The 116,958-nt window shown below is 44.0% G+C and overlaps 2 protein-coding genes across 3 annotated transcripts; one reads left to right on the forward strand and one right to left on the reverse strand.

The window, feature by feature from the left end:
- Positions 1-26,829: 26,829 nt before the first annotated feature.
- On the forward strand, positions 26,830-80,423 carry stx1b (syntaxin 1B). Its single transcript, XM_030734984.1, has 10 exons — positions 26,830-27,280; positions 54,745-54,819; positions 55,872-55,971; positions 63,139-63,213; positions 71,757-71,830; positions 74,999-75,107; positions 77,232-77,305; positions 78,783-78,920; positions 79,012-79,122; positions 80,243-80,423. The coding sequence occupies exons 1-10, from the start codon at positions 27,251-27,253 to the stop codon at positions 80,321-80,323; spliced, it is 867 nt and encodes a 288-aa protein (XP_030590844.1). The 5' UTR covers positions 26,830-27,250; the 3' UTR covers positions 80,324-80,423.
- Positions 80,424-96,544: 16,121 nt separating this feature from the next.
- Positions 96,545-113,191, reverse strand: LOC115783946 (zinc finger protein 646). Of its 2 annotated transcripts, XM_030734958.1 has the most exons (5): positions 110,542-113,191; positions 109,034-109,970; positions 108,861-108,946; positions 106,968-107,830; positions 96,545-99,647 (listed from the first exon to the last, which is right to left on the reverse strand). In XM_030734958.1, exons 1-5 carry the CDS (start codon positions 113,082-113,084, stop codon positions 99,223-99,225), a joined length of 4,854 nt encoding a protein of 1,617 aa, XP_030590818.1. In that variant the 5' UTR covers positions 113,085-113,191; the 3' UTR covers positions 96,545-99,222. The 2 variants fall into 2 exon arrangements, with proteins under 2 accessions (XP_030590818.1, XP_030590817.1); XM_030734957.1 differs by having other exon boundaries at positions 108,861-109,970.
- Between the last annotated feature and the right edge of the window lie 3,767 nt (positions 113,192-116,958).

The following is a 116,958-nucleotide window of genomic DNA, read 5'->3' on the forward strand; positions in this document are numbered from 1 at the left end:
ACGCTGCCACGATTTCAACCTGTGAATGGCTGAAAATTCATTCAGCATAAAAACAGAATGAGGATGTGACAAGTGAGATTTAAGTTTCCAGTTCAGAACATTTCACCTGCTTTGAAAATAATCTCGTTAACACGAGAACGTTTCCAGGTGAAAACGATGATCAGGTTTCAGAGAGGAGCCTTTTAAAAACTCTCCAGTTTAAAAACTGTTTCCACTGTAGACCGTGAAAACCGGGGGGGGGGGGGGGGGGGTGTACACACATCACCAACATGGAAACTGGGAAAACTGATGATGAGCCACTCGGTAAAAATGATTAGGATGGTTTAACTTAAAAACTGAACTTCAGCTGCTGCCTTAGAAACTTCAGTGAAAACTACAGAAGAAGTTTTCCTTCAACTTTTAAAGGTAAGTTGTAAAAGCTGCTCGACTGATGAGAATTTATTGGGTCAACTTGAAACTATGAGTTAATATAACTCACTGTAGAACATTATCCATTCCAAAATATTGATTACCTTTGTTAAGGTAACTTATAATTATATCCCGTTTAAACTCACATAATTAAGTGATATCATTTGTATTATTAATGACTACCTGTTGTTTGAACTTGATACTCTGAGTAAGAACAGCTCATAAAGAAAACTGTCTTTTTCTTGTCAAAGTAAAATACATTTATATATCCTTTCAACTTATATTTTACAATTAACTATATTTATATCACTTGCCTTTTTGAGTTAACTCATGTTTTTAAGGCTGCAGTTGAACTTAAAATTGCAATTTAAGCTAACATACATTTTAGATTGAATCCCCTTTCTCCACTAATAACAGCAAGTTCACCAGTTTCCTAAAAAAAATACACTGAATATACTTATAACTCATGTGTTCAAAAACATTTATTTTCCAGACTTTTTCTCCTTCAAATACAGTTTCCACAGATTTGATAAGCCTTAAAGCGAGTGGAAATCACAACATTTATCTCCAAGACATGTGTGGAAGTTAGACTGTATTAAAACCACACTTTATAAATCCAATATATTCATAAAACACATTTAACAGAAGTTTGCTGTAGTGCTGTAAACATTAATAAACAGTTGCAGTGCAAACTCAGTAAAATCAGCCTTCATCTCTCAGAAACAGTCCAATATAATAAAGTGCTACAAGATCAGTGTGTTAGCAAGCTGACAATGACAGTGATGAGAGGGATGTTTGCTGTAAAGCAGTGTTTTTCAACCTTTTTTGAGCCGAGGTACATTTTTGTCATTGAAAAAACCCCGAGGCACACCACCAGCCAAAAACGTTAAAAAATGATACTCTGTAGCCTATATTAACAATATAGCCATTCTCATCAAAGTGTCTTGAATAGGAATCAAATAAAGACAAAAAAGAACTATCATATAATATATATCTTCTTTCAAATAAAAAGTGCACTTAACATGTCCACTTCAAAAACACAGCTTGAACATAACAAATGCCACAACAATGTGGTCTGATAGTAGAAAACTTCAGTGTTTTGCAAACTCTAATTTTCTCCAAAAGCATTCTATTATCAGGAATACAGAAATATAGCGCTTATTCTGATAGAAGCAATAATATTTGGGAAAGACTTCACTGTTCCACATATATGAAGAGTTGCATGTACAAAATGTCAATCTCAGTGTATTTTACTTTCTCAGTGTGAAACCTGTGCCTGTTTGGATGAACACAGAGCTGATATCCTGGCAGGACGTGAAGACAGACACACACAAAGCTCTTCCTCAGCAGCTCTCAGTCTCTCTCTGTTTTTAGTTATTACAGTAATTCAAAGTTCCTCTGATCAGCCGGCTCTGTGCTAACCAGCTGTTCGGCTAGTAGGGGCAGGTAAGGGGTGCTTCAGTGGCGATCGCCCGGCATTATACGGTTACAAATATGTATGCTGTGTGTCAAATCGCAGCGAGTCGAGTCGACCCGCTAGGAGTTGTTCCGTATGGAAAAGTGGCTTAATTCTCTTGTCTCTATGTACAGTGCAATTCACTACCTGCTGTTATTTAGTCTAGTGATGTAATAGTGATACTACTACAGCACAGACACTCAGGGCATATTAGGTGAAATTGGATAATTTCCCACGGCACACCTGACGATCTCCCACGGCACACTAGTGTGCCGCGGCACAGTGGTTGAAAAACACTGCTGTAAAGAACATCATTTCAACACAACACTGAAAGTTTTTGTTTATAGAAGAAGACCTGAACAAAGAGCACCTTCTAGAAGTGACAGTGAGACTTAAACATAGATGTTCCAGTTTGTTCCTCAGGACTCTGTTTCTGCACTCGAGCCGAAGCCTGCTCCGGTCTCATCTTCATCGCCGCTCTCTGAAGAAACCCAAAGGAGCTCTTCACGTCATCACGAGCTCAGTTTCATGATCGTTCATATGCAAACATGACCGCTGGTCAAAGCCCATGTGTGCTCTTCATACACACACCTGCTTTTATCTCACACACACTCACACACACACACTGTTCACAGCAGTTTGTCAGATAATCAGGACTCTGATTCATGTCTGTGTTCATAAAGTTCATTATTTTTTACTTTTAAAGGCAGGAAACATTTGTGGGCTGGAGGGGGCGGAGTCACATCAGAGCATTGGTTTGAGTCATTTTTATACTTTCAAATACAGCATTATAAAAACAGACTGGGCTGAGCCCCCCCCCCCCCCACCCCACCCCACCCTGAAAACGCTTCAGCTGCACATTTATAATCACTGTAAATCATTTTCATTGGCTGCGGCTGATTTAAAGGTCAGAGAGGGGCGCGGCTCTGATCTCTGGGACCTGCAGAGGTGCTGCTTTTGTCGTCATTGCTCCTTTAACTCGGCATTACGTCACTGACAAGCCGAGGCAGCCCCCCCCCCCTCCCCCCCCTCTGCGCGCCCTCCGGTTCTGATTGAGCGCATGCCGCAGAGGAGTGACACGCCCCCTCAAAGCTTGTGCGCCTCTCCTCGAGCTATTACGGTAATCACGTAAAATCGGCGCTTGAGAGGAGGGCGGGGCCTTCCTGCCAGCGTCTGCGGCTTTGTTGTCGTGAGAAGCGGACCTGCACCTGTCCCCCCCCCCCCCGCGGCTCCCCCGGTACCCCCGCGGCCGACGGAGGGGAAGGCCATTCGGCGGCCAGCAGCTCCCGCAGCGGCCCGCTGAACCGATGGAGGCCGACTGTTCTCCCGGGAGAGTCGCAGAGTCACGAGCCCGTCTCAGAGACAGAGAGCAGGGGGAAGTGGTTTCATCATTTCCTTCTCGTTTCCGTTGTTACCGCATCGGCTACATGAAGCAGAGACACGGCCTCTGCAGGTTTATGATCTCGGTTTAATCACAGCAGCAGGAACACGTTACAGAGCTCTAACGCGTCTCTGTCCGGTCAGCGGAGCCACGTGTATGGAAGCTCATTCAGGACGAGATTTTCAGAGCGCAGGAAAACGTTTGACTTCAGAAAATATGTTAAGTTGACTGAAGTCTTTTTTAAAGCTGAATTTTTAATAACTGCTTCTTGAGTCACAATGAAAAGAGAAGTCAAAATTAAAAATGTCTAATAAAATTCAAACTTTTAAAGGAAGATTTTAGAGATAAACAAAGCAAATTTTTAAACTTTAGTTTGAAATGGGACATAATTCTAAATTTTAAAGTGAAACTTTAACCAAAAAAATTCTAACGTTTATAATTTTACAGTCAAATGTAAAACAGATACTCATGGTGAATATTCTTCTTTATGTTAAACTTGTTCAAACAGATTTTGGCCGTCATCGACACATCAAACAGACGCACATCTAATACTACACTGCTCAAAAAATTAAAGGAACACTTGGAAAACATCAGATCTCAATGGAAAAAAATCCTGCAGGATATCTGCACTGATATGGACCCAGTAATGTGTTAGTAATGAAAGGATGCCATGTTCATGTGGAAATGAAAATCATCAACCTACAGAGGCTGAAGTCAAACACCCTGAAAATGAAAGTGAAAATGATGCAGCAGGCAGGAACATTTAGCTCAAGTTTCACTGCAGCAGCTCAGGATGGTCCTCAGTAGTTTGTGTGGCCCCCACCTGCTTGTATGTCTGACAGCAGGTCCAGTGATACCTGATGGCAGTCAGGGTGCTGTAGCCTAGTCTGTAGAGGTCTGTCTGTCCCTCCCAGCTGTCTTAGCTAATTATAGGCCAATCTCCAACCTTCCTTTTCTCTCAAAGATTCTTGAAAGAGTAGTTGTAAAACAGCTAACTGATCATCTGCAGAGGAACGGTTTATTTGAAGAGTTTCAGTCAGGTTTCAGAATTCATCACAGTACACAAACAGCATTAGTGAAGGTTACAAATGATCTTCTTACAGCCTCTGACAGTGGACTCATCTCTGTTCTTGTCCTGTTGGACCTCAGTGCAGCTTTGATACTGTTGACCATAACATTTTATTACAGAGATTAGAGCATACTATAGGTATTAAAGGTACTGCACTGCAGTGGTTTGAGTCATATTTATCTCATAGACTCCAATTTGTTCATGTAAATGGGGAGTCTTCTTCACACACTAAGGTTAATTATGGAGTTCCACAGGGTTCTGTGCTAGGACCAATTTTATTTACATTATACATGCTTCCCTTAGGCAGTATTATTAGAAAGCACTGCATCAATTTTCATTGTTATGCAGATGATACTCAGCTTTACCTATCAATGAACCCAGATGACACACATCAATTAGTTAAACTGCAGGAATGTCTTAAAGACATTAAGGCCTGGATGACCTCTAATTTCCTGCTTCTAAATTCAGATCAAACTGAAGTTCTTGTTCTCGGCCCCACAAATCTTAGAAACATGGTGTCTAACCAGATACTTACTCTGGATGGCATTACTTTGGCCTCCAGTAACACTGTGAGAAATCTTGGAGTCATTTTTGACCAGGATATGTCCTTCAATGCACATATTAAACAAATATGTAGGACCGCTTTTTTTGCATTTGCGCAATATTTCTAAAATTAGAAACATCCTTTCTCAGAGTGATGCTGAAAAGCTAATTCATGCATTTATTACTTCTAGGCTGCACTATTGTAATTCATTATTATCAGGCTGTCCTAAAAGCTCCCTGAAAAGCCTTCAGCTGATCCAAAATGCTGCAGCTAGAGTACTGACAGGGACTAGAAAGAGAGAGCAGATTTCTCCCATATTGGCTTCTCTTCATTGGCTCCCTGTTAAATCTAGAATAGATTTTAAAATTCTTCTCCTCACATACAAGGTCTGAATAATCAGGCCCCATCTTATCTCAAAGACCTCATAGTACCATATCACCCCAACAGAGCACTTCTCTCTCAGACTGCTGGCTTACTTGTGGTTCCTCGGATACTTAAGAGTAGAATGGGAGGCAGAGCCTTCAGCTTTCAGGCGCCTCTTCTGTGGAACCAGCTCCCAGCTTGGCATCGGGAGACAGACACCCTCTCTATTTTTAAGATTAGGCTTAAAACTTTCCTTTATGATAAAGCTTATAGTTAGGGCTGGATCAGGTGACCCTGAACCCTCCCTTAGTTATGCTGCTATAGGCCTAGGCTGCTGGGGGGTTCACATAATGCACTGTTTCTTTTCATTCACCTTATTTACTTTGTTTATACTCCACTCTGCATTTAATCATTAATTGATATTAATCTCTGGCTCTCTTCCACAGCATGTCTTTCTCTCCCCTCAGCCCAACCGGTCGCGGCAGATGACTGCCCCTCCCTGAGCTTGGTTCTGCTGGAGGTTTCTTCCTGTTAAAAGGGAGTTTTTCCTTTCCACTGTCGCCAAGTGCTGCTCATAGGGGGTCATTTTGTCTGTTGGGTTTTCTCTGTATCATTGTAGGGTCTTTACCCACAATACAAAGCGCCTTGAGGCGACAGTTTGTTGTGATTTGGCGCTATATAAATAAAATTGAATTGAAATTGAATTGAATTGAATTGAATTGAATTGAATTGAATATGCCTCCCAGACTATCACGGACCCACCACCAAACCGCTCATGCTGAACGATGTTACAGGCAGCATAACGTTCTCCACGGCTTCTCCAGATCCTTTCAGGTCTGTGCTCAGGGTGAACCTGCTCTCACCTCTGACAACCACAGGGCTCCAGCGTTGGACCTGCCAGTTCTGGTATTCTATGGCAAATGCCAGTCAAGCAGAGGGCCCACTAGAGCAGAGGTCCCCAACCCCTGGGCCCCGGGCCCCAAACCGGTACCTGTTCGTGGGTCATTTGATACTGGGCCGCACTTAAAGAATTTAAAGACTCTTAAAGAATCTTTTTACTTATTATCTGTGTCTGAACGATGTTTTATTTTGAAAAATGGGCAGATTCTCTCCGTTACATCTGTTTTGACTCTTGATGCACGTCAAGGTGCTTGTCTCGGTCACATGATAAGTCACCGATAAAATCAAACCCACAAGCTAGCGAAACGAGTTTCAGGGAAACAAGCTCAGGGCTCACACTGATTCAACGATATGATGAGTTGTATTTTTCATGAGCTTTATTCAGTAAAAATCACCTAAGTCGAAGTCGCACAAATCGGATTTTCACTCCAGTCAGATTGCAGGTCCCAATTTTCCCTGACTTTAATTCCAATAAAATCATCTCCTAAATCAGTTGGATATTCACCTACCTCGGATGGAAAATGTGGTCCCATTGTAATACATTTACAATTAAACGTGATCCAATTAAACGTGATCAGCTCCCATCCGCCCACCTCCATGCATCGGCTCGTTCATGCACAACTACACACACTAACAAGGCCTGGAGATTGTTTTAGTGTCTGTATCAGTTCATTTCACCAGAGACGATCATGGCAGCAGGAGGCAAGCGTAAGATACAAACTCACACTTACAAGGAAAAATATGAGATTATAAAATTTGCGGAAGCAAATCGAGAGATGAAGCAGAAGAACCTGCAGCAAAATTTGATTTTATAGCCCAAACTGGATATTTGGAAGAATGGGATTTTATTCGACTTACACTTAAGATGGACTTTTTTACAAGTTGGATGAAACTCCATGGGCCATTTGAATCTGACTGAGGAGATTTCTACTGTATTTGTGTCTCTTATTTTGAAGGCGTGTTTAGACATTACCATGGTAACCAGGGAACGGTGAGGGCAGAGAGGATGTTCATGCTGTGGCACGATGTTAGGAGGACGCTGCTGATAGAGTTGCACACCAACACACAGTGGATTCTTGTTCATTATTATACTTAGAAAATATCACACTTTTGATTACGGTCGTATCGTTTATTTTGACGTATTTATCCGCTACACCTTAAAGGCCGGTCCGTGGAAATATTGTCTATCACTGAACCGATCTGTGGCTCAAAAAAGGTTGGAGACCACTGCACTAGAGGATGTCGGCCCTCAGCCCCCCCTCATGAAGTCTGTTTCTGATTGTTTGGTCAGAGACATTCACACCAGTGGCTGCTGGAGGTCATTTTGTAGCTCTGCAGATTCTCTCCGCTCATCCTCCTGCACAAAGGAGCAGATCCTGGTCCTGCTGATGGGTTAAGGATCTTCTCCTGTCCAGCTCTCCTAGAGTTCCTGCCTGTCTCCTGGAGTCTCCTCCATGCTCTGAGACTGTGCTGGGAGACACAGCAAACCTTCTGCCAGTGGCACGTATTGATGTGCCATCCTGGAGGAGTTGGACTACCTGTGCAGCCTCTGTAGGGTCCAGGTATGACCTCATGCTACCAGCAGTGACTCTGACCCTAGTTAAATGCAGAACTAGTGAAAACCAGTCAGAAAAGATGAGGAGGGAAAACTGTGAGTGTCCTCCACCTGTAAACCATTCCTGTTTGGGGGTTTGTCTCATTGTTGCCCCTCTAGTGCACCTGTTGGTAATTTGATGAACACCAAAGCAGCTGAAACTGATTACCACCCCCCCGATACTTACTGACCACATCAATATCACAGAGGTTTACTGACTTGATGTTAATCTCCGATTAAAAATGTTTGAGTGTATAATCAATTATAAATTAAATTCAAACAGTGCTTAAAATCAGAGTTAAAGGGCTGAAATTCAGTTTTTTAATTCAAATTGTTTTTAAGACACTGTTTAAAAGATACTAAGGCTTAAAGTTTGCATTTTTAGGGGCGTGGCCTCTCTGACTGACAGGTGGATAGTGACACAGGCGGCTGTAGCTGCTAGCTGTCTGCTAGGCTTCCCCTCAGCTAACTGGAGTCCCTGAACAGGACCTCTGGAGGTGTTTTCTGCTGTTAGAGCATTTTTTAATGCAATTATCTGACAAATATTTTTATTATTATTATTTTATTTAACCTTTATTTATACAGGTAGTCCCATTGGGCCTCAGTGTCTCATTTGCAAGACAGACCTGTTTCCAAAACATAATAATTTTACAATAAAATAATACAATAATTAGTAAGTAAAATGCCAAATATTTACACAATCATATTAAAACAGGATCAAGGTCCCAGTGATGATGTAACAAAATCGTTTATACGTATTTTAAAGTCAGTGAGTGAAATCATTTCTGAGAGCTTCAGGTCCTTCTGCACTGTGTTCATGAAGATGGAGCAGAAAAGGAGAAAGCCTTTTTTCCGAGCTCTGTGCGAACTGATGGAACAAAGAAGGTAAAAAGTTTCTGAGAATACAGATTGTGACCACTTTGTTGACATAGCATGTAGTTTGATAAATAGGAAGGGACTAAACTAGAAACAAATTTATAGATAAAATGAAAACAATGAACCATCCAGCATGCAGTGTTAATTTTGTTGATGAACTATTTTTGTCATAGTTTTCATCAGCGACCCTTTTTTTCATGAAGAAATCGAGACGATAACTAAATTAAAATGACCTAAAAGGATAAAAACGATGACAAAATTAATTGACACTTTGGTCAACGAATGAAAACGAGATGAAAATGCTTGGCAGGGACGACATCCAATCAGAACTTATTTAATTTTGTGACAGGGCAGAACAAGTTAGGAAAACATCCAATCAAACGCACAGTTGCACAAATTTGATCTAAACCCAGGAAGACCAAACTAGCCTGTGATTGTTTCAGACAGAGCAATTAGTCGACTAAAACTAGACTAAAACTAAAACCAGTCAGATGACTAAATTATGACTAAAACTAAATCAAAATTTGCTGTCAAAATTAACACTGCCTGCGTGAGGTTAATGAGGACCAGTTGACCAGTGAATATAAGGTACAGTGGCGTGTTAGGGGTTTACAAGCAGTTATAAATCTTAATACGCCATGATAAACTGAGTCCAGCTGACAGAGAGAGTGAGCAGGGGCATTCACATAAATGATGTCATCATAGTTCAGGTGGGGTAAAAAAAGTGGCAGCAATGAGTCTTTTCTTGCAGCAAAAGGGAAAGATGATCTGTTTCTGAACAAGAGCCCCAGTTTCAGCTTAACAGGTGGTCAATATGTGACTTGAAGCAAAGACTGTTATCAATCACAATACCTAAGTATTTATATGAGGTCTTGGTTTCAATAATAGTACCCTGAAATGATACGAGAGAGGGAAGTACTGCTGGCACCCTCTTTCTGTTTGAGAACAACGTGACTTTGGTTTTCTCTGTTTAAAACCACAGAGAACTCCATTAGAGACATTTAAAAAACCAGAAGAGGAACCATTAAACTGCACACACTGCTTACAATCAGAATGGTAATTAGAAAACACACCAACTGCTTGGTCTGAAAGACTTATTTCCAACAACCTCTGACATAGGATGCCACGGTCAACAGTGTCGAAGGCCTTTGATAGATCAATAAAAAGCAGCACACTAATTTTTTGATCCAGTGCTTCATAAATGTTGTTGAGAAGTTTTAATGACGTAGTTACAATACTGTGCAATTTCCTAAAACCTGATTGAAAGGGTGACAAAATATTATTTTGATCCAAATAGCTCTTAAGTTGGTTGTTCACCAACTTTTCCAGAACCTTGACTAAAATCGAGAGTTTGGAGATGGCTGCTGTGGCTTCACTGGATTAACAGACTAACAGAGCTCCAGTTTTATTTGGATGTTTCTGATTAGCAGGTATCTGGCTTTAAGAAGAGCGTCCTGGCAGAAGGTTTATAGTAACAGTCTGATCTTTCTTTGTTAAGCTCTTCCACAGGTCCCGGTGCTGAGGTCCGCCTGGACGACAGGAGCAGAAACGTTGCGTTCTTGTCACAAAGTCTGAGCTGCTGCTGTCGTTTCCTCTCTGAGGCCACAGAGACGCCTGAGCATTAATAATTCATAAATCCTGCCATCTGCCACTTCTTCTCATCACGGGGAAAAAAAAAAAAAATCAATTTCCTCTGTGTCAGCGCATCCAGCTGTGACAGATGTGTTTCATCTGTTACGCTCAAGTTTGTGCAAGCGACAGATTCACGCACATGCCTGCTCAGCCTGCAGGCACAGATGAGGGAGAAATTAACCCTCAGTGGGCGGAGCTTTGTTTAATTTTTACCAACAAACTGAGACTTAAAGTTAAACCAGATTAGCACACAGACCCCGCCCACTGACGTGTCATGGTCAACACAATATTCCTGTTTCCTCCTGCCTTTGTGTTTAGTGTTTAGTTACTATTTTATTTTGAAGGTTCCTTCTCACATGTCTGATTATTTTTACTTCCTGCCTTTGTTGTTCTTGCTCCATTTTTGATTGGCTGTGGCTGAACAGTCTTTTATTCTATCAGTAAGGTTTTTATCTTCCTGATATACCTGCAGCCACAATCAGAGCGGGTTTAATTCCCCATTAAGGAAGGAAGGAAGGAAGGAAGAGAAGAACAACAGAAGGAAGGAAAGAACGAAGGAAAAAGAAAGGATGAGGATGTAGTAAAAAGGAAAGGAAGATAGGAAAGAAGAAAAAAGGAAGGAAAGGAAGGAAGATATGAAGGGAAGAAGAAAAGAAGAGAACAAGGAAGATGGAAGGAAGGAAAGAAAGAAGGAAGGAAGGTGAATGTATGAGGCAAAAGGAAAAAAATTAGGATTATGATACTAAACAAGGAAACTAAATAAGGAAATGAGCTTCAGTGCTTCCTTTATTGGAGAGGAGAAGACACTGGAGCATCCTTTGTGAAAGGAAAGGTGATAATGGCGTCCCATAATTCATAGCGTAGCTTTGGACTGACTTTGGAGACAGTGAACGAGTGGATTTCACGAAGCGATGGGACGGGTCGGCTCGTGGAGACTCCTCTGTGCAGGGTTCGGTTGGTGCTCCTGCCTTTGTTTCTCCGCAGCCTGTTTCATGCTTTTGGCTCACAGCATCAGGCTGAACCCCAGAGGGACCCGGGCTTTTTGGGGCCTCTGTACAAAAACACTTCAGCTCTCCACAGTTTTAGTTTCCCATCAGGAGCACGAGCTTCCTCTCTGGATCATTGCTGAGCTCAGAAACAAGCGTCCCGGGAACAGGCTGGTATCCAAGGCAGACACAATAAAATCTCTGTGGCAGCAGCCTATAGGAGCCGAGCAGATACAGGCCTCGTAAAACCAAGCAGGGCCCCTCGGCTGCTCCGTCCACGTCAGCCAAAACCTCCACCAGCGCTCCAGATCAGCCATTAACTCAGAGAGGAAGACGAAATAACTGCTGAGAGGAAACGTGGAGAAAACAGGCCTGCAGGGCAAATGCTCAGAAACAGGAAATAACTCACACAGAAATGATTCAGACTGTTTTCAAAGGTACGAGAAATCACACTAAAGACAAACCGTGCTGACAGTTCAGTTTACAAGAGCTGCAACAAAAATATACCAACAGGTATGGGAAACCAGTGGTGCCAAGAAAACAGCCTGTTAGTGATCATTTAATAAAATAATAATGCAAAGATCTGAGAGTGGGACAAAGTAATTTTGGGGGTTAAAATTCTGATGAAAGACATTTCCGCCTGAAGGGTGGACAGCTGGTTTCTGCACATTGCGAGGTCACAGTGGGCCTCATTTAATAATATTTGCAAACATTGCCCTGCACAAAAAATGAGTTTGCACACAAAATCACTGTGAGATTTCTGATGCGCACACCAGTGTTAATTTTGACAACAAATTTTGATTTAGTTTTAGTCATAATTTAGTCATCTGAATAGTTTTAGTTTTAGTCGATGAAATTATAAAGGGTGTAAAATGTAAATGCTTTTTCTTCAGTTCCCTTGAATTAGTCATTATACACACTTAGACAAAATTAAACATTTATTAAAAGTTATGGAATATTATTAATAATATTAACATTAGCGTTTCACCTGCTTCCCACACACCTGATCATTAACACCACCTTACTGAGATAATCCGAGCGTTTTACAGCAGGACGCTCTGAAAGGTACAGGGCAGTGTTCAGGACTAAGATTATAAAGGCTAATCCACCGCGGTGTGGAGATTTTCTCTAAACACAAACTGGGAAAAACACTTTACCCTGCATGACATTAAAATGCTGACCTTTGCATGGAGATCTGGGTGACTGGTTTGCAGATGCTGTTTAAGATTTGTCGTGTTTTTACCCGAGATAGTCGCCCCACATGGTTTACACATCGTTTAGTTTGTCACAGTCAAAGGACAAATGTGTCCATACATCGGCTCTTCTCTTTCTCCCTGCTGACATTGGTTACATCACTTAGTTCTATCGGAAGGAACGACCAATCACAGGCTAGTTTGTCCTTCCTGGGTTTAGAGCAAATTTGTGCAACTGTGCGTTTGATTGGATGTTTTCCTAACGTGTCCCGCCCTGTCACAAAATTAAATCAGTTCTGATTGGATTTCGTCCCAGCCAAGCATTTTTGTCTCTTTTCATTCGTTGACGAAAGTGTCAATTAATTTCGTCATTGCTTTTATCCTTTTAGGTAGTTTTTATTTAGTTATCGTCTCGTTGTCCTCATGAAAAAAAGGGTCGTCAACGAAAATTATGATGAAAACATTTCGTCAACGAAATTAACCCCTTAACTGGCAGCAAAAAAATCACCTGACAAAAACTACATAACACCCTCTGGTTATTATTGGCTCTGAACAACCCATTTCATAGCCTATTAACTGGCTGCGTCTGGTCCGCCGGCCGAATGAAGTGCATTTATATGGCAGGCTAGACCCGCCCATTTTGACTGACACCTCATTCGGCCAATCATGTTAAGAAATGGGTTTCCCAGAGCCAATAATACTCAGAGGGCGTCACGTAGCTTTGTCAGGTGATTTGGTGCAGCCAGTTACATGATTGGCCGAATGACGTGTCAATAAAAATGGGAGGGTCTAGCCTGCCATATAAAAGGGACTACAAACGGCCCGTCACCGGGCCCTTGCCAGTTAAGGGGCTACCACTGGTGCACACAGGCTAACGTTCTTCCTGCCGTGCATGTGTTAGTAAATCAGATTCCCCCACCCCAAATTTTTGGGTTGCCGATACTACGCCAATGTTGTCTACTCCATCATAAATTACTAGATCACAAAGAATACAAATGTATTTTATTGCCATTTAAAAGCTGTAAAATATGATTTTTAAGAAATATTTCCACAAAGTTTAATCAACTTTGGTTCAAACCTTTTTGAGTTATATTGACAGATAAACAGGTGAAAATATAACTTCCCTCCACCCATCGGTGGGCGAGGTCATCATCAGGCTCATGCTTGCTGCCTGCAATCTCTATACTGCCTGCATGTAGCCACATCCCCATTTCTCCATATAAGGAAACACATTTACTTAGAGGTGAAGTGGAAAGAGTGGTGATGATGATGTAAGAGAGAAACCTGCACCTCTAAGCCAAGATGAGAGGCGAAAATCCAGACATAGAAACTTAAATAATAGAGTCTGACATCTGAGGAGGAAGTCAGAAAAGGGGCAGTTTTAATAAAAATAAAAATAAAAAGCAACACTTGATTGAAAAAACAATGGTGCTGATTATCGTTTCTTCTTAAACTGCTTTATAGTTTCCACTGAGTTATTGATTCTGTTACTAGTTAGCTAACATAAGCTAATGTAAGTCTGTTAGCACAAATCAACCCAGTGACATCACATCTGCACTGGCACAAAATGGTGCCACATGTGCTCTAAAAACCATAAACACTTATTTCTTAAGTCCAGCTTCACAGTCAGTTAATCTGCAACAGTTATCAGAGGCTCCAAGTTGTAAATCAGCCTTCATACATGAAGGGTTTCATTTCCACCTTAAATTTCAGTGTTAGCTTCAGTTAAAGCTCCAAAACTGCAGCCTGAGTGTGGATGTAGCTTCAGGTTTGTGTGCGACAGGTTCAAACATCAGTCTGAAGCTTCAGTGAAGATCAATAAACTCCTCTGACGGGAACCACCACCCCATGAATCAGGTGATAAAGGAACCCAAACAGTGATGGGGAAAGGAAGTGAGGCAGAGGAAGTGAAACTAGGAATGATCAGTGCAGTGAAGGCTGCAGGAAACAAACAAACACAAGCCAGTGTGATGTCCTCTGAAACCATGGAAACCCCACAGTGAGTGTGTGTGTGTCTTTGTGAGGACTGGGTTCAGTCCTTACAGGTGCAATAAATCCAGGACTCACAGCTCACAGCTGGTTTCAGGGAACAGGTTAAAGTTCAGGTTTAAAGGTCAGAGGATGCACAGAGTCAAAGAGCATGCAGACAGAGAAAACAACACACACACACACACACACACACACACACACACACACACACACACACACACACACACACACACACTGCCCTTCAGTCTCCTCCAAGGTGAAACTCTGCTGCAGTGTGCCAGTGGACCAGCAGGGGGCAGAAGAGACAGCAAATGGTGAATAGGAGCAGGGAGTCTGTATTAATGTGTACTGGTGTGTATTAATGTGTATTTTGTGTCATATTTCAAATATTTTACATGGACCTGCACGTTTCCTCTTTCGTTGGTGCTGCTGCTGCTGATGAGTCTCACCTTAACCTGAAGCTGTTTAAACTTTTACATTAACGGTGAACGTTTATCAGCTGTGACTGAACTCCAGCATGTGGTGGTTTTTCTTCTGTTTCTTATACTTTCCATCTGCTCGTGTGTAATAGTTTAGATGCAGTGACCATGTTTGTGTTCTGTTGTTTTCTTTGCAGCAGTTTAACATTTTAGCATTTATGTTTGCTTCTGTGCAGTTTGTTTTATGTTCTGCATGTTTTTGGTTTGTTTTGAAGGTCTTTATATGTTCTTAGGATATTTTTTAAATTAAAAAGTTTGAACCTGCCATCGCCCTGAGCAGGTGAGCCGCTGCACGTCTTCATGATTTATCCATAAATCCAATAAAAAAACAGTTACTGGTTAAAACTCTAACAAGTGGAGAAATATTTAATCATATTTTTGACTTTATATCTTAAATGTCTGAGTGATAAACGTTCAAGTTTTCCACCTGATGTGTCACAAGACAAAAATGTAGAATATATATATTTTTGTAAAAATAAATAAATGAATACAAATTAAATAAAGTGTTTAAAATGAGAAATGATTAAAAACAATTCTCATTTTCAGAAAATAAAATGAAAACGAAAAATAAAATTTAAGTGTAAAATACAAAGACTGTAGTTCAGTCTGTTTTTTCCTTCCTGATTTCTTAGGAGAAAGTAACTGCCCGTTAACCGCACATACAATAGAGCTACACTTAGATATGATGCATTCAGCGTGTCCCAGAGCGCCGTATCCTCCCCGTAACGGGTTCACAGACATCAAGTAGAAAGCTTTAACAACAACACATACTCACCGTCTGCATTAGCATGTACAGCTATGGCGTTTCTGTATCTACCATCATATGTAGTTCCTATGGATTACCTACATACACATTATTATAATTAGGGTTCTGAAGGTTCTATAGTGAGTACATGATGGTACTGCAGCATGTATAACTGGTGCCAGGAGAACCACCTCCTGCTCAACGTCAGCAAAACAAAGGAACTGATCGTGGACTTCAGCAGGAAGCAGCAGAGGGACTACCATCCACTTGTCATCAGTGGTGCTGAGGTGGAAAGAGTGGACACCTTCAAATACCTGGGAGTGACCATCTCACAGGACCTGTCCTGGACTCATCACATAAACATCACTGTGAAGAAGGCCAGACAGCGTCTCTACCTCCTCAGGCGGCTGAGAGACTTCAAGCTCCCACTCAAGGTGCTCAGGAACTTTTACACCTGCACCATCGAGAGCATCATGCGTGGGAGCATCACCACCTGGATGGGAAACTGCACCAAGCAGGACTTCATGGCCCTAAAAAGGGTGGTTCGTTCAGCTGAACGGACCATCAGAACCACCCTCCCCAACCTGCAGGACATTTACACCAAGCAGTGCAGGCTGAGGGCCATGAAGATCCTAAAACAGCCCAGCCACCCCGGACACTCTCTCTTCTCCCTGCTCCCATCAGGCCGGCGTTACCGCTGCCTGAGGGCTAAGACTGAAAGGTTGAAGAAGAGTTTTTACCCACAAGCCATCCGTCTGCTCAACTCTGAGCCCTAACTGGACCATTATTGCACAGTGTAAATATTATAATTTAAAAAGTGTGTATAGTGTATAGTATATAGAGTATAGTGTGAATTACTTTTTTTTATTTTTATTCTTCTTATTTATATGTGTGTATATAAGGTTGCAGGTACAAAATACATTTCACTGTGCATTGTACTGTGTATAACTGTGCATGTGACAAATAAACACTATCTTATCTTATCTTATATAACTGTAACGATGTGGTCGGTGGACTTGTTCTATTACAGGTCTTAAAGGGTCACCCCTGATACCTGGTTGTTCCTCCCTCTGCAGCAGTCAGGTGTTTGTGATAACTGGCAGATTTCTAAACTTCTTTGGCGTTCGTTTGTCCGACTCATGCACGAACAGGCCGTAATGCCTCGGCACCCTCAGCACTGACCGCAGGCCGAGCCAAAGCTTTTTCTGTCCAATCAGCAGCAAATCATCACCAAAACACTCATGCAATAATTTCTTTGCCGCATCATAACCATGTTCAGGGGAACACTTGGCTGCCCTCTACCGAACAATCCAGAAAATACAGACAGCTTAGCTGGCTTTAAAGCTCGTGTGAAGGCTCCACGCTGCAAATATCTCTCACAGACAACGACAGGACGCTGCTGTTGAACAAGAGCTCCCTCTGTTTTATTTTGAAAATGCCTTCAGGTGCTTCCTCCTTGGCTTGTGGCTGCATAGCTTGTGAGGGAACAGCGGGTTTTGTTGACTATATTTCTTTAGGACGTGCTCACAGTGAAATTATAACTTGCTTCTGATTCTTCTCTGTGCTTTAACAAGCTCCTTGGAAGTGGTTCATATTCCTTTGCAAAGGGTTGAGCCTTTTAGAAACTGCAGGCTGCTGAGTCTTTCTTCTCAGGTATGAATTCATACCATCTTCTGGAGCTTTACTCATCTTCTGCATCTACCAGTCATCTGCTGTGACCGGCTGGGCTGAGGAGAGAGAGACAGGGCAAAAGACACACCGTGGAAAAGACAGAGATTAATAATAACTAATGATTAAATGCAAAGTGAAGTATAAACAAAGTAAATAAGGTGAACGAAAAGAAACAGTGCATCATGGGAACCCCCCCAGCAGCCTAGGCCTCTAGCAGCATAACTAAGGGAGGGTTCAGGGTCACCTGATCCAGCCCTAACTATAAGCTTGATCATAAAGGAAAGTTTTAAGCCTAATCTTAAAAAAAAAAATAGAGAGGGTGTCTGTCTCCTGAATCCAAGCTGGGAGCTGGTTCCACAGAAGAGGGGCCTGAAAGCTGAAGGCTCTGCCTCCCATTCTACTCTTAAGTATCCTAGGAACCACAAGTAAGCCAGCAGTCTGAGAGCGAAGTGCTCTGTTGGGGTGATTGGTACTATGAGGTCTTTGAGATAAGATGGGGCCTGATTATTCAAGACCTTGTGTCATGGTCCGGGGTCCTTTGGACCCAGTGTGTTTCTTGTTTTGCTTCATTTTGTCTGTTCTGTTTTGGGATTTCTTTTGGTTGTGAGGTTTAATTGTTATTTCTAGTCCCTGGTGTTCTCTCTGTATTCTGTGTCAGGTCTGCGTCTCTCTTCCATCGTCTTACTTCCTGTTTTATTTCGATAGTCGTCCAGTTCTGGTCTCTTGTGTTTAGTTTTGCTTCCCCTGGTCTCGTCAGTGTTATCAGCGTCACCTGTGTTCCCACCTGTTTCCTCTTTCCTCATCAGGCCTCTTGTGTATTTAAGTCCAGTGTTTTCAGTGCCTGTTGTCGCGTCGACTACGTCTCCTGCTGTGTGTCCTGTTGTGCTTAAGTCTGGTATTTTTTTTTGTATTGAGTTTTGCTACTAGCTCTTCCTAGTCCGGCCTTTTGTTCAAGCACCAGTAATAAAGTGGAATTACGTTTTGCCTGGCGTGTCCTGCTTTGGGGTCCTCCTTCCTGCCTGCCACACAGACGTTTCATGACACCTTGTAGGTGAGGAGAAGGATTTTAAATTCTATTCTAGATTTAACAGGGAGCCAATGAAGAGAAGCCAATATGGGAGAAATCTGCTCTCTCTTTCTAGTCCCTGAAATTGATACGTTAAAGTCTTCTACAAGAACCAAGGAGCCACAACGCCGGCGATCTGGAACAACAACGTTCCCTACTGGAACTACCTTTGGAACCATCAACCCCAAAGGACAAAAGTGATCAACACTGATTTTTACCAAGTACGCAATTTCAGTTTCAGCAACACCTGAGACTTACAGCAACCTCCAGGGCTGCAGTTCCTCCAATGTCCACCTGAGGCTCCAGCACCAAATCAGTCCCCACAGACTTCCATGTTAAAATGTCCAAATCAAAAAGGTCCAAAAAGAGTGCGAGGCGTTCAGGAACCAAAATAAAAGCTTTCATAAACAGTAGCTTACACACCCACACATGATTAGAATCAGGTAACTGCAGATAAAGTTAACTTTGAATTTTATTACTCTTCTCTGAACTCACACAGACTGTTTTTGATCGGAGCAGGACAGCATCAGAGATGATGACCTGCTGGGGAGAGTGTCCATCATCTCCACGGTGGGTCAAAACATCAACCTTGAAGTTCAGGCAGAAGCACAGCTGTGTGCCGGTCCGGCTGCCTGTGGTGTGTGGTTCCAGCCTGCAGGGGTCGCTGTGCAGTAGTAGATCCCCTTGACAAACTACGAGGACGTAATGGGATAGATGAAGGACCACTGGGATAAATCAAACTGGAGCAAGAGCAGCACAGAGATTACTGAGCTCCCGGGCCAGTAACTCAACCACACCAAACCACAGATGGGAGGATGCTGAAGAACAGAGATCCTTTCAGGCAAAGCAACAACTTTTGATCAGATTTTTTTTTTTTAAATCAAATGTAATTTGATATAATTTGGTCATTAATGTTTGTGAACAGCCACACAGACCAGCATCACCACAGACACAGAAACAGCGCCACCATCTGTCGGGTCGGTTCTTCTGTTGCTGTTTGTACCATGTTTGCTGGGAGGCTTCAGACAGCTGATGTTTGTAGGACTTAACGTTGGCTTTTCTATGATTTTGTTTTTTTGTTATCGGCTGGGTCAGTGAAGGTCGGAGGGTTTCAGCCTCTGAATGAGGAGCACAGGATGAAGAACGTTTCCTCCCCTCTAAACCTCACACAGAGCTGAACCAGTGATGACAGACTGTTAAACAGTCCAAACACACACTGCTGACGCTGTGACACACACAGGCTGCGGTGAACTGCAGAGGCAGAAACACTGCTCAGGAAATCAGGAACGAATGAAAGGTCAGAACATGAGAGTCCAACATGTGCGTGCATGTGAGGGATAATTGTTAGAAATAAATGAATGATTGATCACGTGCTGATCAGCCTCTCATTGTGTTTGTTTTTTATTGTTCTGAGGTTTTGTACTCTGTGACTGTTAGTGATAGTTTGTGTGTGTGAGCCATAAAACAGGGATTTATATGTGTTTGTGTTTTATGCTGATGTATGACTGAAGCCTGATGCCCTTTGTGTGTCCCTGGTTGTCTCACCTGTGCCTATTCACCCACAGGTGTGCACCGAAACAGGATTTGTTGCTTCAGGTTTAGTTTTCAGGCTCATGAAGGTGGATCAGAGATCAGCTGGTACAAAACCACCACCGACTGACCAATCAGATCTCTGGAAAAGTGTCAGGATTCCTGGAGGAGGGTCTGAAGTTTTCCTTCATTTGTTCTCGTTGGCCTTGATTAAATTTGTAGGCAGATCATTTGGTTTCTGTCTACAAATTTCCAGCGTTGTTGAAGGAAATTTCTGCATTTTATCATGAAATTGTATCATTTATTTATTTAAAGTCATGATAGGAAACTTTGCGATGTCAGGTAGTTTGACTCAGATATCAAGGAGGGCAGAAACACAGAGTCAGCAGACACGAGCTTCCACAGGTGAGCAGCTTATTTGCAGAGATCTCCATGACACGTGAAACTCACCAAATAAAACCCCAAAATGAACTCAGAGTAACTGAAAATGCACAACACAAAACCCAGCCTCAGCTCTCCTGCCCTGAAGCTATCGCTGACTGACTCCTGTGAAAAACACCATCACCATCCAGATCACTGAGTTCAGGTGTTCAGTCACTTCCACAGGTGTATAAACCAGCACTTAGGCATGCAGACTGCTTCTACCAACATCAATGAAAGAATGGGTCGCTCTCAGGAGCTCAGTGAACTCCAGCGTGGTACCGTGATAGGAGAGCTGTGCAGGCATGAATGCTGCAAACCTCACTGAGCTGAAGGACAGAGGACCAAACTCCCCCACAGTGATGTGACAGACTGATGACATCACACAGGAAACCAGGCCCCTTCTTAAACACCAGACCTGCTCAGAGGCTCAGAACAAAGCAACAAACAATGTTTAAAGCAGAACAATAATAAAAACAATCTGAGTATAACTCATAACTGACATGCTCAAAGGCACACAGGCAAACCTGAGACTCAGACAGTAAGCAGTCAGCCGCCTCCTCTCAACCAACTTTAACCGAATCAACCCTCAGCTGATATTCAGCACAGAAAATTACTAATAATACTTCCAAATATTGTCTGTTAACCATAAATCAATCACTTTTAAGAATCATCCCCTGGTCACCTCTAGCCTTTCAATACTGGGCAGATGGGATGTACCACTGTCAGAGAGGTGCAGCAGAATAGTCCACGTGATAACAGCTTTAATTTCTGGCTAACTATAAATCAGTGAGTTTAACTATAAAGAGATGATCTACCAATTATAATCAGGACAGCTATGAATCAATGTTATTCCAATGTCACTCTCATCACGCTGTCAGCTTTCATCAGCATCAGCATTTATTTGGTGCTGAGGTTTGAATCACATGTTTCACACATGTAGAAAACTATATGCTGTAATACATGAAATGAATATGTATGAGACAGGTGGTTCAGGCCCTGTGCTGTGCTCTGATTGGTCAGAGCAGCTCTGGCTTGTGACTCAGCGCTGACTCAGAGTGTTGACCTCTGACCGGCCACCTGAGTCAGGAGGTACGGAGAGCCTCGTCCACATGTAACGGGGCCGTGAGTGAACGTGTGGCAGATACCTGGGATTCAGGTCTTCCTCATTAAGGTCCGCGTGGCCTCCTCTGCCTCTGTTTGATGCTGGATTTTCACAGGTGCATCCAGAGAAATAATCCTGTTTCAGATCTCTGTAATTACTCTGCTGGTTTTCATTCACACTATGGATATGGATTATGGATATCTGAAGGCTCGCTATTCAAGAGGCCGCTGGGAGGATGAGAAAGGCCTGCTTCAGAGGGATGGAGGCCTGAGAGGGACATCCTTAGGTTGTTATAAGAAGTTGTAGAGTATTGATGCATTGTATTGATGCAATGCATTCTGACTGGGCTGCAGGGTTTGCATCCGTGATGCTTTGGTACTGATGTTTCCCTGAAAACCATGTTTAAAAGCCATTAACGCAGCTTCAGAATCTTTTTTTCTTTAGTTTATGCTGTTAAAATATACAAACTCCACTTTGCAGTGATGGTTATTGAAAGTTCCTGAGTTCAGACATGGTTAAAACCAGAACAGCTTTAAATCCTAATTAAAGAAGGACATCCAGCAATGTTCAAAGAGAAGTCGAGTCAGGTCAGATTAAACACAGCACACTCTGTCAGCAGACAATGAAAACAGAACAGGCCTATGGAGACGAGGGAGAAGAACATCCAGGCCACATCCAAGAAGGATGTTCAGCAGAACGAAAGGTAACATCTCCAACGTCTGTCCAGCAAAGGTAGAGAAAAGATGGTCGACAAACTGTTTCCTGTTTGGAGACACAGATGTCGGCAGCGACAGCGACGGATTCACCGATGAGTCTGTCTGCTATGATTGGAGCGGTCACAGCTTCTGCTGTGGAACATCTGGACGTGAGGCAGAACGGGCTCACGCCTACTTCCTGTGGTGGAACCTTACCAGCAGGCTGATTGAAACGGACCAATAAGAAAGACCAGACCTCAGACAGCATTAAAGATGGCGTAGCCACCATGATGTCACCTGTTGGTTTGTGAAGTCCAGACCTGAAGCTTTGAGATGAACATCTTCACTGTTGCTGTATTTTGAAACCAGATATGATGAGCGAGGGCTCAACATGAAACCGCATGCTCATTGGCTGATGGCTTATCAATCACAACATCAGTGAGCATATTCTGCAGAATCCTCCTTTCTGACTCTTAGAACAATCAAAATTTCTAAAGATTACTTAATTTTTTATCCAGTCAGGTTTCAGAATTCATCACAGTACAGAAACAGCATTAGTGAAGGTTACCAATGATCTTCTTAGAGCCTCTGACAGTGGACTCATCTCTGTTCTTGTCCTGTTGGACCTCAGTGCAGCTTTGATACTGTTGACCATAACAGTTTATTACAGAGATTAGAGCATACTATAGGTATTAAAGGTACTGCACTGCAGTGGTTTGAATCATATTTATCTAATAGACTCCAATTTGTTCATGTAAATGGGGAGTCTTCTTCACACACTAAGGTTAATTATGGAGTTCCACAGGGTTCTGTGCTAGGACCAATTCTATTTACAATAACTGAAGTTATTGTGCAAATCTTAGAAACATGGTGTCCAACCAGATACTTACTCTGGATGGCATTACTTTGGCCTCCAGTAACACTGTGAGAAATCTTGGAGTCACTGCTGACCATCATGGTCTCCCTGTGCAGATCTTCATGTTCTCTCTTTCTCTTCTCTGCTCTCGCTGTCTCATCTGTCTGCATGAGTGTGTGTGTGGTGTGGAGCACACTAACCCTAACCCTTTGTTTCAGGGGTGGGCCTGACAGTTTCTCCGCCTCCCAGTCTGTGTTCATGGAGGTAATGAGCTCAACTGTTGGCAATCTGGTGATTTTCCTGAAGACTGCTAAAGGTGTTGGTGAATCTTCAGTCTTCGCTGTTCACTGTCAGTGACATTTCCTCTGTGGGATTTCAGCTTTGAACCCTGTTGTGAATACTTACCTGTTTTTCCCTCTGTGCAGGAAATCTGAGAGACTCTGCTTGGAGAAAGAAGCCTGCTGGAGAGGTGGATCTGTTTTAGCCTGCCCTGTGAACTGGATTAACCTGAGATTCTCTGCACCATTGAACTGTTTCTAATATTTTGGACTCTGTAAATAAAACTGTTTATAGAAACTAAATAGAACTTTTACTTGGAGTCCTGCATTTGAGTCCATCAGCTGTGTGGCCATGACAATGTCCTTCAATGCACATATTAAACAAATATGTAGGACCGCGTTTTTGCATTTATGCAATATTTCTAAAATTAGAAACATCCTTTCTCAGAGTGATGCTGAAAAGCTCATTCATGCATTTATTACTTCTAGGCTGGATTATTGTAATTCATTATTATCAGGCTGTCCTAAAAGCTCCCTGAAAAGCCTTCAGCTGATCCAAAATGCTGCAGCTAGAGTACTGACAGGGACTAGAAAGAGAGAGCAGATTTCTCCCATATTGGCTTCTCTTCATTGGCTCCCTGTTAAATCTAGAATAGAATTTAAAATCCTTCTCCTCACCTACAAGGTCTTGAATAATCAGGCACCATCTTACCTCAAAGACCTCATAGTACCATATCACCCCAACAGAGCACTTCTCTCTCAGACTGCTGGCTTACTTGTGGTTCCTCGGATACTTAAGAGTAGAATGGGAGGCAGAGCCTTCAGCTTTCAGGCCCCTCTTCTGTGGAACCAGCTTCCAGCTTGGATTCAGGAGAAAGACACCCTCTCTATTTTTAAGATTAGGCTTAAAACTTTCTTTTATGATCAAGCTTATAGTTAGGGCTGGATCAGGTGACCCTGAACCCTCCCTTGGTTATGCTGCTATAGGCCTAGTCTGCTGGGGGGTTCCCATGATGCACTGTTTCTTCTCATTCACCTCTTTTCACTCTGATTTCCTTTAAGATTGCTTCAAACAAATCTCCCTCCTCCTCTTCTTCTTCTTCTTCTTCCTCACTGATCACATAAATTCAAAGTCCTCCTGGTTCGTGTAGAGCAACAAACATTTAAATAAAGACTTCACAACCGATGATGAGTAGGGGGGTGAAAGGAGGGTGGTAATGGGGGTGTGTGGGGGTTGGTAGTGTTTCTTCTGGGCACTGAGCCAGAAGACTCCAGAGTTCATCTCCACCATTAAAACTCCATTTGGGAAACTCAGGGCTCGTTTATCGTGCCGCCATCAAAGCTCATATGTCCAAACAAAACCTCATGTTCTGCACACACCCATATACACACCCAGTGGACAGTTTATTAGGTACACCTTGCCAGTATCCTCTTCACCTTCAGAGCTGCATTAATTCTTCATGTCTCAGATTCAACAAGCTGCTGGAAATGTTCCTCAGAGATTTTGGTCCAAAGGTGCTCTGTTGGACTGAGACCTGTGCCTGTGGAGGCTGTCTGAGTGCAGTGGGCTCACTGTGATGGTCAAGAAACCAGTTTTGGGTGATCTGAGCTTTGTGACATGGTGTGTTATCCTGCTGGAAGCAGCCATCAGAAGATGGTACACTGAGGCTATAAAGGGATGGACGTGGTCAGCAACAACACTCAGGTAGGCTGTGGTGTTTAATCGATGCTCAGCTGGTACTGAGGGGCCCAAAGAGAAAGAGAAAATCTCCCCCTCACCATCACAGCAGCAGTCGCCTGAACGCTGATGTGAGGCAGGATGGATCCGTGCTTCATGGTGTTTACACCAAACTCTGACCGACCATCTGAATGCTGCAGCAGAAATCGAGACTCATCAGACCAGGAAGTGTTTCCCAGTCTCCTGTTGTCCAGCTTTGGTGAGTCTGTGTGAACTGTAGCCTGTTTCCTGTTCCTGGGGTGGTCTTCTGCAGCTGTAGCCCCGCTGCTTCAGGGTCTGATGTGCTCAGAGATGCTCTTCTGCACATCTGGGTTGCAACCAGTTCTTATTTGAGTTTTTCTTTCCAATCAGCTCGCAGCACTGTGTCCATTCTCCTCTGACCTCTGACCTCTGACACCAACGAGGTGTTTTCTCCCACAGAGCTGCAGCTCACTGGATATTTCCTCTGTTTCAGACCTGCTGTGTGAACCACAGAGATGGTTATGTGGGAAAATCCCAGCAGATCAGCAGTTTGTGAAACACTCAGACCAACAGCCATTCAGTCACTTCAATCAGCTGTCTTCATCATTCTGATGCTCAGTTTGAACTTCAGCAGGTCATCTTCATCACATCTGCATGCCCAGATACACTGAGCTGCTGCCATGTGATTGGCTGATGAGATATTTGTGTTATCAAGCATGTGTGCGTGTCTCATTAGTAACACTTCACAGAATATACTAATTATCTCACTGTATGGTAACAGAAAATTAAATACTTACCAAATTTTAATGACCCATTTGTACGTTAAAATAATCATTACCTCTGTGGGAGCTGGGACGGGCTCCGGCCCCCCCACCCTGAATTGGAAAAGTGGTTACGAAAATGGATGGAAGTTATTATAAAGACTTACTATAGCAACTTCTGAAAGCTTCATATCTGTCTAAGATGTTTATAATAACAATGACTTCATGAGTTTTTTCACAATAAAAGTTTAACCATCAGAGAAAAAATTATTCATAACTGTCTCACAGACGTATCTTTGTGTCCTCGGCCCTAAAACCCTTAGAAAACATGCTGATGGAGGTTTCTTCCTGTTAAAGGGAGTTTTTCCTTCCCACTGTCACCAAGTGCTGCTCACAGGGGGTCGTTTGGACTGTTGGGTTTTCCCTATAATTATTGTAGGGTCTGTACAATATAAAGCACCTTAAGGTGACTGTTGGGATTTGGAGCTATAAATAAAACTGAATTGAATTGAATGAATTCCACATTATTTGATGGTAATGATTTTTATGTGTGTGTGAACAAACCTGAATTTAACCTGATGATTTCTGACAGTTATTGATCTGAACTGAGTGTAAACAGGAAGTTTGTTCACTGCTTCATTCACAGTTTAAACCAGATATTAAGGATTAAATGTTTCTGAGTACACATGCAGCCTCCTGCAAGTTACACGTATGACCACAAATCAGCTTTTCCACTCACTGCCCCCCCCCCCCCCCCCCCCAACTATATAAGGGCATATAGAGTGAACAGATTGTCCATCCTCACCCTCCCTCCCCTGATCCTGATCCCCTGCCTGATCCTCATTCACCTGAAACCAAACACACCTCCTCCTCCTCCTCCTCCTCTTCCCTGCTGCTGAGGAGGGGGGAGGAGGGGACAGCAGGTAGGGATGGAGGATGGAGGGCGGGGAGGGAGCTGCGCCTGCGCCCTGCCTCTCCGTCCCCTCCGCATCGCCCCCCCTCTTCGCCCTCCCTCCCTCCTCTCTCTTTTCTGCAGCATCAGTACCACCTCCCCCCTCCCTCCTCCCTCCCTGCCCTCCTCCCCCTCTCTCTCGCTCGGTTTTCCTGCCGGGCTGCTGCTGCTTTGCGCGCTGCGGGGCCACACTGCGACCGCACCGAAGAGGAAGAGGAGAAAGCCGCGGACCGAAAGGGGGCCAGCGTGAGCCAGAGCGGCGGACATAAAAATATAAATAATAATAAAACAAATAAACGAGGAAGAAGAAAAAAGGCGAGGAGGCACGGATAAAAAAAAAAAAAAAAAAAAAAAAAACCTGAGGAGAAGAAGAAGCAGCAAAAGGCGGAGACGCGTCACAGCGCGCTGTTCCTCCCTCCATCTCTCTGTCTCCCGTGAAGAAGAGCTGAGAACCGAAGAGGAGGACGGACAGGAAAAAATTGTTGGGAATCTCGGAGCGGAAAAAACGACGAACGACGTGGTGCTGGAAACCTCCCCCCCCTCCCCTCCTGGACCAGGGCCGATTCTCCGTTTTCTAGCAGCCAGCTCGGCTCGGCGACACCATGAAGGACCGTACGGCGGAACTGCGAAGTGTAAGCTCCAATTTTCCTCTTTATCTCCATCCCTGTCGGCCTCCATGTTCCCACATCCTACTCCTCTTCCTCCTTCTGTAGCCGCAGCAGCAGCTTCACGGCCTCCGGAGGAGCGGTGCGGAGCAGAGAGCGGAGGAGAGGGGGAGAAAAGGTGCTAAAAGGCGGATTTGTGCGGGTTTCGGTGGCTCTGCGGAGGTTTGGAGGCGGGCTGCGCTTCATGCTGTGAATACAGAGTGTGTGGAAGTAGCGCAGAGTTGTGCGGATGGAGGCTCTGGATTGATTTGGCTCTCGGTGTGAGCGCGCGCGCGCGCGCGCGCGTGTATGTGTGTGTGTGTGTGTGTGTGTGTGTGTGTGTGTGTGTGTGTGTGTGTGTGTGTGTGTGTGAGCTGGAGGTCACGGCTGCAGCTCGGACACCTTTTATCTTTTTAATTTTGGCCGTTTTTTGCCGCTAACAGCGGATATCGGAGCGCGTCTCGTCGCAGAGGCCCTGCTCAGGTTTTTCTCCTCCTCCTCCTCCTCCTCATGCAGGGCTGCATGCATGATGGGAAAACGGGTTAAAAACGCACCCATCCGTGCTAATTCCAATTCGACCGTGCATGTCCATGCATGCGTGCCTGGATGACCTGATGGAGAAGAGGATGAAGGAGGAGGAGGAGGAGGAGGAGTAGAGATGACTCTAAACTGACCAAAATGCAGTGATTTTTTTTTTCTCGAGGCCGCATCCTGGAGCCTGCGCGCGCCTCCTCCCTGATAGAGAGCCGCGTGAATGTGGGGGCACCATCAGTCCCGATCAGGTGGATCGATGCGCGGCGGGATGGATGAATCAGGCGGAGCGGAGGATGCAGCGTTATCTGCCGCTTCTCCGCGTGTTCGCTGCCGCTCCTCGTGTAAGGCTCATAGTGGAGGGAGGGGGTGGGCAGTAGAGGGGGGGGGGGGGGGGGGGGGGGGCTTCACGGTCCACAGCCTCACCCATTTTCTGACTGTGTGGCTCTGTATCGGGTGCGACTTGAGGCTTTGACGCGTGTGCGGTATGCGGAGCGATGCGGCTTTTCTGCGGCCGCCTCGAGCGAACAGCTGATGCTGGGCGGATTGTGGTGGGGGGTTTTGGAAAGGGGTGGGGGAGAGGAGAGGAGGGGTGGGGGGTGGAGGTGTCACATCAGCTAGTCAAACTCTGCAGCAGCACCACGCGCCTCCCGCTGCCGCCACCACCCGGGTTCAACCGGGTTCGCGTCAGGCAGAGGCACGCTGAGCACTCACATCCATACATGCATTGATCTGTCATCTGTGCGTGTCAGTTTGTATTGATTGATTCATTGGACATTTTTATGAATGAATTCTTATTTGCTGCTCATTAATTTCAGTTTTTTTCACCCCCCCCCCCCCCCCCTTTGTCTCACATATTTTTTTTTGGGGGGGGGGACCTGATCAATAATATCTGATCAATAAATCAGCAGTTGAATAAATAGCGCTGTGTTTTGTGTGTGTGTGTGTGTGTGTGTGTGTGCAGGTAATTTGCATTGAAAAAGTGACAGGCTCAGCAGCGCCTGGAGTTTACCGCACTGCTGTCCGTCCATCCCTCCATCCTCATGCAATCCTTCTCAGTTCTTCTCTTAAGTCCATCCACCCTCCGTCTCTGCCTCTTCCTCGTCCTCTCTTCATCCATCTATCACCTTTCAGCACCTTTCTGTCATCCTTATTTCAGCCCTTCTTCATCCCCATCTTCACCAATTGCTTTTTTTCTCCATCCATCCTTTACTGCCATTAACATTTATGAACTCCATCCTTTCTTTCATCGCCTCCTTTTTCTTTTCTCCCCCTGCTTTTATCATCCTCCCATCTTCACTGCTTAGCTTTCTTCACCCCATCTCATTTTTCTCTCCTTTCTTTAATTTTTTATTTTCATCTCTCCATCCCCCACTTTCCCTCTCTCCTCCCTTCCTTCACCTTCCTTGCTTCCTGTTTCTTCATACTTTATTATCCACTCATCCCTCCCTCTGCCACTCTGCCTCCATTTATAAAAGAAAATCCCTGATTGGAAATTAGGAGCAGCTGAACAGGATTAAGGTTTGAAGAAAAACTAAAAATATAAACTAAATAGATGTGAGCCTTTCCTCAGAGGGATGGACCAAAAGCAGCAAATCAAACTGTTTCCTGGTGTGTTATCAAGGAGACAAACATGATGCAAAGAGGGCGATTCTGACTGAAACATAAGCAGAGGTGAACTGAAACGTTAAGACTCACCACTTCACCTGCTGTCAGTCCTGCAGACCGCTCTGATCTGATGATCCTGAAAAAGGTGATCTGCTGGTTCTGGCTCATGGGCACGAAGGGTCCACAGCTGTGTTTCAGCTGGAGGTACGTTTCACAGCAACACCAAGCAGGAAACTGAGGAAAGGGTCATGAATTGGGTTAAACTAAAATGCGTAACATGGTTCTGATAGCTTTGGTATGAGTATCCGCTGATATCGAGTTAACTGAATGATCTGCAGTCATCAGGGGACTGCGAATCGTTCTTTATGTGTTAGGCAACGCTCCACCTAAACTTTGTCTTATTAACTTTGTAAAAATGTGACAAATAAAAACATTCAAGAATATAAATTTACTGAATAAGACATGACAGCAGGACAAAGACGAATGATGTAGTTTATTGTCAGGAGTCTAATTAGAGCTCAGTGCGAGTTTTTCCTGCTGTTATTTGAGACCTCAGTCACACAGGCCTACAGACCAGTGGGCGACCGCCAAGACACCACCAGTTGCTATAGAAAGATTTGTATTCCCCAACCTGTTGGCAAATGGCTGCTGCAGTCTGAAGGTGAAATTGGTCACATGGAGGTATACAGTGCTGCACCAAAAACCTCCTTGTGATTGCTTTGGTTGCTAGCAGGTTGCCATAGTTTGCATGGAAGACACCAGCTTGTCTGCAAACATTTGCCAACTACTCTCTAAGTGGCAGTGAAACTGTGACTTTTACTTTGAAAGTAAATAGTCTCCATTTCCAGTTTGCATCGCACATTTTCAGGTTTCACTGCTTGGTGGTTCAGAAGATGCCGACTAGCAGACGAGTTGGCATTTTCCACACCTGAGGCAAACTGCTGGTGACCAGCACAATAACAAGGAGGTTTCTGGTGCAGCATCCTCTTTGTGATCGACCTCACCCAGCAACCACTCACCAACCAATCAAGGAATACCCTTTTTTCCCCTGGGGACTGCTGGGGCCTAAGCTTCTCCTTTTCCTGCTCTCAGGCAGGATTCATGGATGCATTGCTTCACTGCTTGACTGTGGATGTTCTTCATGTTTGGTAGTGAATCTTTGCTTGTCATAGCATCAGTAACCAATCACCAAGCAAGCTAGCTGTGCTTCAATTAGCAGTTAGCGTTAGCCAGGCTAGCTGCCTGTGAGTAACTGTGTTCATGTACAGCAGGGTCATTATTCCCAGCAGTGACCAGCTTCTCTTACACTGCACTGCTCAGGCAGCCGCCTCGCTCTCAGAACACGTTCATGATGTGATTCTATTGGCTGACGTCTTTCTAGGTGTTTCAGAAGTTGAATTTCTCTCAAATTTCAGTGCAAAGTGAAGCGAGAGCGTCGAAGCCCGAGCGCTGCCGTCCTCGTCACACACGGAGTGGAGCAGGCAGAGACCGGAGATGATCGGGCAACAAAAAACTGAACATGATGAGAGAGCGACGCGCCGCTCTGGCCCTAGTTTGTGTTCAGCGTGAAAAACCTCCAACCCGCCAAACCTTTGTTGTCAGCTTCATCCAGGCCGTGTTCACATGGCAAATACGGGAATTTCAGATTACCGTGACTCGATCGTGGATGGCGGTCGAGTCTAAAGTGTTAGAAACTGTGAGCTCTCCTGCTGCACGATGGCTTTACGCGCATCATGAGAGAGTCATGATTGATGAGGAAGTGATGTGAAGCCTGTCAGTCACAGGAAAGGGACAAATTATGACTTTATGATCTAATCTGACAGCAAAAGACAAAAGTATTGTGTGGTCTCGGTGCGGCAATAAGGGTCAGACTGGAGAACAACCGTTCAGCCATGCTGCTGTAGCAGAGATGTTAGTGTCCATATACAGAAATGCTGAGAGTCTGAAAAGAACAGCTGAGTTTGAGTGGCGGGACTTTCAGCCGGCAGGTGGGGGTTCATGCCCCATGTGGGTCCATTTTTAAAGACCCTGTTGACTCATTCATCAGTTTTTAACCATTATTTTCACTTTCTGTTTGGTTTAGGCTACTTGGTGCTGTGTTGGAGTTGAAATAAGCCCTTTTACTTCGTTAGCCATACAAGCTTCTCCATTAGAAAAATAGAGAGGTCAGAGAGTTCGCGCGCAGTGATTCACAGGAGGTGCTGCAGTTTTACAGGTGAGGATGGGACGTCCTCACAGTTACAGCACACAGCAGCTGCTGCCTGTTGTTTCCTGTTTGTGTCGTTTTGGATGTGATTGGTTGAAGTTACCTGCAACAAACAGATTGTTCATCCAAATAATCAATTAATATAGTTTATTCTCTCCATTTAATGCTTAATAAGTTTCTCCATAAATGGCACAGAAGCACATTTAGAGGCTCTGTGTGAATAATTTGTGTATCTGCTGCACTTCATCTGGACCCACTGAGATCTGAAACATAAACATTTCCTGCTGATCGGACCTTTGCAGGTCTGAGGTTTTAACGTCCACGTGATGCATTCAGCTGGAATAAAAAAAACAAGCAGGAGGTGGAAGAAGCTTTAATTATTTCTAAAACAGCATTAAATATCTGAGGTCACGTCTGTGCATCTGCACAGAAAGCAAACAGGATGGTTTGCTGTTGTGAAACATCAGAGGTGGACCTCACCGTCAGCCTCTGCTGCAGTTTTCAGATGTCACATTTTCCCTCTGAGCTTCCATCTGTGGAATCATTGGAGTGGCCCACTCTGCTACTTTATAGCTTAATGCTTTTATTCTTGGACTCCACCAGCGCAGCTTTGCATGAGTCACAGTCCAAAGTAATCCTCCTTAATCAGAGCGGGCCTCAGCGCAGAGCCTCACTTCATCCTGAGTCTGAAACCAGCTGCTTTAGCTCCTCCCCCTTTAAGGCAGCTTTCCTCTGATTGGCAAAAGAAGGTTTGAACAGCAGATGGGCGGGGCTTCTGAGCCTGAGATGCCCATATTAGGTATATCCCCTTCTCTGTGACATCATACAGATCCAAGAATGAAAAAATAGAATGTCACTTGCTCTGCTGAAACTTTGTTGGTGCTTCTGTTATTTTTAATACTCTAACAGAAAATGTGAGCAAACACAAACCCCTGCTACCTCTTCAGTTCATTTCAGCTCTTCATCCTTCCTCATCATTCTCATATTTTCCTCCACCTTTCATTCATGCATGTATTTGCTGTGGCTGTCTTTCCCACCTTTGCTTTCTCTGCATTCCTTTATTTCAGTTCTCCATTGCTCATCCATCTTTTTCTTTCCTCCATCTTCCGCTCATTTCATCCTCTCCTCCATCTTTCCTCCCACATCTTCCTCCTTTTCCAGCTTCTCTCCATCCTTCTCTTATTTCCACATTTCTTCCTCTTCCACCCTTTCTTTCTCCTATTGAGCAGCTTTCCTCCATCCCCATAGTTCCCATCTTTTTTCTGGCCATCCTGTCAAACACACATCAGACCTTTTGTTTGCTGGCGACTGAATCTCTCCGTTCCTTTTTTTTTCTGTTTAATCATTCCCGGATTCTTCCTCTCTGTCGGCCATGTCGGATGATCACCGGAGTGGAATCCAGCTCACGTAATCCTGCCGGTAACAGATGCTGCTGTATCATGCAGCAGCAGCAACAGCAGCTCTGTAGTAATAATTATTTTTTTATGTAATCGTCCACATCACAGTGACGCTGCCAGCTCTCCTCCTCCTCCTCCTCCAAGTCTCCACAAGTCTGAACAAATTCTGCAAGCTAGGATGGTTTAAAACTGCTGCGCTGCCTTCAGTGCAGCACAGCAACAGTAAAAACTCTAGTTTTTATGCTGCGATGAACTACCCATCTTTACATATTTGCTCAAATGAGTTTTAGGGAATAAAAGTGGAAAACTTGCTGTTTCTTGAATAACTAAATGAGAGGAAGTGTATTTCCTCTGACTGTTGCAGGACGCTGCTGCTTCCCTTTCTAAGCACTGTTTCATCAAACTGCTGTTTCAGTTATGAAAGACATCAAATGTTGAGCATTAAAAAAAAGAGAAACAGGACAAAAATTAAACAGATTAGACGAAAGAAGGAAAAGAGTCCAGCGTAGGAATACTTGAGATACTTCAGAGTTTGCCCGACCAGTCTACACCTGGAACATGGAAGGTTTTAGGTTTGGTGGTCTCAGGATGATTTGAGGTGTTAGCAGGTGAGAATGAGTGTTTCCTGATCTGAGGCCATGACTGGGACTGAGTTTCTGTATCTCGCAGTGGGAAAAAAGTGGAATCAGTGTTTGACAGATGTGTTGGTGCAGTGATGAAGATGCTGCATTGAGTGCTGAAGTGAGAGTGACTCTCTGACCCTCACCTATGACCACGCACTGTGGGTAGAGACAGAAAGACTAGGCCTGAGGTTAGAAGCAGCAGAAAGGTGTGTGGGCTCAGAGCGGAGAGATGGCTCAGCATCTGACCAGGATGTTTCCTGAGGCCGGCCCGGGATATTCAGGAGACATCATGCCTCACAGCTAACATAGGAACACCCCAGAGACGGAGGTCTGGGCATTACTGCTGCCCTGAGAGCCGGGCCCAGATGAGTGGCAGAAAATGGACGAAAGGGTAAAATCTGAAAGTAGTCTTTAATTCAGCTCAGTTTTAGACGGAGCGTCTTCAGAAGAGGACCAGAAAACCTCAAAACCAACAGTTTCATACGAGCTAAAAGCTGCAAAACAATCAGTCCAGCAAAAACCTGCTGCATCACTCTTCCACCTGCTCCAGCAAAATGCTTCGTCATGTTACACCACTTCAGCCTGCAGCAGCAGCAGGCCCATGCGGTCATATTTTTTTGGTGATGCTGCAGGTCCTCGATTTCAGGGTGGCCTTCAGGTTCAGAGGCTGCAAAGGAAGACAAACAAGTCAAACGTTAGCCATAAACAACACAATAATATATATTCAAATACAAATGCAGAAACAGAAGGACGTGTGTGTGCGTGTGCGTGTGTGTGTGTGTTTTTGCATATCCTATTTCAGTCTCATTGATTGTAACAGGTGGAGGGGAGGCAGATGGGGGTTGGGCGGGGTTTAAGTGGCGTCATTGAGATGAAAAAATAGCCATGTGTCACTGCAGCCACACACAGTTTCTATCATTACTGCTGCACAGTCCAAGTAACACTAAACACAACAGGCTTCATAATAAAATGTCCCCACTCGATGTCCCCACAGTGTCACTGTGTGTGTGTGTGTGTGTGTGTGTGTGTGTGTGTGTGTGTGTGTGTGTGTGTGTGTGCATATCTCAAATAATGCAAATCCACTCAGTTTGTGATTACAGGATTAAATCATATACTTTTTACATGAATCAGAACTCACATGCGTATCCTCGTCTGTTTGAATGAAACTGGTATTTTCCTGCTTGTTAGTCCAGGTGAGCTCAGGCTGCTGCTCAGCCACGTGTTTCATTCTGGAGGTAGATCTCACCATCATCAGGCGTGTGCGTGTTCAGTCAGACACACTCATGGTTTGTTTTGTCCTCCTGGCAGCAGGTGGGTGTTTGTTTGACTTTATTTACCCAGTGAATACACACACACACACACACACACACACACACACACACACGCACACACACATACGCACATGCATGCACACACATGCACGTACATGCACACGCACACACACACAGCTGCAGTAATGACTTGCTCAAGGGCACCTTCATGGCAAAAGTCTGGCACTTTCAAATTAAAGTTCCACAGAACTTCCTTTAAAGCAAATTATTGATTAAAATGAAGAAAGAGTCCATATTTAAATAAGAAAACACATCATACCACTCTCGGCTGTATGGATGGCTCTCCTGATCATTAGGTATCACAGTCTTTTTATTTTGTAGATGTTTTCTGACCTGCTTCCTCTTCTTTCAGCTGCTCCCTTTAGGGGGCGCCACAGCAGGTCATCTGCCTCCATCTGCCCCTATCCCAGCATGCTCCTCTGTTCAAAGTCCTGCAAAATCTTTGAATAAAACATGGACATCATGCACTGGTTTATAGACACCTTGAAGTTTCTATGTTGGCCTAATTGAATCATTTGAAACGTTCCCCAACAGTTTGTTATATTTGTTTTTATCTGGTGCTCTGTGGGCATCTAAAAATGATTCAGTGTGGATCTGCTACAGTAGTTTGGGAGGGTCAGGTCCTGCTTTGTGTCTGTCTGTTAATCTGCAGGCACTGACATGTTGGGTGGAGCTGGTGCAGCGCTGCCACCAACAAGCAGGAGAGAGTTCAACGTCACACAGGTAGAATAAACTCAGCTGCTTGCTATGGGCTCGATGCTAATGATAGCTAGCTCATCAGTGTGTGTGTGTGTGTGTGTGTGTGTGTGTGTGTGTGTGTGTGTGTGTGTGTGTGTGTGTGTGTGTGTGTGTGTGTGTGTGTGTGCGCCAGTGGCCATTTTTCAGCCAAGTCAAGGGCAAACCCAGACTTCTGCTGGCACGCCAGAGGTCACGTTTTCTGCTGCTCTTTTCCTGCTGATGTGTTTTTAACCTTTTTTTTAATGGCACAGTTTTTCTCCTTCAGTCAGCGCGGCGCGTTTCTGCGGCTGCCGTCGTTTAACCCTGACTCGTTTCCACTCGAACGCTCGCAGAGGTGAGATACTGCTGATTTTAATTGGATTGTGGTCTGATTAGATTAGCAATTTCCTCCTATTAGTCCACACACAAACACACGTTTGTATGACTGTACTTGTGAAGGTGCTTATTTTCATAACCTTAAAGTAATTCCAGCTTCATTACAGAGCTCCCCTGTGAGGAAGTGAGGGTTGGACAATGATTTTTAAAGCAGATTTCAACAAGAAGGAAGCTCAGACTTCTTTATTTATGGATTAAAAAGACATTAAAATCAAATCTGTTTTAGAAATACGTGATCTGTATCTTCTGTCTTTGAGATCAAATTAAATAAAGATGATAAAACAGGAAGGTAAAGCTTGCAGTGCAGCTACCCTGCAGTACAAGACATGAATAAATTATATTATAGTTACATTATGTTATAGCTCTAAAAAATAAATGTCCTCATACATCATAAAGCTCTTCACTTTATAAAAATGATGTATATTCTTGAATTCCAAATTTTCAATAAGAAATCCTCCTGTATTTTGCTAAGATGCGCAAAGAGTCCAGAAGCTCATTTTAAAGTCATTTCCAATCGCACACTATCAACACATTTCAAAATAAAATGCAGAAGCATCTTTCCAAATATAACCTGTCTTTCAGAAACATCTGCCAAATGTCCTCCAGCACTAAAAACCATCCCTGCTTTCTAAAAATAACCGGACGAAGCACCGAGAAGTATGAGAGACACCCTCTCTTTGCAGGAACGTCCTCTGTAACAACATGTCCTCCAGCTCTTTGGTGTTGGTGACAGGATGTCTGCCCATTCAGAGGTGTCTCAGGCTCCTTTCACATCCTTAAATGGCACAATTTTGAAAACATTTCTTTTCTAAGAATGTTCTAAAAACATTCCCCAATTTATGAAAACATTTAATATCAAATACCAAGCCAATACTGACCCGTGATATTATGTTCCTAAATAATTCCTCAAATTCCAAATATTCCCCAAAATGTTGCCCATAATTCACCAAAATTTCTTCATGTTTTACAAATTTTATCAACCTTTTTATTTTTCCCCTAAAATGTTCCCAGTTTCCAGAAAGTCCTCACAGGGAAGGCTTTTATAGTTGGTCCCCACAGTGAAGCAATACAAGCGCACACACACACACGCACACACGCACGCGCACACACACACACACACACACTCACACACACACACACACACACACACACACTGCTCCTACGTACTATCGACCATGCAGGATCTGCTGACTGAAGACAGTCCTGTGTGGGGGCTGATTGGTCAGTGGGAGCCAGTCATGTGATTTATGGCTGCATCTTCTTTTAATGGCCCTGCAATCGTCCCTGGCCTCCTTTGCGTGTGTGTTTTTGTGTGTTTGCTTGTGTGTGTGAGTCCTCATATATTATAGATGTACCCCTCCCCCCTCGACAGCTCAGAGAGCAGCCCTCTAACAGCGGCAAACATCCTCCTCCTCCTCATCCTCCTCTCCTTTCTCTCATCCTCTGAACCTCGGTCCTTTTCTTCATTCAGCATCTAAGTTTTAATCTGCTCAGCCAATCAGATTGCAGCTCGGTTTAATTAATCAGGGGCTGGGAAAGCTGAACACAAACCTGATCTGTCCTCATCTCTGACGGGAAGCGTGGGTGAGGCAGTGATGTCATGCTGATTGTCTCAGCTCAGAATTTAAAAGCGTAAAAGTTGTTTTTTGTGACCTTAAACGGCACCTTTGGCCGACCTTCTGCTTCTTGCTGCCAGCTCAGAAATATTAAAGTCGCAGTCGTGTTAACACAAACAGAAGGATCGTGTTTAATGAGAGCAGTGAGGAGAAATGGGGTCTGGGTGGAGGAGAGTTATGTTAAGTAATTTTATAATAGGCACATTTGATGGAAATTTACTTGTAAACATCGCTGACACAAGTTTCGTCCTCATGTCTGCAGAGGGAATAAATGTCCACTGGTTGATTGGCACCTCAGGAAAGGTCAGAGGAAAATTTTCAGTGTTTATCAGCGGCCAAAGTTAAATACCATGAAACTGGTTGAAGAGGGGGACCGGGGTAAAGGAGCAGTGTGTTAATGTAAAAGCAGAGAGTAGCTTTATAAGTGTTAAATGAGCCTGCTAAATCTGCCTCTATTGATTATCCGTCCATTGATTGTTGAGTTTACAGCAGCTCGGGGCGAGAAGATCGAATCTCTTTGAGTCCTTCTGATTGAAATCTTGGATGCTGAATCACTGGGATGGTTATTACTGGATCGCTGCAGCTCTCGTGTTTCTTTGCACAAGAAAACTGTATAAATATGTCTGAATATTGTGTGGCTGTGACCGCTGACTCTTTTCATCCTTCAGTAATCAGTTATCAATTGATCAGTGAATATTCTGACCCCCAGAATTGTGAGTTTATTGTGATGAGTAGCACAGATTTGCAGAGGCTGGAGCTGCTGTCACAACTGCTGCTTTCTTATTCACACACTCAGGAAATCGTTTTTATGGATTTTAATCTCAAGTTTTTCAAGCGTGTGTTGAAACATAAACAGACTGGTGGCTCCGCCTACTCATGGGTTAGTCAGCCAATGAGGTTATTTCTGTGCTTCTGAGAAACGTGCGTGAAAATAAATGTTTACACGGGTGCGACAGTTTCACCTGCTGACTCACCGCTTCAGCTTTTGTCCTACATTTAATCATTGTCTTCATGGCTCCCGTCCAGAGACACAGATGGAGTATAAAGGGGAATGTCTGGCATTTTGCTCGTGGGCACTTTGGCAGCAGAGACTGCTGTTACTGTGCCGTCTGCAGTGAAGGAAAATGCAGCATAAATAGTCCTGAGCCAAAGTGATTACAGGCAGTTATTGAATTGAATTAGAGCATTAAAAGGTCGGCGGATGGCTGAACTCACCTCCCTCAGCCCGAGTGTGTCTTTCCTTTAAATAGATTCCTGCAGCTAATGCCTGACAGGAAGCCGAGCTGCGAGCTGCCATTACCTCATACTCAAAGTTCAGAGAAGAAGAAGAAAGGGGGGCTGAGGCCGCCCACTGATAATGTTTACTGAGTGGAAATATTCAGATAAAATACAAGTTTTCAAAAGTTCTCATTAGAAGCTCCTGAATCGGTCTGCAGGTACTTTATTGTGTTTAAAACGTTCAGACTGAAATCCAAGCAGACCTCGACTCATTTACTCAAACCTGATTCACGAGACTTGAACTGGATTCATTTTCCATTAAAATGACTCAAACAGCTTGACTTGAACTTCTGAATAATTTAATATTGATCTGATATTTTTAACACTTTGATTCAACATTTAAGTCAGACGAGAACAAATACGGACTCAGACTCATTCCAGCCCTGAATGCGTTCACTCAGCAGGGGGTCGACTCACTCTCACTGGTTTGGAATAGCTGAAGCCTTGACTCGAGGTTTACTCGATTTGTTTAAAGTCGACTTTTTGAAGCCTCATTTATCTCAAAATAATTTGAGTGATTTTTTTATCTGACCTCGTTTAAAATGACTTGGACAGTTTCTCCATCCATCCATCCATCCATTCTCTTCCACTTAGCCAGGTCTGAAGCCCAGGCTTCTCTGCTCTGCTTCTCCTGTCAGCTTAATGTTTAGACACTTAAATGATTTCACCCGTAGCTGCCGAGGCTCATGGGAAATGTAGTTCTGAGAACCAGAGATGAAGGTGAAACATTACTGTTCAGTGGCTCTCTAATGGCTCTTCCCTATTGGCTGAAAATCAGAACAGGTCACTGTATGAACGCAGAGATGGTCATCCTGAGGTCACGGTACACCTCTGAGGTCACGCGTCATAGCAGAGAGGAGGATTCTGGGTAATAACCTTACCCTCCTTGTTCCCACTCATTACAGAGGATCCCACCACACATGAGAGAAAAATCAGATTTGGGTCGCCGTCACCTGCAGCCTGAACACACACACACACACACACACACACACACACACACACACACACACACACACACACACACACACACACAGTAACATGCTAAGCTCTCTGGGGAACAGGAAGTGGAATCAGGACGTTTTAGGAACACGGGAAATTGATCCTGAAGGACATGTGGGTCAAAGAAAACCAGATATTTGTTCTCAATAATTTACTCAGAGGACTGAAGAGCACCGTTATTATAATGATGATGGTGAGGATGATGATGAACACCAGGCCTCAGGTGATTTCTTCATCATTTTACCTGAAAGACCAGAAGAATAAGCAGAGGATGAACGAGTTAATGGAAGGATAATCAGGTGGCCCAGTTAGCGAGGTGAGACTCTGATGAATGAATCAAACGTCCTCGCGTTGGTCTGAGCATCAGCAGGCAGACAGGAAGTGAGTCATTTATCTTCATCATCTTTGCCCAGCTGTGCCCGCCTGAGCTCACCTCTCTAAACTGCTGGAGATGGTTCAGTTTCTTTGAAGTGGGTTCATTTGAGGATCTGATCCACAGTCAGTGTGTCACCTGCAGCAGGTGGCAGTAAGCCACACCCCCGAGAAGAGCTATTTCCTGCTGCTGACACGGATTTCACACACCTGAAAGAATCAGTGTCGGTTTAGGTAATAAGAACATTTTCACTGCTTTATTTTTATGTCCTTTATGGATTTTATCAGCATTTGTGTGGAAGACGAGTCACATGACCCGTGAAACACCCCTTTTAATGTGAGCGTGCTCAGAGCCTGAACAGAGAACAACCACCATGGAGATCCTGTTGTCTCTGACTGGGGTTTTAGGCTTTGTCGAGCCAGCTAACACAATGATGAACATGGTTTGTAGTGCAGTTTGTGTCAGTTTGTGTTGCTGTTCAGATCTAACTCAGTGGAAGCAGTGGGCAGTGGGGGTGAGCCTTTAGATGGTGAGGGGCGGGGCTTTTGAGGGATGGGGTGGAGCTTCAGAGGGAGAAGCAGCAGGCAGGAATGTGGCTCGTACATCCTTTTAAAATACTGATATAAATATTTACTGCATGTAATCTTAGCCTCCATTATCTAATAAAACAATACAACTACATCCTCACTGATCTATATTCACTGCATATTTTAATAAATACATTTCATCAAGTTTGCATTAAAAGTTTTAAATGTTTCGTTGTCAAGTCAGTTGGAATAAACTGTGATGCGTTCGTGGCACTTTCATGTTTGTAGTTAAAACAGACCACACGTCGTCCATCAATCAGTTCTCAGAGGAGAAGCCGCGATTGTGTCGCTCCACTCTGATGCTTATTGGCACGGATCAATACCTGATCAATGCTGTATTGATCAGCACCAGGTGTGCTGCTGCATGTGTTGAACAGCTGCTCAAAGAACCAGAGGAACATATCAGGAGGTCTCTGACTCAATTCTTTCTCAAGCTGCCGGTACAGGATAGTTTGTGTTTGAATATCTCAGTTTGCTTGATAAGAGTTTATTTATGGTCAGAGCTGACGTAATAAGGTGAAGAATTATTAGTTGGCTATAAAATCAGGTTTGTACATAAGAAATTCCAGCTGAGTTCACTGTGATCTCTGAACCCAGAAAAAGCAAAACTAAATTATTTTAAGCTTCAAACATTCATCTTACTGCATCATAAATCACAGGAGTGTGGTCGGTGTGGTCCCAGTCTCTAGTCTCAGAGGAGTACTGGAGTTTAATTCCCACTTCCAGCATGAAGAGAAAGTAGCGTAGGCTTTTCCAGCAGGAGCCACTAATTCACGTACAGTGAATAATTTAGACCACCGTAACTGGTGACCCTGATTGGACAGACATCAGCTGATTTAATGATGATGATGATGATGGATCAGTGGACCCACTGCATGTTTATTTAAAAGAGAGCAGAGGAGCAGGCAGCAAACTAATACCAGTCTAATAATGAACATTTAACTGAATGAATCATTGTGTGAATCTATGAGCTGTTTGATTGGTCGAGGAACACTCTAATACTTCGGGCTCAAACACAATGAGCTGTGAACGCCGCCATCGCCTGATAATCTGCAACTTTAAGATGTTCAGGCTGCTGTTCTAGTTTTTTCTCCTGCTGTATGAGCGACTCGTTCGTCTTGTTAGGGTGACGGTGCAGATGAGAGCAGGTTAATTCTCTAACACATCAGGACTTTGCTGATTGCATCTTTGCAGATGTTTAAAGGATCTGATTGGTACGTGAAAGCAGGAAGAACCAGAGGGAGCTGCAGTAAGGACAGAGAGCTCCAGTCCGAGGCTGCCTGCCAGTACACTAAAAGAAGTTTATTGATTTCCTGACTCACTGCATCCTGGGAAAATGGCTTGATTACCCAGAGTGCCTCGGTGTTGCTGTAGAGGGGGAGGGGTGGAAGGATGCCATAGAGGTCTGGTGTTGTGGGTGTAATAATTTCTCCATGTGTGCTTCTTTCATGTTGATGATTACACTGAGTGTCTCTTTGAGACCAAACTGCTGTGATGCTGAGTCTGTGATTCTGCCCAACCCATGTTTCATTCTTAACTCTACAGGTTACCAGTCTGTCACAGAGCTGCTGCTAATGCTGCTTATTTTATTTTATTTTACTCATTTTATTTATTTTATTTTATTTTATTTTATTTATTGGTTGTATTTGCTGTTTGGCAAGAATTTCACAACTTTTGGTATAAATGTATAAATGTTTTAGCTTAGCTTATCTAATTTTATCTTTATTTAACTTGAGTTTAGATTAGTTTAGATAATTATATCTAGGCTAGTTTTAACTTTAGCTCAGCTTGGCTTACATAATATTAGCCTTTTTTATTGAATTCTTGTACAACATTATATTTGATTGGATTATCTACCTTTATGCTAATTTTCTCTTAGCTTAGTTTAGCTTAGCTTGGATAAGTTTAGCTTATCTGAGGATGTCTTAGAGGATCTTAAATATGCCTTTCTTAAACTTAGCTTAGCTTAGATGATCTTGAGTTTATCTAATGTGATTATATTGCCTAAGCCTATCGCTTTATTTTAGCTTAGCTTAGCCTAATTTAAACCAGGTATCTCACTGCCTAACTGTAGCTCACTGTTGGACCAATAAACACATTATTTCAATTGATTGTTCATCCCTGGACATTTTATAGATGATTTATGTAAATGGATATTTTTTAGCTAAAACTGTGCTAGATGAACTCTAACCCACTCAATCAAACATACTACTGATACTGAATTTGGGGTTTTCATTAGTTGTCAGTTATAATCATCAAAATTAAAAGAAATAATCATTTTAAATATATCAGTCTGTGTGTAATGAATGAATATAATATACAAGTTTCACTTTTTGAATGGAATTACTGAAATAAATTAACTTTTTCATCATATTCTAATTTTATGACCAGCACCTAAAAGTATATAAAAAATAGTAATTAAAAAATGAAAGTGTGCTGGAAAAAATACATTGAAAAGTTAAACTAGAAATGTACAATAATTAATAAACTCTAATCAGTGCATAAATGAATGAAATTCTCCTTAAAGCCAAAACAATGAATGAGAAGAAAACCAAAAAGGTTTTAATTTGAAGTCTGAGCTTCAGTTACTGCAGATAATCAGGGCTGTACGAGGTTTCACCCTCCTCCTCCTCCAGCCTTCTTCTTCCTTACCCTCTTACCTCTGTCCACCCCGCCCCTCCCCTGTGAGTGTCCATTATCAGACCCCTAAAAGCCCCTTCCATCCTCCCCGTCCTTTCTTTTCTCCTCTGTCTCTTTATTCGCCCCATTTGTCCCTCTGGCAGAGAACAAGTCTGACTGTTTATTTATAGATCCAAAGAAATAAAGAAAGAAGACAGACGCTGTGTGTGTGTGTGTGTGTGTGTGTGTGTGTGTGTGTGTGTGTGTGTGTCAGGATAGTCTGATGTCACTTGTCTTCTGACTCTTCTCGGAGGTGAACACCTGGTTGGGGCGTTGCTTCAATAATGAACCCTAAAACTGTCTCCTTGGATTACTCAGAGCCACACTTTGGACTAACTGAGCTGTTTTCTGCTTTAACCCTGAATGAACCCGAATGTGATGATGCTAATGTATGTGTGACCTCATCGAGGTGAAGGTCCTTCCTATGGCGCTTTAAAAAATCCAACAGCACGTAGTGCAGAATCAGCTGATCCTGTTCATCCTTGGGATCAAAGTCACGGAGAATTAGATTAGCTGGATTCAAATCCATTCTGACGAGGGGAAACAGATCAATACTGATGATCAGCAGCTCTGTGATTGGACGGGAGGGTCTGTTTGATGGCTGTCAGAGATTTTACAGAGAAAGCAATCAAAGATGAAACTAAACTCTGTGACACCTTCACAGGTCTCTGTGCAGCCTCCCTGCATCAGCCAGCTGCTGCTGATCAAAGGCATTGATTACCTGATCATCATCGGTGTGAGCTCCTCTGTGAAGGCTGAAGTTTCTGCAGTTTGCAGGTCTGGAGCGTTCAGGTGTGTTAACACAGTGACACAATGGTCCCAGGAGTGGACGTCCCAACGAATTCACCCCGAGCTCAGAGAAACTTAAACCCCTCGGCTCCAGCTCGGACTCTGCAATGTGCTTATCGGGGTTCAGGTCCGTGAAGTGCACCCCCAGCAGGTTAGCAGCCTTATGCTGCGTTCGAGTGCTGATGAATAGCTCTGAATTCGGACTGTCTGCTGCTGAATCAGCGTGTGAGCTCAGAGCGTGAAGGAGCAAAGAAGCTTTTCAGGGTTTAAAGTTGACGTTGGCTTGTGGAGGAACGTGAGCCATCACACAGGGCACAGATGGACTCTGGGTAGCTCCAGAGATCCCAGAGGATTGTGGGTAACATGGCTCGCTGCTGGCATGGTTTCCTTCTAACATACACACAGATACAGAGTGTGTATTCATGCATGCAAACACAGAAATGCACAAACACACACTCTGCTGGCATCACTGTGACACCTGAGGTCAACGTCCTGATTTAAGTCTGCATGACGTGGGGGGGTGGGGGTGGGGGTGTAAAGGGAGAGACGAGGGGAAAAAGGAAAGGAGGGGAAACAGTTAAAAGGAAAAACAAGAAATTAAAATTATAAAAAGATGAAAATAAGAAACTTTAACTTTCCCAGATTTGTGAAATCTTTCATCTGGAACAATTCCTCATGAGCGAAGTGATCAATAATAAAACTCTGTGTAGACAAAGTTGCCTTAATTAAAAACAATTTTGTCAAAATAATTTTTATTTTTATTGATGAAAACCAACAAATCAACCAAAAAAAATGTTTTTAAGAATCATTCTCATTATGAATCATTGGAATATTGTTGGAGGATCCTTTTTGTGCTATTGTGACATAGTTTCTCATTATAACCCCACAGGAAATAAATGACCTGCCAGGTGAGACACACTGACCTGAGATCAGATCGATGCCGTGATGAGAATCGTTGCGATCGTGCTGTGTTTTCGTGTATTTACAGCAGCAGAGTTACTGTCCTCTCGCCCCTCCCCCACCGTGCACTCAGTGCTCTCTTCACCATCACCCTCCTCTCCCTCATCGTTTCCTCATCTTCCTCCCCTCCCCCCTTGTCATCCTCCCCTCTCTCTGCCTCCTCTTCATCTCCCGCTCGCTCGCTCGCTCGTCTTCCTCCCTCGTTTCTCGCTGCAGGGCTTCGCTGTTCGCTCACTCACATTAATCTGATTCATTTGGCCACAAACACACACATGTACACATACGTGTTCTCACCCTCACACACTTCATGAGAGCAGCTCGGTGTGAGGTGTATGCACGCACAGCCTAATAAAAATATGATTATATGAAAGCAGAGTCACGTGCACGGTTATAAACTATGAAACCAGTTTTGCGTTTTTCTCAGCCCGACCTCGTTTCTGTTTCCAAAGTGATGTCAGCAGTTTGATGTACAGTACGAGCAGCACAGCCGCAGTGTTTGCATTTAAACTTCATTAAAGTTTCATTTCACTGAGATTTAAACACACCGACTGCCTGCAGCGCGGGTTTATTATATTCCAAACTGTCACACATCATAAAAGAAGTTTGTTTCCAAAATGATTTTAATGCACGACTCTCAGATTTCAGATGTGCACAGCTGGATTGGTTTTGCATGATATCATTTCCACTGCATCACATCATTCAGTGTCATGTTGCTCTTCATAGAATAGAATAGAATGCCTTTATTGTCATTATACAGGATGTACAATGAGATGTACACATGTTGTGATGCTGTGAGTTGAGGTGAACCTTCAGAGGGAGGCAGAAACACGTTCCACCAGTATCATGTCAAACTTCAGTCGGTGCACTTGGTGATCTATCCCTGGATGATGGTAAAGTTCAGTAACTGTCTCAGAAATAAGGTTTATAAAGTAGATTTGTTATCATATTAAAACATATTTTATCAAACTCATGTAAGCTGAGGTCAGTTTATTGGTGTAGCACAATATCACGAGCAAACTTGGTAATCCAGCCTGGGATTATGATGGGATTATGATTATTAGGTGTAGCTCTAAAGTGATTGCTTGACAAAAAGAAATAATTTAGAATAACTGTTGGACTACTTCCTTCAGACATGTATCGTATCGTATCGTATCGTATCGTATATCATATAGTACTGTATCGTGTTGAACTGCAGCTCAGTCTCGCTGCAGTAAAGGGCCGACTAAAGATTTCAGAGTAACTGTTACTGTTAGAGCAACTTATCATCTTTACCTGCATTCAGTGCAGGCGGCTCAGGTCAAAGGTCACAGTATTTAAAAACATGATTTGAAGCAATGGAAACGTGTGTGCGCGCATGTGTGCGTGTGTGTGTGCGTGTGTGTGTGTGTGTGTGTGTGCGTGTGTGTGTGCGTGTGTGCACGTGTGTGTGCGTGTGTGTGTGTGTGTGTGTGTGTGTGTGTGTGTGTTGTATTTACATGTGATAGACTGTGAGCAAAGAGGCGGGTCGATGTGTTACAGGCGTGTTAGCATGCACATGCTCACCTTCTCCTCATCCTCATCCTCTTCTTCACCCTCATTCCTCCTCATAGAAACAGATTCATCATATTTGTTTATTTTAGATGATTTATTTCATCATTTGCAGCTTCATTTGTTGATTTCAGTTTGTAATTGTATTATTTTACATTATAAACTGTAGTTTTGTTTGTAATTCATGCATCATATTTTTTCATTATGTGTAAATGTGAATTTCTATTTTATACTTCATATATTTCACGTTATCCATTTATTAATTACTATTATCTAAGGCGTTATGACCTCACAGTATGTTATGTAATAAATAAAATCCAGGAAAACCCAAAGAAAAACTGATTTGACGAATATGATGCCAAGACGTGATCGCGGCGCTTCGCTGTGACGGGATTTTTAAACAAAACTGATCCGAGTGGTTTTTTTTATTTTTAGGAAGTTCAGCCGGCTGCCTCCTCCTCCTCCTCCTCAGATGGTTGGATAAGGAGAAAACAGCCGAGTGTGTCTCAGCCTCTGCTGTTATGTAACAGTGTTCAGATATTAGTCAGGGCCGGCCTCCTCATTACACTCAGAGCTAAGACCCTGCAGAGAAAGCGAGCTCTGGATTTCAGCTTAAAAGCTTCGTTCACCCAAATTTTTCCCGCTGTTCCTCCAGCGCTGGATTATCCCGAGTCAGAGGCCGGCGCTCGAGTCTCAGGCTGTGAGCGGCACAGCCTGAACCTGCAGGTGTACGTGCCACCGTACCGCGTTCTCATTGGTGCCCTGCAGGCTGCCTTAATTCTAAGTGATTCAGGTGTCCTGATATAAACTTGTTTTCTGTGCTGAGGGAAACCACAGACTGTATATAACCGATGGCCATGACTCTCACCCTCTTCCTCTGTTTTGGTTTTTATTTTGGATCCAGACGTGATGGTATTTGGATCAAATGACAGAGAGAGAAATCAAATTTGATTAAAAAATGTAAAAAAGAAAAAAGTAGTAGCATCTTTTCACCAAAATAAAAGCCTTTACAAATGGAGCGTGTTTCACACATGAAAAATTCATCCTCCAAAAACTGCACCGTGAACAAAAAATGACAGCGATGATGAGCTGATCCTGATGCTTCAGGGTTCATCCTCTCCTCAGTGTGACTGGCTGGTCTGCTTCCTGGCTCAGCTGCTGATTGGCTCTTTGGGGTCAGGACAACCACCATGTTTTCTGATTGGCTCTCAGAGATTTCTGCCATGTGACACAGCTCAGCTGTTTTAACAGCTGAGAGTCTGTGTGATGTCAGAGTGAGCCCAACGAACATGACAGAGTGTTTCATCCAGGCTGAACTTTGTCCACAGGTCATGTGTGAAATGCTTCTTTCCTGTTGGTAAATCAGTCACTTCAGACCCTCTGACCCCCCCGCAGGCCCCTCTGCCCCCCCCTTGCTGCTGTTGTTTCCATCTCAGTTACATTGGTGCAAACACCAGAGTTTGGGTGAGGCTGTGGGTATTTCCTGGAAGAACCTGCGCAGGTTTCTGCTGCAGCGCCTCCGTCAGGCTGTCTGAGGGGAAGTCCTGGAGGAGGAGCGATGCTGCAGAGCTGAACAAACATTTATACTGCGATCACAGCGCTGCACCTCCCGCCTCCCTTCCTGCTGGTCTCAGATCAATATTTACCGTCACAGCCTCTTCACGTCCCGGAATGATCCTCATTCAGCTCCCGAACGTCCTCCACTGAAATCCAGACCGGGTCACACACAGACCTGCAGACCGAGGCTCAGCACGGAACATCTCACTGATCTATTATTAATCCAACTCTGTCCATTAACTTCCATCAGCCCCTGACCTCTGACCTCTCACTCTGTGTGTGTGTGTGTGTGTGTGTGTGTGTGTGTGTGTGTGTGTGTGTGTGTGTGTGTGTGTGTGTGTGTGTAAACTAGAGAGTGAGGCAGGTGGAGCTTCAGGACTGAAGGGACAGACTCTGATTGGCTGGTTCAAAGGCAGGGAGGATGCTGATTGGCTGCTGTTCTTGATCATCAGTGTTAAAATATTATATAAAAACATATTTTTAGGGTAGAATTACATATTTTTCTTACACACTAAGAAATAGAGGGACAGGAATGGACCTAAAAAGGTACAAAGGCTTTGTCGCTCCAGCTGTACTTTATCAGGTACATAATTTGTACCTTTTTAATGGGTACGGTCTTGTACTTGTATATAAAGGTATATATTTGTCACTACAGGTACAGAAATGTTCTTTTAAAGGTACAGACAATAAGGTACAAAATGATTCTGAGGTTCAGAGGTACAATGTTGTACTCTACTAGGGTACAGCTGGAGCGACAAAGCCTTTGTACCTTTTTAGGTCCATTCTTGTCCTTTTATTTCTTAGTGTGTAGAGTATTAATTTTGTTTGACGGATTTCAGAATGTTCAAACTTTTTAATCCAAAATTCTTTTAATTTTTAAATTAAATTAAATTAAATTTATTTTTTATAATAATTTCTTTCATATTGATGACATCACACCTGCTTTTTTCTTTAAGGTTTTGTGACTTGTTTAAAAAGATTTTATTATTTTTGCTGATGTGTTTTTTCTGTATTTTATTTTTTTGATCATTGAGTTCAGATTTGATTTTATTGTGATGGGGGGGCAGAGTGTGGGCTCTGTCTATCTCCTGGGTGTGTCTGAAGGTCAGACAGTCCTCTGCTGTCACATGCAGAGAAAGGATTTCCACAGGGAGGAGCCCCGTGGTGCCTTCAGGGACACACATGCATGTTTGTAATCTTGTGGGATCACTCTGCATTCACAGACCACCAAACCTGACCTGGACCTGAAAAGCAGGTCCTCTGAAGAGAGAAATGTTCGTTAATCGGTGATGGAAACGATCGCTGGAATGATCTGTTTGAATCAGTGAGGAACGCGGTGATTTTAACAACCCGAGTGCAGCTGAAGGGGAAGTAAAAGTGGACGTTTGCGGGTTTTAAAAACATTAAATTGGTGCATCGTGTCCAACATTCCCCCTGAAGGCCGGCTGCTCGGTATCAGGAGAAAACAGAGAGAGGAACACGGCGTTTTGTTTCGCTGAACCTCCCCCAGAAACTCGTTGATCCGCTCCACACTGAAGTGATGAATGAACTCGTTTCTGCCTGCAGACCCTCAGTTTGTTATTTTTATTATTTTTGTAGTGTTTGTATTCTTGGAGAAGTAGAGCGACCCAGTTTCAGACATGTGGTGTGTTTTTTTAGCCAGAAGGGATCAGGAATAACAAACCCTCCTCAGGATGGAGCGACAGATCGGAGGCAGACAGGAGGACGCTCGCTGATGGGTGCTTCACACGACTTTCTCTCTCACTTCCTTTTGACTGCACAAAGACTTTACTAACCGCAGACGACAGTCACGAAAGAGGAAAGATGAGACATTTGGACAAGTTCATAGCCTCATCTGCATAAATTAACATCAGATATGCACAACATAGCCCACACTGCAGGGATCCATGATCACGGTGTAAACTGGAGTTCACTGCAGGTCCTAAAAGGGAGTGGAAGCATTCAGAAAGGACCCAGGCAGACACAGTTAACTGTCCTTAAACCATCAGTGGTTAAACACTGAAACCCTCACCGGCCTCATTCAGTCAGGCCCTGCTGGATGCTTGGAGACCTTCTGCAGCTTCACTTAAATCTTTCTGACACTTTCAGACCACAGGAACTTTTTCAGAGTTCGAGTAACTGTTGGAGGTACTCCTTCTTCCTGTCTTTGGCCCCTGTGGAGGAACTGAGGACTAACAGGGTTCTTAGAGCTCAGTTTTAGGGTCTGATTTAGGGAGTAGGTGGGTTTCCAGCATAAGAAGAACTTTGAGTAATGTAAGACTAAATATCATGGCTGAAACGTTAACCATACCAACAGCAGCTCCTAAAACAAACAGACGTCTTTGTTAGCAGGGCCTCCAGCTCCTGGTTCCAGTAACAGTTGGAGGTCGGTGCTCCTTCACCCGCTCTGCAGGAAGGGAGGAGCATTCGCAGCTCAGGTTTAGAGTCTATTTTAGCTCCTATGGTGGAGTAAAAAGGTTTCCAGCAGAAGAAGAACTTGCCGTAGGTGCACTGTGATTGGCACAGACGCTGAATGCTCAAACTCATGAATGCAGCACAACAACCAACATTTTACAAATGGTCTAAAAACTGGTGAAACATTAGTTATACGCTCAGTGGCTCCTCACTTAGAGAAGGACCGAGGAGATTGACTGATGTTGATGTCCAGGCTTTACTGAGGCTGGAGACAGATCACACCTTTGGCTCATCACAGCGTTTCCTCCACCGTCATCCGGAGTTTGACAGCCTGCCGGCAGTCCCGTTCAAGCTCTCGAGTAAATCGGTTCCCTCATTTTTCTTCCAGTGAGATTAAGACGGACAAAACAGAACCGAAGAAAAGCATCTCAGATGCTTCTCGTGATAATAACGTGAGGCGTTGATGTGTCAAAGGTGCCGCTCACATTTGAGATGTTTCCCATCAGCCCCTCCTTCTGTCCTTTACCTGCGTCAGTGGATAATCGCCCTCTGACAGATGTGACAAAGACGCTGGAGATGTGTGTGTCTGATTGGTGCACTGATGCAGCTCAACCTTATCAGCTGAGAGCAGACGTGTGTTACCCATGATCCTCTGAGGCTGTTTGGACACGTGTGGAAGCACAGCCCTGACCATAAGTATGTGGACAGTTACATCACGCGCACTCACACACAGCAGCGAAACAACCTAAACACAAAGAGCCCTGAGGCCAGAGGACCAGCAGGAAGTGACCGAGCTTTGTGATGGGAGAAAATGTCTGATTTATGCCCAGTCCTAATCCTTAAACCTACAGGGGGCGACTCTGCTGGCTGTATATGAGTTCACCTGAGCTCAGCAAACACCTTCTTGGTGACTTCATGTTCTCAGTCGCTGCTTTCAGCTCTTACTGCATCAAACATGAGGCTCATTTTGGAAATTATGCTCCCAAAAGGACCAAAAGGTGGGGGAGGGGAGAGGATTAGGGCGTGGCTACCTTAGCTTCACAAACTAGTGGGTGACGTCATGGATATGTCTGTCTCTGTTTACAGTCTGTGGGTCTGTACTGGCTGTTTTCAGTTTTCTGTGTGTTTTCTGTGTGTGTGTGTGTGTGTGTGTGTGTGTGTGTGTGTGTGTGTGTGTGTGTGTGTGTGTTGGACACCATGGCCTCCGAGCTTTGGCTCAGTGTGGAGATGAGCATCAGGCCCGAGAGCCTGCAGTTAGCGGACATCATTAGCACCGCCCACAGCGAGAGCTGTTGGCAGGACGGACTGAGGAAGCTGCCACCGGCCTCTACAGGGGGACAGCGGATCCAGGTGGAGACACCTGAGCGGGATACTGAGACATGTTTACACCATAAAAGATGATTCTGCTCTTATTTTAGGCACACATTAACTACAACTCCCAAGATGCATGTCAGGTCTCTGGAGCTAATTCCCCTTCATAAGAGCTTTTTTATAACTCACCTGTTTGCATTATTAGGGGCGTGGCCTCTTTGACTGACAGGTGGCTGTACCTGCTAGCTGTGTGCTCAGCTTCACCCAGAACTGGACCTCTGGACCGTGTTTGTGCTGTTGGAGCATTTTTAATGCAATTATCTGACCAATAATATGGCTGCTGTGGCTTCATTGGACTAACAGACATCCAAGAAGGCGGATCTCCTGTTTTATTTGGATACTACTGATTAACAGGTACCCAAGTCTGAGCTCCCACACAGATGACCTGCAGTAGCCCATGACATTCAGGAAGAGTTCTCATCATCATCCTCCTCCATTCAGACTGACTGGAGGACAAACACTCGGTACCTTCACAAGAGAAGCAGAGGAGCCCCAAACAGACACACACGGCAACACACTTTAAAACCAAAGACTCACTGAATCCCCGAAAGAAGACGTCACCTGACAGGAACGCACATATTTGTTTACATCTCAGTCCTCACTCTCATTGGATGCCACACCCATGTGACCAGGAGCACGTGGTTTCAGATGGTGCTGCTGCAGCGGGTCGGGTGCGCTGCTAAGGAGGGGGCCTCTCAGCCTGTTTCTGGCTCCTGATGGAGGGCTCAGTCACTGTGAGGAGCTGCAGCCAGTCTGAAGGAGTTTGTTTCCAGCCTGAAATCATCACTTGGATCAAACTGCAGACGCATTTTCTGATGAGTAGATTTAAATGTTTGGTTTGTAAAACATAAAAATAGAAACATTAAAGTGACGCCTCCTTCTTCTTTTTTCCAGCAGTTAAATCTAAAGCGGGAACCGAATTTCATCCAAGAGTGTATTAGTAATAAATGAGTTTGTGAGCTGATTAATCAGAATTTAAACTCTGAGCGCTCCTCGCTGTGCTGCGACCTGTGGTGTCCTTCCCTGTGTTTGTTTGGGACTCTCTGCAGAGTCCGAGTGATGCAGGGGGAGGACGGAGGAGGGCACAGAGGGACACCATCACTGCAGTCTGACAACACAGATGCAGAGAAACCGCATTCACACTTCCTGGATTTTGGAGATTTGTGAATTTTGAGGAATCGGGTGCATTTGTACTGTTTGTGTTTGTGTCGGCGCCCTGAGGAAATGTGTGGCTTCAGTTTGTGTTTAATCAAAACTTAAAAGCCTAAAAATCTAACCCTAACCCAACATCTGTTTCTGTTCTTTAAGTTTGTACCATGTTGTGTGCACAGACTGTAGATAAAAGATGGATGTTACCGGGTGGTGTTTGAAGTCCTGAGCTGAGCTGTGCCCTTTGAACTTAGAGGGCGTGTCCTTTAAGTCTTTAATCCAATTTCACTCTCAACAACTGGAGCTCTGCCTTCTTGGTCGTCTGTTAGTCCAATGAAGCCACAGCGACACACAAACAACGTTTACTTTATTATTTTAATTTTATGTGTTTTAGGGAGAGCTGGCGCTTCACACTGGCACCAACGATGAATGTGATGAAAGGCTGAGAAGTTCAGTTATTCAGTAACCCGAACCTGAACTTAAATCTGAGCCTGAACCCGAACCCAAACCCGCCCTCTGTCTGTGTGAAACCAGCAGACTTTGGCTTCAGTTTGCTGAATATCAGCCATCGTCTGTGCAGGGCTTTTTATTGTCTGCAGTCAGCACACACACACACACACACACACACACACACACACAATAACAATAACATGTTAACAATAACATAAATGCATTAAGTGTAACTGGAGCCTGTTTACCTTCAGTGAACACCTGTTCAGCCCGCCTCACCTGTCGGCCTCTCAGGTCGACACAACTTTTTGTGTCTGAAACTCAAAATGAAAACCCTCCAATCAGAGGACGATGAAACTTCCTGCCTTCACCCCTGCAGCAGCTCAAATTATTGTACACCTGAACTCAGGTGACCAAAACCAGGAAAACACTAATAATCACTTTCTGTCCTTCTTAAAACATTTGTTTTATTTTTAAAAGCATTTTTAATGTATCGTATTTTTGCAACGTTCATATGAAAATCGCGCCCGTTGCCACTCTTGGAGTGAAGAGTTCAGATATTTCAGGCTCCAGTTTCTCTGTGCTATGATTGGCTGGCTGGTTGAAGCTGTCTCACTGCTTCCTGTTTGTTTAAGAATAAGCTGCAGGTCATTGGATGAAGCTGAAATCATTTCCCTCTCTCAGCGATGGGAGGCGACTGTGAGCTTATTTCTGTTTTCAGTGTTTTCTGGTCTGCAGAATAGAAACTGATGCGTTTCTGCTCCCAGTATAACGAAACTGTTGCTGCATAAATAAAATGAAACTGAAGCTGTGTGCTGTTACTCTTCATCTCTGAAGCTGCATCATCATCACGCAGAACCAAACACTGATGACGTCGTGTTTTCTCTCTGCAGGCTAAGGACAGCGACGACGATGAGGAGGTGGTGCAGGTCGACAGGGACCACTTCATGGATGAGTTCTTCGAACAGGTGAGACACGACGAAGCACTCACACAGACCGTCATGTGACCCGTCACCAGAAACCTGCGGCTGGGCCCCGAATGAGCCGACATACACGATGGTTCCAGTCTGGATAAAGTTTACCTCCAAATTTGAATATGTGAGGTTTTAGGTCTACAGAAGGTTCAGAATAAAGACGATAAACCTGATTTAATAATAAATCTGACATCTCAGCAGCCTTTTCAGAAAAGTGATGAAATAAAAATGCTGTGAGATTCACCTGAAACGTCCAAACAGGACTTCCTGTCAGGCAACAGAAGGACCGCGAGCAAACACCTCGGTGACTACTCGAGTTCTGAGAAATGATTTTCTCTTCATTAAATAAATTAAAGAGTAAAAACGTGTCTGTGATGACGCGGCGTTACCGATGAATGAGGATCATCTTCCTCGGTCGACACGTCGACTGAAACAGCACACACGTGAAACCGCGGCGCCGGTCTGAAACTTCAGAGTGCTGAGCGTCTGTGTGCTGTGACGACCTCTTTGTTATTGAGGTCGAAAGCCAGAAGTGCTCATAACAGAAAACAAAACATGCATTAACAAATGCAGAGGTCAGAGGTCAGGCTGTCAAAGATGCATAAAACAAAAGGCAAAAAGACTCCGGTAACAGGGACAGAAAAGCAAAGAGATGAAGAAGTAACACAAACTGTCAGAATCATGTAAGCGACTACAGAAAGTCCTCGAGCAGAAGAAGAGACGATAAAAAGAAATAAAACTACAAAACATGAAGAAACTACAAAAGTCACAGAGAGGCTGCAGGAACATGAAGGCAAACAGAAATTATAAGAAACTAAAGCTGGGTTTAAGTAATCCTGCGATCTGACTTAGCTTCATTAATGAATGTTGTAATAATAATTATAATAATGTTTTAATATGCTCAAGTACAAGCCTCAAAAAGATCCCCATGTCCTCTCGTGCCGAATAAACTGTAACAGGGTCAAACTGGTGGGATTATACTGACAGTCGTCCTGCTGCTGTGTGACGTCAAACTTTGGTTTCTCTTCTGTGTTTCTGGTGTTCAGGTCGAGGAGATCAGAGGCTGTATAGAAAAGCTGTCGGAGGACGTGGAGCAGGTCAAGAAGCAGCACAGCGCCATCCTGGCCGCACCCAACCCTGACGAAAGTAAGACCCACACAGAAACACCGAGCCGCCGTCAGCGGCGCCACAACAAGTAAAAAGCTTAAAGCTGTAATTTGACCATGCGGACAGTAGGTGGCAGCAGAGCGGAAAGAGAACAGCAATAACGCGCTGTGACCACAGACGGTGGAAAACAGGGGCGACGTTTCCCGATCGGAAGAACGAAGTCAGTGTGCAAAGGCCTTAAACCTGCATTCTGTCTGCAGGCCACCAGATGGCGATAGCTGTGGTTCTGGTCTATTCTGACCTCTGACCTCTGTAAACACTTGCCTGTTTATGGACTCATTTTTATGGGTCCAGAGCCGCCCTTCCTCATCACATCCGGTCGTTAGGAATCAAGATGGCGACCGCGGAAACACTCAAAGCAGGGCATCAGAAACCAGCGCGTGACGTCACGGCGGCTATGTCCATCTTTTTACCATCATTCTGCTGCTGCAAACAAAGCTGCTACAGAGACTGAAGTGTAACAGCTTTCAGTCACACAAAATGTCGCAAATTGTCTACAAAAATGTTAAAGTAACTACTGAAAATCAGAAAAGTATACAACAAATACAGAAAAGAATGAAGTGACTGCAGCGAGCCGGCTGCTAAAGCAAATACAAAGATATCAGATCTCCTCAGATTTGTACAGAGACATGAAGCAGGTACAGAAAAAAGCACACAGTGAATGCAAACATCATTCAGTGAGAGTCTTAAAATGATTACATGCACAAACACAAAGGCCCCTGCTGCTAACTGTACATCACTGTTTCTGAGGCAAAGCAAAGTGAGAAGAATGAGCCGCTGTATCTGTCCAATCCGCCGGACGATTACAGCAGCAGTACATTAACCACCTGAGAAAGGTGCAGGCACTATTTCTTGATGAGCAGCAGTGTATCCCTCCACCAAAGTGACCTGCTCAGTGTTTCTGGGCTGTCTGCTGGCTGGAATGGAGCTGAGGCTGCGGTGGAGACGGCGAGCGATCAGCTCTCAGACTCTAAATAAAGACGTGAAATGTTGAATGTTGTGTCAGAAACCTTCAGTAACTCGACCCCCAACCTCAGAGCGACACCTAATCCCGTTAAACGCTCGCTGAGGAGCTGCCGCTCACTGCAGGGGCCTGCTGGCACACCGCCACTGAGCGCGCCCATCCATCACTCTGCCGCTCCTCCTGACACACCAGGGGAAATAAGAGGGCGCGAGGCTGCGGTGCGCTCACCCCGACCCCGGCTGTGACTCAGCAACAATGACTCAATGTCAGCGCTGACACCGAAAGCCAAGTCTGCGCTGTCAGAGAGTCTGGGCTTCTTCGCCTCAGGGGACCCGGCCTGCAGCAGGCCTCACCCCCTTTTTAGCTCCTCGTTGCCAGATTCAGCCACTCTGAGACGCCGTCCATACGTCCTCTTCTTCTCCTGAGGACTCACAGGGTTTCTTTCAGTGTCAAAGAGACCCAGAGACGTTTATGTCTCCAGACACAACTCAGACCTCACTGGAGCTTCTGCAGAGTTCTGCACGTTTGACAAAATGGACAGAAATACAGCCGAAAACCAAAATGAGGACAGAGCAAACTCGCTGTCTTGTTTAATGTGCTGTGTGTGGTTCTGTGCTGTAACGTGCTCTGATGAAAACAAACCTGTGACAAAGTCTGAGCAGCAGGAAGCTGGTTAGCCCTCAGTGAAAGCTGACAGCCGTTCTAAGAAACACACCAAACATAACTGATAATCAAAAATAACTAAAGATAACTGAGGACACGTCAAAGACAAGCAGCACAGGTGAAACATTAGACGTGACCTGAGATTACTCAGGCTAAAACCTGATCATAACTGGGTTACAAGTTCATGTTAGCGCCCGTCTTTAATCTTAGGAAGATAATTCTGCTCCTCTTCCTAAATAAGACTGTGTGAGTGGGTTTTAATGGTGTCCTGTAGTGGATGGGCTGATAGAGGGGATGATTTATAAGCCTCTTCTGTGTGAGCGGCTGAGTTTGAAACGTGTGCTCGTGTCTGACTGTTTAAGCTAAATAACAGATGAGTGTTGGGATTCCTGCTTTTGTTGAGCTGCCGCTTCACGTTTGCTTATTTCACATCTTTTCTGTTTGCTCTGCATGCTGTCCGACTTTTGTTTTGTTGCTGCATGATTTACGTTCTTTTTTCTGTTTGTCCATCCTTTCCTTTTTCCTTTCCTTCACCCTCTCCTCCCCCTTTCTTCTCGTGTTTGTCACCGTCGCTCCCTCTGATGCCTCCCCTCATGCCGTATGCCGCCTGTGAAGTCTGTTTAAACTGCATGAAGTGACGTTAGCCTCGGAGGAGATGACGAGGTTAAGCACTGAGGACGTGAGCGACGAGCCTCTGCTGCCTCGCTGTAAGTTTGTGCAGAAAACGCTGCGAGTGTGCAGCTAAGTCTAAAATCCTTTAGTCATCTCTCAGGGGCCAGTTTGAGCTTTACAGAGGAGAGCAGGTGGGTCCTCTGCAGGAGCCGGAGGACGGCGCTCCGATGGAGAACTAGTGTTATTATACTGGCTGAAAAATAAATGCTACGTCTACAAAGTGACCCAAATCAAACACGCCCTCGCTGCAGAGCTGCTGTCAGATGCATGCTGGGTGTTTGTGAGATGCGTTCAGCTCTACAGTCGCTGCAGTGATGGGAGGGGGTGGAGCAGAAAGACCTCAAATGAAAACATTATTTTTATACTCCAACATCTTCATACTGCATTGATGAATCCACAAATCTGTGTAACGTCTCAGAGATCAATAATCCAGAGTGTCTCCAGGAATTAAACAAATATGGTGCATAATATTTGATCAGAGACGAATAAAGTAGAGAAAATGAAACCCTGGATTTTATTCGCCCTTCATGCAGACAGTTTAGTTTCTGTTCAGCTGTTTTCCAAAGTGGTGAAAGAAGAACTGAGACTCTTTACTGCAGTAAAAGCCATAAAAGTACTTACAGTACAGAAAGTAAAAGTATTCATTATGCAGAATCATAACTATTGATTCATTAATGTCACTTTAATATTGGAGCAGCAGATGACTGAAATGACTTGCACTGCTGGGGAGAGCCATCTGTAATAATACAGCCTCATCTGTAAGCTGAGAGAGGTTCATGTGCACCTCCTCTGCTGCAGGGAGCAGCCTCTCTGGACCGAGACGAGTTTTCCTGATATGACAGAAACGTGCTGCACAGACAGGAAAACATAAATAATAACTAAACTGAGTCCAAGGAAACAAGCAGGGAAAAGCAGGGAAGACAGCTTGGAAAGCTTGGAAAAGTGAGAGGAATATGAGGATGAACAACAGTCGACTCGACCAGAACTAAAGGAGAAGGAAGGGCTATTTATACACTCTGAGGGCTGATGGGCAAGTGGAGAAGGACACACAACAGAAAACTATCAGAATAAAAGAGGAAATGAACAGTTAAAAGCTAATTCAGGGGGAACAACATAACAAAGAGACAACAAACACACAAGAAATGAACCAGGAAGTAAACAAAAGACAAACCAATCACAGGAAGGCGAGGCGGGGAGACAAACTGACAGTGAAACAGTGAACTTATCCAAACTCAAACGTATCCACTGAAAATCACAGAGTCCTAACCGCACCAACCCGGGGACGCTCGCTCCTCTCAGGTAAACAGTTTCAGTCAGAAGAAACGGTCCTGCGTTGGATTTTCACTTGTTGTCCAGTGTGCGATGGACTCAAACGACAGCGGTGGCGTTCCCTCTGCTACGAGACCGCGCTCCATCACATCGACTCTGAAGCTGCACTTTAAAGTGAAATCTGCACTCGGGTTAGTTTCGGTGTCGTAGCAGGACAGCCAGAAAGGTGTCCAAACGTTAAATACATCAACACATGCCTCCATAAATCAATCATAAATCCAATAAATCAAAACACGAGCGCAGCAGCATCATCTCATTGTCTTCATTTAATAAAACCACATGAATAAATTTTGCTCCTGCTTGTTGTTTCTGCAGCTGATTAAAACCTTAAAGCATCTTCAGGAAATCTTCAGTAAGTTCGCAGCTCATTCACTGATCGAAAAGAGCGAAGCAGCTAAAAATAAGAACGACAGGATGTGTAGGAGGAAATCAGAGGGATCAAATGTTAAAGGATATTTTGTGATGATGGGATGAAGACTAAAGTGAGACTCTGGTAAAAACCAGGATCTGGAGCAGAGAGAGTGAGATGCTGGAGCACAGACGGCATATCTGATGTCTTTAAACGTCACTTCGCGTTCGTCTGACCTCCGACTCTTCTTCTTCCTTCTGGTGAAAGCATGTCGCTTTCTTTCTTCTTCTCCTCCTCAGTTCTGGGTCAGCTCGCTCTCAGCAGCCAACGGGCCGTCATACAAAATGCATCCCGGTGTTTCTGCCTGAATAATGCATGATGGGAGTTGTAGTGAGAGCAGAGCAGTACAGCTGTAGTTCTGCTTCCCAAACCACAGCCCATTCAGAAAGACCCGTTTCATTTTGTGTGTTTCTCCATCTTCTCATGACCGACATCCTTCCAACACTCCTCATCATGTGCAAGGAGCAAACTGCTGACAGGAAGCACAGCGCGCACTTCCTGTGGATCCGCGTCACACTTATTCTACGAGTCCTGCAACAAAGACTCAGAAAAACTGAAGCTAACTACAATGGCAACGTCCAGCAGGGGGCGACTCCGGTCATAAAGAGAAGTATTGAACGTCCTGCTCAGCTGATCTCTGAGCCCGGTGAACTCTTTCCTGATGAGTCTCAGTCGCTGATTTCAGGTTGGACTGAATAAAACGTGAATTTTATTTTGGAGATTTTGGTCCCATCAGAGAGGAGCAGTAAGCAGGGGAGGGTCTACTTTGTGATTGACAGGTCTCTCCATCCATTGTTATGTCTTCTTCCAAAAGTCCAATATGGCGACAGGAGAATGCGTCATTGTGGCTGCTTCCATCTTTTATGTACAGCCTATGGAGTCAAAATGGAGGCATGTGTGTTCAAGTTACGACTTCCTGTTTTCGCAGTAACACTGAAACTGGCTCCACAGGGAAGCTTTTCAGCCGAATTTAGCTTTAGGTCAGACTGACCACAGATGATCTCACACTGATTAATTCTGGAGGAGTTCATTAAAGGGCAGGGCGGGGCAATAAAGGTGTTAAAACTCCACCCTAAATTAAACATGGCAAACTTCCTGTTTAGTGTTTGAAATGTTTTTCTGACATCTGCGCCAGGTTTGACAAATCTGTGAACATCCCGAGCAACTCAGCAACAACCTCCTGTCTCACAGTGATTGGCCTGCAGAAAGTTTCATGATAATCAATCAAACCCTCGGACTGTGACAGAGCTGTGAACCGGTAAACTCTTTAATACTCTGAATACTTCATTTATCCCCAAATGTTGGACATGTTGCAGCAAAAGCACCAAAAACAGTCGAGCTCAGAGAGAATCAAATGAAGGAGTTCGTCATCATCATCATCATCATCATCATCAGCCATCAGGAGGTTCTTTTCTTCAGCAGGAGAAACTCCTCAGAAACATGAGGAGAAGGTTGCTCGCTGGGCTGAAGCGAGCTCTGCAGACCTGAATGTGCTGATGGTGTTAAAGGAGTGAAAACAGCAGAAATCCTTCAGCTCAGTTTAGATGCTGGATTCTCACTCAGAGACACTTTTGGCTGCGGTTGCAGGATTCAGGCGTCACAAACTAGCTGTTACTGAGCTTTAGCGTGACATGCTAATGAGAGCTGCAGGAGTGAAGGCGGCGTGATGCAGCAAGGCGGGCAGACGGGGAGGCGGGTGAGTCAGAGGTGGGAAAGGCCGAACGGCACTGCAGCGCTCGTAAATCTGACCGCACTGCTGCAGTTAGCGCCTACCGCCACCGCCGCCATCCTCTTCCAACATGGCTGACATGATGTGATGTTTCTGCACACCCTCCTCCTCCTCCTCCTCTTCTTCCTCATCACCGTCAGGGCTGCACTCAGGGAGGAAGCAGCTTCAGGTTACAGTTTTTCTCCACAGTCTGCCCCTCCAGGTGCAGCGAATGCATCAGTCCTTTTATGCTTGATTTATATCTGACTGGACTTCAGGACTTTAAGTGCAGTCTTTCCATAATGAGGCACTCAGATTTGTACTTCACAGTAAGATGTTATGGTCCCAGTCTAGTGGAAGCCTCGCTATAACAGCGTTACCCACTCGTCCCACTCCCACTAAAGGCCTGTTGGAAAGTATGAATCAGGGTCAGAGCTGCAGTTCATCTGCTTCACAGCCAAAGCCAATCAAAGCTCAGTCACAACAGGACAGCAAAAGCAGGAGAAAAAGTGTGCAGCTTAGTTAGTCCACAACTGACAGCCTCTCAGAGCCTCTGAATTCATAACCCCAAACTCCCAAATTAAATCCTGACTCATCGCTGGGAGCAGTCGAGGTGTAGAGAGAGGGAAGAGGTGGAGGTCAGGTGGAGTTTGAAAAAGTCAGAGAATGGGAGTTAGTTTTCATCAGCATCCAGCAGGTCACCAGAGGACCGGGCGGCGTTCGGATGGTTGAAACACCCGAAAAGCTTTTAGCAGAAAATCCACAGCTGTAAGTTCAGCGTTCACACGCTCAGTCAGTCACAACAAAAACGGGTGGGGTCAGACGGTGTGACCTTCTGAACTGTCAATCACATCCAGATGTAAACACCTGTAAATAAAAGCTGAGATCTTTAGTCTGAAGGGATGGCCTCACTGTTCCAGTGCTCCCCTCGAGTCTTTGTTAAATAACGGCTTTATTAGCTGAGCCTGTTCACAGCAGCACCCAAAGGGCCTCAATCAGAGCCCACCTTTACAAACGTTGGTGTCCTTTGTTTTTAGGACGTCGACATAAATGAGTCTTATTATATGAAACACCAGAGTCATCTGTTTACAGTAATCTCTGTGAGCCAAAAGCTCCAGCTGCAGACTGTTTATCACTGTTGGGTCTTTATGATGTCATAGAGGACCAGAAGCCCTGCCCACATGCGGTTCAAACTTTCTGCGGCTAATTAGAAGAAGTTGTGTTAAAGGGTGAGGAGCAGAGTGGCTGCAGTTAAATAAGGAGCATTTTGAAGTGTAAAGCTGCTGTAGCAGAGTCCAAGAATAAAAATAAGGAGCTGGAAATGAGCCAAGTGGGTCACGTTTGTTTTTAAACCTCTGGTGTTCATAAATCTCACAACAAACTATTTTTTTTCCTTTGCAGAGACCAAGCAGGAGTTGGAGGACCTCACAGCTGACATCAAGAAGACAGCCAATAAAGTTCGCTCAAAATTAAAAGGTACACATCAGGCTGTGATCAGTGGAGTCTGCTGCAGCTGCAGGAAACCTGTGCAGAGCAGCAGATGAGAGTGCACACGCTCATAGCCAAACTCATTTATATCGACTTTCTGCTGCAGACAGAGCTGAGCTCCTGAGCACATTTAGGACGTGTCCTTTAATTACTTTACAGTATTACATCTACTGCATGGGTCTAGACATTCATGTTATTGACTGTAAGTTAGTTTGGGTTCTGAGGGAAATATCTGAAGGAGGGCTGTGCTCATACTCCGATCACATCCCAGCAGGATGAATCCTGGTTCCTGGTGATGTTTGTAGAGTCACTCCTGCTGGAGTCTGGTAGCTTATTTCTTATGGTACCAGCGCCTTATTTCTGCCTCCATACTGAGCACCAGTGATGATGTTTAGTTCCTCTACAGCCAGCAAAGAGTCACACATGTTAGACCAGGACAGACGGGCGCCCGGGTGGCTCAGTGGCTGAGCAGGCATATGCCGCGTTGCGGTGCGGGCGGTGCGGGTTTGAGTCTCAGCCTGTCGCCAGTTTGCCCACATGTCTTCCCCCCGTTTCCTGTCTCTCTACTTTCAACGAAAGCCGCTGTGGTCAAAAAGGAAAAAAAAAAGACCAGGACGGACACCTCAGAGGTGATTCTCAGCCTGAGGCTCTGACTGTCACTCTGGTCATTTTAACATTTGAGTTTTGCTGGTTGGACTGTAAAAGGTTTCAATCAAAAAAAGCACGTTAGTGCACAGCCAGGTATAATTCCTTAAGTATAAATGAGGTATAAGGCAAAGAAGGCTTATTCTGAGCTGTGACTCATGCAGAGCTGCTCTATAACAGAGTCCAGGAGCATAAAAAGGGAGCCGGAAATGAGGAGAATTATGGTCCTCTTTAAATCACCTGTAAATGACGCCTGTATCAGACAATTCTGTGGCTCTGAAGCTCGCAGATGTCCCACCCCCTGCACCAAAATAGCCAATCAACAGCCAAGCTAGGTCACAACCAATCCGGAGGTGATGATGTGGTATCACCTTATGTAGCAGCTTTATAACTGCAGTGAAAAACTAAAGGCTCCCCCATCGCTGCCCAACCTGCAAACCCAGTTTGATCCATGCCTGTGTAACAAAGGGGTGCTTCCTGTTCCCACCTTTCACAGTAAAAGTCCTTTACATATCCCTGCATTAGTGCTGTACATAAAATCACTTACAGAAGTGTGTCTGTGCAATATTTCATCTTTGAATTTTCTGGTTTTTAAATAGAACTTTTTATTTTTCCTAATAAAAAATACATCTTCCTTCTTGTTTCAGATAAAAATGTCTGAGACATGCTCTAATTAAACAGGAAAAGCAGCCCCCTCATCAAAGTAACTGTCCATGAAACTGATTTCATGATCTATGAACAGAAATAGATTTAAAAATACTACATTTGCATAATTATCAATTAAGTTGTGATAAAAGAAAATTCAGTGTAATGTGTGTTATTATTTTAGTGGCTCTGCCACAGTCAGTTTATCAGTGCCAACAACATTAAAGCAGACACAGTGTCGCTTTAATGAAACTCTCCTGTTACAAAGTTCAGCGTTTCAAAAACACGCAGAGAGAGTAGCAGGAGACACTCAGCGTCAGGTGGAAGAACTGTAACTGACACTGATGTGAGCGAACACCAGCTCAGTCACTTTAATCCAGTACCAGCAAAAACAGGTTCTTTTTAAGGTGCAGCAGTGACAGGAAGTACGAGCAGTTTCACACTTTCAGGTTTCAGTACAGATCGACTCCACTCACAAAAAGATGAACTTCACCTTAAAATGATGTTCTGCAACTTTTTAACAGACAGTGATTGGCTACAAACTTTCAAACCCGATGATGTAAATTCTTTAACCAGCCCCTGGTTTATGCTGCCCTGGTGCTTCATGCGGGTCACAGAGGATCTTTGGGCCCGTCTCTTCTTTGTTACACCGAATTTCCCTGTGAGCTCCTCTTTAACCTCTAAATGAACAAATGTGAAACTTTGTTGACTTCCTGCTCCTCAGCGGAAGAGTGCTGAGGTTTTGGTGACCTTCTGACCTCATCTCTAGTGCCACCAGCAGGCCAAAACTTTCACAACAAATATCTCAACAAAATATTTTAAAACAAGAAACCTGTGAACAGGTGTGACAGAGGAGGTATCACAAGAGTCCATGCCTCATGGGAGCATCATTTCTACACTGATGATTTTTCAGCTGCTGTTTTATTAGAAGATTTACAGCATTTTTCACTCCCAGGATGAGAGCGCAGGCTGACCTTCAGCATCAGCAGGAGAAGAAAACATTCAGAAACAGTGCTGCCGATATATCTAGCAGCAATCGAAGGGACACACACACATATACACGCAAAAACACACACACATGCAGAGACACGCACATGCAAAAACACATACATGCAAAAACACACACACATGCAGAGACACACACACGCAAAAACATACACACACGCAAAAACACACACATGCAAAAACACACACACACGCAAAAACACACACATGCAAAAACATACACACACGCAAAAACACACACACACGCAAAAACACACACATGCAAAGACACACACACATGCAGAGACACGCATACACGCAAAAACACACACACATGCAGAGACACGCATACACGCAAAAACACACACACATGCAGAGACACGCATACACGCAAAAACACACACACATGCAGAAGCCTTCAGACAAATGTACACACACGCCATAATGGTGTGTGTGTGCACACACATAGACTGTACATATGCAGTCTGAGAATAGCAGTGATGCTGGAGATAAAACTATAATTGGAATCCCCGCGAGGCGACAAGTGTGGTTGTATAAACACACACACACACTGCAGCATCTCCTACTGTAGATCTGCCATCCTCAGGGTGTGTTTGAGGGATGGGGGCACAGACAGACTCCGCCCACAGCAGATTTGTGTTCTTAAAAAGTCTTTGTCACCATGTCTGACCGACTGTGGGTTCAGACTGTAGAGCTGTCCAGTTTTTAAAGACACAGTATTTCTGAACAGCATCTGAATGACACTGAAATAACCTCGTCTGCAGTCATTTACACTGGTGTCATCACAGAGTAGAAAACTAAGTCACAAATAGCATTAAAAAAAGAAGGAGCTGGGGTTGGAGGTGGGTTCCAAAGCAGCTTGCAGAAACTGTGTTCATGCTAAGGCAGATTAAATGGCACACCCTATATGAGGTTCAGTGTAGACAGGTATCAGCTGAGCCATTGGCTGATGTGGGCTGGTGCTGATATCAGCTGCTGGGATTTCAGCTGAATTTGATTTCTGAAAGGTGAAGGTCAGTGATTCTCAAAGTGTGTGGCATGCCCCACTGGTGGGGTGCAGGGTCATGACACATGGGGGCACAAGCAACCTGGCCGAAAACTTGTTGGACTCTATCTTGACCAGTTGGCTGTGGGGGCCAAATATTTGTGGTTTTCTAACACGATCAGATTCATGTGAATAACACTGGACAAAATTTCACTTTGCTTTTGGTGTGAACTCAGCATAAGAGTCCTCCCTGTTATATTCCCTATAACTATAAACAGCACACCCTTACTATGATGCACTTACTTGAGTGTGGTTATTTTAAACCAAACTGAAGATTAACCAGTCATAAACTATCGGCCAATAATTTATGTGAAATATTCCCAGTTTGTGTACACAAATCCAGCTTTTGGGGGGGGTCACAAGCCCAGATAAATGGGTCAGATAAATTACATCAGGAAGGGGGAACAAATCTGTGCAAATCTACATGCGGATCCATCTGCTGTGGTGACACCTTGGGAAATAAGAGAGCAGCTGAAAGTGCCCACCTAATCAAAAAAATTTTAAGATTAAGATTAAGATAGTGTTTATTTGTCACATGCACAGTTATACACAGTACAATGCACAGTGAAATGTATTTTGTACCTGCAACCATATATACACACACAAATAAATAAGAAGAATAAAAATAAGTAATTCACACTATACACTATACTCTATATACTATACACTATACACACTTTTACATGGAATTATAGAATATTATATTATATTTACATTGTGCAATAATGGTCCAGTTAGGGCTCAGAGTTGAGCAGACGGATGGCTTGTGGGTAAAAACTCTTCTTCAACCTTTCAGTCTTAGCCCTCAGGCAGCGGTAACGCCGGCCTGATGGGAGCAGGGAGAAGAGAGAGTGTCCGGGGTGGCTGGGCTGTTTTAGGATCTTCATGGCCCTCAGCCTGCACTGCTTGGTGTAAATGTCCTGCAGGTTGGGGAGGGTGGTTCTGATGGTCCGTTCGGCTGAACGAACCACCCTTTTTAGGGCCATGAAGTCCTGCTTGGTGCAGTTTCCCATCCAGGTGGTGATGCTCCCACGCATGATGCTCTCGATGGTGCAGGTGTAAAAGTTCCTGAGCACCTTGAGTGGGAGCTTGAAGTCTCTCAGCCACCTGAGGAGGTAGAGACGCTGTCTGGCCTTCTTCACAGTGATGTTTATGTGATGAGTCCAGGACAGGTCCTGTGAGATGGTCACTCCCAGGTATTTGAAAGTGACTCCCAGGTATTTGAAAGTGACGCCCAGGTATTTGAAAATCACACATGTACTACGACACGGACCTGAAGAACCTCAAAAGGTTTATTAAATTCTATGAATAAAGCTTTCTGAACATTTGAGGCAGTTATTATAATCAGCCCGATCCACACATAAGGCAATCCTGCCTTCACTCATCACTGGTTGCTAGTTGCTTGCTAGCTTGTTGCTGGTGGGCTTTCCATTTACCGCCCCACAGTAAGTCAGTCAACAGTGTTTCTTTCTCACACTGGAAGTCACTTCATTACTTTGCATCCGCCCACTTTGGGTCACTCACAGATATTTTGCTATAAGTTGCCGAATTTCATCATCATTCCACGAGCCCTGGGACAATGAGCTGTGCAAACCGCAAAAACTGGAAATCTAGAAACCAGTGGTCATGGCAAAACAAGCCAAATGCATGGTTGCTTCAATCTGCAGCCTACATGAATCAAAGAGTGTCTGGTGACAGGAAACCAGCACTGCTGGACCCCATCAGAGGTGCCTCCATGCCTTCACAGGTTTGAGGTGTTTTGGCATGATGAGAGGAATTAGGCCAATACTACGTTGGCGGTTGTGATGTCACTGATCAGGATATGTGTGGTAAACCCCTCATTCAAAAGTAGGACTATAACTCATTTTCTGGACTTTTACCACAAAGACTGAAGTTCATATCCAGGACTGGTTACCCCTCCCTGAGTGTGGTATACTGTTGGAGTCTTCCTGTTAAAAGGGAGTTCGTCTTCCCAATAGTTGCTAACCACATTCATAGGGTTCTCTTTCTAATGTTGGTGGGTCTTCACAGTATAAGCTGTAAAGACGATCACTGTTGTTGTGAACCAGCCTTTAAATAAACAAAACTGAACTTAAGTGCTTGGTTAGGTTTAGGAAAAGTTTGAGATAGATTTGTCTGATGAAATCCAATCAGTATCAAACATATAACTTAAGACAGACTCAATAGGTGGTCAATATATTCATCAGTATGTCTGATTTTCTTTTTTTATCTTCCTCTTGGTTCTTAGTGTGGTCAGTGTGAGTCTCAAATTCCTGCAACAGATTTTTACGTAAGAACAGATAAACATGTTTTTTTTTTTAATAAGCTAAAGATGCTAAATCGTCCTCAAACACACGAGGACTCACAATCTGTTGCTTACTCACCCAGTTTTCATCTCACTGTCACAAAGACACACAAAAATGCACACCAACACTGCGCGCACACACCATCAGTGCTATGTGATATTGCTGAGTCATCATGGATCCAACAGTGAGCAGCAAGGCCATGAGCCAGGAAGCACACACACATATACTCATGTTTTTATCACTTAACAGTACAAGATATTGACTTGCATTAATTTCATGGAGCCGTATCCCTGCCTTAAACCAGGTCCTCAGCATAAGATTTAATAATTTTCATTATGGGGGCCTGTGTCCAAAAATAACTGAAGTCCTCACAGTTTGACATTCAGACACGGGTCCCCACAATGTATGTAAAACAAGAACAGAGACTCAGTGGAAAACATTATGTAAGTGTTTCAGTTCATCTCATCAAATGCTGGAGACAAACTGACATCAGAGTCACATGACACCAGGACAGACCTGCCAGTTATCGTGGTGTCCAAACACACACACACACACACACACACACACACACACACACACACACACACACACACACACACACACACACACACACAGCCAATGAGCTGAGTTAATGTTCAGCTGTGATATTCTTTTCATTTTATTCATGCCTCACAGATCTGAGTCCATCTGACCTTGCATGAGTACATCTGCAGCCAAATTGTAGGGCCATAGTCTTTGCATCGCCCCCTTCAGGTGGCCCAGCTTGTTACAACTGTAGGTCAGTAGTCTGGGGTGGCTGTGACTTGAAGGGGGTGGGGTAGACCAGGTTATCTACTAATTGGAAGAATGCTGGTTCAATTCCTGGCTGCTCCAGTCCGCATGCCAAAGTATCCTTGGGCGAGGTATTGAACCCCGAGCTGCTCCCAATGTATTAATTGGAGTGTGAATGTGTGTAAATGGTAGATAGAAAACATGTAGATGTAGAATAAAGTGTTTCTATGCAAACATGTTGTATAAAGCGATTTGAGTGCTCAACTAGAAAAACACTAAATAAGAACCAGTCCGTTTGCATCGCTCCCTTCAGCTTACACCAAACACACTATTCACACTTTTAAGCTGTGGTTCTCAAACTGTGGGGCAGGTACCCAGGGTGAGACAAAAAGCAGCTGCTTAGGTCATTTGGGGAACACATAAAGAGCAAATAAGATAAATTAAAAAAAAAAAATATTTACACACTGAAATTTCTCCTGCATAATTTCTCCCAAATTAACACAAAATAAAAGAAAACAGTTCATTTTACTGCAGCTAAATGGCTCCAAAGCCATCCGTGTGCCCTCCTGCATTTGTCTGGATTATTTATTCTGAAAAAGTCCACATGAAGGTTGAAGCCTCTATAAGAAGTTTGTTTTCTATTAATTCTTATTTTTATTTTATTTTCAGGTTGAATTATTTTGTTTCATTTCAAATTTGCAATCAAAACGTTATTTTTACAGCACTTCTCATACCATAAAGATGCAACTCACAGTGCTGTACACATTAAAAACAGAAAATAAACAAAAAATTTTAAAATGCACAAGCATCCCCCTCACAACACCCCCACCTAGACATTCAACGCCCACCCAGGGCCCCTCATATACTCTGCACTGTAGCAGGAACACGAGGAAAAACACTGTCGTACCAAAAACTCTGTATGGAAACACTGCAGATAAAAAGTAACAGGTGATTATAAAGGCAACTAAAGAGGACTAAAACCATAAGTGTATTAAAAGAGATAATGAAATATAGATAATGAAAATATATCAGTAAATGAGTTAAAAGTGACATAAATAAACAGCTGCAGAAACCTTAAAAAGCCGAATTAAGAGGACGGCCTGGAGTTTGGGATTAAAAATCTCAGAATAACAGATTTAAACTCTGAATACAGTTTATCTTTAACTGAATTCATCCCAACACAAACTAAAAACATACATATTAATGAACTCAGTAATTTATGTTCTTTCATTTAATGCTCTGAGCGTCTCCTTCGATGGAGCCTCGTGCTTGGATCCATCAGAGGTTCTTTGGTGATGATGCTGAGGTCGAGGCTCTCATAGACTGCAGAGCTGCAGTGATCTCGGCTCTGTGGGTGTCCTCCTTAGACAAGAATATCCTCACACATTAATAAATTGTGTTTTTCTGGCCAAATATTACGAGTATAAAGCTTCACTGGAGTGATGAGTTGATGCCGATGAAGCCGGATGAGGAGGGGAGGGATATCCTCCTCTGACGTGAACAGGCTGCAGGATAAATACTGACCAAAGGAAGGAGGTGGTGGTATAATACATTCTCAGGTAATATCATGATAATGTGATAATAATACATGAGAACATGGCAGTGAGACAGGCTTCAGCGTGTATGCCTGCTGGATCATTTCTTCTGAAAAAGATAAAGACTAAACTGACAAAACATTATTAGTAATTATTGTTTTATTTGTCAGAGACAAAATCTGTGTTCCATCTAACTAAAATAAGTGTCACACCTAGTTGTAGTTTTTAGTGGTAGTTCACTAGGATAACATTTTAACCGCTTTATTTTTCAACCTATTTTCATCTGAATAATTTCACATATTTAATATTTTAAATTATCATCACAGCTCATGGCTGTAAGTGAAGAAGGCACTGGGACTGTTAAATTTGATGGGGTCTTAATTATGACACTGCAGGACATCGTTTATTTTTCCCCACAGTGAATCTGCTTTATGTCTGAATATGTGCAGCATCGTTCAGTGTGTGAGTCCTTAGCAGGTTTCCTGTTGTGCAGAGCGAGGCGCTTATTCCTCTGCTCTGGCTGTTTCACATTAAGGATGTTAGCTTTATATTAACTTTGCTTTGTTTGTGTTCCTGCAGCAATCGAGCAGAGCATCGAGCAGGAGGAGGGGCTCAACAGATCATCAGCGGACCTCAGGATCCGTAAGACACAGGTGAGACGAGTGCAGGTGGAGCAGCACGCAGACGGACCATCAGTGTTTTATCAGGATAGAGCACACACAGAGAGACCTGTAACCTCTGAACACCCACCACATACAGAGCTAAACAATTTGATTTATATAGCTCCAAATCACAGCAGTCGCCTCAAGGTGCTTTGTATTGTGGGTAAAGACCCTACAATAATACAGAGAAAACCCAACAGTCTAAACGACCCCCTATGAGCAGCACTTGGTGACAGTGGGAAGGAAAAACTCCCTTTAACAGGAAGAAACCTCCATCAGAACCAGGCTCAGGGAGGGGGGGTCATCTGCTGAGGGGGGGGAGAGAGAGATTAATAATATCCATCCATCCATCCATCCATTCGCTTCCGCACATCCTGTTAAGGGTCGCGGGGGGGCTGGAGCCTATCCCAGCTGTCACAGGGCGAGAGGCAGGGTACACCCTGAACAGGTCGCCAGCCTGTTGCAGGGCCAACACAGAGTGACAGACAACCTTTCACACTCACATTCACGCGCTCATTCACACCTATGGGCAATTTAGATTAGCCAATTAACCTAACCCCAGTAAATGCATGTCTTTGGAATGTGGGAGGAAACCGGAGTACCCGGAGGAAACCCACGCAAGCACGGGGAGAACATGCAAACTCCACACAGAGAGAGGGAGAGGCCTGGGCCAAGGTGGAATCGAACCCAGGCCTTCCAGATGGTATTCTAACTGTGAGGCAGCAGTGCTTTATAATAATAATTAATAATAATTAATGATTAAATACAGAGTGGATTATAAACAGAGTAAAAAAGGTGAATGAAAAGAAACAGTGCATCATGGGAACCCCGCAGCAGACTAGGCCTATAGCAGCATAACTAAGGGAGGGTTCAGGGTCACCTGATCCAGCCCTAACTATAAGCTTGAAGCATGTTAGCTTTCAGATAAAGCCTCATTCATTGATTTTACGTCAGTTTTCCTGGTAAAAGCTTTTCTGTTTGGGAGTCCAAACTGCCAACAATTAAACCAGCCCCTCCCCCATCATGGGTTTCCTCTGACCAGGTGGATGTAAGCAGGTTATTTTCCATCTGCCTGCTTCTGTCTCCTTTCAGGCAGTTTGTGTTTCTTTGTTTCTTTCTTTGTCTCGTGGCTCTTTGTCGTCATTAGTCGTCCTATTTGTGTGTCTTTTTCTTCTCTCTGTGGTCATTTAAATGCTCTTCCAACAGGAAACGTAACAGCCCCTGCATATAAAAGGCGACCTTTGACCCCTTGTTGTCAGCTGGCGCAGGAATCCCTCCTTTCATGCTGCACCTGCTGGATTTTCAGTTGGAGTTCTTCTCTCTGCTCTAACATCCTACTGAGCATGTGCGTCTCTTCACAGGAAACATGTGACGGTGCTATTTGTGTTCTCCAAGCGCCGCCTCGCCTCCACAGCTCGTCTCATGATTTGTCTGTAATTTGACCCTGCAGTATTCTGCTCTGTCATTGGCTGCTGCGCCCCCCCCCCCCCCCCCCCCACTTCTCTCCATCACTCTGCTCCCTGCTGCCTCCTGGTGGTGGAGAAGGAGAAATGCAACACCATTAACAGCAGCTTATACAACCACGGATCCATGTATGTGTGTATGTGTGTGTATATGTGTAACTGTGCAGTTATAACACTTACACACAAACACACACAGGAGATGAAATAACTAATTTTCCACCGTTTAATGAGTAAAAGCTTCCATTAATTAGTGCTGTTTAATTTCTTTTGCTGGTCTAAATGTATCATATACTGTAAATAGGTGTAGATTTCGGGCAGCACGGTGGCGCAGTGGTTAGCTGCCTCACAGTTAGACGAACATCCGGAAGGCCTGGGTTCAATTCCACCTTGGTCCAGGCCTCTCGCTGTGTGGAGTTTGCATGTTCTTCCTGTGTTAGGTTAATTGGCTACACTAAATTGCCCATAGGTGTGAATGTGAGTGAGTGAGGCTGTCTGTCTCTCTGTGTTGGCCCTGCAACAGGCCCTATGTCAGCTGGGATAACCAACACCCACCCCCCACAGTGAATGCCCTCCATCCCCCACCAGGATAAGCAATGGAGGGATGGAGGTGTAGATTTCAGGGGGTATGCACCACCCCCCAGTAAAAACAAATGCTGTAGCATCATTCATTCAACTCTTTTGTGGTAAATGTATTTCACACACTCAGCCTCGCCTCCTCTCCACGTGCACACAGGTCCATGGAAGAGCTCTGACATCAGGATATTTTTCCATTTGGAAAATAATGTTCTGGAAGTTTGGAACATGCAAACGTATGGCTGAGGTTTATAAATAAATATTTGATCATGTGACACAAACACAGAACCAGACTGTGTGATCTGTCAGTTTAGCAGGCTGAGCAGATTTTTGTGTTTTCTTTAGACTTTTCTATCACGCACAAATTTTCCCACCAGTTCCCAAATTTATGTGTTCTCCCAACATTCAAGCAAAACCTTAAGTTATGCCAACATTTATATACTACTGACAACATATTAATGATAATATTAGGCTGTGATTTATGATAATAAACTTCATTAACATGGGAAATTTCAGACCGAAGGTCTTCACAAAAATGAAAACAAATCAAAGTGAAAGGACCTCAGTGGATTAACATGAACTAAAAAACACAACAAAAACACAATAATGCAGCAATAAAACTACAAATACTTTTTTATCCTCACACTTGATATAAAGTGTGAGAATGTTGTCGTCATACCATCCATCTGTCCGTCCCTCTGTCCCAGCAATCTGTCCACAAGGTTTTACCTTTCCAGTCTACAGACTCCAAAACTACAAGGAGCTGTGGTGCGAATTTGGTATATGTGTTCTTTACTCTTCAAAGATGCACAATGCAATATTCATATGTCCATCTGTCTGGGCAAAATAGTTCTGTAGAAAGTAATAAGATTTTTGCTGAAAGGTTTTAAAATGGGCCTGTAATGTTATCCTCACTTCTACACTCATTTTATATTTTCATTAATGGTGGGAGGATATCCCCATCAGTGATGGTCTTGTTTTAATAGAAATCCAATAACAGACACTTTTAAATATGAATTCATGGCTCAAGTGTTACTGAGGCTGGAATGATGTTCCAGCTGAAAGCTGCAAACCCTGAAATGGGAAAGAACCGCTTTGCTTACTGCATTCTGTCTTCCTGCAGCACTCGACACTGTCACGCAAGTTTGTGGAAGTGATGACTGAGTACAACACCACGCAGTCCAAGTACCGCGACCGCTGCAAGGACCGCATCCAGAGACAGCTGGAGATCAGTGAGCGCACGACACGCCAACATCATGCCAACACTGTGCTAACATCTCAAGAACATGCCAACAACATCCCAACAATATGCCACCAACATGCCAACAATATGCCACCAACATGCCAAACTCCTCGAGTTTAAGGAACATTATCAGCCAAATACAAAATAAAATTTAGTCAAATTTGAGTTTTACTGTTTAAATTAAATTCAAAACTTTTTTTTTATGAATCTCTTGTGTATATCAGCACCACAGTTGTGGAGAGGTTAGAGGTCACCTGTCAGCTCGAAGGTTCAAAGGTTATTCTGAATTGGCTCTAGGTGCATTTGTGAGACAGATAAAGCTCTGAGTGCTCAGTAGGAGTAGAAAAGCAGTATAAGCAGAAATGCCCGTCCACTTCTGAGTCTGATGATATATAATAACTTTAAAAAACGATCTATATCTAGTATGTAAAACCACTGCATTTGTTCCAAACATCAGAGCTGGAGTGCAGGAACCATAAATGACATAAAGCCTTGTTAAATACTAATGACACCCACACAGACACACACCGAATGCAAGCATTGTTTACTCTAATTCTTCTTTGTTTGGTGACCTTGAAAAGCAAACAAACTAATAAACAGAGTGGTAACTCAAAGCCACCCCCCCCAACCCCCAGAAGGCCTGCAGCAGCTGCCATAGTGGAGCTCCACATTAGAGACCATGATGCCGGACCTCCACTGCTGCCGTGTGAACCTTCTGCTCCTTCAGCTACCAGAGCCGTCTCTGTATGAGGCTGTAAACTGCTGTATCATCAGACACTTTAACATGGGAGTGTATGGGGACGGCCTCACTGTGGAGCCTCTGCTGGACTGCAGAGGAACTGCAGGTTTGGAGCTTCAGTGTTGGCTCCATTCTTCAGCCTCTCAGTTTGATGGTTGACAGTAAATAATAAATGAGGTCAACTCAGTCTGCAGATAAACATCACAGGACAACACACACAGACACACAGCTTCAAATAAGACTAAAAGGCAGACCGCACACACACACACACACACACACACACACAGATGCAGACAGATAAACACTGCAGAGGGAGGAGTGCAGCTATTTTTCTCTCAGCAGTCCAACAGCAGCTGACCTTCACACGGCTGCCAGGATTACGCTGCATGGCCAAAAGTTTGTGGACATCCAGCAGGCGTGATAATTACTGCTCATTTATTTGAAAAAATTCAATTTATTTGGATTTTTTTGTGGTTTTACATCACATGTGGCCCTTCATACATTTTTATGTGGCTCACAAATCTACAAAGTTTATCTGCAGGCTTTTGGTTTTTCAGTGCAAATATTTTAATGCCAGGAGCTGTGGGATCACGCAAACCACATGACCAAAGAGTTTTTACCAGTAATTTCTTTAACTCAAATCTTCCACTGAATTATGTTCAGGCCGATAAAACAAGCGATGAGGGACATGTAGAGATGTGTGCAAGACAACATCCAAGTTTTATTGTGTTGCTTTAACATCAGGGAGCATTTTCAGTCTTCACCTACACAACTGTGCACATCGCTCTCTGTAGTTACACACTGCAATATTCATTTCTGACATCTCCTACCTGAAAAGATTATGTAGGCAGAAGATGAATGCTGTATCGTGACTGAAGGGGTTAACCCTTCGGTGACTGAGTGGCTGTACATTTCTATGTGCAGATGTGATATTTTAGTCATAAAAATGTTTCCTACCGTGAATTTGAATCTTCATGTACTTCAGCTATTGGTCCGCAGTGTGGTGAGGAGACAAAGCGTGATTTTCTGTCAGATCGTGAGCAGTCTGTGTGCTGCAAGCAAGTTATTAAAGCCAGAGGGAAGAATGTGACCCTCAGCCACAGTTTCTGTAAAACGCTGCAGTGACGCCAGAATGACACGATGTCAGGTTCAGACATTATTATAGTGATATTTTTATTATTTATCAAAGTACTTCTAGGATGTTGGGGTTTTTTGGTAGTAACTGGGTTACTGATGTGTTGAGGATCGAGAAATTTCATGTGAAATATTTGCCTGTTCTTAATGTTGCCAGCTTTGATTTGACTGCAGTTTTCTAACCGGCACACCGATGTCTCTGTTAATGTGTGCGTTAATGTGTGTGCTTTCTCTTTGCAGCTGGAAGAACCACCACCAACGAGGAGCTTGAGGACATGTTGGAGAGTGGCAAGCTGGCCATCTTCACCGATGATGTAAGCACCGCACCTGAGCCCACCTGGGTCAGTTTAACCTGTGCAATTCTGCATCTTGGCGTCACCCTCAGCAAGTGTCTGGGATGCAGAATGGCCACGAGGTGCGCTGACACATCAGGTGAACACGGCTATTGTCACATGACAGAAAGGAGAAGGAGGGGGAGGGGTATGATGGGAGCTGCAGAAGCTTTTATTTTGAAGGAGTTTCCTTATATTGCTCTTGCTCCTTCAGATTAAAAGCTCCCATGTTTGCAGGTGACTAACTGCACACTGACCTGCCAATCAACACTGAGCTCCTCTGGTTGAAACCAAACCCACTTGTGATGTCACAGTGTAGTGACTGGGACAACCAGTAGAGGTCAGTAAGAAACAGATTCACAGCAGGTGTTCAGTTACTGTACACAGGTAAGTCATTCTCAAACTGGAGGTCAAAGGTCACAATTTTATCCAACATAGTTAAAAACAAAATGTTTGGTGCTGTTAGAAGTTTTAACCTGTAAAATATTTCATTTGATGTTGTTAAAAACATTCAATATTTATTATTTCTCAACACTGTGCCTTTAACTATTTAACTATTAAGAAACTATCAAGAAAATTTAATACTTCGGTACAGCTCAAAAGATTTTTCAGTTAAAGCCTTTCAGGGATTTTCAGGACACAAATTTTACCACTGAAAATCTTTTAATTTTAAACTCATTCTTGATTTTTGTATATTTTTCTTTAAAAAAAAAAAAAAGGAACCTAAAAAAAAATTTTTTTTCACAATAAAACCAGGTGAAAAGTAGTTGATAGGCTTTTAATGTGAGAGATTTGTAGGATGTGTTGGGTTGTACTCATCCATCCAAAAGTAACTAAAATGATGGAATTTTAATTTGAAAGACTGTCGGGACGTGTTATTCTGTACTGAAATAAAATTAATACGAAATTTAAACCTTCAGCAAAACATTTCTGCAGTGTTTTTCCAAAATAAAATCAGTCCAATGGCTTTCAAATCGAAAGATGTCAGGGAGTGATGTTTCACAGTAGAAAGCCTTTCCACAGAGATTTTTAACAATAAAATTTATAATAAACTTTTAATTTGCAAGGCTGTGCAGATGAAAATGGAAAAAAGGCAACAAAATGAAATAGGAATTAGGCGCTTTAATGTGAAAAGCACAAAACAAAGTGTAGGGGGAAAAACACTTTCGGTCCTAACATCTGAAAGGTTTATAGGAAGTGCTGTGCTTCACTCAGAGTAGCTTTAATTATGATCAAAAGAATGGCGAAGTGGAAATGAAGTGATGGAAAATAGTTTTATGTTGATGGATGGATACAGAGAGACAGGACGGTGAGTATCTGTTCAGTTACTGTTCAGATTCTGTTTTTTCTTTCCTCTGCTCCAATCAGGAGTCACCATTCATCAAGTTACATTGTTATTAAAATCTTTGTGAGCCCGTTCAAACATCAGAGTAGTGATTTGTGTAACTGTGCCCAACAGATCAAAATGGACTCTCAGATGACAAAGCAGGCCCTGAATGAGATCGAGACCCGACACACTGAGATCATCAAGCTGGAAAACAGCATTCGCGAGCTGCACGACATGTTCGTCGACATGGCCATGCTGGTCGAGAGCCAGGTGTGTCCTATGATGCAACAGGAAGGTAATGCAACCCAGCAGATGCTGATTTGGCAGCACAGATTAACTTCTGCCTCCTGTGTGTTTTCAGGGAGAGATGATTGACAGAATCGAGTACAATGTGGAACACTCCGTCGACTACGTGGAGCGAGCCGTCTCTGACACCAAGAAGGCCGTGAAATACCAGAGCCAGGCTCGCAAGGTAAAGTCTCCAGAATCCCGGACGAGCCTCCATTTATGTTACAACCAAAGCTGCAGCTTGTTACATACAGTGGGGAAATAAGTATCTGATACACTGCTGATTTTGCAAGTTTTCCCACCTACAGAGAATGAAGAGGTCTGTAATTTTTAACTTCAACTGTGAGAGACAGAATCCAAAAAAAGATCCAGAAAATCACACTGTATGATTTTTAAATAATTAATTTGCATTTTATTGCATGAAATAAGTATTTGATCACCTACCAACCAGCAAGAATTCTGGCTCTCACGGACCTGTTAGTTTTTCTTTAAGAAGCCCTCCTATTCTGCACTTATTACCTGTATTAATTACACCCATTTGAACTTGTTATCTGTATAAAAGACACCTGTCCACATACTCAATCAATCAATTAGAAAATGGAAGTTGTTTTGAAGTTTGAAGTTCACCAGTGACCATCTGGATGGGGGAGAAGGTCATGTGGACAGATGTGACCAAAATAGAGCTTTCTGGTATCAACTGCACTCGCTGTGTTTGGAGGAAGAAGAAGAAGAATGAGTGCAACCCCAAGAACACCATCCCAACCCTATTGCATGGGGGTGGAAACATCATACTTTGGGGGTGCATTTCTGCAAAGGGAACAGGATGACTGCACCGTATTGAAGGGAGGATGGATGGGGTCATGTATCGCAAGATTTTGGCCAACTCCTTCACTCAAATATTAAGTTCTGTTTTTCTATTGCATCAAATACTTATTTCATGCAATAAAATGCAAATTAATTATTTAAAAATCATACAATGTGATTTTTCTGGAACGTTTTTTAGAGTCTGTCTCTCACAGTTCAAATGTACCTATGATAAAAATTACAGACCTCTCCATTCTTTGTAGGTGGGAAAACTTTCAAAATCAGCAGTGTATCAAATACTTATTTTCCCCACTGGATAGAAGCTAAAACAAGTCAGCCTTTGTTTTACAAAGGAGTTGCCCCTGCAGGCCACTACAGCCAAGTGTAAAAACTTTTGTCCCTAGACTTTAAGACTTGTTCTTCAGCTGTCCATAAACATCATGTTGCCTCTGAAGTCAAACCATGACACCACCTCTCCGCTTTCTCTTGTCGCCCTGCAGAAGAAGATCATGATCATCATCTGCTGTGTCATCCTCGGCGTGGTCCTGGCATCGTCCATCGGTGGCACGCTGGGCATGTAAGATGCTCCGCCACCTGCTGCCGTGACGACTAAACACCGACTGATCGACCGTCCGACCGACAGCCAGCAGAGAAAAGAAATACCAACGACGACACAAAAACTTGAAACACAAATGCAAGACAGATAACCAATCAGCTAGGAAGAGATAACAGTCCAATCACAGATAAGAGGAAACACCACGGGTTCGGGTGGGGTTCAAAAAACAAGAAAAAAACATGAGAAAAACGCCATCACATTATAGCTGACTGACTACACAACATATACAAAAGAGGGTACAAATAAACCTATTTATTACAGATGTACATGTAAATGTATTGAACATGAAACAACACATGGGTTAGCTACCTGTAAAAACCGATGACCTATAATATGACATTTATTTGTTTGTTTGCTTGTTTTGCCTCTTTTCTTATTTTTTAAGTTTCTTTCGTTTTTCCGGAGTCTCCGAGGACAGTGATGTGATGGCTGCTGGGTGGGAGTTCTGCCCATAGAGGCTCCGGAGCTTAGCGCTTTCGGTAACAAGCTTAAAACAACAAAACAACTTTTCCATCACATTCCGGAACTCTGGAGTGTTCTGAAGCTGTGCTCTGAAGCATATTCTGTTCCAGAGCGCAGACAGGAACAAGCAACCTAAGGTCCGGAATGTTGGCCCGCAGAACAAGCACCCTCCGGCTTTGGTAGAACCAGCCTTGTCCCCTTGTTTCTGAGAGGGACTTCACTGTTGACTCAGCTGCCTCTTTAGACCACCTCTCATTGGTTGCTCACTCCTGGTGTTCACCTCAGTCAGCCAATTAAATTAGCTTAAACTGGCGAAGCCCGACCTGCCACGCGTCATTTAGAACGCGCCGAGGATGTTGATCGTGACATGCTTCCCTCTGAGCTATTTTTCCGAACCAGCTGACTGGTTGGAAAAGGGGGAGTGTCACCACAAAATGGCAGGTGTCCACGACAGGAACCTTCCCTTTTTGTCAAACCTATCCAACCAAAGAGCTGGGGGAGGGAGGGCCTCTGGTTGTCCAGCTGAATTTGATTGGCCAGCAGCAGAAAGGAACGTGACGTTTGACTGACAGGTGAATGGTGGGGAGGAAGGGAGTTAGGAGGTTTCAGAGGAGCATGGGAGACGAGGGAGAGTTTATCTATGCAGTTTAGAAAAACATGAGGACGAGCTGTCCTGCCTCCCCATAACTGAGACAGCCAATGAGGATTGGGCATTTCAATGATCTGATCACGCTGATTGCTATAGATCCATGGTAGTTGAGGCCGGGTGTCATCTCGAAGCTGTCACAACTGTTCTTCCGGAAGATTCTAAAAAATGAAGAGAACACATTAAAAAGTAAAGAAGAAAAACAAATGTAACTAGAACACTAAGAAACGCTGGTTGCCCTGATTACCTGAGTGTCACGGTGATATCGTTGCTTTTTCTGTTTCTTGATGGGGAACGTTTGTTGCTTCGTTGTTTCCGTGGTGCTGCTGTTTTGGTGCGTGTGACGCGTCCCGTGACGTATCGGCCTGACACGATTTAGCTGTTAATGTTTAGTCTGTACGTTTTGAAGCATTCGCCCGGATCCTACCTGCAGCCCTGAGTGTGATTGCGTATGTTTGAGGACTGTGATTTTTCATCTGCACCAATTGAATGCCTGAGTTGCACAGGTGCTACTGAACAGCAGAAGGTTTTCCTATTGGTGGATTTTCTCTGTGGAAGGTGGAACATGTGACACGCACACATTCATTTAAATTCCCAACATATGCTGCATTTGATAGCAACTAGGAACTTGGAATTTCCAATCTCCCAAAAAGAAGAAATAAAGAAAAGGAAACACCACCAGTGGACATCTTTTGCTTGGGAAGGTTTCCCGATTAATATGATGTTGGTTATGGGTTAAAGTGAATTCAAGCTGTGTTTGTTGCCATCAAAATATCTTTATCAGCTTTTTCCACTGTTGTGCTGTCAGCAAAGCAAGCCTGAGGGAAGGTCAACCACTTGGATATCATTCCCAATTCTGGTTTCCAACTTCCACAATCTATCAAATGCAGCAGTAGAACATGCATGAACACCACATTTGACCTTCCATGCAGACACACTGGAACCCCCCCCCCAAACTTGTGAACTTCCCAATGTTACATATCAAGCCAGTGACTGCGTTGCTTAGCATGCTATAGTGTTAGCTTGTGTTTTGTGTAGATTGCGTAGAAGCGGCTCTTTAGAGATCAGTAATCAGTTTTCTTCCTTTTTTTAACATTAAAGACATTTTTTTGTGTGTCCAGACTGGCACTGGGACAAAGACGGTTGTAAAGTAGAATTTGTTGCATTAGCAGTTAGCGGTATGTCTGCAGGACTATCACTCTTTACACGAACGAGAGTGCCAGTTAAACATAAGCTAATTATTATAACTGAGTGAAAGAAGTTATTCAGAAGTCAATCAGAGTCCGATGGGGTTAACAGACCCACTCTTACATTTCAGGACTCTGTACTATAAAAGTAGACCTGGTTTTGTTTCCAGTGAGGTGGTTTGACATGAGGCTGAAGATCACAATGCTGCCTGTGCTAACGTAACCAACTGTGGCTTTGAAGAGGGAGGGTCGTCTATGCTCAGGCTCTGTGATACGGAGGTTCATCTACTTCTGCTGAGGCCTCTGCTGGATGACGTCTCCAAATACCACCTTAAAGGCCACAGAGTCACCTCACGCTCAGTGTTCATGAGATTAGTTTTGTTCAGTGGTGTCTTCTCCGGTTTAATGTGAAAGCTACTTCATAGAGATCTATTCCGCTCAGTTCAAGCTCTGGATTTTTTTCTGCACCCTGACTGATCTTTTACTGCTGCTTCGTACAGCCCTGCAGTTCTGAAACAAGGCCCTTTAGCTCCGGATTGGCCGGCTTTGGGAAGCCTGTGGAGAGCCAGTGCCCGGTGCTGATGAGCTGTACTTAGCAAACATCGTGCACATGGTTTCAAACTTCCCTGAATATCAGTTTTCCATTATTTTTTCTGAGCAATTACTTTGAAGTTCAGTTAATTATTTGAACCTTTTAGCATGAACATCTGTCTTTAAGATTATATGACAGACTAATTAAAAAAAAGCAGAATAGGCTGCCTTTCATGAATCTTTGTTTCATAAGTCAAAGCTGTTTTTGGCTTGCTTGCTCTTTAGAAATCTGCTCTGACAGGAAGCTAACATTATGGACTGTTTAACAGTTGGCAAATATTTGCTGCATTTGTCCGTTTTGGCCAGAATGAGCAACCGTCAGAAAGTAGTCAATGTTTTGTGGAATACGTGTATTTTCTCGCCCATGACAATAGTTAGCATTAGCTTTAGATGTCTGTGGTGCTGTATAGACGATTGTTAGCTTAAAGTTTGGAGATGAGTGGAGTTAATTCTTTGGCTTCCTAAAACCAAAACGTGTGTTCACCAAAGCTTCGCAGATACCCCCACCCCCCACCCGACTCCTCCAAAGAGTAAAATCCAACAGATGTCTGTTCATGTGACTTGTCAGTAGATTTAGATCAATCTTGCACTTTTCTCTGCTGTTGTGTTGTTGGCTTCATTCTGGTTTTAAGTGTTTTCCATCTGGCTTTTCAAATGTAGACCGGTGGATTAAATATAACTTTCTCCTGTAAATCAGACCCAGTGTGCTTGTTTTACCTGAATTTACACATCTCATGACTCTCTTAGACATGCAGGGAACCTAAACTCAAGTTTCTCTTGGCTGTCTTCATCACAGTGTTTCTTTCATTGCCCATCAGCTCCATCTCAGCCGCTCAGTAGTTGCTTCAGCTCCAAGTTCTCGGCGGTTGATGGTTGTCCAGGTGGCGTCACAGTCGTCGCGGTAGTCTTGCTTTGGTGATTGTGGTGGATGTGAGGATGCCGTCATAGCACCAGCCAGCTTGTTGACACTGATTTTCCATGTGTGAGTGAGTGAGTGAGTGTGTGTGTGTTTTCTGTAAAGTTCCCGTTCCTGTCCGGCAGTCACCCATCAGGTCCTGCCGCCATCCTCTCGAAAACACGGACAAAACCTCACAAAAACCACGCAGGCATTAACGGTTAAATAAACAGCTTGGTGAAGGTTAAAATGTTTGTCCGAGTGTGCGCCCTCCCCCGTCCTCTCGTCTCCCCTTTCCCGTTGTGTTGTAGATGTTTCGTTGTACAAAAAGATGATGTTGAGGGGGTGGAGTCTGCCCCTTCCCTTTGCCCTGCAGGCCCCGCCCATCCCGCTGTGTGTACTAATTATAATAATAATAATAATAAAAAAAGGCATGCAAAAGCGTTGTGGAGTTTGCATGATGGTGTTTTTTGTACCCCACCTCCCCGTCCATGTCGTGCACTTTACCGCCCATTGGACCTGTTGGTTTCTATGGAAACACTTCACATAGGTTTTGTTTGTGACACGTTGTTGAAATCATTGTTTACACTGTTTTCTTTAAAGAACGGTTTGATACATAAATGTGAAAGGTTAAATTTTCGAACACGCTCCCATCCTGCTTCCCCGTGACCCCGACACTGAACCCAGCCCTCCCGCTAGGTTCAGATGCCACCGTTACCACCTGATTTCTGCCTGTTCGCTTCCACTGTTGCATTTGTGTTGTGTTCGTGGACGAGCGTTACTTCTTTGACCGGCCTCGTGTGTGTGCAGCATGCCTCACTTCGTCTTTGGTGAAACAAGATTGGTGAATAAATGTGCGGGTGTGTGTGTGTGTGTGTGCTGAAGCAGCACGAGTTTGTTTCAATGTGTGAAGCGTCCAACTGCAGGTCGGCGGGTCTCAGCCGGTTTCACAAATCCCACAATTATTTTTGAAACTGCGACAGCAGAGAGGAGAACTGTCTGAAGCCGCCATGCTCACTGTTACCGTTGTTGTGTTGATTCGATTCAAACCAAAGCGTTTCCGCCCTCTCCTCAAAACGTTCGCCGCTAATCTCAAAGAGCACAACGCAAGTCGAGTTTACACTGAGATCATCGTCACAAATGGAGAATAAATATATGAATAGAAAACAGAGGAACAATAAAAACAAAAGTCCAGCCCCCCCCCCCCCCCCCCCCCCCGCCCACCGCCAGCCCTCACAGTACGTTGACTTGTCCATCAATTAAACCGACCAGCCTCGTTATCTCACACCACAACAGCCTCCTTCCACCTTTATTTTTTGTTGTCTCATTAGTGGAAAATATGATGCATAATCATCTCCAAAGCACGTGTACGCTTCTCCTTCGCTCGAGGCACAAACGGAGACGATGGTGTGCTTTTTTCTTTGAGTTATTAATTCTTGTTATTTTGGTGTCATTATTTTATATACAGCTTGTTTACCAGTTGTGTTCATGCTCCAGGACCAACGCTCCTCTGCAGGTCACAGAGTTTCAAGCACCCAAAGCACCATTTAAGCTATCAGTCGTTAGCTCTGCTGCGCCCTCACATGCAGCTAAAAAGAAAACGCTTAAATCTGCAGAGAAAAAAATTGATCCATAAAGTGATGGTGTATTTTAGATTCTTTTTAGTGCAGCTGCATTTGGTCATTTTCTTAAAAGACGACATCCCCGTTTGTAACCCTGTGAGGCAGAGTGAGAAGCGCTGGTCTAAAATTGCTGTTAGCAGCGACTCGCCGCCTGAAACGAGGCTCGAAGGTTTGGAATAAATCCTTCCTTTTCTTTCACGTATGTGCAGCAGAGATAAAGTGCAGCGTCTCCCATAAACCTACAGTGAGCATTTTTCCTGTGTGTGATAAATGACTGCAGTCTTGTTAACTGAAGTCGCACATATACGCAAGAATATATATAAATATATATATATATATATAAATCTTACACCAACATACTGCATTTCTATAACTGTACGTACGTGGCTGCGCTGCCGTTACGGCTTTTCTTTGTCGTTTCTGTTGGCTTTGTACAGTTTCTGACAGAGCGGGGTGCAGAAAGCTGGAAAAAATCACGTGGAGAGAGTTTGAGCGCGACACCAAGACTCCAAAGATTGACTTACCGTTAGCTGTTAGCCATTAGCCTGCGCAGAAATAACGCAGCATGGTGCCATCCCGTACTTCGGGGTCATGTTTCCATGCTCTGCAGTTATTTCTGTAACTAACTCACGAGCACTTGCGTCTGTCTTCCAGATTTCAGCAGACGCCGAGCTCACAGACCGTGAGGACCCACGCTACGCCGTGTGTTTCTGTTCCTCCGCTGTCGCACGGTTAAACCCGCTCTACGATGATTTTTGTCTTCCTGAAACTATTTTCAAAAACCAAAACGTGTTCAGCGCCCTGCTCTGGATGATGAGAAAATGAAAATGTTTCTTTGTTGTGGCTTTGAGCTGCAGCTGTGACTCGATACTCTTTCATTTGATGCTCACACGTTCGTCCTTTTGCTCTCTGACAGTATTTGCTTTATATCAGTGTTTTTTTTTCCCTAGTGGGGGGGTGGGAGGGGTTAGGGGAGGGGGCACACATATAGACCACGCCCACAATCATACCATAGCAAGTAGGAAGGCACTCAAATCAATTGTTATCCTCATTATTATTATTGTTATTATTATTATTATTATGATTATTACCATAAAAGACAAATAAAGATGCAGTAAACATTTGCAAAAACCCAGAGGGAGACCGAACAGCTTCACACAAAGTGATCAAACAAAGAGAAAAACTTTAAAAAAGGGAGGCGATTCTATAATAGCAATGATTTAAAGAAGTACAAAAGGAGTTATGTTATCATAAATAATAGTAGTCATATTGAATATTGAATGCTCGCAATTTTGTCAAACTGAAACTGGATTCTTTGTGTATGTAATTATTGTAAATAACTTCAAAGAGAGAAAAAATGACTTGCATGTCTATGTATAAATCTACTGAGATATCTATTCCCGTCAAAGTTGGCACGTAGTTTGATCTCTGTCCTTTTATGCCTCTTTCGCCCTCCCCGACCGTCACCTGCCCTCGCCTCGGCGTCCCCCTCGATTCTTTTTGTGCGGCTGAGAGGCGACAGCGGAGAGGAGGAGAAACATCGCTTCCAGTGTCACGTCTGCACATGCTCGGTTCAGAAGCTGCGTCTGCGCCCGCCCGTAGAAGGAGAAGGTACGGCGGTGTTTTTCGTAGCAGGACACCCGCTGGGCGGCGCTGCCGTGCCTTTGAGCGCTCGCGTCTCTTCATTTCTGTCTGAAGCCGTTTGTTTGAGGCACCAATGAAATGACTGCGCAGGTCTTTGTGGCGCAAACGCAGAAACACCTCCATCCGTTACCCCAGTTCCAGAGGCTCCACCCACTGGCTCCTCTGATGAAAGTGCTTCCCTCCATATTAGGAAAATGAACCCCACCTCCAGGGCTTTCCAGGCCACACCCACCTATCACTTTGGAAGCCCTGTTAGCAGTTTCCAAACTCTCTCCCTGTCTCTGATTGTCCCGTCTCAGCCGCAGCGAGCTCGCCAAACGACACACCGAATACTCCGTCTCTTTACCTGACTGTTTCCCGCAGAGTTTAGCCTGAGCCCACTCCTAAAAACCCAACTCAACCTCCCAGCATGTAGCCATATCCTTAGATGCAAGTGCCAAGATCATCCTGCTGCTCCGCCAACAGTCTGATTGGTGAAAGCAGCTCTGAGATGAATATGCGTGACAAAGAAGTGTCACGGCACCACGCTGCTTACACCCGTCAGAGCTGAGGATCAGTGGACATCCTTTTCAATAAAAAGCATCAACTGGAAGCCTTCATCTTAGCCCGAATCTGATGTCAGACACACAGGACCTGATTTCTACCCAACTGGAACCCATCCTAGTCCAGAGCTGAGCTAAGGAGACTGAAAGCTTCTGGAAAAGTTCCAGCTTCAAAGTGGCATCCTGTGTTTCCCTGACGTACCTCAGCCCACTGCCACAGTCTTCCCTCTGCATGGCTTTTCCATTATTTAGTGCTCACCGAGTTCCTGGAGGAGGTCTCAGCTTGAGTTAGTTAGCGTCAGATGGAGTGCGGGTGAAGTAGTCCTCTTTGTGCGTTTTCACCTGGTCAGACAGCTCAGCTTTACCTCTACACGGGCCGCCAAATCCACCACCTGATTTCAGGCCCGCTCTCTAGCCTCACACAGGCCTAACCTAACAAAGCGTGCAATATTCAGAGAAATAAGGGCTTTCTTTATCATGCAGAGGCGCCGGGGCCGGCCGCAGAGCGCAGGCCTCCCACGGGAACTCCGGGAACAAGATCCCATCCGGCTGTCGTAAACGTGTCCGTGAGACCCAGCAGAAGCCCTCCCTGACTTTTAGAGTGGTTGGATAGATAAAGAACAAAACTATCTTGGGGGAAACAGCGGGTGGAAGGCGGAGCTGTGATGTCAGAAAAAAAAGCAAAAAGCGACGAATCAGAAAGAGGACAGGGCTGTCACACTCCACGTGCAACTTTGACCGGAAATGCAACTTGTGTCCCGTTTTTTTTGTGTGTGTGTATGTGTGCGTAGCGTAATGTAAAAGCGATCTGTCCCCCCCCCACCCCGACCCACTCCCCCCTATGAAAAAAAACCCACCCCCGACCCCTACCCCCTCCAGCCCCCGTATCACCCTCCTCCCCCCTCTCTCGTACTGCTGTTGGCTGTTCTGTTTAGTTCATGTGACGTGCCAGTATTCCCCTCCCCTCCCCTCCTTACTCCTCACCCCCACTCGCTCCTGCCCTCCCCCCTCCTCCCTCCCTCTCTCTCTCTCGCTCTCTCTCTCGCCCCCCCTCTCTTCATGGATCTTTAAGATGACAACTCTATGCAGATGCTGTCTTTTATAAGTGTGTCAAAATTTTAATTTAAAATAAAAACTAAAAAAAACAAACCCTGACAGACATATTGAAATGATAACAAAAAATGAATAAAGAAAAGGATTGTTCAGTGTACTCTCGCACGTCTCAGCATCTTTATTGCTTTGGCTTTTTTTAATCTCACTTTTCCCTCCTCTGTTCCTGCAGGTGGGAGCTGCAGCATGAATGTGGCTCTTTGACTGCACAGTAAGACTAGAAAAGTGTGACTCTCTTGCTGTACACTCGCCTTGTTGGGTACATCTTTAACATCTTTTTATTGCAAATATCCAGAGGTGGCAAAAGTACTGACATTCTGTACTTAAGTAGAAGTACAAGTACTTATGTTAAAAAATACTTTAGTAAAAGTCGAAGTACTGGTTCAACTTCTCTACTTAAGTAAAAGTAAAAAAGTGCAGGCTCTGAAATGTACTCAAAGTAGGAAAGTAAAAGTAGTTCTTTGGAGGACGTTTCTACCTGCTATTTTTGTGTAAAACTAACTGAACCTCATTATATATTATTGAAATAATATAAAATAGTACATGAGAATACAAACATTATTCCAATCTAAATTTTAATCCTAATGAATGCTCTCAGCTTGAATCTGTTCTGTAGGACACAAACTGTTAAAGGGAATTTAAACACAGCTCTGTTCTCTGTGTCCTCCATAGTAGAGGGTGACTGTGCCTCCACCTAAACACCAACATGAGGATACTCAGGGGTTACAGTGGGATTCAGAAGGTGGAGGAACCCTAAGATCAGCTGTAGTGGCTCTGCATGGGGAGAAGAATCACAGCTTTCTATTGTAGCTGCAGTAAATGATGTTGGTGTGCAGGCTGTGATCAGCTGACCTGCTGCTGCTGCTGCTCTGAGGTTTACTGCTCTGTGTGGATGAACTGAACTCACAAAGATGTAACCCAGTATTTCACAGCTATCTGAGCTGATCTCCATCCCCTACACTGACAGCATACAGGCTGTAGAAATGTTGGATTCAGTGAATGAATCTCAGCATCAGCAGCTTTGATTCAAACTCATCTCTGCTGCACTGATGTAACCTGTAACTCTGACCATGAACACAGCCTCTGTGCACCAACACAGAGCTTTACTGTAAATACAGTACAACAAGCTCACCTAAACTGCAGAATTTTCATCCAATCTTTGAATTACACAAAGTCAGCATACTTCAGTTTGTTTTCAGTCCTTACCTTTAAATCTAGCCTCTCTTCTTCCTCTCCTGTCCCCTTTCTCCATCTCTGAGTGAACTTCTCTCTCTTTGCTCTCCCTGAAATACAGCAGCTCTTCTTTTAGCTAGCTGTGTAACAAACTGCACACACTTTGTGTGTTTGCTGATATTTGTTGAGCATTTAGAAACGCTGCATTTACCTGCCACACGTTACTCCCTTCATGCTCGCTCCTCTTCAGTAGAGCTAGCTAAGCTGTTTATGTGCCGCAGCGCAACTTACGGACTCGGTCCGGCCCGATTATAGCGCTATAAATGATACATTAATTATATGGGTTTGTGTATTTAATCCCTTTGTACGAGATAAGCCCCGGTGATGGAGGATACGCCAGTACGATTGTCTCTTATGTGTTATTATTCCTCAGTTTAGGATCAGATCGCTTGATGTTTGACGGCGCACTGACCGGAAATGCAAACTTCTCTCTGACGTGTTAAAAAGTAACGAGTCTGTTTGAAAATGTAAGAAGTAGAAAGTACAGATACTTGTGTAAAAATGTAGGGAGTAAAAGTAAAAAGTACTCAGAAAAATAAATACTTAAGTAAAGTACAGATACCTGAAAAATCTACTTAAGTACAGTAACGAAGTATTTGTACTTCGTTACTTCCCACCTCTGCAAATATCTGATCACATGGCAGCATCTCAGGGCATTTGGGCATGTAGACATGATGAAGACGACCTGCTGAAGTTCAAACTGAGCATCAGAATGATGAAGACAGCTGATTTAAGCTGAGCGGTGTTTAAATCATGTGACCTGCCAGAGCGCCGGCGCTCCCGACTGCTTTTAAATGCCAGTAAAATTGAAACCACGTGATAGAGCAATAGGTCTTTCTGCACATAAAACCAGAGGATTTACACTTACATATGATGCATTCAACGTGTCCCAGAGCGCTGTATCCTTCCTCTAATGGGATCGCAAATATCACGTAGAAAGCACTAACAACAAAACGTGCTCCATGTGCTTTATCGTGTGCATTAGCATGTACAGCTATGGTGTTTCTGTGTCTAGCATAATATATAGATACAGAAAATGGTTTTCAGTTTCTCTGTGGGTTAGTGCACTCTTTAGCTACCTTATGTAGTTACTATGGATTACCTTCATACATATTATTATAATTAGGGTTCTGAAGGTTCTATTGATGTACAGTGAGTTGTAATATTCCACATGATGTACTGCAGCATGTATAACTGTAACGATGTGGTCTGGCAGACTTCTGTTCTGTTATAGGTCTCAAAGGGGTCTACACATCACAGCCTACCTGAGTGTTGTTACTGACCATCCCTTTATAACTCAGTGTGCCACCTTCTGATGGCTGCTTCCAGCAGGATAAAACCCCATGTCACAAAGCTCAGACCATCACAGTGAGCTCACTGCGCTCAGTCACAGGTCTCAGTCCAACAGAGCACCTTTGGGATGTGGAGGAACGGGAGATTCACGTCATGGATACAGTCAACACATCTGCAGCAGCTGTGATGCTGTCACATCAATATGGACCAAAATCTCAGAGGAACGTTTCCAGCAGCTTCTTGAATCTGAGCCATGAAGATTTAAAGCAACTCTGAAGGAGAAAAGGATACTACTAAGGTGTTCCTAATAAACTGGTGTGTTTGGTATATCAAATAGCTTAGTTTAGGCTCCTGTAATCAGAAACTAGAACGACATGACGTACAGATAGGATCAGCTGATCGTCAGCAGGTGACAGTGTGCAGGTAGAGATGAATCTACAAAAATGCACTTTATGAAAGGTCAAACAGAGGAAGCATTTCCACCGCTGCACACGTGGCTCCAGGTTCTTCTTCCTGCACCATTTTACATCCCTGCTAAAAACAACCAGAGTGATCTGAGGAACGCTTGAACCAGAATAATTAGTTCTGTGTTTCATGATCAGGTTTCTGATCAGCTTTTTAATCATCATAACATCTAAAAAATACACATTAAAATACGACACAGTACTTTGTGAAGGCAGTTGACCCTCAGTAGACATCAGCAACAAAGTGACAAAGACCAGAAAGAAAATCATTTTCCTGCATGGCTTTAACTTCAGACAATAACCTCTCAGTGATTTTTGTTTTTCTTCCATATATTTTTATTTCAGTAACTAAAATGTTTTTTTCTTTGCACCTAGTTTCAGTTTTTGGTTTTTCACCACTGCAGTTATAAAAAGCCAAAAGTGACAAAACCAGAAGGAAATAAATAGAGAAGATTACATATATTAATCAGAGATTTGAAGCAAATGCAGAGATTTGAGCCAAAGGGGATCACGTATATCATTTTTATATTGTCAGCTGTTTGAACACATGAACACATTTGTGAATAAATTTGTTAAATTTAAAGTCAGACTTTAAACACTGAGCTTACAGTTTTTTCTTTTTAAATTTTAATTCTTGTCTTTGTACTTCTGCTACAGCAGTGTATCCAAATACAGGACAGCTAGTGCTGCCCCTCAGCTGGCTTCCAAAAGCTGGCCAATCCAGGGAAAGGGGGTTATTGTCACATGAGAGGCCTCAGACAGTGTGATGACTACAAATGCATTTAATGGGGAACAAGTGCATTTCAGTGAGGAATAAATGTCATTACAGTAGATTTTTTCTGAAAGTGTTTAAAGACATAATTCCTCCACTATTATAAAGCTTAGTAAGTTCAGTAAGGAAGGTCAGAAATCCCTCTTCTGCATACTTTCCCAGGTGTTTGGCCACTTCTGTTTTTGACATCACCTCCACTTTCCACGCTGTCAAACTCAATGCAGACCTCATCTCTTCTAGTCCAATCAACTTTGTGCCCACCTTCCGTGAGCCAATCAGCCTCCACTTAGCGTGCTTTAAATATCACTGATTATCTGTCATTCTCCCTTCCAGACTCATTTGTGCAACCCACGGCCTCTCTTTCACCATCAAAGAGCTCCATCCAAACCTCCATCTTTGTCTCCTCCACCACCAGCATCTAGACTCTGGGGGGTTCCTGCCCTAAGTCCTGTCTCTCCTGGGATTCCCTTCTGTTTCAATGGGCCTTGGAGTCTAATCGCCAAATAGCTAATTGTATTTGGTAAATCATGTTCAATTTCTCCTAATGATCCCTCCTTGTTGAAATGCTCTTCAGTGCCATGTGCCAACACAGTACAGAGCAGCTACCTAAACTCTGCTCCCAGTGAGGTCGATTATCTCGTCAATAGTTTTACATCCTCACTGCGTATAACTTTGGATACTGTGGCTCCTCTGAAAAGGAAAGCTTCAAATCAGAAGTGCCTGACTCCGTGGTATAATTCACAAATGCACAGCTTAAAGCAGATAACCCGAAAGCTGGAGAGGGAATGGCGTCTCACTAAATTAGAAGATGCTCATTTAGCCTGGAAAAAGAGTTTGTTGCTCTATAAAAAAGCCCTCCGTAAAGCTAGGACATCTTACTATTCATCATTAATTGAAGAAAATAAGAACAACCCCAGGTTTGTTTTCAGCACTGTAGCCAGGCTGACAAAGAGTCAGAGCTCTGTAGAGCCGAGTATTCCTTTCACTTTAACTAGTAGTGACTTCATGGATTTCTTTACAAATAAATTTTAGACATTAGAGAAAAAATTATTCATAACCATCTCAAAGATTATTCTTCATGTTCGGCTGCTTTCAGCACTGCTGGTATTTGTTTAGACTCTTTTGCTCCAGTTGATCTTTCAGAGTTAACTTCAATAGTTACTTCCTCCAAACCAGAAACATGTTTGTTAGATCCCATTCCTACTAGACTGTTCAAAGAAGTCTTTCCAATTATTGATGCTTCTATCTTAAAAATGATCAATCAGTCTTTATTAGTTCGCTATGTACCACAGACCTTCATGGTGATAGTAATTAAACTGTTACTTTATTACAGAAATTAGAGCATACTATAGGTATTAAAGGTACTGCACTGCAGTGGTTTGAGTCATATTTATCTCATAGACTCCAATTTGTTCATGTAAATGGGGAGTCTTCTTCACACACTAAGGTTAATTATGGAGTTCCACAGGGTTCTGTGCTAGGACCAATTCTATTTACATTATACATGCTTCCCTTAGGGCAGCATGGTGGTTAACACTATTACCTCACAGCAAGAAGGTCCTGGATTTGATTCCACCATCTGGCTGGGGCTTTCCTGTGTGGAGTTTGCACATTTTCCCCATGTCTGTGTGGGTTCTCTATGGATACCCCAACTTCCTCCCACAGTCCAAACACATGAAGTTAGTGGGGTTAGGTTAATTGGTGATTCTATGGGTGCTTCCCTTATTCAGTATTATTAGAAAGCATTGCATACATTTTCATTGTTATGCAGATGATACTCAGCTTTACCTATCAATGGAGCCAGATGACACACGTGAATTAGTTAAACTGCAGGAATGTATTAACCTCCTAAGACCCTGCATCCACATATGGGCTTTGCTGTACCTTATACTTCACTCTGCTCAATAGTGTTTTATACTTTGTTAAGTCATGTCAACTTTGTTGTGTTATGCCATAAAATACAAAAGTATGTCACAACCATTTTAAAACAATACAACTTCCTGTTTGAAGAGAAGGCTTTGTTTATACACATATCAGGTCCATCTAATCACAAATATCTAGGAGGAATGAAAAATGCATTGCAAACAAAAACTCGGGTCTCAGGAGGCTATAGATATTAAGGCCTGGATGACCTCTAATTTCCTGCTTCTAAATTCAGATCAAACTGAAGTTCTTGTTCTCGGCCCCACAAATCTTAGAAACATGGTGTCTAACCAGATACTTACTCTGGATGGCATTACTTTGGCCTCCAGTAACACTGTGAGAAATCTTGGAGTCATTTTTGACCAGGATATGTCCTTCAATGTACATATTAAACAAATATGTAGGACCGCTTTTTTGCATTTGCGCAATATTTCTAAAATTAGAAACATCCTTTCTCAGAGTGATGCTGAAAAGCTAATTCATGCATTTATTACTTCTAGGCTGGACTATTGTAATTCATTATTATCAGGCTGTCCTTAAAGCTCCCTGAAAAGCCTTCAGCTGATCCAAAATGCTGCAGCTAGAGTACTGACAGGGACTAGAAAGAGAGAGCAGATTTCTCCCATATTGGCTTCTCTTCATTGGCTCCCTGTTAAATCTAGAATATAATTTAAAATTCCTCTCCTCACATACAAGGTCTTGAATAATCAGGCCCCATCTTATCTCAAAGACCTCATAGTACCATATCACCCCAACAGAGCACTTCGCTCTCAGACTGCTGGCTTACTTGTGGTTCCTAGGATACTTCAGAGTAGAATGGGAGGCAGAGCCTTCAGCTTTCAGGCGCCTCTTCTGTGGAACCAGCTCCCAGCTTGGATTCAGGAGACAGACACCCTCTCTATTTTTAAGATTAGGCTTAAAACTTTCCTTTATGATCAAGCTTATAGTTAGGGCTGGATCAGGTGACCCTGAACCATCCCTTAGTTATGCTGCTATAGGCCTAGTCTGCTGGGGGGTTCACATAATGCACTGTTTCTTCTCATTCACCTTATTTACTTTGTTTATACTCCACTCTGCATTTAATCATTAGTTATTATTAATCTCTGCCCCCCCCCCTGTTTATACTCCACTCTGTATTTAATCATTAGTTATTATTAATGTCTGCCCCCCCTCAGCAGATGACCCCCCCCCCCCCTCCCTGAGCCTGGTTCTGCTGGAGGTTTCTTCCTGTTAAAAGGGAGTTTTTCCTTCCCACTGTCACCAGCTTGCTCATAGGGGGTCATTGATTGAATTGAATTAATAATACCTGCTTTATCTAATGAGTGAAAGAACTGGCAACAAACTCCAGAAACAGAAAATGCTCCCGCCTATCAGAACTAAAGTTTTTAATCAGAATACTGAATACTTCAAAGACCAGAGATATTTATTTTGGTTGGATACTAATTTTAGAATAGTTATACTGAATAATTCCCTGCATTATTTTAACAAAGAATTCCAACACCAAATTAACACTTAAATTTTCCCGTCAATTTCTAAGGTTACTGAAACATTAGTGAGAGAGCAGGTCAGTTTTTCTTGAAAGAAATCAGCTTCTTCGGGATTTTGACCTGCATATTCAACAGAAACAGCAGCACATTATTTTTCAAAATCTTTGAAGAGATTTGTAGTTGGGATTAAAGCAGGAGCAGTATTTTTATCCTGAGAAAGGCCTTTGATGCTGTTACATAAACGTAAAAAGCTAAATTTTTCAAGCAAATTTAAACAATACAAAATGGGAGTTCAACAAGGTTCAGTTCTGGGACTACTATGCTTTTAATTACACATTAACGAGTTACTAGACAGCTGTAAAGAGGCAGAGTGTCAACTGTGAGTGCAAAAATGTAAAAATTGTGAGTAAAGCTAATGTGATGTAATAAGCACAGAGAACAGGAGATGAGCAGGATGAATCCCTCTGAAAAAAAGGGGGTTCTCTCTGTGAAAAAGGTGAAATCAGTTGCCGTCTGTAGCAGACAACGCAAAATTATTACGTCATTACTTTCACTATTCAGTTTCTTCTTAGTTTGGATCACAACCCTTTGACTATCTATACATGTAAGACACCAGGCACAAAGTCCTTGATTCCACGTGCCTGAAGACAGTTTGACTACACAAACACAGTGTGATGAAGACAAGGGCTAAACTGCTGGTCTCTGCTGGTCTGCAGGCTGCTTCATAATGAGCCTGAAGTCTGGTTTTTAAGTGTTTTTCCTCAGAGACAAAACTGCGTGGCTCCCGACACCAGCTTTGTCCACAGAAGAAACCCACAACACGAGAAATGTCCTCGTATTTATTGGCGCGGCGTCTCAAAGACGTCACTCAGGGAAAACGTTCTGCCACTGGAAAGATCAAAACCTCAGAATCCAGACGACGAAGAGATAAATGAACTGATAAAACGTCACACAGGACTCCAGATTATCACACAGTATGACTTCATTAAATCTCTAATAGCAACCATCTAACAACCTATTAGAACTATTTATACATGAGTGCTCATCTACAAACATCTAAACCTTTAAGTATTCAATGCTATAATTGCAGAAAAAAATATAAAACTTCACATCATTATAAGATACAAATTATTATTATTATTATTATTATTATTATTATTATCATTATTACAAGATCGATTTTCTCCTTTCGAGTGGCAGGATTGAGCCTCCTTTTCATTCTGGGACCAGGTGACCAGAAAGGTGAACAGAGGCCTCCACAAAGTTCACAGGCCACTTCCACAAGTCAGACTTCAGAATCCTTCAGAGCGACACAAACAGCCAGTAAAAAGACAGATGAAAAAAGAGGAAGATGATGCAGTTTTCATCCTCTGCAATAATAACTGTGAAGTGAAAGTGAAGTGAAAGAAAGACCCATAATCCACCTGTTCTCTGCTGCCGAGGAGTCAGAACATGCTGTCCATCAGAGAGTCTGCTGACAGAGGCTAAGCTCTGAGCACCGTTAGCATCACTGGGGAGAAACTCGAGTTCCCACGTGGAGGAAAAGTCTGGAAAGGTCACCACTGCATGTCTGAGCTGTATGAGAGCAGAAGATGACCAAATACCAAACTGTGAAACTGAGAGTGTCTTAGTCTCCTGCCGTGCGCTTTCAATTAAATTTGTTTCATTTCATTTCAAGGATACATACAATTTATCACAGTTGCTGAAAATGTATTAATATTCTATCATATAACATGATGAAACAGCTAAATAGTTTGTTTTACACTTTGGGTGTTGGATGAGTAAAACAGGAGACCTGCAGTTCCTCTAATGTCCACCAGAGGCTGTTACCACAGCCTGCTAGAAAAACTATTTTGGTCTCAATGCCCAATTTCCCCTTTAATAGCACCTGTATAGGGGCGTGGCCTCTGACTGACAGGTGGATGGTGACACAGGTGGCTGTAGCTGCTAGCCGTCTGCTAGTTTCACCTCAGGTAACTGGAGTCCCTGAACTGGACCTCTGGACGAGCCTTTTGAATGCAATTATCTGACCAATAATATGGCTGCTGTGGCTTCACTGGACTAACAGACCGTCCAAGAAGGCGGAGCTCCAGGTTGTTATTGGGAATGTTACTGATTAGCAGGTATACATGTCTGAGTGATGCTCCCATACAGTCTGTGATAACCAAGCTGACTCTTGTCCAAATATGGTCACTTCTGCCTCCAAAAACTGAAACACTATCACCAAGGTTACAAAATGTCCAGAAACCAATGGATGACATCACTGAGGCTACATCCATATTTTATATAGAGCGGGATCAAATTCAGAATAAAGAAATGAACTCTAACTTAAGTTGCACTTTGCTACTGAATCAAAATAAATTTAGAGGTCAAACGAAAGCGTTGCCCTCTAACTTGGCTGAGAACTTCACAAACTGCAGGGCACTGCTGAAACTCATCCACTTGGAATGTTATCAGAGTATTAAATGGTTATTATCTTGCCTGTGTTTATGCTTCAGACTGGGCAAATCACACCGTCCATCCACTACAGGATACTGTGTCAGTTTTGTCAAACCACGATCCCTTCCTCAACCTAACCGGGTGGTTTTGGTGCCTAAACGAGACAAAATCTGAATTAAAACCAAAAGTCTCACACGGGACTGAAACCCCTGTGAAGTCCAGCCAATAAATGACCACCAACCTCTCCATTAAAGTAATGAGGTGATAGCAGCCTGCAACTAGCAGGTACAGGATATCTGCTAATTAACCCTTTGGTAGTGAAAACAGCCGGTAACGTTTGATGATCTAAAACTGTTACGTCAAACACTAAGCACTTTGAATTTGGGGAAATTTTCCTGAATCTGGATCTCTTGGTTCAGATTTAAGCCTGAAGGATTCAGCTGAGGTTAAATTTCACAGTTAGGTATTTGGGGGAGATGATGTGGTCTGGGTTTTTTTTAAGTTGGTCCTGCAGGTCTGGCCCGAGCTCATAGGAAGATCCTGAGACTGGATGTTCAGAAAGGTCTGGAGGAGACGGCGAGGAAGGCGGAAGGCCGCCCTCTGGACAGCGGCGGGGTCTTCCAGTGCACCTTCATGTGGTGCCTCAGGTTGGACTTGGAGGAGAAGCGCTTGCTGCACTGCTGGCAGGAGAACGGTTTCTCCTTGGTGTGGATGCGGCGGTGGCAGATGAGCGCTGTGGACACTCTGAAGGACTTCCCGCAGTCAGGGCACTGGTAGCGTTTGGGCTCGGTGTGGATGCGCCGGTGGTTCTTGAGGGACATGAGGTTGGGGAACTCTTTCTGGCATGAGTTGCAGAAGTAGGTCCCGGTCTTGTGGCTGTTCTTGTGGTTGAGCAGGGAGCTCGCGTGGCGGTACGAGCGGCCGCACTGACCGCAGACGAAGCTCCTGGAGCTGCTGCTCGAAACCACCGGACTCAGATCTGGGAGGAGAGAAACACGAAGGCTTCAGTTCAGGGTAACCCACAGAGCGGGCGTCTGTCGGCTCAGAAGCTCACTGTCAGATCAGCCAATCACAGAGTCAGAAATTAATGCTGTGACTCCAGTGAGAGCTGAGCTAGACTTTCAAACAGGAAAAGTTAGAAACCACCCAGGTGTCTCAGACCCCCAGTGCCCACAACTTTTCTCCATGACTTCTGTCTGGAAAGTTATTTGAAGTGATGGATGCAAGTCTGCCATTTATCTTATTTTAAACCAGACTTTACTCGGCTTCATGTGTTAATGTTACTGTGAGGAGGGCTGATGCAGTCATTCTGACTTTAACTCAGCTAAAACCCATGAAAAACGTGTTACAGTGATTTACACTTCTGTGTTAAACCTACACTGTCACCTGATGCCTGCGATTGGCCCATTGAGTACCTGCTGTTAGTATCAGTTCCCTGAGTACCAGGGTTCTAGCTAGCATCATGATGGGCTGAGAATTTTAGCTGTTAGCTATCAGAATGGACCGCCATCACCACAATTTGGTAGTGGGCGCAGCCATTAATGCTAGCAAGTGGTCATCGGGGACTAGAACCCCGATCACATGTGGTTGGTTTGGATGCCAGCGGTCATGAGACTGTTACTATCACATGACAGATTAAAATATTTGTTATGTAACGGTGTTTCAGTAGATTTAATAATGAGTTACTTAGATCATAATTTCTGAGATAAAAGCTGCAAATTTTCTCCTTTGATATCTTATTCTTAACAGCAAAGTCCTGTCTGTATCTCAGTGAGGGGAAAATTTAACAAAGAAAATTATGAACAAAAACCTTCCAGAAATCATAACAAGACCTTCTGTTTGTTTCTGCTTCCTGGTTACGTTTAGGCACCAAAAACATCTTTAGTTCGGTTTGGGACAAGATGCTGGTTTGTGTCACTTCACATTAAAACAAAATGTTTAAATGAGGAGTGATGTAAAGAGTCCACAGAACACAGGACAGTGACAGGTTTAAGGTGTGTGTGTGTGTGTGTGTGTGTGTGATTCTGTCTGTAAACACAATGATTAACCTGTGGGGGGTGCAGAGTGGGCTTGTGTTAACATTCAAATTAAGCTTCCATCACCCGAGGTCTTCAAGGTCAACTTCAAGATTTATTGGTCAAAAATCTTAAAAAGTCGGATTCTTGTCAGTGTGTGTGTGTGTGTGTAGGTTTGATGCTTCTTGTTGTGTACTTCAGGTCGATCTTCACACTTTGTATTCGACACAACTAAAGCTGAAAAGCTAAAAACCAGCAGTGAAAAATCATTTTAGTGATCAAAAACTAAGTGAAAGGATATAAACGTGTTGACGTGTCCACTGGGCCACAGGCTGTTTGTGCTGTTACACCGATGCTCCTGAACTCTGCCTGCATAAACTCGCTCCACATTCAGGTTGGTAAAAACACTCCAACACTGTGGAAACTCAACATAAAAACTAATCCAAAGCAACGCCTGTGCAACTGCAGCAGATCAGTTCAATGGGAAATAGATTGTTATGATCAATCACCTGCTGTTCACCTGACACCAGCCAATGGGCAGAGGGTATTCGTTTGCTGGCCACAGAGCAGGAAACATGTTCATAAGGTGGGAAAATGCTAATAATAATAATATGTTTTTCATCCTTTTTTGATGGTCTGCTTTTTTAAAGGATCCCGTCCATATTATTCATACGGCTGCTGAGGGTGCTATAGAAACACAGAGCCGTCCACACAGCGCCCCCTATGTGAGACAAGTTTAAACTGGTTCACACTAATAATCTCACGTACTGCACCTTTAACGATCAGCAGTAGCATTTAGGACGGGTTCATCCTCACAAACTGAACTCTGACAGACAGTTCAGCAGCCACGCCTCACATTTCCTACAAACAGCTAATGTAGCATTTAAAGGCGTTTCCATTGTCTGTGTTTGTGTGTGTGTGTGTCTGCTGGTTAGAAAGTTTGATTTTTCCACCTCAAATATGACCAAACTATAAAAATCCCAGATTAAACCAAATCTATACGATTAAATTTGTTTGGCATCAGATTTATAGAGGACCAACAATGACTCAATTTCAAATCACTGACTGAAAATATACCACAAAACTGACTCCACATTATTTCAAATTTAGATTTTTAATTCACGAAAATTTTTCTATTCAGTGTCTAAATTTGTACTTTTTTAAAAAAAACTGTTTATTTCTGCATTCACGTCTGTCTGTTTCCCTAAAAACATGTTTTTCATATTTAGTTCCTTCAGCAGATTTTATCTGTAACATTTTCAGTTCTACATTTTATGTAGTTCTTTATTTTTATATCTCTACAAATGCTTTTGCACTTTTTTATTTCTACACATTTCTGTTTGTATCCACATTTCTTCACGTCTGTATTTCTTTTTTATCCACGTCCTTACATATCTGTAGTTTTTGTATATTTACTTCAGTGTAAACTTCCCACATTTATCTTGTGTATTTCAGTACTTCAACCTTTACTATATACGTATCAATTAAAGTTACTAAGTTCATCAAAAAACCTGGATGAGCAGAAATAAAATGAGCCAATTCAAATCACTTTTTCATGATTTTACACAAATGAAGAAAAATGTTTCTCAAAGAGTTTAAGACTTTAGAAATCCTGTGGGGGGTGGGGGTGTCCATCAGATAAAGACACGATGCTCTTAAAAGCCTTTAGAACCCTCTGACCATCTTCAGAATCTGTGATTTTGCAGCAATCTGATTGGTCAACAGGAGATGAATATAACTCCCGCCTCAGAGTTTGGGCCTCTCTGCAGAGCCACTCACTGGGCCGGTTCTGGCCCACGGGCCACGTGTTTGACACCCGCATCTGCAGGGAGGCTGATGTGGACGAGGACAGAGTGAAAACACCGAGCTTCACTGTGTTTTTCAGCTATTTATTTTCAGTACTCAGCAGTAAGGGTTATAGTATATGGACAAGATTTTCTGTTACGAAATGAATTATCAAAACATAGTTTATAAAAGTGTATAGTAAGCATTACATATATATGCATGGAAACCAAAAGTTAGAACCTCAAACAAAACCAAAAAAGGGGTGGGGTGGGGGTGGGGGGGGTTATAGTTGTTCCAAACCAATCCTCTTCTTCTTCTTCTCTACAAACTAGTTGAAATGCAGGCGGGAAGTGTCCAAACAGAAGTGCAGGCGTGGTGAGGAAACCAAAATAGAGAATGGACATTTATTACTTCTGTGTTCTAGATCACACGGACTCCTACAGCACTTGACGGTCACTGCACGGCTTCACTTTTTATCTTTTCTTTTTTTAAAACTAGCACCAGTGCTCCTGAAAACGCTGACACACACACACACACACACACACACGCTTCCCACACAATTAAATAAAAAGGAACAAAACACCAATAAATACAGGAGGTTACCATAAAGAGGAACAGAAAGGTCGGCGAGCGCACTGAGGCGCCCCTTCAGTCTGATCTGATGAAGAGGAGGATGAGGAGGAGGTGGGGGAGAAGATAAATATGGAAGAAGAGAGGGATGAAGGAGCGTCACAACATCACTCGTGAGAGAAGGAAAGAAGAGCGTCTCTTGGTGTGTTTCAGGTCCTCAGTGGAGTCCACAGAGAGGGGCATCATGGGTAAAAGGAGGGGAGGGGGTGTTTACATCAACACAGCTCTAAACTCACATCCTAAACACTAGCGCTGTCCATTACAAGTGTTAATAAGAATAATAATAATCATATAAATAAATGCATTACTACATGATCTGTCATCTTTTTTCCTTCTTGCACAAACATCGAGTACATACAGAGTCGCTCGCCTCCCGCCGCTCACACCTCGCCTTTTCCTTTTGTTTTTCCAGTCACTCTGATCAGGGCTGGGGGGGGGGGGGGGGGGGGGGGGGGGTGTCACTTCCTGTTCACACATGTGGACATAATGAGCGAGAACAGTCCGAGACGGAGCTGCTGGCTTTTAGTTAAAGTTGAAAGATCTTGTTTGTTTTGTGTGGAGCGTTTCCACTTCCTGTTATTCCCACAGCACGCTGGCCCATCTGCAGCTTCCAGGTTTAAAAGGTGAAGCTAGCACAGGTGTGTCTTAACCCTGCGTTCTATGTAATGACCACCAGGAGGAGACACATGGTTACAGAAAGACTTCGGTACACAGGAAACGCCCCTCTGTAAGCGCTTTCCCAATTACATCACAGGCTCAGAGGGCAATGGCGTAAACGCCCGTCTCAAGGCTTCACAAACCAACAGGTGACATCACACTAGCTACACCCATCTTTCCAGTAAACAGGTGTGAATGGAGCAGGCTTCACATCAAATCAAAATTGAGGACGCCGCAAAGCGGCTCGTGGCGCTGTGACATCAATAATACTCAGACAGGTATTTTACTACACAACCTGTGAAACATCTAAAAATAGAACTAAATCTACTGTCTTCTATTAAAAACATGCTGAACACCTCCAGAAGAAAAAAGTTCTTTAGAGCCTCATTTATTCAGGAGGAGCTCGAGAGCGCCCCCTATGAAACAGGAAATCCACACAGGGGGAGTTCTCGATAAAATCAGGTTTCTGGGTTCATTAACTGTAGTTTTGTAAAAATTATATATATATATACACATATATATATATATATTTATTTATTCTTTGCAGGGACTGAAATGGAGCCGACTGCATGATTTAGCTCAAGTTTGGAGCTGCTGGACAGTTTGGATTTCTAACCCAAGACAAAACGAAAGGTCGACGTGCAGAAGAACGATCCTTTTATCGCCATCATCTAGTTTCCATAAGTGCTGGAAGCCATAATTCTGATTTAAAATTGTGCTCACTGTGCAGACCTACCAGGGCTGTAAGCCCCTGCACTCCTCCACATGAACCACGTCCCCGGACCCAGCGCAGTTTGTGATATGTTCTTGAGAACTTCAACATGATGGTATCTCCCAGTTTGTCTTATTTTACTGTGAAATGTCTTGATGCAGATATGAAGCCAAATCTAATTTGCTCCAGTCTCACAATATAGATTTCCTGTTTTCAGATCAACCGAAGGAGTTCATGATGGGAGCGTTACACAAGCTTAAAGACCTCCAAGGCACCCTCTTTGAAAAACTTTACGGTCACGCCGTCGCCGTCCAAGTTCAGACTCCAGCTGTGGGTCTGACAGCTGGAGTCTGCTCACCCCCCGACTGAGTTTTATTTCTAGTTAAACGTGACCGTGCCATGAGAATAAAGGCATTCTGGAACAGAGAGCCTCAGGGGTGTTTGAGGGGAGTCTTTTTTGACTCAGTTTCTACTCTCCACCCTGTTCATCCACCACAGCCTTTGTTTTGCTGCACTGAAAAAGAATCAACGCCAAAAACGAGACTGTCTGCATTTCTAGGAAAGAAAGAAGCCGCCATCATTCCTGGACGAGCTTTCCTGCAACCTCAAACTTCGGGAAAAATGGAAAACTTCGATGATTTTGAGAAATCTATAAAATCTACTGGGCTGAATTTCATGAAGGCTGGCAGAGAGGCTTGAGCAAAGAAGGAAACCTTATAAAACACGGTAAACAGACCGTTAATTAACCTTTAATATTAAACAATGAAAGTATAATTAATGATATGCAGTGAACTGCTGGGGTGTAGACCAGCTGCAGCTTTACAGAAGCGTTCATAAATGCTTTAAAGCACAGATGAGGAGGCTGATATTTAACGGCCCCGTTAACCTTTGGGTCGCTGTAGGACAAAAATGAGCATTCGAGTTAAAAACACAATAACTTATTAATGTGACGTGATTCATGGGGCCAGTGCCACAGGTCTGAGCAGCTTTTATATGAAATCTGTTTTTTATTGCCTAAAATATCTTCTGCCTCCATCTCATCCTCTCCTCTGGGCTGAGATGGAGGCAGATGTTTTTAATCAAACTGTAACAGAAATGCAACTGAATATCTGAATATTTATGATTAGTTTGGTGGACTTCTACTTTTCTGTGTTCTTTTTATACTTGTTAAAGTGAGTCAAGGTGTAATTAAAGGTCGGCCCAATCCTCAAACATGCTCGCTGCTGCCCGGCGTAGAGGAAACTTTTAACCTCAGTCAGATTTCCCTGTTCAAATAAAGGTTAAATTAAAGAAAAGCATCTAAACTCTGAACTCTGCTGGTGTGTTCGGACTGAAGCCTGAGGCAAACAGGGAAAATAAACATTCGCTTCATGCTGTGTAATAAGAGCCAATCAGCTGATAATCAGATAACAAGGAGTCGCCGCATGATTCAACCTTCATTGAACACTGAGGACAGAAGGAGCGGGAGCTGCCATGCTGTCGCTCGCTGTTGGTGGGTTGTAAATATTTGTGGGTTGTAAAATGGTCCAGCAGTCATATTCATGTAAGAAAGTTTGGTTTGAACGCCACACATCGTCTCTCCACGTTGGCTTTAACGCAGCAGCAGGTGCTACAGGAAGTCTTAAAAACTGACCGCGTCTTCAGTCAGACTTACGGGAGAAAGACAGCGCTCAGAAACACAATTTTAAACCACGGCGGCCTCTCAGCTCCGAGTCCACATATGTGAACAAGAAGTCAGGAAGTGTCACTGCTGCAACACACAAGGAGACATGTGCACAGACACACACAGACACACACACACACACACATTTAAAGCAGCCCCACTGAGTCCAAAGTGTCCATCTTCAGTCCTAAAAGTTCCCACAAGTCATTGCTGCCTCCGGGCAAAAGCATTAAGGTACAAAACACAAATCCGGCCTGCACGCTGGTGATCAAAACAGTTCGTTCAGACCGGATTAAAAACACTGTGACGAAGGCCACAAGAAGAAAACATCCTTGAAACACCATCAGAAACAGGATGGACCAATCAGTCTCCCTCACGCCGTCATGTGGGCACTCAGAGCCCCAAACAGTCACCACCATGAGACCCCAAAAGTCTTTAAGAAGCAGTCTGCGTGCAGCTCGACGGCTGCGGCCATGTGGGGCACCAGTCCACGGCGAGAAAACATCACAAGGCAACATGCAGCAGGGAGTCAGTCCAGTCGGCCTATCAGTCAGCGTGTGGGGTAGCACAGTGCTCTGCGAGGGAGTGTGTGTGTGTGTTTGTGTGTGCATGAGTGTGTGTGTGGCATCACGTCATCATGCAGTCTGTCCTCCACACACACCACAGCCACACTTGGACAATGAGGAAGGAGGAAGGTTAAGCTACGTTTTGGCACCTCCACAAACCTCGGCATGTGACCCCCGCCCCCCACTAATACTATCATCATCATTATCATTATCACCACCACCTCCCCCCACCCTCACCCCGTAGGTTATATGAAGGGGCCGCCGGGCATACCCAGGAAGTTGGGCGCGCCCATGGACATGGGAGGAGGCGCCGTGGAGCCGCTCCAGTGCACCTTCATGTGGTGCCTCAGGTTGGACTTGGAGGAGAAGCGCTTGTCGCACTGCTGGCAGGAGAACGGCTTCTCCTTGGTGTGGATGCGGCGGTGGCAGATGAGTTGGGTAGACACTCTGAAGGACTTCCCGCAGTCGGGGCACTGGTAGCGTTTGGGCTCGGTGTGGATGCGCCGGTGGTTCTTGAGGGACATGAGGTTGGGGAACTCTTTCTGGCATGAGTTGCAGAAGAAGGTCCCGGTCTTGTGGCTGTTCTTGTGGTTGAGCAGGGAGCTGGCGTGGCGGTACGAGCGGCCACACTGGTCACAGACGTGGGATTTGATGACCTCACGGTTTCCTCCTTGGCTCCGGGCTTTGGCCACGCTGCCAGGATTGAGTCCTTGCTCTTGCATCAGGGTGAGGTCCAGGCCTGACCCCCAGCCCAGCTCCTGGGAGCCCCCTGGGCGGGGCTGCTGGGGTCTGGGCTGGCGGGGTTGCGGCGCCTGGCCATGAGTGATCTCCATGTGGAGCCTGAAGCTGGCCTGCGTGGGAAAGGCTCGCTGGCAGGACCGACAGGTCAGCTCCCGCTGTTTCTGGTGTACACGCCGGTGGTTGTAGAGCTGGGAGGAAACCCGGAAGGCCTTCCCGCAGTCATGGCATCGGTGGCGCCGCGTCTCAGAGTGGATACGGCGATGGTTCTTCAGGGCAAGGAGGTTGGAGTAGGTCTTGAGGCACACGGCGCAGTGGTAGATGCCGACAGTGTGGGTGTTCTTGTGGTTGAGGAGGGAGCTGGCGTGGCGGTAGGAACGGCCGCACTGATCACATCTGTGCAGGGACAAACAAAGAGGAAGGGAGTGGGGGTAGGAGCAGAGGAGAAAAAAAAAGGGAGATTAGTAACGGAACATGGACGTCTGATTTCACTGTTCTAGCCAAATTCATCTGGTTACCACTTTTTCTGGAGAAGCATTTTTAAATATTTTAACTAGTCATCATCTAAGATGTTGCACATACAGGTATATGATCTGAAATCCGGCTCAAAGCTTTCAAAAAAGACTACAAAGTGGTGTACCATTCATGATTTCTACACAGGCCACGGGGGGAGGACTGCTGGATGGGTGGGTGGGGGAGGAAGGGAGGGACATGGGAGAATCTATGGACAAAAAAGTGTAGGGAACTGGGAGGTATCTGCTGCTCCCTGCACTGCACAAATCAAACGACTTCGTTCACAACTGGACCTTCTGTCTCAGCCTTCTTTGGATACTGAATGTAGTGATGAGAAATCCATCAAACATGCCCAAACAACCTCTACCGTGTATCAAGAGTCCTGTAGGTGCTAAGAGTGGTGACCTGTGGACATGTGCAGTGCAGCTAGCTCCAAATACTTCCTAATCTTCCCTTTCAAACATCAAAATGCAACAGCCCCATCACATAACGGCAGTTTCTAATCTGTTAACTACCCAGTATCAAAACAAACACAAAGACTGCAATCAAAATCAGAACAGGATCAAGGAACACACATCAATACTTCAATATGCTGCAAACAAAATACTACTTAAAGAGTTCGGAAAAAACAAAGCATGTAAACAGTACATCTGAATATGACATGTTTGACTGAAGCTAGCCTAAAAGTGTGTGACATATGCTAACTGTAAGCAAACGGGGTTGACTTATCTGGTCTCTCCACTAATTCAATTTGTCCAAACTTCAGAAAAATCCGAATTCCGGCACGCGTATGGTCCCAAGGAAGCCGGATTGGAGATCATATACCTGTAATAGACATGTAGAGACCTAAATTTATCTTCACTATTTGTTTGTTTCAACTTCGAAGAATCACAAACAACTGACGAGAACTCACGTGTACCGACACTCTTCGCCCTCTCCCGTGGGTGCAGTGGCCTTCCTCCTGACTTCCATGCCTACCTGGTTGTCCCCGCAGCGGTGCCTGGCCAGACCGGACCTCCCCTGGAAACTCTTCCCACAGGTTGGGCAGCCAAAGGGGGTGGCGCCTTCCTCGTGCACTTTCTGGTGGTTGCGGAGGAACCTGGCCAGTCGGAAGGCTTTCCCACATGTGTGGCAGATGTGCTTCTTCCGCTGTGTGTGGATGCGCATGTGGTTGCGTAGCGCCATGTAGTTGGTGTAGGGCTTGTCGCAGAAGTTGCACCTGAAGTTTCCCGTTTTGTGGGTGTGCTTGTGGTTCAGCAGGGAGCTGGCGTGTTTGTAGGCGCAGCTGCATAGGTCGCAGGCATACGGCCTCTCATCAGAGTCCATGTCCACAGAGCTCTTCTCAGTGCTGATGGTGGTGGAGGTGTTAGTGGAGGAGGACGAAGGCAGGTGCTGGGCCGGGCAGTCATGAGCTGCAAGCTCATCAGCCGTGGCAAAGCCTTCACAGCAGCCATCACACTCAAAATCCATCTGGGCACCGGGGCCTTGGGGACCTTTGCACAGGCCGGCTGTAGTGTGGGTAGCGAGCTGCCTTTGGGTGCGGAAGCCCTTCCCGCACTCTTGGCAGTTGTGCTTCTTCTGGGCAAAGTGCAGACGAAGGTGGTTTTTCATTGCCAGCCTGTTGGGGTATGTAGAGTTGCAAACATTGCAGTGGTACTCTCCAATTTTGTGAAGGTTCTTGTGATTGGCCAGGCTGCCCGCATGGCGGTAGGTCTTTCCACATTCTTCACAGGCAAAAGGCCGCCGCGCACTTTCGGCAGGATCAAATTTCTGGGGCCTGGAAGTGCCGGCTGACGAATAGGGTTTTTTGAACCCTTGGTGGCTGTATTTGACCCCCATCACGTGGCCCTTCGATGGTTCTCCTCTCATAGACTGCATTTGAGATGGGTCAGGCTGCTGGAAGCGGGAACCGTTTGGGCCAGTCCGAACGAGGCCTTTGGCTCGGTGTTCTTCATGGAGACGGAGATGGTTGATCAGCTGCTTTTGGATCTTGAAGGCTTTGCCACATTCTTCACACTTGTGCCTGTAGCAGAAATGGGTATAGGTGAAAAACAAACACAATATAATCTTTTTAAAAACATTTCAAAAGCAATGTAACCCTTTGTGGAGATTTCTATTATGGCCTAAATCAGATTTTTAATAAGGTTAGCAGTCCTCCTAAAACCACCTCATTTGGCAACAAACCAACTGTATTCAAGTCAAAGTTTAAATGACAATCACGGAAAACTTACTAACATTAGACCTCCACATTGGCTTAAAAAAATCAAATAAAAACACAACAACACTTTGAAGGGAGTGTCATCTTAATTAATTAATTAATTAATTAACTCAATTTAACTGCATTAGCCAAGTGGTCAAGTAGTTATAATTTGTCACAAGGCCCAAACTGGCAAAGGCAATGTACCTATAACTACAAATTAGTTAAAATATTTTAGTAAAAATAGATTAAATATTCATATTCTTGTTTCACTTATACATGGTCTTGACCTCCAATAGTGACTACCATTGTTCCTAAGTTTATTAACTGAGCCTTTAATTTAATTTTAATTACCCCGCATTTGTCCAAAGATATTTAAAACTGCCAGAAGACCTACCTCTTTAGGTCAAAGTGGGTCCTTTGGTGATTCTTGAGTGCCAAAAGGTTGTAGTAGCGTTTTTGGCACACAAGACAGCGGAAAACACCAGTCTTGTGGGATTTTTTGTGGTTAAGGAGCGAGCACGGGTGTCTGTATCCTCGTCCACATTGGTCACACTTGTGGGGCTTGTCGCTCTGGTCAACCATTGGTCTACGTCCATCGGAGCCGACGTCACAGCTTCTTCCGGCAACACCTCCACCAACGCCATCTCCTCCAGACATGCCTTTGGCTCCGTTTAAGCCTGGCTTGTTCATTGAGTTGGCTCGATTCTTTCCAGGGCACAGGTGGGTGATCAGGTGGTGGCGGTCGGCAAAAAACATGCCACAGTCAACACAAATGTGGTTGCGGCCGTCCATCTTTTCGTTGCCATTGGCTGAACTACTTCCAATACCCTGTTGCTGACCATCTGGCCTTTGGGGTCCATGGATTAACTGGTGATTCAGAAGGTCCTGCTTTCTAGCGAAAGTCTGGCCACATGTCGAGCAGATCATCCTCCAGTCCTGCTGCAGGTTGGAAGGTCCTGGCCCTGTGGGGTTGTTGGCATGGCTACGCAGGTGGCTCCTGAGGGCTCTGAGACTAGCGTAGTGATTGCCACACACTGAGCACTGATACACTTCTCCATCATCATCATCATCTTTGTCATTGCTCCCAATTCTCTTGCCTCCACTCTGTGGGTACTGTCGTTGACTGCTGCCTTCTTTCAGGCTGCTGGAGCTTCCAGCAGGCAGTGAGGTTCCACTGGAGCTGTGGTAGTTCATGCTCCCCATAAAACCATTGGACATGTTGCCCTGCTGCTGCTGACCACGGCGGGGACACATGTGTGACTTGATGCCAGACACATCTCCATACATCTCACCACAGTCAGCACACACGTGTCTGTCAGCTTGCCGGTGAGCAGAGCTACTCTGAGAGAGTGAGCTGCCATCAAAGCGATCGTGGAACTCAAGAGAGTCCAGCCCGCTGCTGTGGCCCCCATCTGGTACAAAGTGGGCAGCATCGCCGAGATTTCCTGGCAGGGAGATTGGAGTGGTGGCACCGCTGCCTTCCTGGACATAGCTCTGCTGGGAGTCCAGAGTTAGGGGCTCTGGGGAAAGCCAGTCATTGCTGTCATTGTTAATAGGCTGATTGGAAGGACGACCCTTGTGACTTCGTAGGTGGCTGTGTAATGCTGCTAGGTGAGGGTACTGCTTACAACAAATGGTGCACTGGTAGTGGCCCGTCTGGTGGCAACGTTTGTGGTTGACCAGGCTCCCTGCATGCCGGTAGCTTTTGCCACACTCCCCACACTTAAAGCGCCGCTCTTCATCATCTGGAGAATTAGCCTGGGGCACACGACCTCCTGACGGTGATGCCACAGAGCCCTGGGATCCAGAACTAAGACTCTCTGAGTTGAGGATGGAGCTATCTTGACTGTGGGAGGGAGGGTGGGGATCATGGGTTAGATAGTGGACTTTCAAGGTCTCCAGATCTGGGTGTCCTGCGCCACAGTATGCACATGTGTAGATGGGATTGTTGACTGGAGGACCCATTATAGGGTCATAGGGGCCCCTCTTCTCAGTTGGCAGGGGTGGCAGAGGCAGAGGATCTCCCAGGGCTGGTGTGTATGCCGGGGATCGAACAGCACTCAGATTGTGAGGCATGATACCTGGGAAACTCCGTGACAGGCTGAGGGTGGGCGAAGCTGTGTTGTGCAGCAGGATGTGCTCTTGGAAGTCCGCCTTATTTGGCAGTGCTACCTGGCACAGGTGGCAGAAACAGGAGGTGGTGTCGTCACTCTGGGACGACTGGGTGCCGCTGCTGCTGCTACTGCTGCTGCTCACCATTGAGGCCCCAGGGGTCTTGAACTTCGAGTGAGTTCTCTCGTGGCTGTTTAAGGCAGCCAGGTTGCCAAATTGTTTAAAACACACAGAGCACTTAAAAGTTCCTTGCTGGTGACACTTCTTGTGGTTCACCAGGCTACCGTGGTGTCGGTAGGTTCGGTCACACTGGTCACACTTGAAAGGTCTGTCCCAAGCGTCGTCGGATTCAGGGGAGCCTTTTTTTCCGTGGTCGTCTGTCTCGTGGCTTTGCAGGACACTATGTCCCATACCACTATTGTTCAAATGGGAGCGCCCAAACCCGTCCGAGAGGTCCTGGGTGAGACCGTAGTCCCTCTCGTCGTGGGCCGCTTCTTCTGGCACTTCTTCGCTCTCTTCCTCTGTGTGTGCACTACTAGGGGACAAAGTATGGATCCGTAGGTGGTTCTTCAAAGCTACTGCGTTGGGCAGCGTACGTGTACAAACAGGACACTGGAATGAGCCCACTTCGTGAGATTTTTTATGATTGGCTAGACTAGCTGCGTGTTTATAAATTCTGCCACACTGTTCACACTCAAAACGTCCGGTCTCTTCTTGCTGATAATGTGCTTTCATATGCTCTAGAAGACTTGGAGTACTCGGACAAACCATATCACATTCTTTACAGGGGAAACCCTTGGCACGACTCATATCATGCATTGCCATAGTACTCTAAAGCAAATCGGTTGGAGGGAATCACAGTTCACAACACAATGCAATGAACAGTGATGTTGAGGAGGGGGAGGGGGGGAGGGGGGGACAGTAGGGCTTAGCTCTTTAGCTGAGGGTGGTGGTGGAGGCCATTTTCTCCCCAGGAGCCGTCAGTGCGGGTCAATCAAGGCCTGCGGGGGTCACACCGGCCAATGAGGTATCACTGTGGAGAAAAGAAGAAGAAAAAAAAGGAGGTTATTGAAAGAGCTACTTAACATTTTGTATCTCAAGGTTTAGTCCAAACCCTTTTATTTAAGCTTCAACTATTCGCTTCTGATTATTACAGAGTCTCAAAATGATAGTGATATTCAGGAAAACCGTAGACCAGGGGTCGGCAACCCGTAATCCGGAAAGAGCCATTTAAACCCAGTTTACACGGAAAAGCCGCAAATACTACCGGAAGCCGGTAGCGGTTACTGCAAGTGACACATATATTGAGAAACTAAAATAAATAAATAAAATTCTTTTATTTTAATATTTCAAGATCACACTAATGTTCCAATTTAAAACTACAACAAAAACCGAACTGAGAAAAATAAATTGCACTTCAATGCACCTCCCCAGCTGACATTTGTCCCTTTAAGCCGCATCACGTTGGCACTGACTAAACATTCAAAGACAATTACAGAACTGAAAGACTTCAAAGCAGGTCAGTTATTATAATAAATATGTATTTTCTCTAGCACAAAGGTAAATGAGTACAACAAAATAAAAACAGAGAAAACTGTTAGTTATGTTCTTTTAAAAATCAGTGCATCACTTAAACTGACTGTCCAAAACCCAATAAAACTCAGAAAATCTGATTGAGCAGCTGGAAAAACTACTCCAGTTATTCCTGAAGCAAAGAACAGAGTTCAGTTAAGTCTCAGATTTTAGTACTGATGTGTCACTTTTTCACTGTACACCCTTCTTTTGACGGTCCTGAAGCCCTGAAGCAAGTCGGACACACCTTTATTTGCAGTGTAAAGAGCCTCGCTCTCACACCCGCCCCCATCAACGGTCAGGGAAACCCAGCAGGCCGACCCTGCACCAGCAACAGGCCAGGAGCAGAGAACCACACGATCAGCAGAGCTGATGAACTCGTCCTTCAGTCTTCACTTAATTAATTTAACTGTGATAAAACCGATTTAAAACCAGCTTACCCCTCTAACACGGGAACCCACCCAACTCCATTTATATGTCAAAAGAAAAATAAATAAAATCTGATATTCATGGGGATAATTTTTAAACAAGTATGAAAAAATTAAAACTTCCTGCTTTTGTCTATCAGTAAAAATCAGATCATTTTTAGGTTCTGAGGAGGAAAATTCGTTTTCTGTGAGGCCCCTGGTGTGTTGCAGAGACCGAGCACCGCAAAACCTCCAGAATATTTTTAAGCTCAAATATAAATTAATGTCAAATACTCTGGCTTCAGGCCCAGGTTAAGTGGATCTGCTGCTTTTCTTTTACATGCATGACTGAAAAACCAGAACATCAATGATGCAGTAGCTCATCCAGCTCATAATCTGTTGCAGTTCACAGGTTACTGCCTATAAAGCGACACGTGACCCCAACCTTCAGCACAGTTTGAGTAAATGCACACAGGGATCACCTAATGGGTGAGTTTAATTAAATTCTGGCCAATCATAGAGGAGCAAAAACTGTGGATAGATGGCACCGTGGCATTCGCCCACTCCTTCCAGACGAATATTTTTAGAAGAACATCAGACGTTTAAAGAGGCCGGCCTCGGCTCAGACACGCCGCACAGCGATGCTGCAGACGCTTCAGTCCTGTTTGGGTTTGCTGGGAATGAAAATGCACCCGAGTGGGTTTTTTTCTGATCCCCAAAGAGGTTTCTGTGTCTACAGGTTCACTGCAGGTTTAACCAGGAAACATTCACAGTGAGAATATTTCTGTTATTTTCTCGATTAAAGAAACACGAGGGGAGGAAATGTTGGTCAGCTCGTCCTTCAGGTGCCTCGTTTTGTTCCAATAACAGCTCAGCACACTGCAGCAGGAAAATCCTCTACAGAAGCAACAGCGCCGCTTTTACCTGAGAAACAACTGAAATTTAATTACAGCTCATTAAAATGTGGAAAATATTTATCACTTCCTACCCTGAAAGCTTCAGGGCTTCCGAGCAAGCTGACAACTGTTTCCATGATAAACAGATGCATCTTTGGTTAGTAACACATCAGGAAATGTCCATTAAAACATCCACAGTGACGTCCTCTCACAGACCACGACTCCCCAGAATTTTACACTGCCAACGACAGATTCTCATACTCAACGGAATCAAGTCAAAAAATATATTATATATATATATATATATATATATACTATAAATATATATATATATATATATATAAATATATCTATATATATAAAATATTAAATATATATAGATATATAAATAAAATATATATTATATATAAATATAAATATATATATAGATAATATAAATATAATATATATATAATATAAATATATATAGATATATATAAATATAAAATATATATATATATATATAAATTATAAATATATATATATATATAATCTAAATATATATATATATTATATATATATATTATATATATTTATATATATATTTATTTTTTTTTTTTTTTTTTTTTTTTTTTTTCTCAAAGATTTATAAAGAGGGTCAGCAGGGTGGTTAGCACTGCTGTCTCACAGTTAGAATACCATCTGGAAGGCCTGGGTTCGATTCCACCTTGGCCCAGGCCCCTCCCTCTCTCTCTCTGTGTGGAGTTTGCATGTTCTCCCTGTGTCTGCATGGGTTTCCTCAGGGTACTCCGGTTTCCTCCCACAGTCCAAGCACACATGCACTTACTGGGGTTAGGTTAATTGGCCACAGGTGTGAATGTGAGTGTGGATGGTTGTCTGTCTCTCTGTGTTGGCCCCTGCGACAGGCTGGTGTACCCTGCCTCTCGCCCTATGTCAGCCCCCCCGCAACCCTGAACAGGATAAGCAGAAGTGAATGGATGGATGGATTTATAAAGAGGTTTAAAAAGGAGTTACTTTTGGTCCACTCATTGACAGGCAGCAGTGGGGTGTGGTGAAAATCACACAGAGACATATCAGGACTCAGTTCAGCAGCTCCTTTGGTGGGATTAACGTGGTTCTGTGTCCTTTTTAACAGGCTCATATGTAATCTGTAATCTGTGACAGATTGTATCAGGTGTTTGTGTTCATCTCATTACACCCTGCAGGGTTCAAACACTGGCTCAAGGCCTGCTCAATACTTTCCAGGTTTCTCCTGATGGCACAGATTATTATCAAACTCCACCATGAGCCCATCCCTGTGCATACACACATCCACCACCTGTCAGTGTCTGAATTACCGACAGTTTTTAACGTCAGTGAGGTCAGTAACTGAGGATATACATGTAGCTCAGGGTTGTGGCCAGCGGCTCGCCCGGCGCTGAGGTCATCTTGCACTGGGCCGAGAATTTCACCGGTTCGCTATCTGAACTCTTCTATCACTGCAATTAGCAGGTGGGCGTATATCCCTCACACTTTGCCAATACCAGACTGATTTTATTTTTTCCTCTCGCTACATTGTTGCACTATAGTATTATTTCACAGCAATTTGCAATCTATCACCGGGCACATTATTCACAATGTGCTGCCGATCTCGTGGTGGTCCTGTTCACACTTGATTTTGCGGGGCTACAGAAAGCAAAATGGTGACCAGCATGAACGCAAGAGGAAGGAAGAGGGAACGGGAGCTCAAAGGACAATTTCAGGCTTCATATTAAACATAAAATCCCAGAAACTGAGATATTTGGATATTTGAATGTAGGAGTGCTTTTAACAGCTGATTGATAA

This window comes from Archocentrus centrarchus, chromosome 8, assembly GCF_007364275.1.
Source record: "Archocentrus centrarchus isolate MPI-CPG fArcCen1 chromosome 8, fArcCen1, whole genome shotgun sequence".
NCBI lineage: Eukaryota > Metazoa > Chordata > Actinopteri > Cichliformes > Cichlidae > Archocentrus > Archocentrus centrarchus.

Coding starts and splice junctions, on each gene's coding strand:
- LOC115783946 (XM_030734957.1), bottom strand. CDS start 113,084: ATGGCAATGCATGATATGAGTCGTGCCAAGGGTTTCCCCTGTAAAGAA. Junction 109,971..110,541: donor ACCCACTTTGACCTAAAGAG/GTAGGTCTTCTG, acceptor TTTCTGCTACAG/GCACAAGTGTGAAGAATGTG. Junction 107,831..108,860: donor GGCGAAGAGTGTCGGTACAC/GTGAGTTCTCGT, acceptor GTCCCTGCACAG/ATGTGATCAGTGCGGCCGTT.
- stx1b (XM_030734984.1), top strand. CDS start 27,251: ATGAAGGACCGTACGGCGGAACTGCGAAGT. Junction 55,972..63,138: donor CGCACCCAACCCTGACGAAA/GTAAGACCCACA, acceptor TTTCCTTTGCAG/AGACCAAGCAGGAGTTGGAG. Junction 71,831..74,998: donor TCAGGATCCGTAAGACACAG/GTGAGACGAGTG, acceptor GTCTTCCTGCAG/CACTCGACACTGTCACGCAA.